The 144,179-nt window shown below is 37.5% G+C and overlaps 1 protein-coding gene and 2 long non-coding RNA genes across 7 annotated transcripts; all 3 read right to left on the bottom strand.

The window, feature by feature from the left end:
- Positions 1 to 49,807: 49,807 nt before the first annotated feature.
- LOC128651538 (uncharacterized) lies at positions 49,808 to 50,594 on the bottom strand. The gene is made up of 2 exons (XR_008401115.1): positions 50,465 to 50,594; positions 49,808 to 50,340 (listed from the first exon to the last, which is right to left on the bottom strand). It is a non-coding gene; the product is annotated as an uncharacterized LOC128651538 (long non-coding RNA).
- Positions 50,595 to 51,915: 1,321 nt separating this feature from the next.
- Positions 51,916 to 53,402, bottom strand: LOC128651536 (uncharacterized). Its single transcript, XR_008401114.1, has 6 exons — positions 53,316 to 53,402; positions 53,105 to 53,217; positions 52,630 to 52,739; positions 52,390 to 52,502; positions 52,158 to 52,264; positions 51,916 to 52,031 (listed from the first exon to the last, which is right to left on the bottom strand). It is a non-coding gene; the product is annotated as an uncharacterized LOC128651536 (long non-coding RNA).
- A 188-nt stretch (positions 53,403 to 53,590) lies between these two features.
- LOC128653000 (zinc finger BED domain-containing protein 6-like) lies at positions 53,591 to 132,517 on the bottom strand. 5 transcript variants are annotated; one of them, XM_053706025.1, is made up of 3 exons: positions 132,242 to 132,517; positions 130,151 to 130,291; positions 53,591 to 57,068 (listed from the first exon to the last, which is right to left on the bottom strand). In XM_053706025.1, the coding sequence occupies exon 3, from the start codon at positions 56,384 to 56,386 to the stop codon at positions 55,352 to 55,354; it is 1,035 nt and encodes a 344-aa protein (XP_053562000.1). In that variant the 5' UTR covers positions 56,387 to 57,068; positions 130,151 to 130,291; positions 132,242 to 132,517; the 3' UTR covers positions 53,591 to 55,351. The 5 variants fall into 5 exon arrangements, with proteins under 5 accessions (XP_053562000.1, XP_053562001.1, XP_053562003.1 ...); XM_053706028.1 differs by lacking the exon at positions 53,591 to 57,068 and adding an exon at positions 118,443 to 119,504; XM_053706030.1 differs by lacking the exons at positions 53,591 to 57,068; positions 130,151 to 130,291 and adding exons at positions 118,443 to 119,504; positions 121,496 to 121,587.
- Positions 132,518 to 144,179: the final 11,662 nt, after the last annotated feature.

Here is a 144,179-nt window from a genome sequence, read left to right as displayed (position 1 = left end):
TGACCTTGCATTCTATTGGCTGTTCCAATCAGCCAATAGAATGCAAGCTCAATCCTATTGGCTGATTGGATCAGCCAATAGGATTGAACTTCAATCCTATTGGCTGATTGCATCAGCCAATAGGATTTTTCCTACCTTAATTCCGACTGGCTGATTATCTATCAGCCAATCAGAATTCAAGGGACACCATCTTGGATGACGTCATTTAAAGGAATATTCATTTGTCGGGTAGTCGTTGGCCTGGAAGGAAGCTCCGCGTTGGATGTCTTGAAGATGGACCCGCTCCACTCCGGATGGATGAAGATAGAAGATGCCGTCTGGATGAAGACTTCTGCCCGTCTGGAGGACCTCTTCTGGCTGGCTTGGATGAAGACTTCTGCCCGTCTGGAGGACCACTTCTGCCCGGCTTCGTTGAGGACTTCGGCCCGGTTGGGTGAAGACGTCTCAAGGTAGGGTGATCTTCAGGGGGTTAGTGTTAGGTTTTTTAAGGGGGGATTGTGTGGGTTTTAGAGTAGGGTTGGGTGTGTGGGTGGTGGGTTTTAATATTGGGGGGGTACTTGTACTTTTTTTTACAGGTAAAAGAGCTGATTAGTTTGGGGCAATGCCCTGCAAAAGGCCCTTTTAAGGGCTATTTGTAATTTAGTATAGGGTAGGGCTTTTTATTATTTTGGGGGGCTTTTTATTTTATTAGGGGGATTAGATTAGGTGTAATTAGTTTAAAATTCTTGTAATTATTTTATTATTTTCTGTAATTTAGTTTTTTTTTAACTTTAGTTAATTTTATTTAATTGTAATTAATTGTAGTTAATTTAGGGAATTTATTTAATTATAGTGTAGTGTTAGGTGTAATTGTAACTTAGGTTAGGTTTTATTTTACAGGTACTTTTGTATTTATTTTAACTAGGTAGCCATTAAATAGTTAATAACTATTTAATAACTATTGTACCTAGTTAAAATAAATACAAACTTGCCTGTAAAATAAAAATAAACCCTAAGCTAGCTACAATGTAACTATTAGTTATATTGTAGCTAGTTTAGGGTTTATTTTAAAGGTAAGTATTTAGTTTTAAATAGGAATAACTTAGTTAATGATAGGAATTTTTATTTAGATTTATTTAAATTATATTTAAGTTAGTGGGTGTTAGGTTTAGGGTTAGGCTTAGGTTTAGGGGTTAATATGTTTATTATAGTGGCCGCGGTGTAGGGGTGGCGGCAGATTAGGGGTTAATAAATATAATGTAGGTGGCGGTGGGCTCTGGGAGCACCAGTTTAGGGGTTAAAAAATTTATTTAGTTGTGGCGGGTCCGGGAGCGGCAGGATAGGGGTTAATAACTTTATGTAGGTGGTGGCGGAATAGGGGACGGCAGATTAGGGGTTAATAAGTATAATGTAGGTGGCGGTGGGCTCTGGGAGCGGCGGTTTAGGGGTTAATACATTTATTAGAGTTGCGGTGGGGGTCCGTGAGCGGCGGTTTAGGGGTTAATAACTTTATTTAGTTGCGGGGGCTCCGGGAGAGGCGGTATAGGGGGTAAACAGTATAGTATTGTGTGGGTGTTTAGTGACAGGGTAGCAAGTAAGCTGTGAAAAAGAAGCGAGATCGATGACTGTTAGTTATCAACAGTCCGCTGCTCATCTCCCCGTACTTGGTGCGTGGCTTTTTGACAGCTTTTTTGATAATTTTGGAGAACGTATTCAGGTCCGCGGCGGCAATGTTAGGTGATCTTAGGCGAGCATAAAAAGGAAAAAAAAGCGGGGGGGGGAAGGGAAAGAAGGACTGTTATTTTACTAAAAGGAAAGGTCAAATGGTCAATCTCTCTGGGGGGTAAGCTTTTAATAAAGATGGACCATTTCATAAAAAAAGGCAAACATCCCCTTCATTATTAATATCAGTTGTGTGCTGTTCTAATATACATTGTTTTTCAACTAGTTTTGATTTCCTGAATGTTAGGGATGTGAGATTTTTTCCATGTTCTAAAAATCAGACATCTAACTGTAAGAATAATAATATTAATTCATTTTTTATAATGTTGTTTCTGATTTCCTTCCCATAAAAATATTATATGCATCAGAGAAATACCCGTATAGGGCACTCTCAGAACATTAATAATCCAATATTTTGTCTTCTTCCCCATTTGTCTAATTTTGGGACAACCCCATAACATATGTACTAAATTGGCTGCTGGGTATAAGCATTTTGGACATGCATAAAATATAAAGTTTCCCCATTTTAACCCCTTAGCAGGGGTATAGTAGGTCTAATAAAGTAATTTAACGTGAGACTCTGTCCATGTTGAGGACAATGCAGCATATGATACCAAAGAGATAGATCTCAGAATAATTCCCTAATTGGTGATAATTTGAGAATTCACAGCATTCCACCCATGGGACATTTCTAATAAATTAAAATTATCTTTTTTTGAGGTCAAAATCTGATACCATAGTGAAATGGAAAAAAAATCATTTTTAAAAAGTAAAAGGCCAATTCTCAAAGGAACCCCAGGACCAGTTCCATTCATGTTTTGCAACTAAATTGAAAATGTAGTGTCTAACTTACAAATAGGCAAAGAAATCTTTGTTAGAAAGATTAAACTCTGGGGGGCAGAGTCCGGAGCCCATGAGAGCAGTCGCATAATCTTGCTGCTCTGGTTCTAGCTATACAGTTTATACCTTTTTATACCGTTTCTAATAGAGTTGAATCCTGAGAAATCCTCTGAACACACCTTGGACCCTTATCTAAGAGTTGGTGAAAGCCAAATTTAATCTCAGGGGCTACTCTTTTGAGCTAGGACTGGGGGTTTGTTCTGAATCTACACAAGCGGCGGTCATCTTTCCACCCTCGTGGCTACAGATTATCACAAATCTACCCGGACTTCCAAGACATATAGAGGACTTTTACCATTATTTAGACCCCCCGGCGGGTACTCTTTGCAGACCTGTCATTAAGGAGCAGTGCTACCTCACTAGTCACTGCAATGACACCGTGAGTATAACCCATTTAAAATCTGATGCACTCCAAGGCCTCTTGTGATTTATAAATGCTCACTATGGAGGCTGCTAAAGTCATTCTTGAAGACATACGGAGCCTGCTAGAGGGATACCTAATTACTTTGGATACAACACCGCATAGAGAATCTAATAGCAGCAGCGATCGTGCTGCGGAACAACCTACCACAGCAAAGCTATTTAAATATCATGAGAAAAGTGGGGGCGCTTTGAGGCCCGTGTGCCCATCACTTGCCTACTGCAGACCCTTGACAACTTATGGTGTTGGCTCAGAGGACTCGGAGATAGGGTGTAGCGGTGCAGCGACTGAGGGTGTGGTAACTGATTCGGGACTTAGTGTACCTTTAACAGGTGCAAGAAATATTGCAGATGCGGATCACTCTCTCCTCACACTGTCTAACGACCTCACGCCACTTCGAGCTGCAGGCACCTTCTCTGAAGTCTTTTCTGAGAACTTTAGTGGCGCTTCACCGCAACTAACAGCCTCACTGAGTTATGACCCCCCACAGCCTGGATGTCACTCTGTGGTGGCCGCATCTTCGATCCTGATATTGACTGTTGATGTGATAATGTGGAGGCGAGCAGTGAGTACAGCCTGTAAGGCCCTGGCCTATTGCAATTTCACTAAGCGGGGAATCGCAAGGGTGAAGTCTGGAGTGGGGTAAACGTTGCTTCATTTGTGGACTGATATTGAACACCCAGTCTGCCCCAATGCTATGGACATGTTGATTTTAGCAGACGTTACCCTGAGTTCTGTTGATTTATGTTACCCCAATTGACAGTTTATAATATTTTTTTATTTTTTTTTATGCGTTTGACATTGATATACTGTTTATTGAAACTTCCTTGGTATCTAGGATTAGTTTAATTGATATTCTCTCTCAACCTAGGTTATGCCTTACTTGCTGCCATTGTTAGTGAGTGAACATAGTTAAATGTACATATTCCCAGACTGTTGAAATGCCCTCAGGAGTCATGACCACTAAGTCCAACTATGGATAGATAATTACACATACCCCGTGCTAATCTGAGATCATGTTAACATTACATGAAAGTTGTTGCTTTATTTCTGCCAGCGGCTGAGGCGGAAACTTTAGTTAACACCTCACTAGTTAATCCCATGATCTCATGATCCTGCAGTTCTTTAGATCTTTACTCATATTTGTTAAGCTAGGTTGTATTCCAATAGCAGGAATGACATATACATATACTATTGCCTTTGAATGTCTACTGTTGACTCTGTATGCTTTGTGTACTCCTATTGTATGGCTTTATGCTCATGCCCTAGTTATTGAGAGAGATATTTATTTGACACATGAACTTCCTAGACCCCTCTCAAATCCAAGCCCCCACCCCTATCTGAGAGGCTAAACCATACTTTTGACTGAAATATTTTCAGAACGCTCTAATTCATCCTTCTTTGCCCCAAGCATTGAAAGGTAACTAACATTATGTGATACTGGTGTATTAGCTCTTCCTTGGCAATATTGGGCAAACTACATATGAACCCCTATCACTATATTCCTATCCAGTATAGACCTTGTAGTTATTGACAGTAGGTACTTGTAATGATGTACGCACTGGAATTGGTTATTATTACGTTATTCTTTCACACCCTCAGTTTAGCATAAGAAGTATCTGGATCTTTCCCCAACATAGCCTATTCAAGAAACTATGGCCTAGATTTAGAGTTCGGCGGTAGCCGTCAAAACCAGCGTTAGAGGCTCCTAACGCTGGTTTTGGGCGCCCGCTGGTATTTGGAGTCAGTGATTAAAGGGTCTAACGCTCACTTTTCAGCCGCGACTTTTCCATACCGCGGATCCCCCTACGCCATTTGCGTAGCCTATCTTTTCAATGGGATCTTTCTAACGCTGGTATTTAGAGTCGTTTCTGCAGTGAGCGTTAGAGCTCTAACGACAAGATTCCAGCCGCCTGAAAAAAGCAGGAGTTAAGAGCTTTCTGGCTAACGCCGGTTTCTAAAGCTCTTAACTACTGTACCCTAAAGTACACTAACACCCATAAACTACCTATGTACCCCTAAACCGAGGTCCCCCCACATCGCCGCCACTCGATTAAAATTTTTAACCCCTAATCTGCCGACCGCCACCTACGTTATACTTATGTACCCCTAATCTGCTGCCCCTAACCCCGCCGACCCCTATATTATATTTATTAACCCCTAACTTGCCCCCCACAACGTCGCCGCAAGCTACTTAAAATAATTAACCCCTAATCTTCCGACCGCAAATCGCCGCCACCTACGTTATCCCTATGTACCCCTAATCTGCTGCCCCTAACATCGCCGACCCCTATGTTATATTTATTAACCCCTAATCTGCCCCCCACAACGTCGCCGACACCTACCTACACTTATTAACCCCTAATCTGCCGAGCGGACCTGAGCGCTACTATAATAAATGTATTAACCCCTAATCCGCCTCACTAACCCTATCATAAATAGTATTAACCCCTAATCTGCCCTCCCTAACATCGCCGACACCTACCTTCAATTATTAACCCCTAATCTGCCGACCGGAGCTCACCGCTATTCTAATAAATGTATTAACCCCTAAAGCTAAGTCTAACCCTAACACTAACACCCCCCTAAGTTAAATATAATTTTTATCTAACGAAATAAATTAACTCTTATTAAATAAATGATTCCTATTTAAAGCTAAATACTTACCTGTAAAATACATCCTAATATAGCTAAAATATAAATTATAATTATATTATAGCTATTTTAGGATTAATATTTATTTTACAGGTAACTTTGTAATTATTTTAACCAGGTACAATAGCTATTAAATAGTTAAGAACTATTTAATAGTTACCTAGTTAAAATAATAACAAAATTACCTGTAAAATAAGTCCTAACCTAAGATATAATTAAACCTACCACTACCCTATCAATAAAATAATTAAATAAACTACCTACAATTACCTACAATTAACCTAACACTACACTATCAATAAATTAATTAAACACAATTCCTACAAATAAATACAATTAAATAAACTAGCTAAAGTACAAAAAATAAAAAAGATCTAAGTTACAGAAAATAAAAAAATATTTACAAACATAATAAAAATATTACAACAATTTTAAACTAATTACACCTACTCTAAGCCCCCTAATAAAATAACAAAGACCCCCAAAATAAAAAATTCCCTACCCTATTCTAAAATACAAAAATTACAAGCTCTTTTACCTTACCAGCCCTGAACAGGGCCCTTTGCGGGGCATGCCCCAAGAATTTCAGCTCTTTTGCCTGTAAAAAAAAACATACAATACCCCCCCCCAACATTACAACCCACCACCCACATACCCCTAATCTAACCCAAACCCCCTTAAATAAACCTAACACTAAGCCCCTGAAGATCTTCCTACCTTGTCTTCACCATCCAGGTATCACCGATCCGTCCTGGCTCCAAGATCTTCATCCAACCAAGCGGGGGTTGGCGATCCATAATCCGGTGCTCCAAAGTCTTCCTCCTATCCGGCAAGAAGAGGACATCCGGACCGGCAAACATCTTCTCCAAGCGGCATCTTCTATGTTCTTCCATCCGATGACGACCGGCTCCATCTTGAAGACCTCCAGCGCGGATCCATCCTCTTCTTCCGACGACTAGACGACGAATGACGGTTCCTTTAAGGGACGTCATCCAAGATGGCGTCCCTCGAATTCCGATTGGCTGATAGGATTCTATCAGCCAATCGGAATTAAGGTAGGAATATTCTGATTGGCTGATGGAATCAGCCAATCAGAATCAAGTTCAATCCGATTGGCTGATCCAATCAGCCAATCAGATTGAGCTCGCATTCTATTGGCTGTTCCGATCAGCCAATAGAATGCGAGCTCAATCTGATTGGCTGATTGGATCAGCCAATCGGATTGAACTTGATTCTGATTGGCTGATTCCATCAGCCAATCAGAATATTCCTACCTTAATTCCGATTGGCTGATAGAATCCTATCAGCCAATCGGAATTCGAGGGACGCCATCTTGGATGACGTCCCTTAAAGGAACCGTCATTCGTCGTCTAGTCGTCGGAAGAAGAGGATGGATCCGCGCTGGAGGTCTTCAAGATGGAGCCGGTCGTCATCGGATGGAAGAACATAGAAGATGCCGCTTGGAGAAGATGTTTGCCGGTCCGGATGTCCTCTTCTTGCCAGATAGGAGGAAGACTTTGGAGCACCGGATTATGGATCGCCAACCCCCGCTTGGGTTGGATGAAGATCTTGGAGCCAGGACGGATCGGTGATACCTGGATGGTGAAGACAAGGTAGGAAGATCTTCAGGGGATTAGTGTTAGGTTTATTTAAGGGGGTTTGGGTTAGATTAGGGGTATGTGGGTGGTGGGTTGTAATGTTGGGGGGGGGGTATTGTATGTTTTTTTTTACAGGCAAAAGAGCTGAAATTCTTGGGGCATGCCCCGCAAAGGGCCCTGTTCAGGGCTGGTAAGGTAAAAGAGCTTGTAATTTTTGTATTTTAGAATAGGGTAGGGAATTTTTTATTTTGGGGGTCTTTGTTATTTTATTAGGGGGCTTAGAGTAGGTGTAATTAGTTTAAAATTGTTGTAATATTTTTATTATGTTTGTAAATATTTTTTTATTTTCTGTAACTTAGATCTTTTTTATTTTTTGTACTTTAGCTAGTTTATTTAATTGTATTTATTTGTAGGAATTGTGTTTAATTAATTTATTGATAGTGTAGTGTTAGGTTAATTGTAGGTAATTGTAGGTAGTTTATTTAATTATTTTATTGATAGGGCAGTGGTAGGTTTAATTATATCTTAGGTTAGGACTTATTTTACAGGTAATTTTGTTATTATTTTAACTAGGTAACTATTAAATAGTTCTTAACTATTTAATAGCTATTGTACCTGGTTAAAATAATTACAAAGTTACCTGTAAAATAAATATTAATCCTAAAATAGCTATAATATAATTATAATTTATATTTTAGCTATATTAGGATGTATTTTACAGGTAAGTATTTAGCTTTAAATAGGAATCATTTATTTAATAAGAGTTAATTTATTTCGTTAGATAAAAATTATATTTAACTTAGGGGGGTGTTAGTGTTAGGGTTAGACTTAGCTTTAGGGGTTAATACATTTATTAGAATAGCGGTGAGCTCCGGTCGGCAGATTAGGGGTTAATAATTGAAGGTAGGTGTCGGCGATGTTAGGGAGGGCAGATTAGGGGTTAATACTATTTATGATAGGGTTAGTGAGGCGGATTAGGGGTTAATACATTTATTATAGTAGCGCTCAGGTCCGCTCGGCAGATTAGGGGTTAATAAGTGTAGGTAGGTGTCGGCGACGTTGTGGGGGGCAGATTAGGGGTTAATAAATATAACATAGGGGTCGGCGATGTTAGGGCAGCAGATTAGGGGTACATAGGGATAACGTAGGTGGCGGCGGTTTACGGAGCGGCAGATTAGGGGTTAAAAGTGTAATGCAGGGGTCAGCGATAGCGGGGGCAGCAGATTAGGGGTTAATAAGTGTAAGGTTAGGGGTGTTTAGACTCGGGGTACATGTTAGAGTGTTAGGTGCAGACGTAGGAAGTGTTTCCCCATAGGAAACAATGGGGCTGCGTTAGGAGCTGAACGCTGCTTTTTTGCAGGTGTTAGGTTTTTTTTCAGCTCAAACAGCCCCATTGTTTCCTATGGGAGAATCGTGCACGAGCACGTTTTTGATGCCGGCCGCGTCCGTAAGCAACTCTGGTATCGAGAGTTGCATTTGCGGTAAAAATGCTCTACGCTCCTTTTTTGGAGCCTAACGCAGCATTTGTTTGAACTCTCGATACCAGAGTTAAATTTATGGTGCGGCCAGAAAAAAGCCTGCGGAGCGTTAACAGCCCTTTTACCGCCGAACTCTAAATCTAGGCCTAAGTCTTTATGATTACCTCTATGAATGATAGCATTAAGCTTGAGAAATGCAGTGGTAACCTGTTTTATTTTGTAATGTATTTAAGCCCCCAATAGTATCCTGATCTTAGGGTCGGGCCTTTGTGAGTATGTTAGCTTTACTGTTGTGCAGTTCACTTATTTCTTCCTAGCACATTTTGGTCTTGGAGTTCCAAGAGTTTTCTCCTACAAATACAAATGTATACGTGCATTTTCCCTTTTTATCTCATGTGCCTTCTTTGCAGGTATTAAGTCTTATATAGGGCCCAATAGTGACCCCCCATGTTCGTTAGAAGGCTTTACTATAGCATATGTGAGATTTTACTAAAAAAATTTAAAAAAAGAGGTTCTCATTTAAAGACCCAAGAGCGGTCTTTCATATTTGAAATAGCCCCCTATATATAGTTATATATCTCTGGCTGAGGTCTAAGAGTGGCCTCTTTAATCATCTAGGGAGCATACAGAACATTAGGCATTATACCTCCATGCGATTCCTTTGAATTTTCTTTTCAGACATGCACTATGTTTCTATTCAGATCTGTGTTACAATCTACCTGTATTATATTGTTGTTGCGTTTTGTTTATTATATTTTATGTATGCCTTATCCAGAACCTCAATAAAAATTATAAAAATTATAGGGCAATAAGAAAAAAAAAATAAAAAAAAAAATTAAACCCTGACATCAATGCATTAAAAGGTTTTACTGTCTGAAGTTCCTAATCAACTAACTGGGAAATCTTACTTAGACCTAGGTTACTCCATCTATGAAATAGAGTTGACTGAGTACCGTGCTGGAATTCGGGATTGCCCAATATTGTTTGAAATTTAGAAATACGAGTGTTGATTCCAATTAGTGCAAACTTGCAACAAGCTTGTTTCTGTATAAAGTTTTAAGTTGTTTCACACTTCTAGGAAACATGTTTAAACTACAATGAATCAGAGCCACCGGAAAGAATGGATAAGCCATACTTTGTTCAAGCGCATTATTAGTAAAGTAATCCACTTCCAAGATCCAATCAGGTACCACTCTGGCCAAGAATACTAAGTTATAAAGGCACAGATCAGGTAGCACCAGACCTCCAAATTTTTTTGACAGGAAAAGTCTATTAAGGGAAATTCTTGATTTCTTGTTTTGCCAAATGAATCACTGTAGTGAAGTGTTTGAGTCTCTTATATCTTGCCCATTCAACATAATTGGGACATTTTGAAGAATATATAAAATTTTAGGCAACAGAGCCATTTTAAACAAATCATTTCGGCCTGAGATGGAAAGAAGGAAGTTCTGCCACTTCTTCAAATTCTCTTTAATTTTGTTCAAAATATTGGGGATATTAAGACTGTAACATAATTCTGGTTGAAAAGAAATTAGAATACCTAAATATTTAAAAGCTCTGGCTACTATTTTACATGGAATGTAAACTAAGATACCACCCTTTTTTCTTAACCATAGCAGTTCTGATTTTTATGTATTAATCTGGTATCCAGAGAAAGAGCCAAAACTCTCTAAAATAGAAAGAAGCTTGGGAATATTTTCATTAATATTGGATACATATAAGAGGATGTCATTCGCATAAAGTACAATTTTTAATTCACTTTGTTCAATCTTGCCTCCTTATAAGCACTGCCTGATCATAATGGCCAAAGGTTCTATCGCAATATCAAACAATAAGGGGGATAGCGGACATCCCTGACATGTACTCTTGTTCAAAGTTATCTCAGAGGACTCTTTGTTATTAATTATCAGTTTTGTACTTGGATTATTATATAGATTTTTTATAAATTTGACAAAGTTATCTTTAAATCCAAACTTTAGTAAGGTCAATAACAGGTGATCATAATGCACAGAGTCAAAAGCTTTTTCCACGTTGATCAATAATATTGCTGAGTCAGGGAGATCATCATCATCCCCCCCATCTAAATGTTCCTTTAAAGAATTTAAATAATCAATAATTAGAAAAACTTCTCTTATCTTAGCAGCCAAGTTTAATTTATAAAGAAAGCCTGGTCTTTGTGTATAATGTGGGGTAACATAGATTGTAATCTATTTGCTAAAATATAAGTTAAAATTGTATAATCTGTGTTGAGAAGTGCTATGGGTCTAAATGATTATTTTTTTACTAGGATCTTTCCATGGTTGAATCAAAGTCGTGAAAGAAGCTGAAAATTAAGAAGAAATTGGTTTATTCTCTGAAATAATAAAAATTATAAAGATTTTTTTAATTGGGGTGCTACAGTCTGTGAAAGTATTTTTTTTATTGAAGTTTTCAGGTTACAGGATATCAATATGACAAACAATCTATTGAGGTACACTCTGTTATATATCGTCATAATATTACTGCTACAGTCACGTGTAACTTTCTATTTCTAAGAATTCGAACCATAGGCAGCATTAATGGTGATTGGTTGGTATGGAGGTTGTGAAGGCTTGAACACAGAGAACCACAGAATCATTAGAAAACAAATAAATAAAAGAACAAATCAACAAATAAACCATTTATCCATTTAACTATGGCTCTCATAGAGAGCCATAGTACTCATTACTTTCTTTAGTTTCTGTAGGATCTTGTTCAATCTCACATCTAGGAGGGGGTGTGGATGTTGTTAATAGAAATGGTGTCCCAGTAAAATTTGATATCAGTATATAAGGGAAGTCTATTAGTTCTATAGTATTCATACTGTTCTAAGGGGAGGATGTCATACATTTTTTGGATCCAGAGGTTTGTAGTAAGGCAAGCTAGGGTCCTACAGACTTTTGGAGTCCAACAAAGGATGCCCAGAGATGGGGTTCTCAAAATCTGTGAGTCCAGGGAGACCCAAGATTTTGCTTCAACTTTGGTATGCCAATCGTAAATTCGTTGGAGTACTATTGTCTTGTAATACTTCTCAATTTTTGGGACACCCAGCCCCCCTTCCCTGGTTGGTCTATACATGGAGGCTGCATTGATTCTCAGAAGCACATGCCCCCAAATGAAGGAGTTTATGCACCTTTGAAGTTGCTGAATGTATGGTGTAGGGAGGGATATTGGGACAGTCTGTAGTATATAGAGGATTCTGGGTAAGATTGTCATTTTAACTGCCTGGATTCTGCCCCACCATGGCAAGGGCCTATCCTGCCATGATAGGAGAGTCTGCTGTGTAGTTTGGAGAAGGGGTTTATAGTTGACATCAAACAGTTGTGTAATGCGAGGGGATAACTTAACTCCTAAGTATCGCAGCTGGGATGTTTTTATTTTATATGGGCAAACCGTCTTAAGGGAAAGGACTACCGTCTTTGGCAGGGAAATGCCCAGGACTTCTGATTTTTGTTGGTTGATGAGAAAGTGCAATAGGGAACCGAAAGTTGTAAATTCTTGCACTAGTGCCGGTATGGAGGTTTGAGGGGAGGATACTGTAACTAGGACATCATCCGCAAACATGGCAAGCTTGTACTCATTCAGTCCCAATGGGATGCCTTTGATATTCATATTGTTACGTATGTGTGCAGCTAAGGCTTCCATAGTCAATATAAATAGGGCCGGGGATAAGGCGCACCCCTGTCTAGTACCATTCGCAATGGAAAATCCATCAGAAAGTACTCTGTTAACTCTAACCTTGTCTGATGTCATACTATATAAATGGAATATTCTTTTTATCATTAGTTCGCCAAATCCGAATTGGTGTAGTGTTCATTTAAGAAAACTCCAATTTAGTCGATCAAAGGCTTTCTCTGCGTCTATCAACACCAGAGTAGATGGGATATTATGTGTAGTTGCATAACCCTGATGGTGTTGTCTCTGGTTTCTCTTAAAGGGACAAAGCCTGCTTGATCTACATGTATAATAGAGTGTAACATGGAGTTAATTCGCCTAGCTAGAACCTTAGCATATAATTTTATGTCACTGCTAAGTAGTGAAATTGGACGGTAGCTACTTGAGTCTGTCGGTGGCTTCCCAAGCTTGGGGATGACTGAGATATGGGCTTCAAGTGATTGTGGTGAGAACTGACCGTCGCTCTCCAGGCAATTAAAAAGAGTTGCTAAGTGAGGAGTCAGGATTTGTTTAACTTGTTTGTAGTAGATGTTTGTTAGTCCGTCAGGTCCTGGGTTTTTATGTGGGGGGATCTCTTTGATTGATAGCAGAATTATCTGAGTTGTAATCAGTGCGTCCAAGGAGTCTGATGCCTGTTTAGAAAGTGTGGGGAGTTGGGCCTCAGCTTAATAGTGGTCAATAAGGGATGTATTAGTGGAATGTTCAGTGGGAGGGATATTTTATAGTTTGCTATAGTAATCGTTAAATGTGTTTGCTATTTTCTTACCATACAAGGTGTCTGATCCATTTTGTGTCTTAATCGATTGTATATAGTTGGCGAGGTTTTTTTTTAAGTGACCTAGCTAAAAGGGTTCCCGCTCTATTCCCCTCTACAAAAAAAAAAGTTTTTTAAGATAAAATGCCCTTTTCTGGACCTCTTTGCATAGGAGGTTGTTCATCTCAAGTCTAGCGATCCAGAACATTTCAGTGCATTTAGTGTTGGACGGGCTCTGCATGTGTGCAGCTTCTGCATTTTGTAAGGCATTCAGTAGTTGAGTGTGTTCAGTCTTGTAGATTTTTGGTAGGATAGCTTTTTGCTTAATAAATTTGCCTCTTATAACCACCTTGTGGGATTCCCATATCATGGTTGGGGATGATTGTGCAGTTGTGTTGTGTTTAAAAATAGTCTTGTAGGGATAGTTGTATCTTCTTAACTATAGATGGCTGTAATAGGAGGGTGTCATCTAATTTCCAGTTAAAGTCTGTAATTGGTTTCTCCGGCCAATCCAGGGTCAGAGAGACCATTGCATGGTCAGACCACGGTGTTGGTTCGATGTCTGAGTTTTGTGCTAGAGTGAGTACTGATTGGTCAAAATAAATGTGGTCAAGTCTGGAATAAGTATGCCTGTGGTTGGAGACAAAAGTATATGTTTTTTGTGTTGGGTGCTAAAACCGCCATATATCTATAAACGTAGCAGACCTAAAGTGCTGTGCAATACTTTTAAGCGTACTTTGGAGGTGTGAGCTTTTCGCCTGTGAGCAGTCTAGTGTGGGGTTTAAGGCTATGTTGAAGTCTCCAGCTAATATTGTTACACCTTTTGAGACTCCTAATAATTCTCCAATAAAGCATTTAAAAAAGCGGGACTTGCCCGAGTTTGGTGCGTAAACATTGGCTAATGTGATCACCTTATTATATATTAGCCCAACCAGGATCAAAAAGCAACCCTCGCTGTCAGAGTGCTGCTGAATAATTTGAAAGGGATAGATTTTTGCAGCAAAATGCCCACTGGAAAAAGCCCCCTGGGTACTGTTTAGATGTAAACTTAGGTTCAGCACTTTTTAGAAAGTGTGTCTCCTGTATGAAGACAATTTTGCTTTTAAACTTGGTGAACCAATTAAGCGCTACTGACCTTTTTTGTGGGGGAGTTTAATCCCTTCGCATTTTGGGTGGTCAATTTAAGTGTTCGTTGAGTCTGGGGGTGGGGGAATGCCTAGAGTGCTTTAATGTGATGATAGTTATTTTTATTTGAAAGATATGCGTCATTACCGTTGTCTATTGCAGGGTGAGATTTGAGTGATATTAAGCATAAATAACATACCTTTTTCGACTGTACTTAGGTAGTGGAGGAAATGTTGGAATACTGAAAACCTGTGGAAAACAGTGCAATAACAGAAAACAAAATAGGGATAACCATGGTAACAAGTTAAACAGAATAAACAAACATTGCATAGTTATAACAATACCTGCAGCTACTACTGAAAGTAGCTGCTCAACCAGAAGGTCTGGAAGTGGGGGGTAGCTAGCGAGTATTGGATGGTTTCTACCTCGCTAGAGGGCAGGACCCTTTGAAGAGGGTTATATTGTTGTTTTGATACAACCAACAGAGTACTGTTGGTGATTATGTTGTTATTGTTGATCCTAGCTATCAGCTTGGCTAGGTTGAGTGTCTCATATAGGTTTCTCTAGGGGCGTGACTAAAAGTTTACAGTTAGTAATGGGACAGTTTCACCTGTCCAGGGAGTGCAGTTGGATATCTTGTCCATGCAGAACTCATGGTTGTCTCATAGGGGCTCCGCTTCTGTAGTGATTTGATTCGCGGTCATCTTGGATCTTTTCCGGTTTGCTTTGATCCAGTCTGGCCTTGGTGGCTTTGTGCGGTTTGAGGGAGATTGGTCTCTTGATGCAGGCAGTGAGTTGAGGGACGGCAATTGTGGTTGAGATATTCCTACTTGTTTACAGAAAGAGTCTAAGTCGTCTGGTGTTTTGTAGATAATCACTTGGGAGCCTTTTAAAACTTTGATACTGAAGGGGAATCCCCATCTGTAATGAATCTTGTGGTTTTGGAGGTGGTTGGTCAGGAATTTTACTTCTCTCCTTTTGTTCAGTGTAATTGGGCTCAAGTCTGCATAAATTTGGATATTGCTTCCTTCGAATGTGATGGTTTTTGCTTTCCTTGAGGCCTCCCTACTTTTTTCCTTATCCGTGAAAACTTGGAATTTTAGGACAATGTCCCTTGGTGGCTTGCTATCCGGTGGTTTGGGCTTAAGGGCCCTATGGGCTCATTCTAGAAGTAGCAGAGAAGTATCTTCTCTCTGTAGAAGGAAGCAAAACAGCCGCTGCAGGTAGGATGAAAGTTGGTTCGGGGTTATAGACTCTGGAACCCCTCTGATTCTTGCGTTGTTGAGCATTTATGTTTGTGTCTTCCATTTCTTAGAGAAATAAAAAAGATTTAGTAAGGGTGCTCTAAGCTAAAAATATCCAGAAATTGTAGATGTATGTTCACAAAAATACTTAGGTGATACTCGTCAAATATAAAATGTCTGGGATTTTTTTTTTCCAATTAAATATTTTATTTACCTAAAAGTCACTAAAATAAACATAAGAAGTTGATAAAATGCAATAAAAATTGGGACGTCTCCCTGGACATACAATGCTCAATTCACATTCATAAGGTTCTAATATCCATCTAGATAGTGCTTTTGCACAGTAGAAAATATGTATATATAGAGTTAGAATAGATGTATAAGTGTACAAAATAAGTTGAGCACAAGATGAATACAAAACAACTTACAAGGCAACAGGTGTCTTTGTAGAAACACTTTTGGTGTAAAAGTTTGTGAGGAGTAGCAAAGCTTGTAAAAAAGCAATGTCCCGTTCTGATGGGAACAGATGACTACTGTCACATATATAAGGCAAGAAGGCTGTTATTCATACCATCCGATAAAACTTATCAAGCTTTTACCTTGATCTTCAATGTTCCTAAAAGGACAATACTTTGTGTCTGCTCCAAGCTGATTTTCTCAGTTGTCCGTGAGTTCACCCCTCGTGACTTCGGTGTCTGACATCATGGATGACACTCGGGGGGCTCGTCTCGGCCCAACCAACCCGCCTTTTCTGTCAGTCTCTAACAGGAGAAAAAAACATCTTGTCCACTCTTGAATAATACAAAACTCTCAGTGAGAGTGATTACAATCTTCACCTGCCCTTAGTGCTATCAGAGAGTTTTATCTTGACAATTTTAGACATTTTTTTAATTTTAAGTTAGTTATTAGAAACACAGGGAAATAAAAACATGAGACTCTCATATTGGTGGTTTTAGTCTGAATTTGAAGGAGAATGGTGGCATGATCTGAGAGACAGATGGGGTATATTTTAGTTTTAACTGGTAGTCTTGAGATATTATCATCAACTAAAAATAAGTTAATTCTAGATAGAGTCTTATGTACTTTAGATAAAGCATGTAAATTCTCTAGAGTCAGGATCTTGTATTCTCTACATAGATTTAAATATTTTAGTTTCAAGCCAATCTCTTTTACTTTTTGTTAAGTTGCCCTTTTTCCTAGCTCTATCAATAGGATATTGCAGAGCCATATTAAAATCTCCTCCAATTACAAAGTGGCCCTCTGTATACTGCTTTTTCCTCAACTGGAGAGAGTCCCAAAAATCTGAACTTAAAAAATTAGGGGCATATATATTACATATTTTGTACATAAGGTTATCTATTTTTAATTTAAGAAGGAGATATTTGACCTCAGGATCAGTATAGCTGTTTATCTATCTGATCTATCACTTGAAAACGTAGTGTAAGACCCATGATCCAATTAATTTTCCCTATGGGCCTTGCACCCAATCCTGTCTGGGGTTAACTGCCTGTGACTCTGGGTACAGTGCAGCTTGCTGAGAGTTGTATTGTGCACTCAGGGCTGTACATGATGCAGGGTCATGGGATGTGTACCCAGTCCGGTCTGAGAGAGCAGTCTCCTTCCGTGTTTTGTATATGTCTAGGGTGATTACATAAGCTTGTGCACCCTTCACTTGTTCCCAGTTTGTTGGAATGAGAGCTTGCATTGTGTGGCTGTTTAGGGACTCAGGTTTTGTAAGAGACCTTGATGTGGTACCTGGGCTTATCCCATTTGGCCAGATGCGGTAACTAACTCTTCCATTTTTGCTTTTTATCTTAGCTGAGAGCTTGTAAGTGAGTGCTGGACTTTCTCTGTGTGCTGTATTAATTTGTTTTGTAATTTTCCCTATGTGTCTTGCACCCAGACCTATCTGGGGTTAACTGCCTGTGACTCTGGGGACAGTGCAGCTTCCTGAGAGTGCTATTGTGCACCCAGGGCTGTGCATGTTGCAGGGTCATGGGATGTGTACCCAGTCCGGTCTGAGAGTGCAGTCCCCTTCCGTGTTTTGTATTGGTATTTATTTAACATATTGGGGGCCCCTGCAGCATGATATGTCATTGAATGCTTTATGTTTCTTTTTTAGATGCGCTCATTTATTTTGTGGATAGTAAAACTTCAGATAATCAAGAAATTTTAAAAACATGTAAAAGACCAGATGGCTCCATTTAAATTGGGATGCCTTTGTCCTGCTTTCTGAATTCCCATTACAATGCAGTATGCTACTTCTAGTATGATATTTTCAGCAACAAAATCAGAATTACAAGTAGCAGAATGGGAATTATGACAAATTAAACTGTTTCAATATATCCCAAAGTACACCGAACCATCTGTTCAACCTCAGCACTTCTTCAAAGTACTTTAGTATTCTTATTACTTTGATTTTACCTAATTTAAAATTCCTGTATTACATTTAAAAAAAAAAAAGATAGCATTTTGTATTTCCAAATAATTTATATTTTTTAAATTATGTACATGATATATTTATAGGTTATCTATTATTTTATTCTCAACACATATAGCAGTACTTTATTTGTTGGTTTTCTAAACCACTTTGGTATACATAGAGATACGATAGAGGGCATTTTTATCACAAATATGGTATATGTCTCCATGGTATTAAAGTTTATTTTCTAGTTTTGATTACAGCCATTATTTAAGATTTAAAAAAATGTCTAGTATTTAGAAAATATGCTTCCTAAGTTCCACTTGAAGGAATAGAAAATAACTGGCTATATAACCATTAACGTGAGAATAATATACACATATATTCTGATTTTTTTTAACATTTATCACCTGGATGCAAATGGAACAGTGGCCCCCCTTTTAAATGAGGGGGTCGCTTGTCCCTATAAAACAAACAGGTGGGGAGATAGGGGCTCCTTTAAAGCACCATTCTCCTCTTAGTAAAGGTTTTTTTACCTTTATATAGTGGCAGAAGACACCCCTATTTCAAATGTGAAGTCTTTTGTTTTCTCCATGTGTTCTGGGGACTCAATGTTTGGGAAATCCCTGCATTAAAAGGGGCATGGTGATGTAAGCAGGTGTTTTGGCAAGAACCTGTGAGGATCAAGGAGACGGCAGTCTTCTTTCCTGTTTATAGTGCTTTGGGTCACCTGGTTGCATATCAGTAGAGGGACCCCCTAGGAGGACAACATGTTGACATCCTTTGCACTCTAGTTTTTGTGCTGAGCATGAAGAGTCCTCTGCACACAAGGGGTTAATTATTTCTGACTGATAATCTTTTTAGTGAGTTGTATTTATAATGAATTCATAACAATTTAACAAAGGCAGCTTGATACTTTCTGGAACGTTGAGTTTCAACCCCTGTTTTCAGAAACTTGTATCAGAGTCACCCATATAAAAATCAGCGTGATGGTTTAACTTAAAGGGCCTTAAAGGTTAACATTTAACAATGCATAAAATGTTTCACTATTGAAAGTATAGCGTTATTGCAATAAACACACATTTTATATATTATATATTCTCAAGATGGTTGGGTATTTTCTGGGCTTTCTATTCTTGTGGGGACAAGTCAAAAGTTTAAAGTAGTGATTCATTGTTGGCGGGGGCATCAGAAGTTGTAAATTACTAAAATCATTAACTATATTTTTATACTAGACCACACACTTATTAACATACACCTAGATTACGAGTTTTGTGCTAAACAGGGTGCGAAACTAACGCCCAAAAAAGTTGCGTTATTTCACTCTCCATAGCGCTGCCATTACGAGTTACTGAAAAGCCTCCTTCTGCTGTGTGATATAGTGGTGTTAAGCTTCATACCGCACAAAATCCAAGGGCTGCTTTGATGTGCTCGCTCACGCTTTCCCCCATAGACATCAATGGGGAGAGAGTGTTAGAAAAAAACAAAACACCTGAAGTGCGGAATGAAAAATCTCCGTAACGCAACCCCATTGATGTCTATGGGGGAAAAAACACCCTAACATAAACCCCAAGTCTTAACATCCCTAATCCGCTGCCACCGACATCGCCAACACTATAATAAAGTTATCAACCCCTATTCCGCCACTCCCGACAACGCCAACACTATAATAAAGTTATTAACCTCTAAACCTCCGGCCTCCCACATCGCCGCCACTAAATAAACCTGTTAACCTCTTAACCTCCGGCCTCCCACATTGCAGTCACTAAATAAACCTATTAACCCCTAAACCTCTGGCCTCCCACATTGCTGCCACTAAATAAACCTAATAACTCCTAAATTGCTGCCCCCCACATTACAAAACACTAAATTAAACTGTTAACCCCTAAACCTAACACCCTCTAACTTTAAATTAAAATGACAATATAACTATATTTAAATAAATAAAAAACTGACCAGTGAAATAAAAATAAACATTACATTAAACTATAAATGATCCTAACATAACTATTCTAATAAAATTAAAAAAAACTACCAATTAAAAAATCTAAAAAGCCGTTGTTACTTACGGAACCGTTACAGCCTGATCAGAAAACATCATCCAAGTACTTCCAAGTACATGCCTACTAGGACGAATCAGCAGCCAGCATCAGCATCAATGTAGATCCAATGGGCGGTGCGTGGTTACAGCAAACCAAGGCCATAGACTGGCACTGTTTTTTATGACTTTGGGACTATCTTGTCATCAATAATGAGGGTCCACGTCTGTTTTAAATCTAATGAGAGTCCTAGACCAATGGTATAAACTTTTGAGTTTAGGGTCCACTATATCCTCTTGTCATAGGCTCCATTTTAGAGTATACATAATAGGTCAGTATTAATCATGTACTAGATTTGGTACATTATTTATTTCCAATAGATGATTATCCCCTTGCAGTATACTTTGGTATAAATTTTTGAGTTTAGGGTCCACTATATCCTCTTGTCATAGGCTCCATTTTATATTATACATAATAGGTCAGTATCAGTTATGTACTAGATTTGGTACATCATTTATTTCCAATAGACGATTATCCCCTGATGCTGATGCTGGCTACTGATTGGGCCTAGTAGGCATGTGCCCTTTCAGGAAGTACTTGGATTATGTTTTCTGATCAGGCTGTAGCAGTTCTGTAAGTAACAACGACTTTAAAGAGTCCCATTTATGTATAACAGGTTTTCTTGCATTGTCTGTATAGTATATGACATTTGCTGTATAGTGATTAAGTTGTGGTCAAAGTAAGATACGCATGCTAACATGCTAATGTGCATTTCATTGTGTGCCTGTTCCTCTACGTTGTTCCTGTTCTCTCATGCAGACCATATTGTTCTAGTTACATGATATATGTCACATATATCTCATTCACATGCACTTATTATTAAGCTCAGATAGATTTGTGCATTCGTTTTGCTGTAATTAGCTACACACTATATTTGTTTACAATGTGATTGGGTGGTTACCATGACTACCTTTTCGCGTTTTTTTGGTCCTAATTGCGGGTGGGGTTTGTGTAATGTTTGTTATATATTGTTTGCACTTTGTATACACTGAGGAAGGGGATATTTTGTCCCCGAAATGTCACTACTTTCACAGTAAAAGATTGTTTTTGGAAAGACCAGAGAGCGCAAGTTTGTGTTCAGCTATATTTAATTACACTAGCACCCTGGCAGTTGATATACTAAGTGAGAGTGCTCTCCCTTGTTACTATATATATATATATATATATATATATATATATATATATAGAGAGAGAGAGAGAGAGAGAGAGAGAGAGAGAGAGAGAGAGAGAGAGAGAGAGAGAGAGAGAGAGAGAGAGAGAGAGAGAGAGAGAGAGAGAGAGAGAAAGAGAGAGAGAGAGAGAGAGAGAGAGAGAGAGAGATAGATAGATAGATAGAGAGATAGATAGATAGATAGATAGATATACTGCACAAATAAGTGAACCAGCACTCAATCCTTCAAACAGCCTCCGGGGTGCACTTCCAATAAAGGTAAAAATCAAAGTAGCAAAGAAGGCACTCTCCGTTTCAGTTCTCTGCATACTTTGATTATATATATATATACAGGTATATACAGGTATGTATATATATATATATAAAAGATATACTATATCTAAAGCTAAACATGTATATGAATATAGATATATACTGTATGTGTATGTGTGTTGTGACAGCAACATTCAGAATACATTATATAAAGCAAATACAGTACACAATTGAAGAATATTAATTTCAAATTCTTAAAAGCTACAGCATAGAAAAGGTGAGTGACTGGATAAGAAAATACAAATGTTAAATAATAAAACTGTCATTATCATCCATTTTATTTATTTATTTATTTATTTTACAAGACTTTCTAACTTTTGGTTAGTGTGTTAAACAATAGATAAGGTATTGATTTCCAGCTCAGACATAATTTTTCCTTTTGATGACATTTTAAATGGACACATTTCAAAATTAAACTTTAATGATTCAGATAGGGCATGCAACTTTAAAAAAAACTTTCCAATTTACTTCTATTAACAAAATATACACAGTATTTTTGTATTTAAACTTTTTGAATCACCAGCTCCTGAGCATGTGCAATAATTCACAGAATTATGTATATGCATTTGTGATTGGCTGATGGATGTCACATTATACAGGAGGAACTAGACTTTGAAATGTGTCAGAAAAAAATCTGCTACTCATTTGAAGTTCAGACTAAGGCCCCCGATGATTAATAGTGCTAGGAGGTGGTAAAATATCCCAAAGGATCCACCGCTATGTCGGACGATCTGTCAAAATTTTCCAAACTCCCGACATAGTGGCATCACAGAGAGGCATTTACTATACATGCTATTGATCAGCGATGCTGGCTATAGATAACACCCTGCATCGCCTCCCATATTGGCAATGTATAGTAAAGATCTTTTGCAATAGAACTGCCATGCCTAACCTCTAAACCTTAATACCCCAAAACTTAAGTACCCCATGATCGCAAACTAAAATAATAATAATAAAGATCTAAACCGCCACTAGCCCACTGCAACTACCTATCCTGTTAACCCCTAAACTGCCACATACCCACCGCAAGTACTATTCTATTAATAGTTTAAGACTGTTGGATGGAGTACAAGGCTTTTTCAAATAAAATTTAACCTTTAATAGAAATATTTTAAAATAGTGTATTTACACAAGGACACACATTTAAAATAAACGTCTGTTTTATATAAGTAAGTGAGATTATATATTACCAAACGGAGATAGAGGATTAGAGTTAGTCTCAAAATAAAGGTAGTAGGATTAGTACCAGCCTAATTTGATTACTAATAGGATGGCATACTGGTTGATACCTTAGGTTACCTCAAATTGTGGCAACAGGATCAGGTCTACTGGTAGGGTACCGGCCTATATTGCTAGTTACTTGTGCGTGTCGCCATTGTTGCTAAGCTATTAATAGTGGATTACCAGCCTATATCACTGTATGTAATATATCTTTTATTAATAGGTTATAGGTTAGTGCCACTAGTTGTATGTATAGGATGCTACCACAGCACAGTTATTAACTCTGGGTTACCGGCCTATACCACTGCTCGTATGTGCAAGTTCAGTTACAGCATATCTATTATTATGTGTCTAAAGCACTGTTCACCTATAAATGCTGTAACTGCAGCATATCGATTGATATTGGGTTACCAGCTTGTCTCGCTAGTTGCCTAAGTCTGCTGCAATTATACCTTGTCCCTTGATAAATAGTTACCAGCCTATATATTTAGAAAAAATGAGGCAGGCACTGCTCGGGGTGAAAAATAAAATGAAATATTTATTCTGTAAGCCACCTAAAAGTTACGGAGGCTTAGAAAAAATTCCAGCAAAATACAGACTTACAGACAACAGAGGGACAGTGGGACAGATGGCCTGATGCGTTTCGCGCCCCCTAGTGGCGCTTAATCATAGTTACCGGCCTATACCTTTTATTACCAATGAGTACAACAGTTCCAACGTATTTGTACTGGTAGATATTAAAATAGAATAATTGTGCAGTTAGAGATTACCGGTCTATACCTCTAATTATATAAACAAGTTGCAATTGCTGCATACCTATTGATAATAGGTTACCGGCCTAAAACTCTGCTTGTATGTACAGGCTTTGTTACTGCGTCTCTATTTATTATTCTGGTTACCGGTCTGTACCGCTGTTAACATATATCCATAAGTATTGGGTTTTCAGCTTATATTGCTAGTTACCTGTGCTTGCTGTAATTGTAATATATCCCTTAATAAAGGGTTACCGGCCGGTACCTTGTACTATAAATAAGTACAGCAATTACTGCATTTCTATGATGATAGTTATTGGGTTAGAATGGCTTAAAGTCTTGCAGTTCAAGGTTACCGGTCTATATAACTGAATGTGTGTGTAGGGTGTGATTACCTCATTGTTAATAACAATCAGTTACCGGCCTATACCACTGCTCATACGTATCAGCTCTGTTACTGCGTATCTTTTATTGTTTGGTTGCCGGTCTGTACCACTGTTAACATATAGATGCTGTAAATGTAGCGTATTAACTAAAATTAGGTTACCTGCTTGTACTGCTAGTTGCTTATATTTGTTGCAGTTATACCATAATAAAAGGTTACCGGCCTATACCATCTTTTGCAACTAATTCAAGCGGTTACAACGTATTGGTTTATAATCAACCTAATGGTAGTTATTTAAATGTGATCATTTAAATTCATGTAGTTGCAGAATACCGGTCTATATCACCAGTTGTATGTATAGGCTGCAATTGCTGTATTACTATTCTTGATAGGATACCGGCCTATACCACTGCTTATATATATAAGCTTTGTTACAGCGTGACTGTTATTATTTAATTACCGGTCATATTGGTGCTACAATTGCAGCGTATCAATAAATATTGAGTTACTAGTTCGTATTACTCGTTACCTAAGTCTGCTGCTGTTATATCATATAGTAAGGGGTTACCGGCATATACCCATATTTACAAATAAGTGCTGCGATTACAGCATATTACCTTTATTTTAACTGGTAGTTATTTAAATAAATTTGTTTTCAGCAGTAATAACTATAATTCATAGTCAAGTCTAATATTTAATTAATAGATTAATTCCGCTAAAAATTCTTGTATAAATTCAGACAAACTAAAATTACACACAACCACAATCCCTAACATGTTTCGCCAGTAACCTGGTAGTGGTATAGGCTGATCTGATGAAACGGCCAGGAGCTATCGGCCGAGAAACGCGTTATTAGCTCAAATAAAACCACTTTTATATCGCAATTGGACTTTTTATATTCTTGCTAGACCACCCTCTACCCCTTTTGACCAAACCTTGAAGCCTTGAGCCGTTCTTACTATAACACGGAACACTACGGAAAGACTTTGCTTAGTTTGGCAATCTATTACAGGATCTCTACTCCCGATTTCCTTGCCGATACTACTTCTGCCAGGTTTGGAGAGAAAAAAATCGGAGCCCTGCTGTTAGGACCTGTTTCCTGTGGAGCACGGCTCTACCACAACTGGGATTTCCCCTGTGGGTTCCTGACAGCCAGATCTATCATACACCTCAGCGCATTGATTACCAGCATACTAACTGCTGTGTAAATGTCAGCCTGCCCGTTTGCACTTTTTTTACTAAAAGTGCCACCATCCTTGTGAGTACCTTTTCACCGGACACCGCTACACTGCTTTATACCTTGTTTAGAGTTATTCACACCATGAGGCGCTCTCTTTTCTCTTTTGTTTCCTAGACTCACTGATTCACCGTCAGCCTCGAGAGAAGAAGCCTCAAAACTTTATCTATTTTTGATCAAAGATTTTTTTTTTTTTACTTTGAACTATCACGAACTGTAAAATTTCTTATTCCCATCAGACACACAGTTTTTTGGGGGGGTATATACCCTATTTAGCATTACCAGGCATATACCTCTTTTTTTCTCTATGTCTATTTAGATATACCCTCCTTCCAATTGTTTCTTAATACATTTTTAACATTTTTTATTTGTCCTCTCATATTATTTTATTTGACATATATCAGGCACACTTTATTATTATACTTTTTGTATAAAATTTCCTTTATTTGAAAAAGCCTTGTACTCCATCCAACAGTCTTAAACTATCTATCTTATAAATGTAACTAACAGGAATGTGAGTGCTATACAGGTGTACAACATTATCAGTTTCTTACTGATCTGTTCCAGTTCAAATTCCAGTACACAACACCCCATTTTTTAAGATATAGTTCAGCAGTTTTACTTAGCTGATCTACCTCATATAAATTCAATTCCTGTATTGACACATTAGTAGTGCCTTAGTACTATTCTATTAATCCCTATACCGCCACAGCCCCACCGCAAGTATCTATCTAAATGTTTAACCCCTAAGCAACCACATACCCACCGCAAGTACCTATCTTATTAACCCCTATACCACCACATACCTACCACAATTATCTATATAAACTATTAACTCCTAAATCACCACATACCCTCTGCAAGTATCTATCTAAACTATTAACCCCATAAACTCCCACAGTCCCACTGCAAGTAGTATTCAATTGACCCCTATACCACCACTAGCCCACCAAAAGTACCCTACACTATATGTTGATATATATTTTTGTATAGTAGTAAGTAGCATTAAATTATATTGTTATATAACAGGCATGCAGCTATGTAGAACTATAATTTTAATTATACCGTCTTTAATATCAAATAATAAACACAACAAGCAACATTACTTACACTTTAATTTATTTGCAAATATTTAAACAATATGCATTCTACATGACAATGCATCATTATAAATATAGCTATTTATATGTAAGCATCTACAGTTAGTTTTAGGTTATTGTAGTTTAGGGGTTAATGTTTAAATTATATGCATAGTCATGTACAATGCATATTAATTAAAGCATTGTATATATATATAGACTAAAAGTTATTTAATGATGCTTTCTATTATTTTAAGCATAAACAGATACTTTTAAATATATATGTTTGAAATAATAGCAAATGACCATTAAATCCCTTTTAAGATATCTACAATACTTTACATAATCTACACTGTACATGACAATACATATTTTTTCAATGAGATGTGGTAAAAGCTGGAGGGCTGGCAAAACCTTGTCGGCCTAGCCAGGCTCCTGGAACTCAGCGCTGGACCGGAATTGAGCATCTTAAAAGGGATGCCAATCAAGCAGGGTGCAGGGGATAAAGTCACCATTTTGGTACGTTATCAGCAATTTGATGAGGCACAAGTAGTATCCCTAGGTGCCTCATGAAATTGCTGACAATAATTTTTATGAGGTTGTGTTTATATGAGTGTAGCTGAAATTTTAAATGTATTTATGTTGTGTATTATGCAACTTATATTTTATGTTTTCCTTTAGTGAGTAGTCAACTAGTAATCTAAGAATCTATTAACCATCAACAAATAGGATGCCTTTATTCAGACCATAACCTTCGAAACATAATTATTACTTTAAATGCATTTTGTCTTTTTTTTTTAGACACTAATTACTTGAAATGATAAAATAGGTCACATATAACCTTAGGGTAATACTGCGTTGAAGTGACAACATTGATGACACATTTACCAACATTTCTTATTAATTTGCTAATTTGTTCTTTCTTGTGGAAGAAAAGTACTAGTATTATATATAAGCTATTTTTTCTGTTGAGATTATTGTTTTGCAAAAGAATCTGTTTTAATAATAATAAGAATATTAACAACATTTTTTCAGGTTTACTGAAGCTTGTTGAATTAATTTTGTATTTTTTTTAACAAAAAATAATAATAGTAAAAGTAAAAGCTTGGATACAAACAACTGTAAATCTTTTTTGATCTATCTGCCTATACTATTATTTTCAAGTACTGTTTGAAGCAAGTTGTTTTTCATCTCTGCTTTTGAAGTTTAAATTATTTTGGAAAATTTCCCAGTGCCATCATTATACTGATCAAGACTTTACATTTCTTAAAAAAAAGGTAACTCCAGGTCAAGCTACTATTTTGATCCACTCATACAATATTAATACAATGAAGTTTTTAAGGCGGTTAGTGCTAATGGTTATATGAAATCTCCCTTGGCTAGAATGAAAGAGAAATCCCTATACAATAGCATTAAATTGATTTTAAAAGTTAAATTAGATTGTATGTAAAAATACCTTGAAATATAGGGGTAATAAGGTCTTAAAAGAAAACTGTGTGTTCATTTAACTTAATCATTGCACTCATTGGGAGCTTTCTATCAAGAGTAATGCTAAATACTTTAGTGGGGATAAACATAACAACAACGTGCTCCATTGCCCTTATATATGGGTCTATACATGTATACATATTTATTTATGTGTTTATATGTGTATATATGTCTGTGAATATATATATAAACACATAAATACATATGTACACACAAATCAAAATATATATACTGTATCTATATCTATCTATCTATCTATCTATCTATCTCTCTATCTCTCTCTCTCTATATATATATATATAAGAAAGGAGGTGGTTTGTGTGGGGTGTCCCACACAAAGCAAAGTTAGCGCTGAGTGTGTGATTAGTTACAGAGTTGGTTGGGGATCCTGTAATAGCAGCTGAATATCTAAGGAAATGGAGGGAGGTCCTATCCAAGAAGAGGGTAGGGGTATCTATCCAACAAAATGTGGAAAAAGGTGGGGTTGAGAAGAGCGCTTTTACAGGAATTTAGTCCTACATTACCTATATAATAAGTAGTTAATATTCTGTATATATATATTAAAAAGTATAGATTGATAGTCGTTTGTTGAAGGTCACACAAAGAATTCTGTTTTGGTGATTGTTATTGGTGAACTATGTTCAGGGCTATGATGTTTTCCATAGATGTATTCACAAAAAGTATATCCCGTACATTAATAATGATTTAAAAATAAGACAATATTTAGGAAGTCCACCCACAATATGTGTGGGGATAAGAAATATATAGAAAATTAATCAATTATCACACTTTAAATCCAGTAGTTATTGCACTTACTAGAACAAACCTCAATCATATGAGGTAAGTTGCCGCCACTGTAAGTGAGAAATTCCTGTAAAAGCGCTCTTCTCAACCCCACCTTTTTTACATATTTAGACATGTATATATATGTTTCTCTATGTTAAAGCACTATGCATGCATTTTTTTAACACCTGAGACCTCATATCTTTGAGCCCTTATAACTTTTTTATGCAATTTTTCTTTAATAATTATTATTGGACAGTGTTATTATGAGTGTAACTGTACTTTTAAATGTATTTTGGATGTGTTTTGTGCAATTATTTTGACTCGTATAACAGTTAACCAGAGCTCTGAAGTCGTGATTAGAGATGGGCGAATGTGTAAAATTTCGAATTTCGAAAATAGAACGAATGTTATTATCGAAATTCGAATTATAAATTCGAATGTCGGTAAGAACGAATATTCTATAAAATTCGATTTTCGAAATTTTTTCTAGGTTCCGAATGTGACATTAGTTTTCGAATGTGACATTCGTTTTCGAATGTGACATTCCTTTTCGAATGTGACATTCGAAAATGAATGTGACATTCAAAATCGAATGTGACATTCGATTTCGAATTTGTATATTATATTTAGAATGTGCATATTCCATTTCGAAAGTGCATATTCGATTTCAAATGTAACTTCCTTTTTCGAATGCGTATTTCCATGTTCGAAATGCACTTTTGATTTCAAATGTCATTTTCGATTTCGATTGAAAATAAAAGATATAATATACACATTCGAAATTCGAAAATATGCATTCGATTTTTATACATATTTAAATCCAATTGAAACATTATTTCGATAACTACATTCGAAAAATTGTATCAAAAAATGTATCTTTTTGGCTGTGTTCTAGAACAAAATTTTTTTCTGGGAGAAAAACAACTAATATCAGACACTTCAGAGCTGTGGGTGAGACAGGTTGGTTTGTCGCATAGCTTGTTAATTTATTTGTCTACCTAGGTAAAATTTCTCTTTGTTTCTGTGCTATTTGTTTTATTTTGTTGTCTTTTTTAAACACAGCAAGCAGCAAATTTAGTATAACAAACAGAAAACTTTTGAGGAGTAGTATATTTTTTATTCTTAGTTTAACTTAAAAAACAAACAAACATGTCTTTACCTGTTGGTAGTATCTCCCCTGATGGGCAAGATAGGAGTGCATCAGCTGGTGCTGATGTTGTGGGTTTTAGCGATGAGGTTGCTTTGAAATCCTCAGTTAATGATGGAAATGGATCGCATACCGCAGGTGATCCAAGTACTTCTTTGGCTGCAGGATTTGAAGAGCACTCATTCCTAACTGATGTGGACCTGCAGGATATGTTGTCTCCTAATGTTACTGGGATTCCTCATTCTGCAGCAAGTCAAGTCAAGGGTTTTGCAACCTTTGATATTGACTTAAGTGGGGAAGAATCAAGTGCCAATTTTGATGATTCCGGGGAGAAGTTAAGTTCTATGCGAACTTCTTCTCCCATGGCGGCGGATGTCATCCACCATTCGGTGCAATTGGGACTTGATGCTTCTTTGCATGATGTGTCAGCTGACACATCAGATGCAATGGGGTCAGAATTAGTTGTTGTACCTGAGTGTGGTGTAAATTCCCAGCACTCTGGTGTTCCTGCGCCTGTGGAGGCCGGGGTCCACCGCCCAGCAACTCCAGGTGTTACAGGTACAATAGTTGCTTCTGACGACACCACTATTTCTACATCTGCCACTACCTTACCCTCTTCTGATGTACCGGTGTCTCTCACCATGCCTGCTGAATCACAGCGCAGGCATGACGCTGGAGTTGTGAAATCCAGACTCAGGTCGGGGGTATGGGAACATTTTTGTATCCCTGACGGCTCCAGTGTAAATGAAGCACTGCAGGTGCAGTGTATTCATTGTGGGAAGAGCATCAAGAGGGGGAAAGGAGGGAGATTGGGCACTACTGCCCTTACGCATCACCTCTCCATTGTGCACAAGGAGATAGAGAGGCCAGGTCCTAAAAAAGGACTTGCAACTCCTGGTGCTGACAGTGGAGAAGGAGCGAGCTCCCCAGTGGTTGGACCCCCTCCTCCAGTTTCACACACCACAGGCACTACATCCAGCAGGAGTGTGGTGGATAGTCCATCAACTAGTTCTGGAATCTCCAAGAAATCTCGGTTTCGGAAATCCAAAACTGTTGCTGGACAGTCGAAGGGGTTGCGTACTTCCAGGATAAGACCCTGCCCTGGAAGTGTTGCGGCACCAGTGGTGCCGTCAACAAGCTCAATGACAGCCACGACAAGTGTAGCTGTGCCCCTTCCTTCCTCTTCTCCTCTACAGTCCTCTGTAACGCCAGCCTCAGCTGTAATAGCTGGGTCGGCTACATCACCAGCACATTTTTCACCGGTTTCCCCCCCCCAGTCCCCTACACATACAATGCAGGTAGGGTCATCTTTTGACCTTACTGCAGGTGGCTGTCAAAGGATTTTTCACCTTTGTGGCTTAGTATGTGGTGTGTGCTTGAAGGTGGTGTCATATGGAGACTGTTTTGCTTCAAGCAGATATGCCGCTTTGCGTGCTCATTTGGCTGAGAAGCACCCTGAGGAGCTCAGGAGAGTAGAAGAGGGCTTGTTATAGTTAACCTCCCCCCAAAAAAAAAAAAAATCAGTGCCTCATTTTGAGAGCACTTAAAGGGGTCTTCTTGTTGCTGAAAGCAATTTTTAGCTTTCACAACATTATTTATATTATTTCCCTTTGTCCATTGCCCCTGTTCTAAAATTAGTTGTGACTTATAAGAATGCAGGACCCGCGTCACTTCCGGTGACGTGACATCTGCTGTTGGAGGTGTGTGGTGCTCACTGCACATGCGCAAGAGGCCCATCCTCCTAAAATCAGCAGTTGAAGCCTACACAACAGGTCAAGGAATTATATGGGCAGTATACTTCATTGCACAGGCACGCAGAATACCGCACATGCAGACACACACAACCCGACTCCTCACGCTCAGTTTAATAAACTGCATCAGATGGTCCATAATTTTTACAGGTGATTTGGCCTTTAGTGCGCATGCATGTTTACGGCAGTGTGTGCATGCAAACTAAAGGCCAAATCACCTGTAAAAATTATGGACCATCTGATGCAGTTTATTAAACTGAGCGTGAGGAGTCGGGTTGTGTGTGTCCGCATGTGCGGTATTCTGCGTGCCTGTGCAATGAAGTATATTGCCCATATAATTCCTTGACCCGTTGTGTAGGCTTCAACTGCTGATTTTAGGAGGATGGGCCTCTTGCGCATGTGCAGTGAGCACCACACACCTCCAACAGCAGATGTCACATCGCGAGAAGTGACGCGGGTCCTCCATTCTTATAAGTCAAGAGTCAGACTAATTTTAGAACAACCCTCTCCCACAAAAAAAAAGATACTACTCCTCTAGGTTTATTTTCCCTGTTTGTTTTGTTTACCCTCTTAAAGGGATAATTCTTTGCTGGAATTGCTGCTTGCTGTGTTTTTTTCTGTTTTGTATTTTTTTATGTCCTAGTGCTAACAGTACCAACCACTACCTTGCCTTCCATCCCTTTTTTAGGTCATAGGTAGCATAGTTTATTTTAATAATATATATATATATATATATATATATATATATATACTGTTATATAAAAAACATATATATATATATATAAAAATATAAAAAAAAAAAAATATAAAAAAATATATAAAATATATATTAAAAAATATATATATATAAAACAAATATAAAAAAAACAAAAAAAAAGTTCCTTTTTTTGCATTTTCCCTTTTTATTTTAAAAAGGGATATTTAAAACTAAATTTGTCACTGTTCAGACAGCATACTTTTTCAGTTAAAATATAGGGGGTGTGAGAGAGTAGGTAATATTGCTAATTTGCTTTAAATGGTGCCACCCTTATAGTAAATATAAAATATAAAAGAAAGATAGAAAAAAATACCAGGGTATATAAGATTACCCTAGAACAGCAAGGGAATAAACGGCACACATAGAAGACTTTCAAAAATTTATTTATAATAATTTCCCAAAAATACACTTAAGTATATAGCGATATCTTATCTGTCAATATCAGTTACCACTAAAGACAGCAAAATCTAAAACATTTTAAGTGCACTTAGACCTAATACTTTCCCTATGCTATAAATTACAAAAAGACATCATAAACAATAAGGGGTTAACCAGAAAACTCATGTTTATAACGAATGTTACATAGAATCTAATGTTTATAGGACATTTATAGTAAGTAGGCAAAATACATGTTAAACATATGGCTGCAGTCCAAACAGAGGTGAACTATATTATGTATCAAAAAGCGCTTGTTTTGCCTCTTTATATATACCAGGGAATCTTCTCTTAAGGCAAATAAATGTGCCGCAAGTAGTACTGCTGGATAAAGAGTCTCTAGCAAGTGTAATAATTCAGTTGGAAAACACAGCATATACTTAGCTTAAGTCCTCCGGTTTTTGTTGTTTCCACTTGTCTTCTGCTTGCAAGCACCTGTGATGATTACTTGGCGTGTGACATCAGCAATAGTGGGAGTGGTCTCTCGTCACCAGGGACTATGAGTGGCTATAGACAGATGGATCCATTTGAATCAATTTTGCATTGTAAGTTTTGCCAAGAACTTTGACAAATGACTGTATCGCAAAGTTATGTATATGTTCACCTATCGTATAGGCACATCTTCCATTGCACTCCAATAGCACACTCCTCAAAACCACTTACTCCACTGTCGGAGTCACACCTGAAAGATTCGTAGCTCACTTTAAAGGTACAGCTGCATGTATAGAGCCAAAATGTCTCTGAAGAAACAAAAGATTCAGGGAATAGGCCTGGACAGGTGCACTAGAAATCCTGGCCCACGGTACATTCGACAGGTACCTGGGTTCTCATAAACACATAGTGCCAACGCACGTTTCTCCCCCACCTCCAGTATGTGTTACAGGGGATCCTGTTCTAGGGTAATCTTATATACCCTGGTATTTTTTTCTATCTTTCTTTTATATTTTATACTTTTTCAGTTCTTTATTTACTTCTACTGTACAGATATTGTTTTCTCTTGGTATCTTTGTTAAAATCAAGCATGAACAAAAGCTCAGGAGTGTGCACGTCTCTTGATCCCTAAATGGCAGCAGTTTTGCAAGAGTGATTTGAAAGAGCACTAGATTTCTGCACCATTTCTTTCCATTTAGGGGTTCAGAATGCCTTGCCTCTACCTAGGTATCTTGTTTTCAACAAATAATATCAAGCGATATTTGTGGTACATTTCCTAAATAGAATAAAATGGTAAACTTATTTAAAGGGACAGTATACATCAGAATTGTTATTTTTTTCAAAGATAGATAATCCCTTTATTACACACCCAGTCCCTAGTTTTGCATAACCAATGTTGTTATGTTAATACACTTTTTACCTCTGTGATTGCCTTTTATGTAAGCCTCTGCAGACTGCCCCCTTATCTCAGTTCTTTAGACAGACTTGCATTTCATCCAATCAGTGCTGGTTCATAGTTAACTTAAAGTGTCTGAGCACAGTGTTATCTATTTGACACACATGAAATAACACCCTTTATTGCTGAAAAAATATAAAAATTCATTCAGAATAGAGGCGGCTCTCCAGGTCTAAGAATTAGTATATAAACCTGCTGCTAGGTTTACCTTTCAAATAATAATACCAAGAGAACAAAGTAAAATTGGTGATAAAAGTAGATATGAAAATTGTTTCAAGTGACATGCCCTATCTGAATCATGCAAGTTTATTTTGTACTAGACTGTCCCTTTAAAATTGCTGCGCTCTGTAGGGGGCGTCTTTCATTGTCCACATTACATTTTTCGGTTTGTATCTCTTTCTTATTCTAAACTCTCTATTCTCCTCTACTCTTTCTAATGAAAAAAAACCTTCAACAAAAATATAATAAAAAATCAAATCCTTTTTATTTGTTAAAGGCACATTCAAAACCAGAATGTTTGTTGTATAAAAAGATAGATAATCCCTTTATTATTACACATTCCCTAGTTTTGCATAACCAATGCGGTTATATTAATTCACTTTTAACCTCTGTGATTTCCTTTTATTTAAGGCTCTGCAGACTGCCCCCTTACCCTTATCTCAGTTCTTTTGATAGACTTGCATTTCATCCATCAGTGCTGGCTCATAGCTAACTTAAAGTGTCTGAGCACAGTGTTATCTATTTGACACACATGAACTAACACCCTATATTGGTAAAAAAATATAAAAATGCATTCAGAATAGAGGCGGCTCTCAAGGTCTAAGAAATTAGCCTGTGAAAGAGCATATGGTTAAGTTCCCAATTCACTTCTACTGTACTGACAAGTGACAACATGTATTGTCTTCTCTGGGTATTTTTTAAGAAAATAAGCAGGTACCAAATTTCAGGAGTGTGCACGTCTCTTGATCATCACTAAATGGCAGCAGTTTTGCATGAATGATTTGAAAGAGCACTAGATGTCTTCATTATCTCCTGCCATTTAGGGTTCCAGAATGCCTTGCCTCTACCTAGCAGTGACGTGCAGTGGACGGTGACTGAGGTCAGAGCCTGGTGGTTGTTGTAGGGCACTGCCAACGGCTATAAAACGCACAAGACACATATATATAAACCCAATAGAGTTAGCTTAAAGGGACAGTCAACACCAGATTTTTTGATGTTTAAAAAGATAGATAATCCCTTTGCTTTATTACCCATTCGTCAGTTTTGTATAAACCAACACAGCTATAATAATAATAATAGACGTTTTAGCTCTGTAATTACCTTGTATGTAAGCCTATGCAAACTTCCCTGTTATTTCAGTCACTTTGATCGACTAAGATTTTAGCCATTCAGTGCTCACTCCTAGGTAAATTCACATGCGTGAGCATAATGTTATCTTTACGAAATACATGAACTAATGCCCTCTAGTGTTGAAAAACGGTCAAAATGCATTCAGATTCGAGGCTGTCTTCAAGGTCTAAGAAATTAGTAAGTGCTGTATATGATTATGAACCTCCTAGGTTTAGCTTTCAACTAAGAATACCAAGAGAACAAATCAAATTTGTTTAAAAAACTAAATTTGTAAGTTCTTTAAAATTTACATGCCCTATTTCAATCATGTAAATTTTCTTTTGTATTTTACTGTCCCTTTAAAGTTACGATTAAATTACATGACAATTAGCATTCTTTACAACACACGCAATCGCATACAGGTAAGAAAATAATTCAATAGTTGTTAAATATATGCAAATGTAGTTCCAATATTTATACTTATCAACACAAATGGTACACAGAGGCAAGTGATATGGGTTTGAGGTGGATGAGCACTTACAGCTAGAGTATGGGCTGTGCTGGTATACAGCCTGGCAGTTAATATGTGTACAAGGCTGGATGACATTCAGTTTTATCCTAGATATTGTTTTAATTTTTTGTTTGCATTGTAAGTAAACTATTTTCACAGGCCTGTATACAATGAAACTTTTATTTTGTAACTATCTCATCAACATTTATGATATGTCCAAACATACACACTCATACACTAATATACACTATAATTGTAATATATAGTTAATAGCAAATAGCTTAAGTGGACAAGTGATGTTATTCATATAACAAGTAACAAGTAGTTTCATCATTCCTTAAGGGTGTACAGAGTTGTATGTTTATAAAATATCATTGAAAGCAGAAATTTAACCCCTTAATGACCGGACCATTTTTCAATTTTCTTACCCTTAATGACAATGGCTATTTTTAAATTTCTGCAGTGTTTGTGTTTAGCTGTAATTTTCCTCTTACTCATTTACTGTACCCACACATATTATATACCGTTTTTCTCGCCATTAAATGGACTTTCTAAAGATACCATTATTTCCATCATATCTTATAATTTACTGTAAAAAAAATTACAAAATATGAGGAAAAAATGGAAAAAAAACACACTTTTTCTAACTTTGACCCCCAAAATCTGTTACACATCTACAACCACCAAAAAACACCCATGCTAAATAGTTTCTAAATTTTGTCCTGAGTTTAGAAATACCCAATGTTTACATGTTCTTTTTTTTTTTTACAAGTTATAGGGCCATAAATACAAATAGCACTTTGCTATTTCCAAACCATTTTTTTTTTTAAATTAGCGCTAGTTACATTGGAACACTGATATCTTTCAGGAATCCCTGAATATCCCTTGACATGTATATATATTTTTTTTAGTAGACATCCCAAAGTATTGATCTAGGCCCATTTTGGTATATTTCATGCCACCATTTCACCGCCAAATACAATCAAATTAAAAAAAAACTGTTAAATTTTTCACAATTTTAGGTTTCTCACTGAAATTATTTACAAACAGCTTGTGTAATTATGGCACAAATGGTTGTAAATGTTTCTCTGGGATCCCCTTTGTTCAGAAATAGCAGACATATATGGCTTTGGCGTTGCTTTTTGGTAATAATAAGGCCGTTAAATGCTGCTGCGCACCGCACTTGTAATATGCCCAGCAGTTAAGGGGTTAATTAGGTAGCTTGTAGGGTTAATTTTTAGCTTTAGTGTAGAGATCAGCCTCCCACCTGACACATCCCACCCCCTGATCCCCCCCCTGACCTCCCTCAAACAGCTCTCTTCCCTCCCCCACCTCACAATTGTCACCGCCATCTTAAGTACTGGCAGAAAGTCTGCCAGTACTGAAATAAAAATCATTTTTTATTTTTTTTTATTTATTTTTTCATACTGTCTGCAGTCTGCATCCCCCCTTACCCCACAACCTCCCTGATCCCCCCATACATCTTTCTAACCCTCCCCCTCTACCTATTTGCCGCCATCTTGGGTACTGGCAGCTGTCTGCCAGTACCCAATTTGCCCCCAAAAATAGTTTTTTTTTTACTTTTTAGATGAAAAATATGTTTTCTGTAGTGTAGCTGGCCCCCCCTTAATAATCTACATCCCTCCCCCTCCCAGATCCCTTACTACTCAAAGAAGATCCCCAGGACCCCAGGCATCTGCATTAATTATATATTTCTTCCAGTCATATTTTGCGTGCGCACGCGCGCGCACCCGCCGCCGCCCCCCCCCCCGCCGCAACCTCCGATATTGCAGGAACTACTGAAGACTGATACCGATCGGGAGCATATACCTAACAGTCCTCCCAGAAGCTGCTCCCACCCACCAACGAATGTGAGATGACTATAGTCCGATGCAGGGAGGGCCACAGAGTGGCCCTTTCTGCATCGGTGGGTAAAATAAGGGATTGCAGTGATGCCTCAATATTGAGGCATCACTACAATCCCTTGTAAGCAGCTGGAAGCGATCATGATCGCTTCCAGCGCTTCTAACAACAGAGGACGTACCAGGTACGTCAATTGTCATTAAGGGAATGTTTTTCCATGACGTACCTGGTAAGTCCTCTGTCATTAAGGGGTTAAACACCATTACAAGCAAAAAAACATTACTTTAATATTTCATAACAGCTTATTATTTACTGCATGCATTAACCATTATTCTTGTTTTTTTCAAATATACTTCAGCACAACAATATGAAAAGATAGTTCATATCAATAATGATACCTTATAAATAACATTAAAGCCATAACTTTGTCAAAAATGTATGCTCCTAAGCAAACCACAGATATAGGAGAAATTTGCAAATTCCATAAGTTATCTCACGTCACAATACCAATCGCGTGATTCGATATGCTGGAGCCACTCGGAGCTTACCAGTCCACCTCAGCATTTGCTGTGAGTTGTTTGACTCTCATTTAGGGCGCCCCTTCATTCTGTTTTAACCACAGATATAGGAGAAATTTGCAAATTCCATCTCACGTCACAATACCAATCGTGTGATTCGATATACTGGAGCAACTCGGAGCTCACCGGTCCCCCTCAGTATTTGTTGTGAGCTGTTTGACTCTTGTCTAGGGCGCCCCTTCATTCTGTTTTAACCACAGATATAGGAGAAATTTACAAATTCCAATTGTTATCTCACGTCACTATACCAATCTTGTGATTTGATATGCTGGAGCGACTCGGAGCTTACTGGTCCCCCTCGGTATTTGCTGTGAGTTGGTTGACTCTCATCTAGGGCTCCCCTTCATTCTGTTTTAACCACAGATATTGGCGAAATTTACAAATTCCAATAGTTATCTCACAATACCAATTGAGTGATTCGATTTGCTAGACGGACTCGGAGTCGGAGCTTACCGGTCCCCCCAGGGTATTTGCTGTGATAGACAGTTAGCATTATATGGACATGGACTCTTCATTAATATGGCTTCAAATGTTATGTATAAGGCACAATTATTGATATGAACTTTCTTTCCATATTGTTGTTCTGAAGTATCTTTTGAAAAACCAAGAATAATGGTTATGCATGCAGTAAATAATAAGCTGTTATGAAATATTAAAGTAATGGTTTTGTGCTTGTAATGGTGTATACATTTCTGCTTTCATGGATATGTTATAAAGTTACAATACAACTCCTTGCACTGTTATGTTATCAATGATGAAACTGGTTGTTGTTACATGGATAATTGTCAGCTTCAGCTGTTTGATATTAATTCTATGTGTGTTAAGTTTACAGCGCTGGACTTCAAATACTTAGGCCTCTTTTATGATAACCTCCTCCTGCTTATAAAAAATGTGATAAGTGATAGAATAAATTAAAAGTGGCACTACAATAGCTTTAAGTATTAAAAACTATGGTTAAAAGTAATAACAAGATTTGATGATAAGAAGTGATAAGTATAAAATTCTTACACACTCAATATAAAGTAATGTGTAATGATAATATACAAATAAACCACAATAGGAGAAATAGCAAGAAAAACATAGATTGATTTAATATAATAAGATGATAAACGAATAACACTTGATAACAGGAAGCAGCAACACATTTAAGCATATAGAAAACATTTTCTGTAGATTTTGCTTTTTCAATAATGCATGGACAAACAAAATAAAATAAGACAATCAAAATAAACAATGTATACAATACATCAAACCATCTTAATGAATTTGGTTGAACAATTCATATATAAAAGAGAGAGAGCACATAATTTAAATATTCTTAATTGACATAAAATTAATCCTTTCTGAAAAAAATTAATCCAATGCATCAGTATAGAAAATTTACTTATAAATTTTTTTTTTAAAAAAAGCCCTGAAATCGGGTGAAACGCTTAGAAAGCTGTGTATTTTGAAAAGCTGTACCCAGGATTTGTTTCCTTATATCAAATAAAGATCCCTAACCAAACCGGGAGGTTTGCAAACTGTCTACTGCTTCCTGCGTACATTTAAGTACTAAGAGCAGGAAAATCACAGAGAAAAGAGACACCGGTTTACCACGGTGACTTGCGCAAGTCTGAAAAGAACTGGGACAAACAATCATCTACAATCATTACCGAGCACCGACATCAGAAGCCTGCCAGATCTCAGATTGTGGACGCTGAAGGGTGAGATTACCTGCACAGCATGCCAGGTATATATCCACTAAGGTATAAAGAAACACTGGTTTACCACGGTGACTTGCGCAAGTCTGAAAAAAACTGGGACCAACAATCATCTACAATCATTACCGAGCACCGACATCAGAAGCCTGCCAGATCTCAGATTGTGGACGCTGAAGGGTGAGATTACCTGCACAGCATGCCAGGTATATATCCACCTAAGGTATGAATCTGACAAGTAAGATCTGTGTGTACTAAACTGTGCTCCTAACATTTCACAGCGGGACTCTGAAAGTTTTAATAGTGGCTGGCCACTACTCTTTTTACTGAACTACTAATCATAACTTTTAAGAAATAAATTGAAACTACAAATTGTGACCGCAAAAAGACTATTACCTTTAACTATAGGTACAGCTAAGATACAAAAACAACTTTTAAGTGATAAATTGAAACTACATATTTGGGACGCTAAAAGACTATTAGCTTTAACTATAGGTACAGCTAAAGATACCAAAACGCCTACCTATTTGACATGCTTTTTTTTTTTAAAAAAAAAAAAAGGTAATTCTCTATACTGATCCATTGGATTAATTATTTTAAGAAAGGAATCATTTTATGTCGATCAAGACTTTTTAAATTCTGGGCTCTCTCTCTTTTATATGGTATATATACCAAATTCATTAAGTTGGTTTGATGTATACATTCTTTCATTTGATTGTCTTATTTTATTTTGTTTGTCCATGCATTATTAAAAAAGCTAAATCTACCGAAAATATTTTCTTTATGCTTAAATTTGTTGCTGCTTCCTTTTATAAAGTGTTATTCGTTTATCATCTTTTTATATTAAATCATTCTATGTTTTTCTAGTTAATTCTCCTATTGTGGTTTATTTGTATATTATCATCACACATTACTTTATATTGATTGTGTAAGAATTTTATAATTATTACTTATTATCATCAAATTTTGTTATTTCTTTTACCCATAGTTTTTAATACTTAAAGCTATTGTAGCGTCACTTTTAATTTATTCTATTACTTATCATATTAATTTTATGTGACTTGCATTTTGCAAAATGAATGCATTACTTTCAATATATATATATATATATATATATATATATATATATATATATATATATATATACACATACACACGTACACTACCAACACACTCTGACACATATGTTATACACACACTATGGGAGCTGCCTCAGATTGGGTTTATTCTTGTCTGCTCTGAGCTGCAACAACTCTGTGGGTGGTGCTGGACGCTGGTGCTCGCGGCTCATAGGAAATACTAGTCATGGTGAGCAATGGATCTAAGCAGACCTGTAGTGCTCACTCACTGCCTCTCTCCATAACTTAACAAGTGAATAAAATATATATATTTGTTATTTAGAAATATTAATTGTTTGTATTCATTCAGTTTTGACCGCATATGGCCAGTGCCCCTGACTGCACGTCCCTGCTACCTAGGTATCTAGTTTTACTTTTCAGCAAAAGATTATCAAGCGATATTTTATGTACATTTCCTAAATAAAAGTACAGTAAATGGGAAACTTATTTTAAATTGCTGCACTCATTAAAGGGCGTCTCACATTGTCCTCATGAATTTTTATGTGTTTAATTATATCTCTTATTCTAAACTCTGTTGTCTTTTCTCTACTTTACACGCACACACTCTGTCTCATACACACACATACACAAAAAAAAAAAAAAAAAAAACAAATAAATCAAAACCAATCCCTTTTATGTGTTAGTTAAAGCAGTTTGCCTTGACAATTTCTTTGCAGGGAATGGTATATTTATTATTTAACCCTAAATTTGTCACTGTTCAGACAGAGCAAACGTTTTAAGTTCTCTAGTTACTTCTACTGTACTGACATTGTTTTCTCTGGGTATCTTTGTTGAAATTAAGTAGGAATAAAAGCTCAGGAGTGTGCACGTCTCTTGATCACTAAATGGCAGCAGTCTTGCAAGAATGAATTGAAAGAGCACTGGATGTCTGCAGTCTGCACTATTTCCTGCCATTTAGGGGCCCAGAATGCCTTGCCTCTACCTAGGTATCTTGTTTTCAACATAGAATATCAAGCAATATTTGTTGTACATTTCCTAAATAGAATTTAATCGGAAACTTATTGAAAATTGCTGCGCTCTGTACTTCGGCGTCACTCATTATGCATAGGAAATTGAAGGCTTTTATATCTCTTTTTTGTGGTTTGGTACGGTAAGTACTAGGTACATTAGTAATTTAAAATGAATCACATGATCACCTTGCTAACTTGGAAGTTTTTTAACACCAAGGAATGTGAGATGACTATAGTCCGATGCAGGGAGGGCCACAGAGTGGCCCTTTCTGCATCGGTGGGTAAAATAAGGGATTGCAGTGATGCCTCAATATTGAGGCATCACTACAATCCCTTGTAAGCAGCTGGAAGCGATCATGATCGCTTCCAGCGCTTCTAACAACAGAGGACGTACCAGGTACGTCAATTGTCATTAAGGGAATGTTTTTCCATGACGTACCTGGTAAGTCCTCTGTCATTAAGGGGTTAAACACCATTACAAGCAAAAAAACATTACTTTAATATTTCATAACAGCTTATTATTTACTGCATGCATTAACCATTATTCTTGTTTTTTTCAAATATACTTCAGCACAACAATATGAAAAGATAGTTCATATCAATAATGATACCTTATAAATAACATTAAAGCCATAACTTTGTCAAAAATGTATGCTCCTAAGCAAACCACAGATATAGGAGAAATTTGCAAATTCCATAAGTTATCTCACGTCACAATACCAATCGCGTGATTCGATATGCTGGAGCCACTCGGAGCTTACCAGTCCACCTCAGCATTTGCTGTGAGTTGTTTGACTCTCATTTAGGGCGCCCCTTCATTCTGTTTTAACCACAGATATAGGAGAAATTTGCAAATTCCATCTCACGTCACAATACCAATCATGTGATTAGATATACTGGAGCAACTCGGAGCTCACCGGTCCCCCTCAGTATTTGTTGTGAGCTGTTTGACTCTCGTCTAGGGCGCCCCTTCATTCTGTTTTAACCACAGATATAGGAGAAATTTACAAATTCCAATAGTTATCTCACGTCACTATACCAATCTTGTGATTCGATATGCTGGAGCGACTCGGAGCTTACTGGTCCCCCTCGGTATTTGCTGTGAGTTGGTTGACTCTCATCTAGGGCTCCCCTTCATTCTGTTTTAACCACAGATATTGGCGAAATTTACAAATTCCAATAGTTATCTCACAATACCAATTGAGTGATTCGATTTGCTAGACGGACTCGGAGTCGGAGCTTACCGGTCCCCCCAGGGTATTTGCTGTGATAGACAGTTAGCATTATATGGACATGGACTCTTCATTAATATGGCTTCAAATGTTATGTATAAGGCACAATTATTGATATGAACTTTCTTTCCATATTGTTGTTCTGAAGTATCTTTTGAAAAACCAAGAATAATGGTTATGCATGCAGTAAATAATAAGCTGTTATGAAATATTAAAGTAATGGTTTTGTGCTTGTAATGGTGTATACATTTCTGCTTTCATGGATATGTTATAAAGTTACAATACAACTCCTTGCACTGTTATGTTATCAATGATGAAACTGGTTGTTGTTACATGGATAATTGTCAGCTTCAGCTGTTTGATATTAATTCTATGTGTGTTAAGTTTACAGCGCTGGACTTCAAATACTTAGGCCTCTTTTATGATAACCTCCTCCTGCTTATAAAAAATGTGATAAGTGATAGAATAAATTAAAAGTGGCACTACAATAGCTTTAAGTATTAAAAACTATGGTTAAAAGTAATAACAAGATTTGATGATAAGAAGTGATAAGTATAAAATTCTTACACACTCAATATAAAGTAATGTGTAATGATAATATACAAATAAACCACAATAGGAGAAATAGCAAGAAAAACATAGATTGATTTAATATAATAAGATGATAAACGAATAACACTTGATAACAGGAAGCAGCAACACATTTAAGCATATAGAAAACATTTTCTGTAGATTTTGCTTTTTCAATAATGCATGGACAAACAAAATAAAATAAGACAATCAAAATAAACAATGTATACAATACATCAAACCATCTTAATGAATTTGGTTGAACAATTCATATATAAAAGAGAGAGAGCACATAATTTAAATATTCTTAATTGACATAAAATTAATCCTTTCTGAAAAAAATTAATCCAATGCATCAGTATAGAAAATTTACTTATAAATTTTTTTTTTAAAAAAAGCCCTGAAATCGGGTGAAACGCTTAGAAAGCTGTGTATTTTGAAAAGCTGTACCCAGGATTTGTTTCCTTATATCAAATAAAGATCCCTAACCAAACCGGGAGGTTTGCAAACTGTCTACTGCTTCCTGCGTACATTTAAGTACTAAGAGCAGGAAAATCACAGAGAAAAGAGACACCGGTTTACCACGGTGACTTGCGCAAGTCTGAAAAGAACTGGGACAAACAATCATCTACAATCATTACCGAGCACCGACATCAGAAGCCTGCCAGATCTCAGATTGTGGACGCTGAAGGGTGAGATTACCTGCACAGCATGCCAGGTATATATCCACTAAGGTATAAAGAAACACTGGTTTACCACGGTGACTTGCGCAAGTCTGAAAAAAACTGGGACCAACAATCATCTACAATCATTACCGAGCACCGACATCAGAAGCCTGCCAGATCTCAGATTGTGGACGCTGAAGGGTGAGATTACCTGCACAGCATGCCAGGTATATATCCACCTAAGGTATGAATCTGACAAGTAAGATCTGTGTGTACTAAACTGTGCTCCTAACATTTCACAGCGGGACTCTGAAAGTTTTAATAGTGGCTGGCCACTACTCTTTTTACTGAACTACTAATCATAACTTTTAAGAAATAAATTGAAACTACAAATTGTGACCGCAAAAAGACTATTACCTTTAACTATAGGTACAGCTAAGATACAAAACAACTTTTAAGTGATAAATTGAAACTACATATTTGGGACGCTAAAAGACTATTAGCTTTAACTATAGGTACAGCTAAAGATACCAAAACGCCTACCTATTTGACATGCTTTTTTTTTTTTTTTAAAAAAAAAAGGTAATTCTCTATACTGATCCATTGGATTAATTATTTTAAGAAAGGAATCATTTTATGTCGATCAAGACTTTTTAAATTCTGGGCTCTCTCTCTTTTATATGGTATATATACCAAATTCATTAAGTTGGTTTGATGTATACATTCTTTCATTTGATTGTCTTATTTTATTTTGTTTGTCCATGCATTATTAAAAAAGCTAAATCTACCGAAAATATTTTCTTTATGCTTAAATTTGTTGCTGCTTCCTTTTATAAAGTGTTATTCGTTTATCATCTTTTTATATTAAATCATTCTATGTTTTTCTAGTTAATTCTCCTATTGTGGTTTATTTGTATATTATCATCACACATTACTTTATATTGATTGTGTAAGAATTTTATAATTATTACTTATTATCATCAAATTTTGTTATTACTTTTACCCATAGTTTTTAATACTTAAAGCTATTGTAGCGTCACTTTTAATTTATTCTATTACTTATCATATTAATTTTATGTGACTTGCATTTTGCAAAATGAATGCATTACTTTCAATATATATATATATATATATATATATATATATATATATATATATATATACACACACACGTACACTACCAACACACTCTGACACATATGTTATACACACACTATGGGAGCTGCCTCAGATTGGGTTTATTCTTGTCTGCTCTGAGCTGCAACAACTCTGTGGGTGGTGCTGGACGCTGGTGCTCGCGGCTCATAGGAAATACTAGTCATGGTGAGCAATGGATCTAAGCAGACCTGTAGTGCTCACTCACTGCCTCTCTCCATAACTTAACAAGTGAATAAAATATATATATTTGTTATTTAGAAATATTAATTGTTTGTATTCATTCAGTTTTGACCGCATATGGCCAGTGCCCCTGACTGCACGTCCCTGCTACCTAGGTATCTAGTTTTACTTTTCAGCAAAAGATTATCAAGCGATATTTTATGTACATTTCCTAAATAAAAGTACAGTAAATGGGAAACTTATTTTAAATTGCTGCACTCATTAAAGGGCGTCTCACATTGTCCTCATGAATTTTGATGTGTTTAATTATATCTCTTATTCTAAACTCTGTTGTCTTTTCTCTACTTTACACGCACACACTCTGTCTCATACACACACATACACAAAAAAAAAACCCCAAAAACAAATAAATCAAAACCAATCCCTTTTATGTGTTAGTTAAAGCAGTTTGCCTTGACAATTTCTTTGCAGGGAATGGTATATTTATTATTTAACCCTAAATTTGTCACTGTTCAGACAGAGCAAAAGTTTTAAGTTCTCTAGTTACTTCTACTGTACTGACATTGTTTTCTCTGGGTATCTTTGTTGAAATTAAGTAGGAATAAAAGCTCAGGAGTGTGCACGTCTCTTGATCACTAAATGGCAGCAGTCTTGCAAGAATGAATTGAAAGAGCACTGGATGTCTGCAGTCTGCACTATTTCCTGCCATTTAGGGGCCCAGAATGCCTTGCCTCTACCTAGGTATCTTGTTTTCAACATAGAATATCAAGCAATATTTGTTGTACATTTCCTAAATAGAATTTAATCGGAAACTTATTGAAAATTGCTGCGCTCTGTACTTCGGCGTCACTCATTATGCATAGGAAATTGAAGGCTTTTATATCTCTTTTTTGTGGTTTGGTACGGTAAGTACTAGGTACATTAGTAATTTAAAATGAATCACATGATCACCTTGCTAACTTGGAAGTTTTTTAACACCAAGGATGGCATGATGTAGGCCAAACATTTCACCCCTAAAAATTTAAAACAAAAGGTGTGCAATTGTATATTTAAAAAGAAATTAATGTTGAAAAATTTTCAAGTGTTTATCTAATCAACAATTTGAAGTTTAATTTTGACATTATCTTTTTAATGCTTGACAAACCTTTTTAAAAGCCTCTCTCTTAAAAGGCACATGGTATTGTGCCATCCATGCCACCATGGTAGTTTACTTTTGAAACATGCCGAGAATGGAATGGATTTTTAATTCCCCTGTAAATTTGCTTCCTTCCAGTTATCCTTTTTAGGAATCTGAGAAGAATACTTTGCAATTGATTATGGTCTGTAATAGCGGACCTCTTAAAGGGACATCACATGCTATTTAAAATCAGCTAATAATAAATTAATTAATTGTTTTAAGGATTGTGCAAGTTCAATTTTAGCATTGAAGATTGCAATATAATACAGTATTTTAATAAACTTTAACCCTTTAAGGACACAGCTTTCAGTTTGCTCAATTGTTTTATGACGGAAAAATTCCGTCATATGTCCTTAAGAGGTTAAAAGTAAAAGTATTTATATCTAAATGTGCAGTGCACATCACAAATACTCAGCCTGAGTCTTACTAATTGACTTAGTTATTGATCATCTTTAAGATTAACAGAATATATAAAAAGATGAGCTAATCAAAAAAAGAAATATTACACAAAACCAGTGGATAAACACTGCGGTGCACAAATGCACATTTACTGAGTGAATTATTTAATAAATGTTCATAATTGTTCATTCTCAGACAGTCACACAGCACAGAGATGAAGCAGTTACAAGTTGGTTCCTTTTTTTTCTTGTAGACAAGAAATATTTAGACATATTATCTCTAAAGTAAAACAAAACAACTATTGATAATTTTATTGACAAATTTTTGTTCATTGAAGATAATCAAATCAGTCACGCTTGACTTTAGTCTCTGTCTCACCCACAGCTCTTGTGTCAAACTAAATTTTATTGTAAGATTAAGAAAATCTATACCTTGTATAGAAATTAGTGACCACAAAAAAAATTAATTTTCTAACTTTAAAAAAGAAAAAAAAAATTATCCGAAAGTAATGTTTTTTAGTCTATTATAATATTCAAAAAGGTGAAATGTGTTGAGATATAAAAATACATCAACCATAGGCAGCCCGTTTCGCCATCTTTGTGCCTCATTCAGTTTCCAAAATTTTTTGTATGGTTGATGTTCAACTCAACTCAAGCATTTCATCTTTTTGAGATTTTATATCTATATTTAAAATTAAAATACTCAATTCCTCATTTATTCCTTAAAACTTCAGAATCTTATGATATGATGATCATTGATAGAGGATCACATGTGAAATAATCTACCATAGGTGGTATTTTTTAATAGGTTACTATACTAACCTTCCTCTATAAACAACCATTTAAAGGGACATGAAACCTTTCTTATACTTCACATTTATTTATCATCAATTTTTTTTTTTTACATTTTAAACATTGATAGTAATGTTTAATTGGAGGAGGCTCATATGGGCCAAACAGGCTGTCTATGGCTGGTGATGTTAATCACTCAAATTACACATTGAGTGAAATAATTAACCTACGCCATACTGACGAGCCCCAAGATAGGGCGAAACAGTCTTATTTCATTCATAACCCCCCTCTATTAAAGTACTGTAGTTGATTAGGTAGGTTACTATGGAGGCAGGGGTGTATATTTTGGCCTCGGCAAACAAGGCCCTTGCCTAGGGCAGCATATATGTGAGCGGGGCAGTAGATTTGTTGTGGCTATATTTCATACAGTTATTTTAGAAGTATTATACAGGTATCTAATGAGAGACTTAGTTTATGAAACTTAAAATCAAGGGAGTATAATAAGAGAGGTAACTCTGAACCTTACTTTTATTCCAATAGCTATTACATTTAGTTTGCTTGCATTTCCAACACTCAGCATTGTGTTTGCAAAGTATTGAATCTGAGTTTTTCGACATATATTGTAGTACTAGTTGTGTATTTGCATGTGTAAGTGTATATATTTATATATATATGTGTGTGTGTGTGTGTGTGTGTGCACATGCGCATGTGACAGTGTCTATGTGCATAACTTTGTATGTGTCTGTGATTATGTAGGTCACTCTCTGTGCAAGTGTTTTGCAAGCCCTGGTGGACGTTTACTTTGGAAATACTATTCCAAATTAAAAAAAAACAATCCAAAAAATGCCTAAGACCTTGTGTGGGGGGGGGGGGGGGGGTCAGCAGAATTTTGAATGCCTAGGGCTGCACAAAATCTAAATATGCCAATGCACATTGCATGTTGGTGTTAGAAGAACACTGTTGCCCATGAATAAATACAATGACCTTAAAGGGACACTGAACCAATTTTTTTTCTTTTGTGATTCAGATAGAGCATACAATTTTAAGCTACTTTCTAATTTACTTCTATTATCAAATGTTCTTCATTTTCTTGGTATCTTTATTTTAAATTACAACAATGTAAGTTTAGATGCCAGCCAATTTTTGGTGAACAACCTAGGTTGTTCTTGCCGATTGGTGGATAAATTCATCCACCAATTGAAAAGTGCTGTTCACAGGTATGAACCAAAAAAAAGTTTAGATACTTTATTTTCCAAAAAAAGATAGCAAGCGAACAAAGACAAATCAGAAATTGAATCACGAAAGAAAAAAATTGTGTTCAGTGTCCCTTTAACACTATCAAATTTCGAGTTGTGACTTAGAAATTTTGTACAGTACTTTAATAACAATAATAATATGCATCTTAATTTTTTTTCAATAATAAAGTTGTTTCATCAAAAAAGTTTATTTATTGTCTTTTTTTTCGAATAAAATAAGTGTTTTTATTTGTGTTAGCTATTTGATTTATTTATATGACCCTCATAGTTATCATAACTGAAATAATAGAGAAAATAAAGATATACAACTGGTCTTAGTATTTATATATTATTTTATTTTTAATAATCAATAAACACTTGAAAAATTCTCCACAATCCTCCCCACAACACCAATAATTGGCATGAATAATTATTTTTATATAGAGATGGAAGAATATTGTCAGCAGCAGCAGTAAGAAGCATTTTTCGACAAATACAGAAACTGATTTGTTTTCAGCTCAGTTCCATCAGCAGTCTGTAGATTGTAGTCCATAAACAAAGCATTTGTAATTGTTGCTCTGAAATTTGTAAATAAACAGTCAAACAAAGGCCAGATTTAGCAAATCTGAAAGGATCTTCCCGTTTCTAGCACAACTCCAGCAGTACAGAAATGAAGCATTTGTAGACTAGTTGGTGCTCCTTAATTTTGTAAATACACAGACAAACAAAGGTCAGACTTAGAAATCAGAAAGGATCCTGTTCTCAGCACAACTCCAGCAGTACAGAAATGAAGCACTTGTAGTCAGTGCTCCTCAATTTTTTAAATACACAGACAAACAAAGCCCAGACTTAGAAATCAGAAAGGATCCTGTATAATAAAGAACAACAGAGATTCATTAAGTAAACAGTACAAAAAAATAACACATGCAAACCTATGTAAAAGAAAGCCAATGCATTTAAGGGGTGCACAATACTAATAACTATATTATTACCTTTCAGAGATGGAAAATGCCTTTTAGAAAATTGTATCAACTCTCAGCAGCCGCAGCAGTTATAATTAAATACACAGTCAAATAAGGGCCGGCTTTAGAATTCTGAAAGGATCCTGTATAATAAAGAAAAACACAGAGTTTCATTAAGTAAACAGTACACAAAAATAAGACATGCAAACCTAGGTAAACGAAAGCCAATGCATTAAAGGGGGTGTGCAATACTAATAACTATATTATTACCTTTCAGAGATGGAAAATGCCTTTTATAAAATTGTACCAACTCTCAACCGCAGCAAAAGCAGCAATTATTAAATACACAGTCAAATAAGGGCCGACTTTAGAATTCTGAAAGGATCCTGTATAATAAAGAAAAACACAGAGTTTCATTAAGTAAACAGTACATAAAAATAAGACATGCAAACCTAGGTAAAAGAAAGACAATGCATTAAAGGGGTGTGCAATACTAATAACTATATTATTACCTTTCAGAGATGGAAAATGCCTTTTATAAAATTGTACCAACTCTCAGCAGCAGCAAAAGCAGCAATTATTAAATACACAGTCAAATAAGGGCCGGCTTTAGAATTCTGAAAGGATCCTGTATAATAAAGAAAAACACAGAGTTTCATTAAGTAAACAGTACACAAAAATAACACATGCAAACCTAGGTAAAAGAAAGCCAATGCATTAAAGTGGTATGCAATACTAATAACTATATTATTACCTTTCAGAGATGGAAAATGCCTTTTAGAAAATTGTACCAACTCTCAGCAGCAGCAAAAGCAGCAATTATTAAATACACAGTCAAATAAGGGCCGGCTTTAGAATTCTGAAAGGATCCTGTATAATAAAGAAAAACACAGAGTTTCATTAAGTAAACAGTACACAAAAATAACACATGTAAACCTAGGTAAAAGAAAGACAATTCATTAAAGGGGTGTGAAATACTAATAACTATATTATTACCTTTCAGAGATGGAAAATGCCTTTTAGAAAATTGTACCAACTCTCAGCAGCAGCAAAAGCAGCAATTATTAAATACACAGTCAAATAAGGGCCGGATTTAGAATTCTGAAAGGATCCTGTATAATAAAGAAAAACACAGAGTTTCATTAAGTAAACAGTACACAAAAAATAACACATGCAAACCTAGGTAAAAGAAAGACAATTCATTAAAGGGGTGTACAATACTAATAACTATATTATTACCTTTCAGAGATGGAAAATGCCTTTTAGAAAATTGTACCAACTCTCAGCAGCAGCAAAAGCAGCAATTATTAAATACACAGTCAAATAAGGGCCGGCTTTAGAATTCTGAAAGGATCCTGTATAATAAAGAAAAATACAGAGTTTCATTAAGTAAACAGTACACAAAAATATCACATGCAAACCTAGGTAAAAGAAAGCCAATGCATTAAAGGGGTGTGCGATACTAATAACTATATTATTACCTTTCAGAGATGGAAAATGCCTTTTAGAAATTTGTACCAACTCTCAGCAGCAGCAAAAGCAGCAATTATTAAATACACAGTCAAATAAGGGCCGGATTTAGAATTCTGAAAGGATCCTGTGTAATAAAGAAAAACAAAAAGATTCATTAAGTAGACAGTACACAAAAATAACACATGCAAAGCTATGTAAAAGAAAGCCAATGAATTAAAGGGGTGTACAATACTAATAACTATATTATTACCTTTCAGAGATGGAAAATGCCTTTAAGAAAATTGTACCAACTCCCAGCAGCAGCAGTTATTAAATACACAGTCAAATAAGGGTCGGCTTTAGAATTCTGAAAGGATACTGTATACAAAAGAAAAAAAAGAGATTCATTAAGTAAAGAGTACACAAAAATAACACATGCAAACCTATGTAAAAGAAAGCCTATGCATTAAAGGGGTGTGCAATACTAATAAGTATATTATTACCTTTCAGAGATGGAAAATGCCTTTCAGAAAATTGTACCAACACTCAGCAGCAGCAGCAGTTATTATTAAAAAAAACAGTCAAATGTGGGCCGGCTTTAGTATTCTGAAAGGATCTTGTATAATAAAGAAAAACACAGAGTTTCATTAAGCAAACAGTACACAAAAATAAAACATGCAAACCTATGTAAAAGAAAGCCAATGCATTAAAGTGGTATGCAATACTAATAACTATATTATTACCTTTCAGAGATGGAGAATTCCTTTTAGAAAATAGTACCAACTCGCAGTAGCAACAGCAGTTATTAAATACACAGTCAAATAAGGGCCGGCTTTAGAATTCTGAAAGGATCCTGTATAAAAAAGAAAAAAAAAAAAGAGATTCATTAAGTAAAGAGTAAACAAAAATAACATGCAAACCTAGGTAAAAGAAAGCCAATGCATTAAAGGGGTATGCAATAGTAATAACTATATTATTAGCTTTCAGAGATGGAAAATGCCTTTTAGTAAAATGAAACAACTCTCAGCAGCAGCAAAAGCAGCAATTATTAAATACACAGTCAAATAAGGGCCGGCTTTAGTATTCTGAAAGTATCCTGTATAATAAAGAAAAACACAGAGATTCATTAAGTAAACAGTACACAAAAATAACACATGCAAACCTATGTAAAAGAAAGCCAATGCATTAAAGGGGTATGCAATAATAATAACTATGTACCTTTCAGAGATGGAGAATGCCTTTTAGAAAATTTTACCAACTCGCAACAGCAGCAACTGCAGTTATTAAATACACAGTCAAATAAGAGACGGCTTTAGAATTCTGAAAGGATCCTGTATAAAAAATAAAAACAGAATAATTAAGTAAACAATACACAAAAATAACATAAAAAACTGAATTAAAGGGGTATGCAATACTAATAACTATATACCTTTCAGAGATGGAAAATTCCTTTGAGAAAATTGTACCAACTCTCAACAGCAACAGCAGTTATTAAATACACAGTCAAATAAGGGCCGGGCCCGGCATTAGAATTCTGAAAGGATCCTGTATAATATCAAAAAATAAAACAGGTTCTTTAAGTAAATAAAACAGTAGACAACAAATAATTTAAAAGTTAAATTAGCTTTATAACCACTTTCCTACGTTAGAGAGCTTGTGGAGCATTCAGCAGGAGAAGTCCTCTTCTTTAAAGAAACCCTTTGTTTTGCGCCATTTTTTAAAAATATTCGCAAGGTGGTGATGGTCGATTTTTCATGTTCTTTTTTTACAAAATAAATACTATAATTTGCAGAAATAGCAGCAGCAGTAGCAACATCAACTGTAGATTATGAATGCTGAATATCATATAACATTAAATTCTAGTAGTACAAGACACTGTTTATCTGATTCGAAATCCAGCAGCAGTAGCAGTAGGTAGCGGTAGGACAGCCGAGGAAGCAGTAAAAGGACATAAAAAATAAAAATTATCTTTTATAGTTTGATTTTTAAAAAATTATTTTTATATTTTATATCCTTTTAAAAAAAAAATTGGGTGAGGTTTACATATTTGTATCCACCGCAAACACAATTGGTCTTTGTTCTGAGGGATCATCGTCGTCTGTATCACTGCTGCCGGTAGTGTTTTGTCTGATAGCCTCCAACTGATGTTTTTCTGGTATCCAGTGTTGATTCATTTTGAGAAATGTTAAACAGTCAACATTTACACTAGATAGTCTATTTTGATGATTAGTCACAACACTACCAGCAACACTAAACACACGCTCTGACTGAACACTCGTTGGGGGACAACTTAAATATTGAAAGGCAATATGTGACAATTCAGGCCATAATATTTTTTTGGCTTTCCAGTAACTCAGTGGGTCAGAACGAGGCTCGATAAAAGTGTTATCCAACATATATGCAGTTACTATTTGCACTGAAGAACACTGATTGTCTTCATGTAATGTTGTATCTTGACCTGTAGCCATATTTACCAAAAAGACCCCACAATGAGTTAGTGGAATTACCGCCGCACACTGAATTGTCAGATATTGAGTCAGACTCAGAACTGTTACAATCTGGGAAAGAAGGCCGACCACTACCAGTGCAACTGCTGCTAGACTGATTTGTAGAGTTGTTTGAGTTTGCTCGCCGATTCATTTCAATTTCTTGCTTTACTTTGGAGATGAGTACTCCCTTGCATCTCTCAACCATATGTTCTTTTCCCTCAACAAAATTATACATCTGACCTTTAAAACGTGGGTCCAACAGAGTAGCAAGAATGTACTCAACTCTTTTTTTGATGGAGATGATCCTTGGATCTTTCAACAAACACAAAATTAATTTTCTTCCAAGCTGAGCAAGATCAAACAACTCTATATCATCATCATCTTCATCAGAATCAGATAGACAGTTATCTTGTACTTGATGCAAGGAACTCAGTCTAGTTTCAAGAAGCGAAATTAATGGAAGGACCTGACTAAGGCTTGCATCTTGTTCACTTACCATTAATGTTGCCTCTTTAAATGGCTGAAGAACCTTGCACTCATCACTCATAAGATGCCACTGTGCCAAAGTCAAATGGACACCATCTAATGTTTTTCTTAAAGTCATAAGGTATTCAATTATTGCCTTTCGTTGTTCATAAAGGCATTGAAGCATGTCAAACGTGCTATTCCATCGCGTAGAAACATCAATTATGAGTTGATGGCGTGGCAAATTATTATTTTCTTGTAATCTTAGTAACGAATTTTGGGCATGGTAGGAACGGTGGAAATGCGAGCATATCTTTCAAGAAGCATTCAACATGTCATGAATATGTGTTGAATCTGAAAGAAATTTATTAACAACCAAATGTAATATATGTGCAAAACAAGGCACATGTATCATTTGTCCATTCTTGAGTGCACAAACAATGTTAGAGCCATTGTCTGAAGACACAAAACCAACCGTGAGGCTGCATGGCAAAAACCAAAAATTTATTACTTAATTCAGCTTATCAAGAATATTAGCTGCATTGTGATTCTTTCGTTCAAAACTATTCATGCACAGTGTTGCATGCTTACGATAAGATATGCGTCGCATTGGCCTTGAGGAAACATACTCATTAGAGTCATTACTTACGGCAAATGATACCCAATGTGCAGTCACAGTCATATAGTCTGCACCCTGTGGACTTGTCCACATGTCAGTTGTAATATGAACTTTGTTACACTCTGACATTTCTAATTGTTTGCCAACATTTTGTAAAACAATTTTATGAATTTCTGGAACACCTTTTCGTGAAAAATAATGACGACTCGGGATTTGCCAACGGGGAACCACTGATTGTATTAATTCCCGAAAGCCTTGACCTTCAACAAATTTAAAAGGAAGCATATCGATTGCAAGCATTTTTGCAACTTTAAAATTAATTTGGCGAACACGTTCATGGTTTGGGGGATATTTCTGACCACTTTCAAAAGCAACTTGTAAAGTACTCTGTCGCTTAGACACTGCTGTACTCCCAGAACTTGGCACTAAATTTGATAAAAGTTGATTGCTGCTGCTGCATGAACTTCTACTGGTGTTATTAAAGCCATCATCATTGGCAGTAGGTGGTAGCATAACATTAGTATTTCTTTCTGTGGATAAAGCAAGATTTTTATTTAAATATCTGTCCCATATCACTTTATGTCTACTATTCATATGAGACCGCAAGGAAGTGGTTCCCAAATTACTTCCTGCTTTTCCTCGACTTATTTTTTTATTACATATTTTACATGTTGCTTTACTTTGATCTAGTTTATCGACAGAATAAAAATTCCAAACTACACTACCACCTACTGCACTACTACGTGACCTGGGAGTCGTAATGGATGATGATGATGGAATTTCCATTACAGCAGCGCCAGCTGCTCTTATTTCACAAGTTGCAACTTGTGGTGGTGTAGCATCTAGTGGTTCAATTGTTTGAATTTTTCTTTGTTTGGCCCCGTTGGCAGCATTAGAATGAATTCTATCTGACTGTGACTGCAACATTGGTGACTCTTTGGATGGAATAGCACGTTTGAGATGCTTTTGGAACAGTGGATACGTAGAAGTGATGGTGCAAGGTGGATTTGGTTCCTCAATGGTACTGAATCATCAGAATCACAATGGAGATTTGGAGTATACAGAGATCCTTCAGATATACAATCTTCAAATTCCAATTCAGAATTATTTTCATTTTCTACAGAGATGCTGCTACTGCTGCTGCTATTCCTTCCGGAAGTTTCCATAGTTATTTCAAGATCAACTCCATTATCACCTGCTGGTTCTCTGGGTAATTCATTAATAGAAGTGGATTTTTCAAATGCTGCTTCCTGCAAGCACTGCTGCTCTGCATGTTCAGATCCAATTGGGGGATTTTTTTTTCTTCAAAAATGCATGAATTGCCATTCTTTGACGACCACTGCGTGTGGTTCCGGACACTTTGGTCTCTTTAACTACTTCAACTGCATCATTATTGGTCTCCATTTGCTTTTGCTGCTGTTGACTGCTGCTGCTGGAAGCTGAAATCATTCTTCTTGCAACTTTTTTTGGCATCTTGGTAGATTCCAATTAAAGAGGACACTGCTTTAATTTTATTGAATAATAAAATTTGATGAGTGACAAAATGCTATTGCACGTCTGTGTCGTTATTTCTTGCTGCTACTGCTGCTGCTGTATAAATCTTCTCATTCTATAATTAACAATGATTTAACTTAGGATAAAACACATACATATACACCCAAATAATACATATATATATATATATAATACATATAACATTACGTATATGTCTAGTATGCAAACCAAAGTTAATAGAAATGTATTACATTTTTGTATAGTCTACTGACTATGTGATTTTGAATGTTCTTTATTGACAAAGCAGAGTAGAACTATATAGTTGTTAAAACTTGTAGTGTAGTATACGTGAGTGTGTGTGTATGTATGTGAGTGAGTGTGTGTGTGTATGAGTGTGTGTGTGGTTGTATGAGTCTGTGTATGAGACTGTGTGTGTATGAGAGAGTGTGTGTATGAGAGTATGTGTGTATGGGATTGTGTGTGTATGAGAGTGCGTGTATGCGAGAGTATGTGTGTGCATGAGATTCTGTGTGTGTGTGTGTGGTTGTATCAGTGTTTGTGTATTAGAGTGTGTGTGTGTGTAAGAGTGTGTGTGTATGAGAGTATGTATGTATGAGTGTGTCTGAAAGTGTGTGTGTATGAGAGTGTGTGTATGAGATTGTGTGTGTGTGTGTGTATGAGAATGTGTGTGTATGACTGTGTGTGCGTGTGTACGTGTACTTATGCAATTTTAATAAATACATTACAAGCGTGGAGGGGTCTCATTTCAAACATTTAGCCAAATGGGAGACCAACTGTCTTAGACTTTGATAACTAAGATAAAAAATTTGAATTCTAATTTTAATTAGAAATAAAACCATCTTATCTATTATAGTTAGTAATGGAATGGTGTTAAAATTCGAATTTTAACACTTCTAGTAGTAACTATAATAGCTAAGATGTGTTAATTTCGAATTAAAATTCGAATTTTAACACCACTAGTAACCATTATAGATAAGATGTGCTAATTTGGAATTAAAATTCGAATTCGAATTTTAAATCTTTGCTATTGTTTTAAATTCGAAATTAACATAATGATACATACAATTCGAAAATAAAACAATAACTATAATAAAGATGTAAAATTCGAATTCGAAATGAACATATGTATTATAGTTAATAGTGCTGTTAAAATTCGAATTTTAATTTGAAATCAACACCTCTATCATTTAATAGTTATACTATGTGATGGCGTTGTTGGTTTCGAATTAAAATTCGAATATATTAACACTACTTGTAACTATAATAGATAAGCTGTGCTAATTTCGAATTAAAATTCGAATTTTACATCTTTGCAATAGTTTTAAATTCAAAATTAACATAATGTTACATACAATTCGAAAATAAAATAATAAGTATAATAAATATGTAAAATTCGAATTCGAAATGAATATATGTATTATAGTTAATAATGCTGTTAAAATTCGAATTTTAATTCGAAATCAACACCTCTATCATTTAATAGTTATACTATGTGATGGAGGTGTTGGTTTCGAATTAAAATTCGAATATTAACAGTACTTGTAACTATAATAGATAAGATGTGCTAATTTCGAATTAAAATTCGAATTTGAATTTTACATCTTTGCAATAGTTTTAAATTCAAAATTAACATAATGTTGCATACAATTCGAAAATAAAACAATAACTATAATAAATATGTAAAATTTGAATTCGAAATGAACATATGTATTATAGTTAATAGTGTTGTTAAAATTCGAATTTTAATTCGAAATCAACACCGCTATCATTTAATAGTTATAGAAAGTGATGGAAGTGTTGATTTCGAATTAAAATTCGAATATTAACACTACTTGTAACTATAATAGATAAGATGTACTAATTTCGAATTAAAATTCGAATTCGATTTTTACATCTTTAATATAGTTTTAAATTTGAAATTAACACTGTAATACATACAATTCGAAACTAAAACAATAACTATAACAAAGATGTAAAATTCGAATTCGAAATGAACATATCTATTATAGTTAATAGTGCTGTTAAAATTCGAATTTTAATTCGAAATCAACACCTCTATCATTTAATTGTTAGATTAAGTGATGGAGGTAATGGTTTCAAATTAAAATTCGAATTTTAACAGCACAAGTAACTATAATAGATAAGATGGGTTAATTTCGAATTAAAATTCGAATTCGAATTTTACACCATTGTTATTGTTTTAAATTCGAAATTAACACAATACATACAATTCGAAAATAAAACATAACTATAACAAATATGTAAAATTCGAATTCGAAATGAACATATCTATTATAGTTAATAGTGGAGTTAAATTTCGATTTTTAATTCGAAATCAACACATCTATCACTTAATAGTTAGATTAAGGGATGGAAGTGTTGGTTTCGAATTAAAAATCGAATTTTAACAGCACTAGTAGCTATAATAGATAAGATGTGTTAATTTCGAATAAAATTTTGAATTTTACATCTTTGCTATAGTTTTAAATTAGAAAATAATACAATAATACATACAATTCGAAAATAAAACAATAACTATAACAAATATGTAAAATTCGAAATTATCATATCTATTATAGTTAAAGGACCAGTCAACACTGTAGATTTGCATAATCAACAAATGCATGATAAGAAGACAATGCAATAGCACTTAGTCTGAACTTCAAATGAGTACTAGATTTTTGTTAAATAAATTGCAAAGTTATGTCTATTTCCACTCCCCCTGTATCATGTGACAGTCATCAGCCAATCACAAATGCATATACGTATATGCTGTGAATTCTTGCACATGCTCAGTAGGAGTTGGTGACTCAAAAAGTGTAAATATAAAAAGATTGTGCACATTTTTTTAATGGAAGTAAATTGGAAAGTTGTTTAAAATTGCATGCTGTATCTGAATAATGAAGTTTAATTTTGACTTGAGTGTCCCTTTAATAGTTGTGTTAAAATTCGAATTTTAATTCGAAATCAAGACCTCTATCACTTTATATAGTCATATAAAGTGATATGTGTTGATTTCTATTTTAAATTCGAATTTTAACACCTTTAGTAATTAATAATAGAGAAGATAGTTCATTTAGAATTAAAATTCGAATTTTACATCTTTAATAGTTAATAATTCGAAATTAACACAATAATAACTGAAATTCGAAATTAAAAAAATTAAACACATCTATCACTTCATATAACTACTATATTGGCCTTAAATTCGAAATGAGCTCCATAATAACTATAAAAGATATAAAATTCGAAAATAACACCATCATAACTTTATTAAAGGGACATGAAACCCACATTTTTTTCTTTCATGATTCAGAAAGAGCATGTGATTTTAAACAACTTTCTAATTACTTCTATTATCTAATTTACTTCATTCTCTTGATATCCTTTGCTCAAAAGTATATCTAGATAGCATATGTAGCTGCTGATTGGTTGCTGCACATAGATGCTTTGTGTGATTGGTTCACCCATGTGCATTACTATATCTTCAAAAAAAGATATCTAAAGAATGAAGCAAATTAGCTAATAGAAGGAAATTGGAATGTTGTTTAAAACTTAATGACCTAGATTTGGAGTTTGGCGTTAGCCGTGAAAACCAGCGTTAGAGGCTCCTAACGCTGGTTTTAGGCTACCGCCGGTATTTGGAGTCACTCAAAATAGGGTCTAACGCTCACTTTTCAGCCGCGACTTTTCCATACCGCAGATCCCCTTACGTCAATTGCGTATCCTATCTTTTCAATGGGATCTTTCTAACTCCGGTATTTAGAGTCGTTTCTGAAGTGAGCGTTAGACATCTAACGACAAAACTCCAGCCGCAGGAAAAAAGTCAGTAGTTAAGAGCTTTCTGGGCTAACGCCGGTTTATAAAGCTCTTAACTACTGTACTCTAAAGTACACTAGCACCCATAAACTACCTATGTACCCCTAAACCAAGGTCCCCCCACATCGCCGACACTCGAATAATTTTTTAACCCCTAATCTGCCGACCACCACCTACGTTATCCTTATGTACCCCTAATCTGCTGCCCCTAACACCGCCAATCCCCGTATTATATTTATTAACCCCTAACCTGCCCCCCACAATGTCGCCTCCACCTACCTACACTTATTAAACCCTAATCTGCCGACCGCAAAGCGCCGCCACCTACGTTATCCTTATGTACCCCTAATCTGCTGCCCCTAACACCGCCGACCCCTATATTATATTTATTAACCCCTAATCTGCCCCCCTCAACGTCGCCTCCACCTGCCTACACTTATTAACCCCTAATCTGCCGACCGGACCTGAGTGCTACTATAATATAGTTATTAACCCCTAATCCGCCTCACTAACCCTATAATAAATAGTATTAACCCCTAATCTGCCCTCCCTAACATCGCCGACACCTAACTTCAATTATTAACTCCTAATCTGCCGACCGGAGCTCACCGCTATTCTAATAAATGTATTAACCCCTAAAGCTAAGTCTAACCCTAACACTAACACCCCCCTAAATTAAATATAATTTAAATCTAACGAAATTAATTAACTCTTATTAAATAAATTATTCCTATTTAAAGGTAAATACTTACCTGTAAACTAAATCCTAATATAGCTACAATATAAATTATAATTATATTATAGCTATTTTAGGATTTATATTTATTTTACAGGTAACTTTGTATTTATTTTAACCAGGTACAATAGCTATTAAATAGTTAAGAACTATTTAATAGCTAAAATAGTTAAAATAATAACAAATTTACCTGTAAAAGAAATCCTAACCTAAGTTACAATTAAACCTAACACTAGACTATCAATAAATTAATTAAATAAACTACCTACAATTACCTACAATTAACCTAACACTACACTATCAATAAATTAATTAAATACAATTGCTACAAATAAATACAATTAAATAAACTAGCTAAAGTACAAAAAATAAAAAAGAACTAAGTTACAAAAAATAAAAAAATATTTACAAACATAAGAAAAATATTACAACAATTTTAAACTAATTACACCTACTCTAAGCCCCCTAATAAAATAACAAAGCCCCCCAAAATAAAAAAATGCCCTACCCTATTCTAAATTACTAAAGTTCAAAGCTCTTTTACCTTACCAGCCCTGAACAGGGCCCTTTGCGGGGCATGCCCCAAGAAATACTGCTCTTTTGCCTGTAAAAAAAAACATACAATACCCAAGCCCCCCAACATTACAACCCACCACCCACATACCCCTTATCTAACCCAAACCCCCCTTAAATAAACCTAACACTAAGCCCCTGAAGATCATCCTACCTTGTCTTCACCTCACCGGGTATCACACCGATCCGTCCAGAAGAGCTCCTCCGATGTCCTGATCCAAGCCCAAGCGGGGGGCTGAAGAGGTCCATGATCCGGCTGAAGTCTTCATCCAAGCGGGGCAGAAGAGGTCTTCCATCCGATTGAAGTCTTCATCCAAGCGGCATCCATCCGGAGCGAAGCGGCAGCATCCTGAAGACCTCCACCGCGGAACATCCATCCTGGCCGACGACTGAACGACGAATGACGGTTCCTTTAAATGACGTCATCCAAGATGGCGTCCCTCGAATTCCGATTGGCTGATAGGATTCTATCAGCCAATCGGAATTAAGGTAGGAATATTCTGATTGACTGATGGAATCAGCCAATCAGAATCAAGTTCAATCCGATTGGCTGATCCGATCAGCCCATCAGATTGAGCTCGCATTCTATTGGCTTTTCCGATCAGCCAATAGAATGCAAGCTCAATCTGATTGGCTGATCGGATCAGCCAATCGGATTGAACTTGATTCTGATTGGCTGATTCCATCAGCCAATCAGAATATTCCTACCTTAATTCTGATTGGCTGATAGAATCCTATCAATTCTGATTGGCTGATAGAATCCTATATTTCTTGGGGCATGCCCCGCAAAGGGCCCTGTTCAGGGCTGGTAAGGTAAAAGAGCTTTGAACTTTAGTAATTTAGAATAGGGTAGGGCATTTTTTTTATTTTGGGGGGCTTTGTTATTTTATTAGGGGGCTTAGAGTAGGTGTAATTAGTTTAAAATTGTTGTAATATTTTTCTTATGTTTGTAAATATTTTTTTATTTTTTGTAACTTAGTTCTTTTTTATTTTTTGTACTTTAGCTAGTTTATTTAATTGTATTTATTTGTAGCAATTGTATTTAATTAATTTATTGATAGTGTAGTGTTAGGTTAATTGTAGGTAATTGTAGGTAGTTTATTTAATTAATTTATTGATAGTCTAGTGTTAGGTTTAATTGTAACTTAGGTTAGGATTTCTTTTACAGGTAAATTTGTCATTATTTTAACTATTTTAGCTATTAAATAGTTCTTAACTATTTAATAGCTATTGTACCTGGTTAAAATAAATACAAAGTTACCTGTAAAATAAATATAAATCCTAAAATAGCTATAATATAATTATAATTTATATTGTAGCTATATTAGGATTTATTTTACAGGTAAGTATTTAGCTTTAAATAGGAATAATTTATTTAATAAGAGTTAATTAATTTCGTTAGATTTAAATTATATTTAACTTAGGGGGGTGTTAGTGTTAGGGTTAGACTTAGCTTTAGGGGTTAATACATTTATTAGAATAGCGGTGAGCTCCAGTCGGCAGATTAGGGATTAATGTTTGAAGTTAGGTGTCGGCGATGTTAGGGAGGGCAGATTAGGGGTTAATACTATTTATGATAGGGTTAGTGAGGCGGATTAGGGGTTAATAACTTTATTATAGTAGCGCTCAGGTCCGGTCGGCAGATTAGGGGTTAATAAGTGTAGGCAGGTGGAGGCGACGTTGTGGGGGGCAGATTAGGGGTTAATAAATATAATATAGGGGTCGGCGATGTTAGGGCAGCAGATTAGGGGTACATAAGGATAATGTAAGTAGCGGCGGTTTACGGAGCGGCAGATTAGGGGTTAATAATAATATGCAGGGGTCAGCGATAGCGGGGGCGGCAGATTAGGGGTTAATAAGTGTAAGGTTAGGGGTGTTTAGACTCGGGGTACATGTTAGAGTGTTAAGTGTAGACGTAGGAAGGGTTACCGCATAGCAAACAATGGGGCTGCGTTAGGAGCTGAACGCGGCTTTTTTGCAGGTGTTTGGTTTTTTTTCAGCTCAAACAGCCCCATTGTTTCCTATGGGGGAATCGTGCACGAGCACGTTTTTGAGGCTGGCCACGTCCGTAAGCAACTCTGATATCGAGAGTTGAAGCTGCGTTAAAAATGCTCTACGCTCCTTTTTTGGAGCCTAACGCAGCCTTTATGTGGTCTCTCAATACCAGAGTTATTTTTATGGTGCGGCCAGAAAAAAGCCGGCGTTAGTTTTTCGGGTCGTTACCGACAAAACTCCAAATCTAGCCGGTAATTTCCAATAGAAAAAAATACAATACAATACAATCAACATAGGTAAATATAGCACTACAGCATTATCAACTCATCAAAATGCAAAGCCAAAAAAATGCATACCATTTAAAAAAAAAAAAAAAATGAAAAAATCCAATAAAAATAAATAAATAAATATATTAAAATAAGCATTTTACATTACAGTACCTAATTATACATATCAGAGTTCAAAAATCTCAAATAAAATCGAGTATATATACAATACATATAAATTAGAACCTAGTCAGCATCACTGGCTGCCAAATTGCCAATGCCCAATTCCATACTACAACGCAGGACTAGCAGGCAGCACAGTAAAAAAACAACAACACTACATTACAACAATTACAACATCTCTATGATGAACATCAGTACTTCTCAACCACAGTCCTCAAGTTAACCTAGGCTAGTAGTAGGCTATCTTTATAACGTCTTAAAAGAATTGTCTAGTCAAAATTAAAGTTTACTGATTCAGACAGAGGCAGAACATGCAATTTTAAGCAACTTTCAATTTTACTCCTATTATCAATGTTTCTCAATTCTCTTGGTAAAATTGAAAGAAATATCTGAATCATGAAAAAAAAAAAAAATCTGCTTCATATCACTTTAACTGGAGCACAGGTAAAATAATCAGTAACCATGTTAACTAAATTGGCTCTCACCTTAGGTACTGATTATTTCACCAGTGCTCTAGTTAAGACAGCATGAAAATATGGCCTGTATTTTGCCTATAAAAATAAATAGACCGCATATTACCTTCACAAATATTGATGAAATTGATTGAAGATGAAGATAACAAATGCGTCTTCTCACGGTGTGCAGTCCACCCTCCACAGTTGTCCACACAAAATTCCAAAAAAAGATGCCACAGGAGCAAATAGATAATAGCATATAGAAAAAAATTGGTATCCAAATAATCCAACATGAGTACACGACCACAAAACCAGTACGTCCTTCTCCAAAACTAAACCTTTCAAATGAAATGTTAAGAACTACATCTATTTATAACATTTACATATGGGAGGGAATAACTTGATTTAAATGTTTAAATTCGAATATTAAATAATTCGAATTCGAATATTACATTTAAAAATACAATTTTAGTTAAGAAATACAATTTCGAAATTAAAATCAAATTCGAAAATTTCGAATATTTATAATATAATAGCATTATAATAACAAATTCGAATTTGAATAGTACATTAGAAAAGCAAATACTATTTCGAAATTTAAATCGAATTCGAATATCTCATTACAAATAGTATATAATATATTCAATCGAATTCGAATATAACATTTCGAATTCGAATATGATATATCTCATCGAATTCGATTAGAATCAAATTTGAATATTATATTTCGAATTCGAATGTGAAATATAGTTTTCGAATTCTAATATAATATTCAAATTGGTGATTGGTTTGTGACTAAATCCCAACAGGTGAAAAATATGCCACTACCCATACTTCATATGCATCGCTATGTAAAGAAAACTACACTCTGAATTGAAATGGGCCTAGACTCAAACCATGAATAATCAAATGCACATCTTCATTCTTCACTTTCCTCCAGTGGAGACAAAACTAAGTTACCAGTGAGTTGTGGGCAGTTTTATAGAGCTCTTGGGGTTTGGGAATCTTTGTCTCCTCTAAGCGGCAGGGAAGAGTAAGTCCCAGGAGTAATGAATTTTGGACTTTCACTACCTGTATGAAAGAAAAGTAGTCAGTTGAGGGTAAGTCTCTAGATCTCTTGCCTTATGGGTAATAGAAACCAAACAAAGTACATTTAAATAATGTCATTAATATTTCTATACAGGATCTGAGTGATCTAAAGGTTGAAGTAAAAAGTTTAGTTGTGATGTTTTTCCCCTACAACCCACATCAACCTGTTTCACAGCATTTTAGATGTTAAAAACATGAATTATGCTTACCAGTTAATTTAATTTCCTTCTGTACAAGGAGAGTCCACGGCTTTATTCCTTACTGTTGGGAAATACTGAACCTGGCCACCAGGAGGAGGCAAAGAAACCCCAGCCAAAGGCTTAAATACCTCTCCAACTTCCCCCATCCCCCAGTCATTCTGCCGAAGGAACAAGGAACAATAGGAGAAAAATCAGGGTATAAAAGGTGCAATTAAGACAATTATAATTTAGGGGGCTGTCCATTGAAGAACACGGGTGGGGGCCGTGGACTCTCTTTGTACAGAAGGAAATCAAATTATCTGGTAAGCATAATTTATGTTTTCCTTCTTAATACAAGGAGAGTCCATGGCTTCATTCCTTACTGTTGGGAAACATATACCCAAGCTCTAGAGGACACTGAATGAAAACGGGAGAGACAAAAAGAGATGCAGACCCTAATCTGAGGGCACCACAGCCTGCAAAACCTTTCTCCCAAAGACTGCTTCAGCTGAAGCAAAAACATCAAACTTGTAAAATTTAGAAAAAGTGTGTAAGGAGGACCAGGTAGCCACCTTGCAAAGCTGATCCATAGAGGCCTTGTTCCTTAAGGACTAAGAGGAGTATAATGAGACGTAATTCTCTTAGGAGGTATATGTCCCGCTGTCTCATAATCTAAGTGGATAAGAATCCTCAACCAAAAAGATAAGGAAGTCGAATAGACCTTCTGGCCCTTATGCTTCCCAGAATATGCCACAAACAAGCAAGCTCCGCAGCTCCAGCAACCGAGGCAACGGCCGCTGCCAGTTGAAATAAATATCCCGTATGCTGAAACATTTTCCTGAGAAAAGTTTCCATTTTCTTATTCATTGGCTCTCTGAAAGATGAGCGATCCTCCAGAGGGATAGTAGTATGCTTAACTAACGTGGAGATAGCACCATCCACCTTAGGGACGGAACCCCACAACTCCAGCTGAGAGTCCGGGACCGAGAATAATTTTTTAAAGGCAAAAGGGAAAAGAAAGATCCAATTCTATCCTATTTTTTTTAATAATATTCACCATCTTTACAGGCACAGGAAAAGTTAGCAGTGCTACCCTGTCCTCATACACTCTAATTTAGGGATCAAAGGTTCATCGGGCAACTTGGCCTCTGGAACCTCTAATGTCGACAGAACCTCCTTTAGAAGAAAACGTAGGTGTTCAATTTTAAATCTAAAGGCTGCCTCCGGAGGCCTAGAGGTAGCAGACTCCGATCTAGAAATTTCACCCTCTGAAGACTCAGAGTTTGACCCATCCTGGGATACTTGAAAAGCAGACAAATCAAGTAAATCACTGGATGTCCCCTGGACTGGAGAGCTATGTTTAACCTTTCACTTGCACTTATCAGGGCGAGGTAAAGCACTAAGGGCCTCAGGCACAGCCGTCTTTAACTAAGTGGTAAAGTCTGATGGTAAAAGGCTCCCTCCAGATGGAGGATAAGGCGTGCTATGGGAAGCTGCATGTGACAATGGAGATGATTGATGGGTATGCACCTCACGGGACGGCGAGTCCTCAGAGTTGGACGTAGAACAGAGTCACCTGTAATAGAACTAAACACATCCGCAGGGCGTTGGTGCAGGTAAAAACACAGACTTTATTGTAAGTCATACAACAATCACAGGGTGCAAACAAGCTCAGGAGTGAACTGAGAACAACTGAAACGTCTGACGCGTTTCCTGCCCGTAGGCACTTCGTCAGGGACTAAACATGTCAATACAGACACAGCTTAAAAAGTCTCACCTAGCTACGTCACAATATAAACACCTGCTCATTAATGTTAAAGGAACAGCATATACTACCAGACAAAAAGTTGTTGATAGAGAACATGAGAGATATCCAAATACACTTATAATGCAAGTCAAAATTGTATCTTGTGTAATCCCTGTATATAAATCTTGTATCAGCAACAGTAACATATAAAAGATACAATACAAATGACTTGACTAAACAGTAACAAACAATTGAATCTCGCTATTCCCTGATATTGTCACAAACCAAGTAGTGCTGGATGAGCATTGAAAACAACAATATACAAGCTAAAAAATAATAATGTAATTGTTCTATAAGATGTTAAAGGGACTCACAAAGAATTATCAAACCGGCACACATATAATTATAAAAAATATAGTATTAATACAATAAAGTATATTATATGCGGCCAACTGTTTCACACCCAATCACTATGGGGTGTGAGAGAGAAATGTTGATAGAGACCAAGCTATTACACCTCTGACTCAGCATCTAATACCCAGGCTACATAAGCAAAAGTTTCTAGACCTAAATTAGCAAATTTAATAAATGTAATAAATTTGATAAAGTAGAAAGAAATAGATCCTTTAAAATGAATCTCTTGTGTTAGTGAATGAAATACCCAAATCGTAAAGGAAAAGAAAATGTGTAAAAATGTGTTGCGTGAGTGATGAACAATATATGATTGTGTATAAAATAAAAATGTGAGGATGGAATAAGCATGCATAGGTAAAGATGCATGAATAATAAATGTACATAATACTAATGGGTGTTAGACTCTTACCTCTAATAATCGTGCCTAAAGGAGTAATGGATTTATAGATACATATAATATTTCAGAATGAGTGGAGATTGTAAGGGAAAAAAACCCTCCTGGAGGTGCGCACAGAAGAAGCCGTGATCCAGCTGGAGAAGAGTCGTAAGGGGAATAAGATTCCTGGAACAGACCAAGCACTCGATAGATGTGGCAGCACTCTTAGGGATAGACGTAACAAATATCTGTAGGAGCAGAAAAAAGAGAGGCGCCTTATGGGACAGTATCGTTTACACAACGTTCGGGGAACAGGAGATAACACACAAACCCAAGAGCGGGGTACTCACAAGGATTGCGGCATAAACGTATGCCTCACTGCGCAGGACGGGACCTTAGTCGCCCGACAGACAGACCAGTAGGAGAGAGTGTCCGGAACTCCAGGGTCCAATCAGCAGCTGCTGGTAGTAGGAGTGTCAGGAGATAGCCGTCCGTGGTGCATCCAATCACTGATGACTCTATTGGAGAGACAAGCAAGCGGACCAACCAGAACACAACAGTCGAAAGAGCGGGGGTATCGAAGAAGGCAGTTTTATTTAAAACCAGTATAAAAACATATGCTTGATATGCAATAAAATATATATATATATAATATTTCAGTAAATCTAATAAACAAGTGATGATATAACCAAATCCTACTCTTTAAAAATATAAAGATAAAGAAAGACTAAAAGTAAGAATAAAAATAAATGATAAAATTAAGAGTGCACATGGTGTCCTTATCCAGACTATTATTAATGTGAGGGCTAGACTCGTAAATATTAATATTTAAAGAAACAGTGTGAATAATAAATATAATAAATTCACTATTTCTACTAACTACGGTAGAATGACCCTTAATTATATCTTTCAAAATATGGGTTAAACCAAGGGCCAGCTCATACCTTGTGGAGCTGTGGTTACTATTTCTACTAACTGAGGTGAAAAGACCCTTAATTATATCTTTCGAAATATGGGTTACATTAAATTAAGGGCCAGCTCATACCTTGTAGAGCTGTAGTGGCAAGGGTGGGTAAAATGAGCATAACTTTGGGTTCTTCGTAGGATAAACAGATAGGGACCAGGTCAAAGATAATTATTATATACACATCCGTATACACAACTTCTATGAAATACTATGAAATGTTGAACTTCGCCAGACTAAGTAAAAGGACATAGTCTACAAAATATCTGAGATCAGTAATTTTATTAATACCCTGAGGAGCACCTGTGGATAAGTTAAAGATCCAGAAGGCTTCTTTCCTATTAAGGACAGCCACTCTGTCTCCTCCTTTAATGTCATAAGGGGCATGAGTATATACTGAAATATTATATGTATCTATAAATCCATTACTCCTTTAGGCACGATTATTAGAGGTAAGAGTCTAACACCCATTAGTATTATGTACATTTATTATTCATGCATCTTTACCTATGCATGCTTATTCCATCCTCACATTTTTATTTTATACACAATCATATATTGTTCATCACTCACGCAACACATTTTTACACATTTTCTTTTCCTTTACGATTTGGGTATTTCATTCACTAACACAAGAGATTAATTTTAAAGGATCTATTTCTTTCTACTTTATCAAATTTATTACATTTATTAAATTTGCTAATTTAGGTCTAGAAACTTTTGCTTATGTAGCCTGGGTATTAGATGCTGAGTCAGAGGTGTAATAGCTTGGTCTCTATCAACATTTCTCTCTCACACCCCATAGTGATTGGGTATGAAACAGTTGGCCGCATATAATATACTTTATTGTATTAATACTATATTTTTTATAATTATATGTGTGCCGGTTTGATAATTCTTTGCGAGTCCCTTTAACATCTTATAGAACAATGACATTATTATTTTTTAGCTTTTATATTGCTGTTATCAATGCTCATCCACCACTACTTGGTTTGTGACAATATCAGGGAATAGCGAGATTCAATTGTTTGTTACTGTTTAGTCAAGTCATTTGTATTGTATCTTTTATATGTTACTGTTGCCGATACAAGATTTATATACAGGGATTACACAAGATATAATTTTGACTTGCATTATAAGTGTATTTGGATATCTCTCATGTTCTCTATCAACGACTTTTTGTCTGGTAGTATATGCTGTTCCTTTAACATTAATGAGCAGGTGTTTATATTGTGACGAAGCAGACAATAACATACAGGGGAAGCATTAAATAATTTTCAAGTTTAATGTGCTATTTTAACATTAAAAACTGTTTTTTTAAATAGTAGGGAGATATGGTTACTGAAAAACAGATCGATCAAACCATGTTTAAAAGTTCATTTCAGAAACATAGTTGTAGATAATTTTTAATGAGCATCAGAAGAGATATTAATGGAAGTGGCAGCTATAACCCAACAGAATAAGAGATGTGCTTTTAACAATTTGACATATGAACAAGGACAGGCACTATACTACAGGATAGTTAATATAATATAAAGCTACTTGTCAAGGTAAAAAAAAGTGGATGGTTTGTCATGGGAGTCTCTACTTACCTATAAAAAAATATAGGGTGAATAAAGGTAGAATTGATATGACTAAATATATTACAGAAAAACAAACTTTTAAGTGACACTTTTAGAACTAATCACACCAACAGAGGGTATAGGATTTGATATTTAGTGAATTGTGGTACAATGTATGTAATTTATTTATTGATCTGCAGTGCTTTCCAACAGCAATATGTTGGAAAGACCAAAATAATGTTTAGAGATTGTGTTCAAGAACATATTAGGGATATTAAAAATCCTGATGCCTCCACTCATGTTGCAAGGTGTTTTAAGCATCATCATTCGGATATAAGGATATAGAATATCTGGAATATCTACCTTTTACTTAAAAGACATTCCATATCCTTATATCTGTACTAAAGAGATTTTTTATCTCAATACTAGGGGGTAAATTTAACATAGTGCGAGCGGCCGCTAGCAGGGGGTGTAAATCAACCCGATAGTATTTGATCAAGTTGATTTCTGTCCGCGACCTCAGAGCAGGCGGACAAGTTATGGAGCAGTGGTCTTTAGATCGCTGCTTCATAACTTCTGTTTCCGGTGAGCCTGAATGCTCGCTGGAAACACGGGGCATCAAGCTCCATACTGAGCTTGATAAATAGGCCCCCATAACTCAATTTGGTCTTAATATAGAGGCTGATGTAAATCTGTTTGTATACTCTATTTGCTACAACATGAATAAACTTTGATGTATCAATAATGCTGTGGTTAGGAATTTACATTTACTATGTACATCTCCCCTAGAAAAATTTTAAGATGCACCCATAAATGCATTCAAAGAAAATAAGAATCCTTTTGTAAGAAAATAACAAAAGCGATGTACAAGTAATACCTTTAATAACTAACTAAAAGTGGATACAATTGCAAGCTTTCAGGACACTGAGTTCCCTTCATCAGGCATTCCTATTTACAAATGAAGCCCAGACATATTTCTATACAGTTTACAGGGTAAGGCAGTAAGGTATATGCATTTAAATATGACAAAATGAACATTTGCTGCTAGGTCAGAGCCTTGGGAAAAAGTTCACAGGGATGTGTGAAGTATTTGTGAATCCTGGACATGATTACATAGATATGCAAAACAAAATGGTGAACTCACAGAGTACAGAATTATGTTGTAGCTTATATATGAAGAGACTGTTTGTGTCAAACAAATGAAGCAAATAAGGCGGCTGGTCTCCTATAGGTGATTCGCAGCTGGCCTCCTATAGGTGATTTGCTCAGTGATCTGTCTTTTTTGCCGATTGGGTAGCCAGCAGGCCACCTATAGGTGATTCGTTCATACACGTGATTGATACGTCATTGGCATAGCCAAGATCAGTCTGATGCAGGCTGTTGTTGGTCGATCATGCAGTGGTGGAGTGTTCCCAGAAGGCTAACAAGCTTGCATGAAATTGGAACTCCACCACAAAGTAGTATTGGGACGTACATAAGGTTTCGAGAGGGTGAGCGTTATATTTATTTCCTGCCTATATTTGTCACCTTTACAGTGGTACTTAAGGGCATGACATGCATTAAATAGTCATTTAACAATTTGAGGCCAGCCATATGATTATTTTTAGGGGTGTCTACAGTGTATCCTTTTATACTCTTATGTACTATATCAAACAAATGAAGACAGATACTAGACAATAGTTACTAAGGAGTAGCTGACTTGTGTGCAATCAAGATATGAATTAAAATGCAGTGAAACACAAAAGTAAATGTAATGCAATAGTATTTTAACCTACCAGTGTGAAAAAGAATTGAATACATTAATTAATCAATCAGGAATCTAAACAAAAATCTATAACTTTTCTCAAATTCTATCAGACATTAGGATGAGTGAGATGATTTGGGGTAGTCTTGATTTGGGTGAGAGGTGAGGTAAGTGAGAGTATTCATTAATATGGAAACATTTAAGGTGGAGAGACCCATGGATATGGTGGGTATGCTCAGATACTTATGGGTTGTATCGCAATTATGTGGAGAAGATAATAGTATTTATTCATTTTTTAAAAAAGTGTTATAATGTATATTTACTGTAAATATTTTACTTCCAATTTTCTGCATAAAGTGGAATGGGACCTATGTATATATAAACAGATATTATATATATATATATATATATATATATATATATATATATACAAACTTGAACAAAAATGATGCGCCTGCACAGCTTCTAAAAAGTCCAAATCTTTAATCGGTCAAATAAAAAACATCAGTGGCAGAAGTCTAAGATGTTTCAGCCTGGGACCTTACTCATAGACATACACTTGAAAGTAATACCGCCAAAATTTAAAAGCAAAAACTGATGTTCATTGGCTGAAACCTAATCACTTAGGTTAATTGTACATTCATAACAGCAGTGTTAATTACATTTACTAAAGAACCATCTCTTTCTTTATACAATGAATTTAGCTCTATATGTATTAAAATATGGTCATCTATCTTTAACACATAGTGATACAAATTCAAGAAAAACATATGAGCAAAACAAAACAGAACAATATGTTGAAAATAATGTTAACAGCAATAAGTTATGTTGCTTTTCCCAAAATACATGCACTATAATACATATTTATTCAATACTTCTAAAGTATGAACCATCTATAGAATTTTTATTTATTAAAGTGCAAAAAATGCAAATGCAGAAAGGTTCAAACATATATACTTCTATGCATAGAAAGATGTCTTAGACAGATGAGATAGTTCAGGGAAATAGACCATAAAGAAACAAAAAAGAAGAACAAATATAGTTCAAATGCAGAGAGAATGGTCTCATCCGTAGGTCACAAACATTCCCTGATAAATCTCATATTGGAACATAATATATGCATAAGAGTATAGAACCGTAGAATAAAAATATGTATAATAAAGATATGATTGCATGTATATATACAGTACATGTGGGAAGTCTCACAGAAGGAGTGTTATAAATAACCACATTAAAGACAACAACATCATTCTATAAACTGGGAGAATGATTTAAACTGTAATTTATATTAGAGGAAATGTTCATTCCCCAAAATTTGATTAGTCATTCCCAAAAATTGATGATGTCATATAGAGAGTTATAGCCCTTGGGGATACGTGACTCTAGTGTAAATATCCAATAAGCTGCCCTCTTGAAGAGGATTTTGTTAGTATCCCCTCCTCATTTAGGTGCTACAACTTGCTCTATGACCATCCACTTAAAGGTTATGTTAGAACTATTATGTTCATTTATAAAATGTTTGGCCATTTCAGAGCAGGGATCAGACCTTTTTATGTCTGACAAGTGCTGCCTTATCCTTTCTCTGACTTCTCTTGATTTCCCTTTTTTGGTCCTGCAGTTGACACATGTTGCACTTTGTAATTCTTCCCTGTAGAGAATGATTGAAAAGAGTCACCTCTCTGGATAAAGGAGCATGGTATATATGCACTGTATCCACATCTATACATACCCCTAGAGTCCAACCATGAACTGGTTGCTCTAAGAGTAGGCATCATGCTTGGTAACATTTGATTACCAATTGTTACCCCTCTTCTGTAGGTGAATCTGCAACCTTTCTGTATGGTTTCTACCAGACCATCATCCACCAACAGCATAGGTAAGTTTTTGTGAATGAATTTGCAGACATCATCATAATCAGATGAATATTGGGTGACAAATGTCACAGGTTCCCCACTTAACTGTCTGTGATTGGTGGTTTTTAACTTAGATTTGTCCAACAGCAAGGTATGTCTTTCTAAATAATTGACCTCCTGTTTTGCTCTTTGTATGACATTTTCCTTGTATCCCCTCTGTTTTAACCTCTCTGCAAGGTCATTGCTATGAGTAGCAAAGTCAATGTCATCAGAACAATTTCTTCTTGCTCTGATGAACTGCCCTTTAGCAATCGAATAGCGGACTTTTCTGGGGTGATTGCTCTTACCATGTAGTAAGGTAATACCTGCTATGGGTTAGCAAATTTTGCCCCCATGGCAGTCCCTTGGAGTTGTTAATAGAAACTGTCTTCAAATTTGAAGTAATTGTGTGTTAGTAAAAATTGTAACACTTCAAGTATGTATTGGGAGAAGCACCCACTATAGTTTGTATCTGTTTCCAAAAAATATTTAATCGCTTGTATACCCATGGTGTGGAGGATAGAAGAATACAGGGACACCACGTCAATTGTCAACCAGTTCTTCCCAAACAAAGGTGTTAAAAATCTGTAAGACATGCTTGGTGTTGTGTAAATAGCTGTGTAGCTTAAGGACCAGAGGCTGCAAAATGCTATCAATTCAGATAATGGCTCACATAGTGAGCCTATTCTAGACATGATGGCTCTGCCCTTCACATCAAATACACTTTTATGGACTTTAGGTAAGAGGTGAAAAATGGATGTAACTGGGTTGTCAACATATAGAAAATCAAAAGTCTGTTGGTCAATATGCCCTTCACTTAGTCCATCATCAAGAAGAGATCTCAAATCTCTCTTGAATTTATGAACTGGAGTACAGGAGAGTAGTTTGTAACCATTAGCACTATTTAGCTGTCTAAGAATTTTGGCGGTGTAAGACACTCTGTGCCATATAACTACACTACCCCCTTATCTGCATTTTTTATCACCAAATTGCTATTTCATTTAATGGTTCTAAGGGCAAGTTTTTCATCCTTGATCAAATTTTGTAAACCTTTGGAAGGTTTAGTAGAGAGATCAATAAGATCGATCTCAATACACTTCTGGAAATTAACCAGTATATCACCACGAGATTGTAATGGGTAAAAGATAGATCTCGGCTTAAAGCCGATGTGAGAATTTATGTGATCTATTTCTAGTTCACTCTCTCTACTAAATGTGGTGAGTCTGTGCACATCTCCAGCTTTTGAAAAATCAATTTGAGTAGTTGGATCAGTTTCTAGTACAAGAAGTTCACTATGTAAACCCTGTTTCATTGGATAATCAATATCCTGATGAAAGTGTTTATTTAGGGTTAAAGATCAGATCAATCTATTCACACCTACCCACGTCTGGTAGTAAGAACAAACCCTAAACCATAATTCTGTACTTTCTTTTCTGACCTACTTAACTGATTATTAGTTAAGTTAATTATATTGCTCTTAAGGTCATAACTGATCTTCATGTCAGGCTCCATAGTGTGACTTGCAGTATTAGTGTCACCTATTGTAGTTGATACTTGTTCTGACCTCTGCCTCTCCTGAGTGTGTAACGTTGTTGTTGTGATCTCATATTTGGTCCTCTTCTTTTTTTTCTCCCTCTCCCTTATTCCTGAGGGATCACTAGGGGAAGAAAACCTGTTCTAAAAGTAAATATTTATCTTGATTATTTGCTGTATTAGTCTGTCCAGTGGCTGCCTGCTGGTATTTATTGGTCAATTGACTGGCTACATTACTTTCTCCTCTATCAAAAATAACCACCTTTTGAGTGTTTTCTTTTGGGATTTAAGAGTAGATTTGGGTATAGCTCCATGAGTTCTAGCCTGTTCATTGTCAGTATCGTCTTGGTCAGATCGTGAATTTTCACCAGTCATTGCTGTTCCAAGTGTCCTTATCATTTTGTCTTTGGTCTCTTTGAGAATTACATCTCTGTCTACAATCACGTGATCTGTTTCTATTTTGTTGTTGCCATACATACACCTTGTCCTGATTATAGTCAGTCTGATCTTGGATAAATTTGTCATGTTTGGACTGTATAAGCTCTTTTTTGAGTTGTGATATGCTATTCTTTAAGATAGTGTCAAACTCCTTATAGTTGTTCTCATGGACATTGAGGTCTAGTTCCCTTTGTAGTGTGATAATCTGATCTCTGTCTTTATATTCTATTATAAGTGACATAAATTTGAAGGAACAATTGGAAAGTGAGTTGTTCCATCTATAAACAAAGTCGTTTGCATCAGTTGTAAATGTCGGAAACTTCTTGATTCGTAAGCCTCTTGGCACTATTTTTAATCTGACATATCTCTCAAGTGTCCATTTGTCCCATTTCAATTTAATCTCCCTTTTCATGAGATTCTCCATTGTTTGAAATATATCACTAAGAGGATTGAAGTTTAATGTTTCATTAAAAATGTTTTCAAAATCTTGTTCTAATTGATATATATATATATATATATATATATATATATATATATATATATATATATATATATATATATATATATATATCTACACCTGTATATATAATCATCAATTGATCAGGAATAGTCTTTGTGGAAGGGTAGCAGTCAAGAAACCACTTTTTCAGAATGGGAACTGGGTGAAAAGGCTAATAAATCCTAAAGCTCACAAAGATTTAAATGAAGATCAGTGGAAAAGAGTATTGTGAAGTAATAAATTCAAGTTTGACATTTTTGGGTCCAATTGTCGATAATATGTGAGAAGAAGAGTTGGAGAGAGATGGAAGAATGAGTGCTAGCGGCCCTCAGTAAAACATGGTGGATGGACTGTCCTGGTTTGAGGCTGCATTTCTGCCAGTGGTGTTGGCGATATTGTCCATATTGATGGGATCATGAATGCTGAAAAGTACAGAGAGGTTTTAATTCATCATTCCATTCCTTCTGAGTTGGGATTGGTTTTATTTTTCAGCATGATAACGACCCCAAGCACACTGCTAATGCATTAAAATCATATTTGGAGAGACAAACAGCTGATACAACACTGACAGTCATGGCTGGCTTCCACAGAATCCAGACCTGAATAACATAGAGGCAGTATGGGATCACTTGAACAGAGAAATAAATAAAAGACAACCTAAATCTAAAGAAGAACTCTGGGAAGTGCTGAAAGAAGCCTGGTATAATATACCAGAAGTTTACTTCAGAAAATGTAATCAAAGTCTCTTCAAAAGAGTTCAAGATGTGCTTAGTGTCAAGGGAGGTCACACTACAGGGAGTGCAGAATTATTAGGCAAGTTGTATTTTTGAGGATTAATTTTATTATTGAACAACAACCATGTTCTCAATGAACCCAAAAAACTCATTAATATCAAAGCTGAATAGTTTTGGAAGTAGTTTTTAGTTTGTTTTTAGTTATAGCTATTTTAGGGGGATATCTGTGTGTGCAGGTGACTATTACTGTGCATAATTATTAGGCAACTTAACAAAAAACAAATATATACCCATTTCAATTATTTATTTTTACCAGTGAAACCAATATAACATCTCAACATTCACAAATATACATTTCTGACATTCAAAAACAAAACAAAAACAAATCAGTGACCAATATAGCCACCTTTCTTTGTAAGGACACTCAAAAGCCTGCCATCCATGGATTCTGTCAGTGTTTTGATCTGTTCACCATCAACATTGCGTGCAGCAGCAACCACAGCCTCCCAGACACTGTTCAGATAGGTGTACTGTTTTCCCTCCTTGTAAATCTCACATTTGATGATGGACCACAGGTTCTCAATGGGGTTTAGATCAGGTGAACTAGGAGGCCATGTCATTAGATTTTCTTCTTTTATACCCTTTCTTGCCAGCCGCACTGTGAAGTACTTGGACGCGTGTGATGGAGCATTGTCCTGCATGAAAATCATGTTTTTCTTGAAGGATGCAGACTTCTTCCTGTACCACTACTTGAAGAAGGTGTCTTCCAGAAACTGGCAGTAGGACTGGGAGTTGAGCTTGACTCCATCCTCAACCCGAAAAGGCCCCACAAGCTCATCTTTGATGATACCAGCCCAAACCAGTACTCCACCTCCACCTTGCTGGCGTCTGAGTCGGACTGGAGCTCTCTGCCCTTTACCAAACCAGCCACGGGCCCATCCATCTGGCCCATCAAGACTCACTCTCATTTCATCAGTCCATAAAACCTTAGAAAAATCAGTCTTGAGATATTTCTTGGCCCAGTCTTGACGTTTCAGCTTGTGTGGCTTGTTCAGTGGTGGTCGTCTTTCAGCCTTTCTTACCTTGGCCATGTCTCTGAGTATTGCACACCTTGTGCTTTTGGGCACTCCAGTGATGTTGCAGCTCTGAAATATGGCCAAACTGGTGGCAAGTGGCATCTTGGCAGCTGCACGCTTGACTTTTCTCAGTTCATGGGCAGTTATTTTGCGCCTTGGTTTTTCCACACGCTTCTTGCGACCCTGTTGACTATTTTGAATGAAACGCTTGATTGTTCGATGATCACGCTTCAGAAGCTTTGCAATTTTAAGAGTGCTGCATCCCTCTGCAAGATATCTCACTATTTTTGACTTTTCTGAGCCTGTCAAGTCCTTCTTTTGACCCATTTTGCCAAAGGAAAGGAAGTTGCCTAATAATTATGCACACCTGATATAGGGTGTTGATGTCATTAGACCACACCCCTTCTCATTACAGAGATGCACATCACCTAATATGCTTAATTGGTAGTAGGCTTTCGAGCCTATACAGCTTGGAGTAAGACAACATGCAGAAAGAGGATGATGTGGTCAAAATACTCATTTGCCTAATAATTCTGCACTCCCTGTAAATACTGACTTTTCCCTGAAGAAGTCATTTTATTCTGAAAATGATTGGGGGTTTAATAATTTTTAATCAATTTTAATAATATATTTAAATATTTTAAACGTAATATTTCAATAATGCATCTTAAGATTACTAAATTTTCACGTGTGCTAACCCGACCGTGTTAAAATCTAAATCTAAAAACACGATGCGCAAAATGCATATTTTACATTCCTATGTTCTTCACATAGAAAATAATTTACTTTATATATATATATATACTAGTGGTAAAGCCTATGTACACGGGCAATTTTCTGTAGTGCAGCGATCTCACCCACCCGTGCTAATGTATTAACCCCTATTTCACCAACCCCCACATCACAAAGTACATAATAAAGTTATGAACCCCTAAACCAGCATTCACCCACATCGCAATCTACTTAATACAGTGTTTAACCCCTAATCTACCATTCACAAACATTGCAATCTACCTAATAAAGTGATTAATCCCTAATCTGCCATTCACCCACAACGCAAATAACCTAATTACAATATTAACCCCTAAACCGCCAACCCCCACAACACCAACTACCTAATTACACTATTAACCCCTAAATCGCCAACTCCACACAACGCTAAGAATTTATCTAATTACTAAACTCCCTTACCTAACACCCCCTAAATTAACCCCAATTACATAAAATAAAAAAGACTATCTTTTTGGGCGGAGCTTGGCCAAGATGGCAGTTGGTCGCAGATAGGAGAAGCTCCGGGTGTGGAGAAGCTGACATTTCTGTCTATATACCGCAGAGGAACTCAAGCTTGTTCAATTTTGTAAGCGAACGTGCCCGACAAACAGCTGTAACTCTTACTGGGGCATTAACAAGCTACAGTGACAATTAAGCCTGGCGACCCTTTAACTTACAGCCGCGGCCTAGTAACGGCCGGTGACTACGCACCCAAATAATAATATCACGCTGGATCCCGGCACAGTGCGATCAGCCATCACCGGGCACACTAGCCAGGCATTACGATTGCCGACAGCAGCAGGTAAACATGCCATACGCCATATGAGAGTTTTGCCTTAACAGCCTGCATCAGATGACTAGGCCCCGCTATTATACACGCACATATACCAGTTAATACATCAAAAGGCAATAGCGGTGGTCTCCGACATCAGACAAAAGCAGACCCTTCTGAATTGGTTTCACCGATCCCGTTTTTTAGTGCAAGCATGGTTAAGCTTGCGATGTGCTGTAATGAGGCCTTATCTATACATTCTTAGGCAAGCCACACTAAACAATGAACATTGCCAACGTACTAAACGCACTTAAAAGCTAAGAAGCTAAAAGGGAACACAGTGGCCTTACAAGTGTAGCTGGGGAGACCCATACCTGCACTCATACTATCTAAACTACCCCTCTGGGGATTTAATTTCTCAGCAAGACATAAAGAACAAGGGGGAAAAAAGAAAAAAAAAAAAAAAAAAAAAAAAAAAAAGGGCCATGGCCTCCAAAAGGAACCAAAAGTCAGACAAAATAAAAAAAAACCAATCTACTCAAAAAGCTTCTGTTAGCAGCTTTTTTCATACAACTTGCAGCGAATCTCAGGAGAACGAAGAAAATAACATTCCAGAACATCCCTCACATCAATCCTCAGACACTCCAGTATTCATCACGGCGGATTATGCATGTCAGTTGAAAGCTGACATCGCCAACCTACCCACGAAGGCAGACTTTGCAGCATTAAAATCTTTAATCACCACAGAAATCTCTAACATGAAGAAAGATATCAATGACATCGGCAACAGATTGGAATATGTTGAAGAGGGTCAGGATTCCCTAAACACTCTTTTTGATAATATAACGACCCAAACTAATATTCATGATACTCAAATAGAAAGTTTACAAGATAAAATAGAGGACCTGGATAACAGGGGCCGACGTAATAACCTACAGATCAGGGGCATCCCAGAAACCGTATCATTAGCAGATTTTCATGACTACATCCAAGATTTATTCAAGTTCATCCAAAAAGAGCCACAAGCAGAAGCAATGGAACTAGACAGGGCTCACAGGGCTCTTCGCCCACCGCCTGCACAGAATGCCCCTCCTAGAGACGTAATACTGAGATTCCTCAGATTTACAGATAAAGAAATAATATGGAAAGCTGCAAGATCATCCCAATCTATTTGTTTTTTGGATCATGACAAACAAATTTACTTAAATAAAGGAAAAGGACCTAGGAGCGCCAAATAAAGGCAGAGGAAATTAAATAAATTCTATAAATTATGCCACCGTCTGTTAGTATAGAGTTCTATGTATCATAAAGGATAACAAGTAAATGGGTGGATAAATAACGCTATTATATATACAAAAGGCTGACACCAATATCCCTATTGATATCTATACAAATATAAATTATGTATAAAAATACAAATGTGAAACTATTTGTATATAAATATAAATGTAAAACAATAACAACTTAATAGTTAAAATCATGGATCCATGTTACAGTACATATAGATTATATAAAACACAATAATAAAAAGATATAAAACAGATATGTATAAAATGCAGATTGAAATAAATGTAGCTGGAATTGGGTACAATAATGTGCAAATTTGCATAAGGAATACTCCAAATATAAGGTGTCTAACTGTGATGACAAAAAATGAAAAAGAAGGGGGGCCCCTCAAAAAACAAACGAGTGGAAGTGATCCAAAAAATGTGTAAAATTGTCCATACAAAGTGTGAGAAAAAATGAAAAAATGAAAAAATGAAAAAATGGAAAAAATGAATGTGAATACGTGTCCGTGAAAAAAAGGGTCAATATGAAACAAAGTCAGTGATATAAAGTTCCAAAATGAAAATGTGTGTGTGTGGATGAATCTTCCTTGAGTCTCCTCAGATGAAGGTTCCAAATAATATGGATATGGTGGGTAGAGGGATGTCCGGTAAAACCTGGAGTGTGATCCCTATATCCAACCTATAAAAGAAATACACAATAGTGCAATATTGCTGACAAATAACATGTATTAAAGGATAAAAGCTCACCAATCCTGCCATCACGTTTCGGCCCAAAACTGGGCCTTTTTCAAGACTATAGGTGGTGTGTGATGGTGGCTCTATTTAAGAATATTACTGACCAATCACTAATGTCAGTGTTTTGGCGCTTGTTTTTGGCGCCAACTATCAACCCGGAAGGAGATGTGGGTGTAAAATATTGAATAAGCCTACTAACGTTGCTGAATATGGTATTGTACGTTGCTGAATATGGTATTGTACAATACCATATTCAGCAACGTTAGTAGGCTTATTCAATATTTTACACCCACATCTCCTTCCGGGTTGATAGTTGGCGCCAAAAACAAGCGCCAAAACACTGACATTAGTGATTGGTCAGTAATATTCTTAAATAGAGCCACCATCACACACCACCTATAGTCTTGAAAAAGGCCCAGTTTTGGGCCGAAACGCGTTGGCAGAATTGGTGAGCTTTTATCCTTTAATACATGTTATTTGTCAGCAATATTGCACTATTGTGTATTTCTTTTATAGGTTGGATATAGGGATCACACTCCAGGTTTTACCGGACATCCCTCTACCCACCATATCCATATTATTTGGAACCTTCATCTGAGGAGACTCAAGGAAGATTCATCCACACACACACATTTTCATTTTGGAACTTTATATCACTGACTTTGTTTCATATTGACCCTTTTTTTCACGGACACGTATTCACATTCATTTTTTCCATTTTTTCATTTTTTCATTTTTTCTCACACTTTGTATGGACAATTTTACACATTTTTTGGATCACTTCCACTCGTTTGTTTTTTGAGGGCCCCCCCTTCTTTTTCATTTTTTGTCATCACAGTTAGACACCTTATATTTGGAGTATTCCTTATGCAAATTTGCACATTATTGTACCCAATTCCAGCTACATTTATTTCAATCTGCATTTTATACATATCTGTTTTATATCTTTTTATTATTGTGTTTTATATAATCTATATGTACTGTAACATGGATCCATGATTTTAACTATTAAGTTGTTATTGTAATAAATTGTTTTACATTTATATTTATATACAAATAGTTTCACATTTGTATTTTTATACATAATTTATATTTGTATAGATATCAATAGGGATATTGGTGTCAGCCTTTTGTATATATAATAGCGTTATTTATCCACCCATTTACTTGTTATCCTTTATGATACATAGAACTCTATACTAACAGACGGTGGCATAATTTATAGAATTTATTTAATTTCCTCTGCCTTTATTTGGCGCTCCTAGGTCCTTTTCCTTTATTTTAGATCCACTTTTAAGGGTTGGCTAGGTACCCTTTTGCACCCAGGAGCCAGTAGGAACACTTATAAGCACTGTGAGATATAGTATCTAAACAAATTTACTTAGATTTGAGCCCTACAACTATCCAAAAACGGAAGGACATTAGATTCATCACGAGGACTCTCCAAGAAAAAAATATAAGGTACAGGTGGGGATTCCCCTTCTGTCTCCAGGTAACGCATGAAGGCCGCACTCTCACATATAGGTCTGAGCAGGACCTTAAACCGCTCTCAGATGCTCTACAAGTGACTTTCAAGCTTCCACATCCTGCTGATGTTCCACTCAATGATGACCATTCCCCGACTACAAGGCTACCTCAAAGAGATCTTCATCCTAGCTGGACAAAAGTGCTCCCAAAAAAGAAAAAGAGTAAACCATCTGCCTCGGCAGTTGAGAGAGACATTGCAAACGAAACCTGAACTGTCTGATGGCCTACTTTTTAGGCTCCTGTGATGCTTCTGGTCCCTGGTGACCCTTGCAAAAAGATGGTATGTCCGAGTCTTTGTTGTTGTTTTTTCTTAGGTCAAGTCATTCACTACAGGTTAACTAATGGACATGTTAGCAAATGTTATTGAGGTTAAGTTTGATATTCATTTCTAAAGGTTAAAAAATTAGTTCCTGAAAGTTGATCACATAATGTTGGTGTCAGTGTTCTCCATACATTTTTCCTTATGTTCATGTCTTACCCCGGAACTGTCACTTTGAAGATATTAATGTTTATTGTTGCATGTATGTGGTATACCTCGTTGATTTTCTACACAATATGTATACACTCCCTCAAAACCTATGCAGATACTCTCATCTACACTCCTTTATACTTAATAGATGGCTATATTCGCCAAATACTCTCCATCTCTTCCAGATTCACTCCCATACACACCCATACAAACAGCCACCCATAAGAATCCCTCACACACATGACTGCTCCTAATACTGATTCCCTAAGATTTCTCACGGTTAACACCTAGGGCCTAAACAATCCTCACAAAAGAAACATTGTGTTGCGGGATTTAAAAAAAAAAAAACAGACGTTATTTTCATCCAAGAGACCCATTTCCTAAAGGGCCGTGAACCCAGGACCTTTGGATGTAAGTTTGGTCAGTCCTATTATGCCTCTAACACTAATAAAACTAATGGGGTGAGGATACTACTCAAAAGCAACATACCATTTCAATTGGTTAAAAAATTTACAGACAAAGAAGGGCGGTACATCATATTGATTGGCAAACTGTATAACTCAATGGCCTAGATTTAGAGTTGGGCGGTAGCCGTCAAAACCAGCGTTAGAGGCTCCTAACGCTGGTTTTGGGCTACCGCCAGTATTTAGAGTCAGTCATTAAAGGGTCTAACGCTCACTTTCCAGCCGTGACTTTTCCATACCGCAGATCCCCTTACGTCATTTGCGTATCCTATCTTTTCAATGGGATCTTTCTAATGCCGGTATTTAGAGTCGTGGCTGAAGTGAGCATTAGAAATCTAATGACAAAACTCCAGCCGCAAAAAAAAAGTCAGTAGTTAAGAGCTTTCTGGGCTAACGCCGGTTTATAAAGCTCTTAACTACTGTGCTCTAAAGTACACTAACACCCATAAACTACCTATGTACCCCTAAACCGAGGTCCCCCCACATCGCCGCCACTCGATTAATTTTTTTTAACCCCTAATCTGCCGACCGCCACCTACGTTATACTCATGTACCCCTAATCTGCTGCCCCTAACACTGCTGACCCCTATATTATATTTAGTAACCCCTAACCTGCCCCCCATAACGTCGCCGCCAGCTACCTACAATAATTAACCCCAAATCTGCCGACCGCAAAGCGCCGCCACCTACGTTATCCTTATGTACCCCTAATCTGCTGCCCCTAACACTGCCGACCCCTATATTATATTTATTAACCCCTAATCTGCCCCCTTCAACGTCGCCTCCACCTGCCTACACTTATTAACCCCTAATCTGCTGAGCGTACTGCACCGCTACTATAATAAAGTTATTAACCCCTAATCCGCCTCACTCCCGCCTCAATAACCCTATAATAAATAGTATTAACCCCTAATCTGCCCTCCCTAACATCGCCGACACCTAACTTCAATTATTAACCCCTAATCTGCCGACCGAATCTCGCCGCTACTGTAATAAATGGATTAACCCCTAAAGCTAAGTCTAACCCTAACACTAACACCCCCCTAAATTAAATATAATTTAAATCTAACAAAATAAATTAACTCTTATTAAATAAATTATTCCTATTTAAAGCTAAATACTTACCTGTAAAATAAACCCTAATATAGCTACAATATAAATTATAATTATATTATAGCTATTTTAGGATTTATATTTATTTTACAGGTAACTTTGTATTTATTTTAACCAGGTACAATAGCTATTAAATAGTTAAGAACTATTTAATAGCTAAAATAGTTAAAATAATTACAAAATTACCTGTAAAATAAATCCTAACCTAAGTTACAATTAAACCTAACACTACACGATCAATAAATTAATTAAATAAAATACCTACAATTATCTACAATTAAACCTAACACTACACTATCAATAAATTAATTAAATACAATATCTACAAATAAATACAATGAAATAAACTAACTAAAGTACAAAAAATAAAAAAGAACTAAGTTACAAAAAATAAAAAAATATTTACAAACATTAGAAAAATATTACAACAATTTTAAACTAATTACACCTACTCTAAGCCACCTAATAAAATAACAAAGCCCCCCAAAATAAAAAAAATGCCCTACCCTATTCTAAATTAAAAAAGTTCAAAGCTCTTTTACCTTACCAGCCTTGAACAGGGCCCTTTGCGGGGCATGCCCCAAAGAATTCAGCTCTTTTGCCTGTTCCGATCAGCCAATAGAATGCGAGCTCAATCTGATTGGCTGATTGGATCAGCCAATCGGATTGAACTTGATTCTGATTGGCTGATTCCATCAGCCAATCAGAATATTCCTACCTTAATTCCGATTGGCTGATAGAATCCTATCAGCCAATCGGAATTCGAGGGACGCCATCTTGGATGACGTCATTTAAAGGAACCGTCATTCGGCGAGTAGGCGTCGGTTGAAGAGGTTGGATCCGCGTCGGTTGGAAAGAAGATGGCTCCGCTCCGCTCCAGAAGAAAGAAGATTGAAGATGCGGCTTGATAGAAGACTTCATCCCGATGATGGACTTCCGACTTCAGCCTGATGATGGAGTTCTTCAGCCGCCGCTTGGATCCAGACTTCAGCCCGAGGATGGACGTCACTCTTCAGCCCCCCGCTTGGGCTTGGATCAACACTTCCGAGGCTTGGATCAAGACTTCCGAGGACGGATCGGTGAACCTGGTATGGTGAAGATAATGTAGGAAGATCTTCAGGGGCTTAGTGTTAGGTTTATTTAAGGGGGGTTTGGGTTAGATTAGGGGTATGTGGGTGGTGGGTTGTAATGATGGGGGGGTATTGTATGTGTTTTTTTTACAGGCAAAAGAGCTGAATTCTTTGGGGCATGCCCCGCAAAGGGCCCTGTTCAGGGCTGGAAAGGTAAAAGAGCTTTGAACTTTTTTAATTTAGAATAGGGTAAGGCATTTTTTATTTTGGGGGGCTTTGTTATTTTATTAGGGGGCTTAGAGTAGGTGTAATTAGTTTAAAATTGTTGTAATATTTTTCTAATGTTTGTAAATATTTTTTTATTTTTTGTAACTTAGTTCTTTTTTATTTTTTGTACTTTAGTTAGTTTATTTAATTGTAGTTATTTGTAATATTGATAGTGTAGTGTTAGGTTTAATTGTAGGTATTTTATTTAATTAATGTAATGATAGTGTAGTGTTTGATTTAATTGTAACTTAGGTCAGGATTTATTTTACAGGTAATTTTGTAATTATTTTAACTAGGTAACTATTAAATAGTTATTAACTATTTAATAGCTATTGTACCTGGTTAATATAATTACAAAGTTGCCTGTAAAATAAATATTAATCCTAAAATAGCTACAATATAATTATAATTTATATTGTAGCTATATTAGGGTTTATTTTACAGGTAAGTATTTAGCTTTAAATAGGAATAAGTTATTTAATAATAGTTAATTTATTTCGTTAGATAAAAATTATATGTAACTTAGGGGGGTGTTAGGGTTAGGGTTAGAATTAGCTTTAGGGGTTAATACATTTATTAGTATAGTGGTGAGCTCCAGTCGGCAGATTGGTTGTTAATGTTTGAAGTTAGGTGTCGGCGATGTTAGGGAGGGCAGATTAGGGGTTAATACTATTTATTATAGGGTTATTGAGGCCGGAGCTAGGCGGATTAGGGGTTAATAACTTTATTATAATAGCGGCGCGGTCCGGTCGGCAGATTAGGGGTTAATAAGTGTAGGCAGGTGGAGGCGACGTTGTGGGGGGCAGATTAGGGGTTAATTAATATAATATAGGGGTGGGCGGTGTTAGGGGCAGCAGATTAGGGGTACATAGGGATAATGTAAGTAGCGGCGGTTTACGGAGCGGCAGATTAGGGGTTAAAAAAAATATGCAGGGGTCAGCGATAGCGGGGGCGGCAGATTAGAAGTTAATAAGTGTAAGGCTAGGGGTGTGTAGACTCGGGGTACATGTTAGGGTGTTAGGTGCAGACATAGGAAGTGTTTCCCCATAGAAAACAATGGGGCTGCGTTAGGAGCTGAACGCGGCTTTTTTGCAGGTGTTAGTTTTTTTTTCAGCTCAAACAGCCCCATTGTTTTCTATGGGGGAATCGTGCACGAGCACGTTTTTGAAGCTGGCCGCGTCCGTAAGCACCGCTGGTATCGAGAGTTGCAGTGGCGTTAAATTATGCTCTACGCTCCCTTTTTGGAGCCTAACGCACTGAAAACCCAGCCATTCTGTGAACTCTAAATACCAACGGTATTTAAAAGGTGTGGCCAGAAAAAAGCATGCGTAGCTAATGCACCCCTTTGGCCGCAGAACTCTAAATCTAGGCGAATGGTAACCTTAGTGAACTTATATGCCCCCAACTCAAAGCAAGACTCTTTTTTCAAATCATTAACTAACTCGCTACTAGAGATCATTAAAGGCTCCCTGATAATGGGTGGGGACTTTAACCTCACACTCAACCCCCTCCTAGATAATTCGAACAAATTGTCCTCGGCCCCGCATAGAATCATTTCCACGGTTAAACACTGCTTAAAAGAATTAACAATTCATGACATTTGGAGAGTTCATCATCCAGAAAGTTTGGACTATACATTTTACTCCCACCCACACCGCAAATTCTCCCGCATAGACTATATCATGACAGATGTTAACAGCCTGGCCAAAGTAGATCGTATAGACATTATCCCTAATTCATGGTCAGATCATTCTTCGATACAGTGCTCCTTTAGATGGCCACATAAACCCCTATCTTCCTACACATGGAGACTGGATGACTCCTTATTGGCAGACCCTTTAAATCTCCAGCGCCTAGAAAAAGCTCTAGGTGAATATTTCTCCATCAACGAATCATCCGTAACTGACCCTCAAATATTATGGGAAGCCCATAAATCGGTCATGAGAGGAGACCTGATTAGCATTAAAGCTCATCAGGTTAACCAAGCAAACAGATTACTTAATGATTCCTTAGTGAATCTCACCAAATTAGAGGACTTGCTTAAAGCAAAACCAGACAACACTCAACTAGCACAACAAATCACAGACTGCAAGACACAAATAAACCATTTGCTAGGTAAAGAATACAAAAAGAACGCCCTTAAACTGAAACAAAAATATTACGAAGGCGGTAACAAGAGCGGCCCTTTTCTAGCTAGAAAACTAAAAAGAAGGTTACACAAAGGGTATATTATGACACTGAAAAACAAACGGGGTAAAGAGCTATACACCTCAGAAAAAATTGCAGAAGAGTTTAGGTCATATTATTCTCAATTATATAACCTTTACAACACACCTCACAGCAAAAAGCAAATAACACATGATAATAAAGCCGCCCTGATAAAAAAATACCTATCAAATATATCCTTGCCATCAATCTCCACTGACCAACAAAAGCACCTTAGTGACCCGATCTCACAAGAAGAACTGCTAGATGTAATCAAAAACCTTCCCAATAACAAAGCTCCTGGCCCAGATGGCTTTTCAGGCCATTATTACAAAGTGTTTAAGGAGATACTCTCTTCCTATATGCTATCCATGTTCAATTCGATAAATGAAGATAATCCTTTTTCGAGATCCTCATTAGAAGCCCATATAGTGGTTCTTCCAAAACCGGGCAAACCCCCAGGTTCAGCCCCAAATTACCAACCAATATCTTTGCTCAATGTGGACTTGAAAGTATACGCAAAGATACTGGCCAATAGGCTCAATAAAATTTTACCATATATCATCGACAATGACCAAGTGGGGTTTATCCCATCCAGAGAGGCTAAGGACAATACGGTCAGAGCAATACAAATTATTCACTATGCCAGTTCCACATATACCCCCCTTGTGGTGGTGTCGGCGGACGTGGAAAAAGCTTTTGACCGCGTCTGCTGGCACTTCCTTCGAGATTTTCTATATAAATATAATCTGGGTGAATCCTTTGTCTCAAAAATAATGGCCCTATACACCTCCCCTTCGGCTAAAGTGAGGGTTAACGGAATAATATCAAGCTTATTTCCAATATCAAACAGCACCAGACAGTGGTGCCCCCTGTCCCCGATACTATTCGCTTGCGTGGTGGAGGCTCTTGCATCAGCTGTGCGCACAAATGCAAACATAAAGGGACTGCAAATACAGGACACTAATCACAAATCACAATTCACTAATAGCAGATATGTCATCATGGAGATCTAAAAATATTTCGTGGCTAGGCAGAATTAATTCAATTAAGATGAATGTCCTCCCCAGGGTCCTGTACTTATTTCAGACCCTTCCAATTCCCCTCCCCCCTAAATATTTGCCAAACCTGCAGAATAAGATATTAGATTTCATATGGGACAAACCTAAAGCCAGGATCAACAAACATCTTATGTGTAAGCCCATTGAGAACGGGGGGCTGGGAGTCCCAAATTTAAAAAAACTATATGAAGGCTACTTTTCTTCAACGTATAATTGACTGGTTCACGAATTATGAACATAAAAAGTGGGTAAAAATGGAACATGACATTACACATTCTCAACAACTAGGATCCCTCTGTTGGCAAAACAAAGCAGGCCTACTTCAAATGACTAATAATAACTTTATAATTCAAGAAACCTTTAATGTCTGGGACAAAACCTTAGTAGAAAATCCTTTCCTTTCATCCAGATTCTCCCCTTTAACACCCCTCACGGACAATACTGACTTCCCCCCTGGGCAAAGCTGGGGGAAATCACAACATATAACTCAGCACAGGGCAATCCTGTCTTGCCAACTAGGTGATGAGCAAGCCTTTTTCCCACTAGATAGCTTAATTGAAAATGGCCTTCATATGTTCACAAATTGGTTCTTCCTGCATCAATGCCACTCTTTCATTTTCAAACACCCAGACAGGAAAAACATCATACGCCCATTGACCCCTTTCAAATCTTTATGTAAGTCTCCCAGCCCGATTAAACACACCCTTTCATTATGATATTCCCTGTTGCAAGCCTCCCCACCAGGATATGTCCCCCTATATATTAACAGGTGGGCTGAGGAACTTAACACAGAAATTTCTCAATTTGATATGATGCGCATGTTTAACAATGTAACTAAAGTATCTTCGTCAAGCAACCTCATAGAGACCACCTTCAAAGTTATCCAGAGATGGTACCTAACACCTAGCAGAATTAATAAACTCTTCGCCTCCGCCAGCAATAAATGCTGGAGATGCGAATCCTCATTAGGCTCTATGGGACATATATGGTGGACCTGCCCCCTTATTCGGGTGAGCTGGGACTCCATTATAGAAGTTACATCCATAATGCTCCAAATAAACTTACTATCTGATCCTTTGGTATGGCTGCTTAACAACATACCACACAAAATTTCCGCCCATCAGAAAAAATTGTATTTATTGCGAGCAATAGCATGAAATCCCTCATTGCCCAGAGATGGAAAAGTAGGGAGGTTCCAAGCCTGTCTTTATGGTATGAGAAAGTCAATCAGTTACTAGAATTAGAAGAATATGCCTATATGCTGCGTAGGCAAGAACCCCTATATATAGAGTTAAAAGCCTCCTGGGAGTCTTTTATACAAGGAGAGTTTCCGGGTATACTTAATACATCTTAGTATCCTGCATATGGAATATTGATCGATGAGATACACTGCTCTTTATATCACCAGTAATATTCGAGTTATACCACAATGACATTGTTCATTATTTGCATTTCCTTTTCCCATGTTTTCGGTACATTACTAATACGTGATTTCCCTTGTTATTTTAAAATTGGTTTTACGTCAGCAATGTTCTGTAAGTACAGATTGTCAAGTGTATTGAATTTCTTTCAATGTAAACTGAATACACTCTGTATTGTTATATTTTTAATTTATTAATAAAGCTGATTTAAAAAAAAAAAAACACTATCTTTTTAATAAATTTATTAAAAAGTAACAAAAAAAATCCTAACTTAAAATTTAAATAAAAAAACCTAACATTACATAAAAAAACTAAGATTAAATTAAAATTACAGAAAAAAATAAATGAAATTATCCAAAATAAAATAATTTAACCCTAATCTAATACCCCTAAAAAAACAAAAAAGCCACCCCAAAATAAAAACACCCCCTAATCTAACACTAAATTACCAATAGCGCTTAAAAGGGCCTTTTGTAGGGCATTGCCCTAAAGCAAACAGCTCTTTTACCCCCTAAAAGTAAACCCACCAAACCCCCCAAAATAAAAAAACCTAACACTAAAAAAAACCTAAGCTACCCATTGACCCTAAAGGTGCATTACTGGGGGCATTGCCCTTAAAAGGGCAATCGGCTCTTTTGCTGCCCATTAAAATAAAAAATCCCTAATCTAAAAAAAAAAAACACCCCAAAAAACAAACAAACAACTAAGTCTAACCCGAAATAGGTACTTATCATTCATGAGGTCAGGCAGTGAAGGTCTTCTTCCAGGCGTTTCCATCTTCATCCAGCGTGGGGACATCTTCTATTTTCATCTGGAGCAAATGCGGCGTAGAGCGGAGGTGGCTGTGGAGCAGGAACGGTGGCCGCGCAGACATCCAGCGTGGAGAATCCTCTTCATGCGATCGCTGCCGCACACTGAAGATTGAATGCAAGGTACACGTTTTATATTTGGGGTACCTTACATTCCTATTAGCTGAAATTTTCAAATCAGCCAATAGGATGAGAGCTACTGAAATCCTATTGGCTGTTAAAACCAGGGTTTGCGGATTAGGGGTTAATATTTTAATTAGGTTATTTGCGTTGTGGTTGAATGGTGGATTAGTGGTCAATCATTTTATTAGATTGCGATGTGGGTGAATGGCGGATTAGGGGTTAATACATTTTATTTAGTTATTGCTGTGGTGGGATGGAGGTTGAGAGGTAGATATTGTGTTTGTGTGGTTTGTTAATACTTTGAGCCAGCGGTTAGGTGTTTTTGTTAATACTTCATGCTGGCGGGCAGTTTGTTAATACTTTTGATAGAATTCTAACAGCCAATCGGAATTAAGGTTGGAAAAATCCTATTGGTTTATGCAATCAGCAAATAGGATTGAAGTTCAATCCTATTGGCTGATACAATCAGCCAATAGGATTGAGCTTCCATTCTATTGGCTGTTCCAATCAGCCAATAGAATGCAAGCTCAATCCTATTGGCTGATTGCATCAACCAATAGGATTTTTCCTACCTTAATTCCGATTGGCTGATAGAATTCTATCAGCCAATCGGAACTGAAGGGATGCCATCTTGGATGACATCACCTAAAGGACCCGTCATTGTTCAAGAAGACTCAGGATGAAGAGGATGCTCTGTGTCAGATGTCTTGAAGATGGAGCTGCTCCGCGCTGGATGGATGACGATAGAAGATGCCGTCTGGATGAAGACTTCTGCCCGCCTGGAGGGCCTCTTCTGCCCGGCTTGGATCAAGACTTCTGCCCGTCTGGAGGACTACTTCGCTCGACTTCGTTGAGGACTTCGGCCAGGTTGGGTGAAGCCTTCTCACGGTAAGATGATCTTCAAGGGGTTAGTGTTAGGTTTTTTTAAGGGGGTATTTTAGAGTAGAGTTTGTTGTGTGGGTGGTGGGTTTTAATATTGGGGGGGATTTGTACTTTTTTTTACAGGTAAAAGAGCTGATTAATTTGGGACAATGCGCCGCAAAAGGCCCTTTTAAAGGCTATTTGTAATTTAGTGTAGGGTAGGGCTTTTTTTTTGGGGGGGGGGCTTTTTTATTTTCTTAGGGGGATTAGATTAGGTGTAATTAGTCTAAAAATCTTGTAATTATTTTATTATTTTCTGTAATTTAGTGTTTGTTTGTTTTTGTACTTTTTAATATATTTATAATTTTTAATATTTTTATTTAATTTGATTTAATTGTATTTTATTTAGGGAATTAATTTAATTATAGTGTAGTGTTAGGTGTAATTGTAACTTAGGTTAGGTTTTATTTTTCAGGTATATTTGTATTTATTTTAACTAGGAAGTTATTAAATAGTTAATAACTATTTAATAACTATTGTACCTAGTTAAAATAAATACAAACTTGCCTGTAAAATAAAAATAAATCCTAAGCTAGCTACAATGTAACTACACCCTGTTCCAAATTATTATGCCAATGATATCTTTCTCATTTACCTAAATAATTGATGTAAACAACAGTCAACATAATTCTCATGTTATCAACTATTAAGAGTACAATTCAAATTTTATTGAACAAACCTCCTAATGATAACAGTATTTTTTTTTAAATAAAAAACTTACAATGCAATGTTCCGAATTATTACGCACAGTAAGTTTCAAAACACTTTATAGGTTGTAAAGAACTGATTATTGTTATTTGTTGTGTTTGCAGCATATTTACTGAAATCAAAAGCTATTTCAATCAAACTTTGAACAACATTTTAACTTTTTAAACATTTTAACAGGTCACATTACATTTTAACATAGGACTCCTTATTTGATAGCAGCTTCACAAGTCTTGCATCCATTGAACTTGTGAATTTTTGGACAGTTTCTGCTTGAATTTGTTTGCAAGATGTCAGAATAGCCACCCAGAGCTGCTGTTTGGATGTAAACTGCCTCCCACCCTCATAGATCTTTTGCTTAAAGATGCTCCAAAGGTTCTTAATAGGATTGAGGTCAGGGGAGGATGGAGGCCACACCATGACTTTCTCCCCTTTTATCCCCATAGCAGCCATTGATGCAGATGTATTCTTTGCAGCATGAAATGGTGCATTGTCATGCATGAAGATGATTTTATTACGGAAAGCATAGTTCTTCCTTCTGTACCAGGGAAGGAAGTGGTCAGTCAGGAACTCCACATACTTTGCAGAGGTGATCTTTACACCTTCGGGGACCCTAAAGGGGCCGACCAGCTCTCTTGCCATGATTCCAGCCCAAAACATGACTCCACCACCGCCTTGCTGATGTCGCAGCCTTGTTGGAACAGGGTGGCCATCCAGCAATCATCCACTACTCCATCTATCTGGACCGTCCAGGGTTGCACGGCATTCATCAGTGAACAGGACTGTTTGAAAATTAGTCTTCATATATTTTTCTGCTCATTGCAGCCGTTTCTGCTTGTGAGCATTGGTTAGTGGTGGCCGAATGGAAGGTTTATGCACAGTTGCAAGACTCTGGAGGACTCTACACCTTGATGTCCGTGGGAATCCAGAGGCACCAGCAGCTTCAAATATCTGTTTTCTGCTATATAATGGTATTTTAGCAGCTGCTCTCTTGATCCGATGCATGGATCTGGCAGAAATCTTCCTCAATGTGCCTTTATCTGCACTAACCTGTCTGTGCTCTGAATCAGCCACAAATCTCTTAATAGTGCGATGATCACACTTAAGTTTTCGTGAAATATCAAATGTTTTCATACCTCGTCCACGGCATTGAACTATTTCACTCTTTTCGGCAGCAGAGTGATCCTTTTTCTTCCCCATATTGATTGAAAATGGTGCTCTGCTTAATAAAGTGGAACACCCTCCTTTAGTAGTTTTTCCTTTAATTGGGCTCACCTGGCAATCTAATTATCACAGGTGTCCGAGATTGTTTTCAGTGATCAAAAGAGCCCTGAGACACAATGCCATCCATGAGTTAAACTGAAAAAAAAAAATATTTAATCTTTGTGACACTGAAATAGAATTTGCATAATAATTTGGAACAGGGTGTATTCGTTATATCGTAGCTATCTTAGGGTTTATTTTATAGGTAAGTATTTAGTTTTAAATAGGAATAATTTATTTAATGATAGGAATATTTATTTAGATTTATTTAAATTATATTTAAGTTAGGGGGTGTTAGGGTTAGATTAGGTTTAAGGGTTAATAAATTTAATATAGTGGCGGCAGTGTAGGGGGGCAGATTAGGGGTTAATAAATATAATGTAGATTGCGGCGGAGTAGGGGGGCAGATTAGGGGTTAATAAATATAATGTAGGTGGCGGCGGTGTAGGGGGGCAGATTAGGGGTTAATAAATATAATGTAGGTGGCGGCGGTGTAGGGGGGCAGATTAGGGGTTAATAAATATAATGTAGGTGGCGGTGGGCTCTTGGAGCGGCGGTTTAGGGGTTAAACACTTTATTTAGTTGTGGCGGGTTTAGGGGTTAATACATTTATTAGAGTTGCGGCGGTATAGGGGGTAAACAGTATAGTATAGTGTGGGTGCTTAGTGACAGTATACAAATAAAGCTGTGAAAAAGCTGAAGAGCAGTGAGATCGATGACTGTTAGTTAACAACAGTCCGCTGCTCATCGCTCTGTACTTGGTGCGTGGCTTTTTGACAGCTTCTTTGATAATTTTGGAGAACGTATTCAGGTCCGCGGCAGCAATGTTAGGCGATCTTAGGCGAGCGTATTGGTGCCGTTGAATGCAGGTAAGTTGACAGCTTGATAAATAGATGCCAAAGTATTCTCCAGGATAGCCAGAGTGGAAATTATGTCTTGCTGAGAATGGAAGATTTCTAGTTTGGAAAAATATAAAGAGGCAGAAATGATCCCGAGATGGTTACGAATAGAAAAGAAACCTGGTGCAAATTTAAATGACTCCCTTACAGAGAGCTTTAAAAATAGTTAGGAAGGGGGGGCGGAGCCAACTGCAGAGGAGACAGGTCGTTTACATTTTGAGCTCCTCCAAAATCTTTAAATATCCAGTATATGGGACATTTAATATATGTTTTTTTCAACTCAACACTAGAATCCCTTTATCATAAGGGGGAAAGCAACTCTCCTACAACCTTATTTAATGCAATTTCAAGCATTTACTTTGACTCTTGAGCGGCGGCAATCTACAGGACAACTCCATGCGGCAGCGGTGATTACCTGATACATAGCCACTACACATACCGCTTTGGTTCCTAGCCTACAACACTGAACATGGCAGTCTTTATTGAATCAGTGAGAGAATCACTAAAGAAATTGATACGGAAGCTGGACATCAACTTACAGGATCTCACACTCGTAATCAGGGGACAGTGTGATACAGCGGCTAATCCTCTATCTAAAATGGCGGCTCTTGCTGATCCCGTCAAGAGAGATGGGGCCGCGCGGGTCAGTGGCGGAGCTGCAATCCCAGCACTAAAACTACCGTGGACATACATGAGCTCGCCTGTACAGGAGACACAGCTCGGCGCAGAGGGGGGCTTTACAGTCGTGAGGAGACCACTCTCATCTGAGCCGGTTAAAGATCAGCTATGTGTTGGCGACAGGCCGCCACGAATAACTACTATTCCACTGCAAGCTGACGGCTTATATCTTTTACTGGAGAGCTGGATCCCCGTCCTCCATGAAGGTCTGGATATCATACAGGCCGATGAGTTGCAGAGACTCACTGTAACAGAGTCATTACAGGATGATTACCATATTGCTTCATGGCTACAAGGTGGCAGACATGCAAACTCTAATTCTCAATCCAGGTGCCCAGAGTTACTGAACGCTTACAAACTGACCTACTTGCTCCCTTATGCATCTGGTGTGGGACATCCTCAGAAAAGGGGTATTGGTTGACATTACTAACCGTTCCAATACATGGGACTGTGCATTTGCGACAACAAGTTTATTGTTTATTACCCATGCTGTAATGTTGTCTGGTGATGCATTGTAGCCCCATTATTATTAGTATATTATGTTAGCTTACCATTAAACCTTATGATATGATGGAAGATAGAGTAATAACTGGAACTATACTTTAAAAGGTTCTATCTCCCTCTAAACTATAACTATAAATATGTATAGCTCTGTCGCCATTAATGGCGGTGTAGTTACTGTGATTTTATGTTTATACTGTTTTTTGTTTCCATAGAACTTTACTTTATTTTATTTTATTATAGGATCTAAGAGGGGTAATCAGTGCTCCTTATAACAATTCACATTACCTACCAAGTATCATAACTATAAAAAAAAAAACAAAAAAAAAAAACGTACCATTTGCTTTTAACTAAAATGCAACCATGCAGTACTAAGGAAAGTATTCTTTTAGCTACAACCAAAGAAAGGATTGCTGGGACACATATAGTCTGTTGCCCTTAGATATATTGTTGGGGGTGCTTGCTCTCTTGGTGACCTGCATGGTCCTATGTAGCAAAATAGCGGTCCTCTATAATATGCAGTTTTTCAGTGGACTATGCACAGTATTCTAGTATAGCATATTATGTTTAATTCCATATTGTTATATCTGTTGGTATGCTTTAGTTTTAATGTGGTTATCACAAACTTATCACCTCTCCATATTGGCACAGTGTGCTTTGAATGCTAAAAGGGTAATTGACTAATAACAGGCTGTCTACACTTAGTCTCATAACCTTATTATGTTTGCACTGTTTGAGAGAGACCTTATATGGTTCTGCTTCGACTGTAAGTACATATCCTTTATTCCATCGCTATATAAACTGCCTATGTTACCCCTTTAATCTCCTAGAGGGTCATACATATTATATATGGTCAGAGTCTCTTGGCTATGTATTGTACTAATTAGCCTGCAATTGATTATATAACTTTACATTTAAGTCCACACATAGAGTCACAAGCTCTAATACTATCACGTTATCCTATGTTTAGGCTATAACTGCCTACAGGCCTGTTGTGGGACAATCTGTGAATTAACAGTTATTTATTTTTGGAGCACTCTAGTATATTAGTTATTTGAATTGGAGCACCTGAGATTCGCCTTTACCCTACACTAGTTTATTCAATATTAGCTAGCATTGCATAGTTTGCTGGTGATAATACTTATGGTATGGCGATGTTTTATTTAAAAGATTTACTATATCTGCTTCTCCTTCATGGGTGAGGAAGCATGTACGCTTTATTCACGGGGGGGGGAATAATAATAATAATAATTTATTATGAAGCAGACCCCTAAGTAAAAAAAAAAAAAAAAAAAAAAATGTCATCCAATGTGCGTACCCAATGTGATTATTCCCATCATCAGATATAAGGTAGCTCACACTTAAAGTACTTGAATACTAAAATCTACAAACTATAGGAAAGGCCTCTATCCCAAATGTATGCTATTATGCTATTTCTTGGTTTATTCTTAGCCTACTTTAATGATACAGATACGGACTATTACTGTTTGCTAGCCAAATACTAACTTGTCCTCTCCTTTTGCCTGTGTTTCTTGCGCATTTTTTCTTACATAGGTCTCATAATAGCTTGTTGCACCTGAATTCTATTTATAAAGCTCATAGCTCTATATTATTGGACCCTAACAGAGGTATGCCAAATTACTTAGCCCCAGTCTGAATTATATTGTAAAGTTACCTAATTACTTCATTTTTACAAACTAAATGTTCCCTATATACTCAGCATACTGAGACTTAAATGCTTTGTTTTTCTAAGTTCATCCAAATTTTGGTTATGTTCTATATATCTAAAGCCATAAAGTTCTGCTAAGTTGGTATGTAAAAGGATGCACAGTTTCCTTAAGGATTTACTATCCCCACGCAAGAGTGTATGAGAAATGTTTGTTCTTATATGTCCCAGACATAACTGTTCACTATCTTTTCAAATGTTATGTTGAAAGTGTATTATGTATCATACTCCTTCTCAGCTGACAGACACATATGATTTGCAATGTTTGGATAAGTTTATATACTACCTGTTTCATTAATCTTTAGGTCAGTCCTGAACACCTATGTGAATTACTATCAGTGTGACATGCATGCATTTCTCTATTGTCTATTTTTGTAACGTTTGAGTCTCCCCAAAAGAATCAGCAGAGTAGCCTTTAGCCACTATTTAGCTACTTCGCCTAGCATTAAGATGTCATTCTGCCCCACTACCTACTCTTAAGTTGACTAATTTCCCAAGGCATACCTGATATCTCTTTTTAGTAATCCAGCTACCAGACCTACGGTCTCTACATTTGGATACTCCTAAGCTCACTTCAGGTGCCCTATGCTACTTACATTTATAATTGGCTTCGTCCTCCCACCCCCTTCTCCTATACATATAGCGGTGCTTACCCGCTGAATATCCCCTTCCCCTTATATATCTCAGCCCAAGAGTGGCTGATACCTTTTTAAACCCTCCACAAGCTGATATTTTGGTATTAGGTAATATTTTATTTTATTAGAATGTGGAGCTCATACGCTGATAATATAAAAAGAAGTTATATTTCATCTCGCCAAAGATATTGTCTATCTTCATAACCAGACCTGAAATGTATTTTTTCTTCCTATATGTGCATATTGCTTTCTTAATAATGCCTTTGTATAGACAATGTACTATTCTTTTTGTTGTAACCTTTGCCTTAGGGCGAGTCCTTGTTTAGTTGATATATGTTTTAACTTCAATAAAAAAATATTTAAAAAAAAAAAAAAAATAGTTAGGAAGAGTCTGTGACTAAATGTTCCTTAAGTTGGATGCAATTGATGTGATATTAATATGGAGAAGTCCAGAAACAGGCATTTTGAAAAATCACTACAGAATATTTTTAAACAATCACATCATATATCTGTTGCAGTGTTCTGCATATCACACTCCAGCCTCTCTGAGGGACTGCTATTCAAAACCTTTCTGTACGGCAAGGCCCTTTAAAAAATTTAGAAACACAAATTTTATCTTGAGAAATGTTTTTGTTGCTATGTAACGTTCTTTATGTGAAAAGGTGACTGTTTGCGAGATTTGTCTCCATGCAAGTGAGGATTTGAATATCAGGCACTCAATAATAATGTCACAATTTGCAGATGAACATGACATGAAATAGATAAAAAAAATTACATAGCATAGTTTTTGTTTAAAAAATAAAGGGGTTTAAGGGGTTTGTATTTTTATAATTCAAACACTAAACAAAAATCTCAATTGCTTAACCTATGGATGACATTTAAAATTATATTTGAAACAGGTTACACATTTTAAAAGGTCTTCTTTGACATAAGAATGTCAGATTTACACTTCCAGATGTGACTGTAACAAAAGGCTTTTCATAGCAAACAATATAACTTGACACAAAGGTCCTAATTTAAACTAAGGAATACAAAATATTTCCCAGGTTTGTAATGTCTTCCGAGCAAACAATAAAATAATCTAATAGAGTTAAATAGGTGACAGTGGCAACATAAATCAAATTACTAAATGTTTTTTCATGAATTCCCAATAAGAAGGTTATATGAATATTTCAATAATGCATGATAAGAAAAAATATGTTTTTGCAAATCTAATCTAATTAAAAAGATAATAAAATGGATTTATATTATTATATTGTGGTTACAAGAAAAGGTTTGTTTTATTTATACAATCTAATGTCTAACATTTAAAGAACCATTGCACTCTTTCATGTTTTTGAAACAGCAACTGTTAAATATATAAAAAACAGGAGATTTTCTCTTTATGGAGCAAAGTCAAGTGTATCCCAACATGCTGAGCGAACCTCCATTAACCACAGATATTCTTAGAGACTGGAAACAAAAATTGGATTAAATTTAAATGCTGGCTTTCTACAGGCATGAATTTAACATTGCACAAGCATTTCTTATGAAAAGTTAAGGAAAATGTGTTTCCATTTGCTTGTTATATCAGCTGCACGTGTAAAATGCATGGGAAATGTATTATTTATGCTTAATATTTGTAGAGGAAAAAGCTTGTTTCTCTTGTAAGGTGTATCCAGTCCACGGTTCATCCATTACTTGTGGGATATTCTCCTTCGCAACAGGAAGCTGCAAGAGGATCACCCACAGCAGAGCTGTCTATATAGCTCCTCCCCTAACTGCCACTGCCAGTCATTCTCTTGCAGCTCTCGACAACATAAGAAGTAGCTAGAGAGATGTGGTGAATTTATGTAGTTTATCTTCAATCAAAAGTTTATTATTTTCAAATGGTACCGGAGTTGTACTGTTTTAGCCTCAGGCAGAAAGTTGAAGAAGAGTCTGCCTGTCGTTTTTGATGATCTTAGCAGGTTGTAACTAAGATCCATTGCTGTTCTCACACATAACTGAAGAGATGAGGTAACTTCAGCTGGGGGAATGGCGTGCAGGGTCTCCTGCTATGAGGTATGTGCAGTTTAAATTTTTCTAGAGAAATGAATATGCTAGAAAATGCTGTTAATACCGGATTTATTTAAGGTAAGCCTTTTTTCTACATATTGGTGATAAAACTTTATTGGGGCCCAGTTTTTAACACATGGCTGGCTAGATTTTGCCTAGGGATAGTTTTTTTATGGCCCTCTCACTGTGAGTACTGGTTGGTAGGGGCCTAATTTCAGGCCTAAATTGTGCAGTAGTTTTTGCAGCTTGAGACTTCCAGCTTCCCTGAAGGAGTCCCCTGAACACTTAGGACTTAGGAGTTTGTTGTGACTGTTAAAAAACGTTTATATCGGTTTTTATTATCCGGTTTTGAAACTAAGGGGTTAATCATCCATTTACAAGTGGGTGCAATGCTCTGTTAGTCTATTATACACACTGTAAAAATTTCGTAAAATTTACTGCTTTTTATCACTGTTTTTCAATTTCTGACTCAAATTGTTTCTCTTAAAGGCACAGTACCATTTTTATTGTTTGCTTGTTTACATTTATCAAAGTGTTTTCCAAGCTTGCGGGTCTCATTGCTAGTCTGTTTAAACATGTCTGACATAGAGGAAACTCCTTGTTCATTATGTTTAGAAGCCATTGTGGAACCCCCTCTTAGAATGTGTACCAAATGTACTGATTTTACTTTAAGTTATAAAGATCATATTCTGTCTTTAAAAGATTTATCACCAGAGGAAATTGACAAGGGGGAAGTTATGCCGACTAACTCACCCCACGTGTCAGAACCTTTGACTCCCGCTCAAGGGACTCCCGCTCAAGTGGCGCCAAGTACATCTAGCGCGCCCATGGCGTTTACTTTACAAGACATGGCGGCAGTTATGGATCATACCCTTACAGCGGTATTGTCCAAACTACCAGGGTTACAAGGAAAGCGAGACAGCTCTGGGACTAGAAAAAATACAGAGCTCTCTGACGCTTTAGTAGCTATGTCTGATATCCCCTCACAATATGCAGAAGCTGAGGCAGGAGAGCTTCTTTCTGTGGGTGATTTTTCTGACTCAGGGAAGATGCTTCAACCTGATTCTGATATGTCTACATTTAAATTTAAGCTTGAACACCTCCGCGTGTTGCTCAGGGAGGTTTTAGCTACTCTGGATGACTGTGACACCATTATAGTGCCAGATAAATTGTGTAGATTGGAGAAATACTATGCAGTGCCTGTTTACACTAATGTTTTTCCAATACCTAAAAGGTTTTCAGAAATTATTACTAAGGAATGGGATAGACCAGGTGTACCGTTCTCTCCCCCTCCTATTTTTAAGAAAATGTTTCCAATAGATGCCGCTACACGGGACTTATGGCAAACGGTCTCTAAGGTAGAGTGAGCAGTTTCTACCCTAGCTAAGCGTACAACTATTCCCGTCGAGGACAGTTGTGCTTTTCTAGATCCAATGGATAAAAGATAGAGGGTTACCTTAAGAAAATGTTTATTCAACAAGGTTTTATTCTCCAGCCTCTTGCATGCATTGCCCCGGTCACTGCTGCTGCGGCCTTCTGGTTTGAGTCTCTGGAAGAGGCCTTACAGGTAGAAACTCCATTGGATGATATACTTGACAAGCTTAAAGCGCTTAAGCTAGCCAATTCATTTGTTTCTGACGCCGTTGTTCATTTAACCAAACTAACGGCTAAGGACTCAGGTTTTGCTATACAGACGCGTAGGGCGCTATGTATAAATCCTGGTCAGCTGACGTTACTTCAAAGGCTAAGCTTCTCAACATTCCCTTCAAGGGGCAGACCCTATTCAGGCCTGGACTGAAGGAGATCATTTCTGATATTACTGGAGGAAAAGGTCATGCCCTTCCCCAGGATAGGTCTAATAAATTAAGGACCAAACAAACTAATTTTCGTGCCTTTCGAAACTTTAAGACGAGCGTGGCATCAACTCTCTCTAATGCAAAACAAGAGGGAAATTTTGCCCAGTCCAAGCCGGTCTGGAGACCTAACCAGGCCTGGAACAAAGGTAAGCAGGCCAAGAAGCCTGCTGCTGCCACTAAGACAGCATGAAAGATCAGCCCCCGATCCGGTAACGGATCTAGTAGGGGGCAGACTTTCTCTCTTCGCCCAGGCTTAGGCATGAGATGTCCAGGATCCCTGGGCGTTGGAAATTGTGTCCCAGGGATATCTTCTGGACTTCAAAGCTTCTTCCCAAAAGGAAGATTTCACCTCTCACAATTATCTGCAGACCAGATAAAGAGAGAGGCATTCTTACATTGTGTTCAAGACCTCCTAGTTATGGGAGTGATCCACCCAGTTCCAAAGGAGGAACAGGGGCAAGGCTTCTATTCAAATCTCTTTGTAGTTCCCAAGAAAGAGGGAACCTTCAGACCAATCTTAGATCTCAAGATCCTAAACAAATTTCTCAGGGTCCCATCATTCAAGATGGAAACTATTCGAACCATCCTACCTATGATCCAGGAGGGTCAATACATGACTACCGTGGACTTAAAGGATGCTTATCTTCACATTCGGATACACAAAGATCATCATCGGTTTCTCAGGTTCGCCTTCCTAGACAGGCATTACCAGTTTGTAGCTCTTCCCTTTGGGTTAGCTACGGCACCAAGAATCTTTACGAAGGTTCTGGGGTCACTTCTGGCGGTCCTAAGGCCGCGGGGCATAGCAGTAGCCCCTTACTTAGACGACATTCTGATACAGGCGTCGAATTTCCAAATTGCCAAGTCCCATACGGATATTGTTCTGGCATTCCTGAGGTCTCATGGGTGGAAAGTGAATGAAAAGAATAATTCTCTATCCCCTCTCACAAGAGTTTCCTTCCTGGGAACTCTGATAGATTCTGTAGAAATGAGGATTTACCTGTCAGAGGACAGGTTGTCAAAACTTCTAAATTCCTGCCATGTTCTTTATTATACTTCTCGCCCTTCGGTGGCTCAGTGTATGGAAGTAATCAGCTTAATGGTAGCGGCAATGGACATAGTTCCATTTGCCTGCCTACATCTCAGACCGCTGCAACTCTGCATGCTCAATCAGTGGAATGGGGATTACACAAATTTGCCCCCTCTACTAAATCTGGATCAAGAGACCAGGGATTCTCTTCTCTGGTGGCTATCTTGGGTCCATATGTCCAAAGGTATGACCTTCCGCAGGCCAGATTGGACAATAGTAACAACAGATGCCAGCCTTCTGGGCTGGGGTGCAGTCTGGACCTCTCTGAAGGCTCAGGGGTCGTGGACTCAGGAGGAGGCACTCCTTCCAATAAACATTCTGGAACTAAGAGCGATATTCAATGCTCTTCAGGCTTGGCCTCAGCTAGTGGCAGTGAGGTTCATCAGATTTCAGTCGGACAACATCACGACTGTAGCTTACATTAACCATCAAAGGGGAACAAGGAGTTCCCTAGCGATGTTGGAGGTTTCAAAGATAAATCAATGGGCAGAAATTCACTCTTGCCATCTATCAGCTATCAATATCCCAGGAGTAGAGAACTGGGAGGCAGATTTTCTAAGTCGTCAGACTTTTCATCCGGGGGAGTGGGAGCTCCATCCAGAGGTGTTTGCACAGTTGATTCAACGTTGGGGCAAACCAGAACTGGATCTCATGGCGTCTCACCAGAACGCCAAGCTTCCTTGTTACCGATCCAGGTCCAAGGATCCCAAGGCAGCACTGATAAATGCTCTAGCAGCGCCTTGGTCCTTCAACCTGGCTTATGTGTTTCCACCGTTTCCTCTGCTCCCTCGTCTGATTGCCAAGATCAAACAGGAGAGAGCATCGGTAATTTTGATAGCACCTGCGTGGCCACGCAGGACTTGGTATGCAGATCTGGTGGACATGTCATCCTTTCCACCATGGACTCTGCCTCTGAGGCAGGACCTTCTACTTCAGGGTCCTTTCAACCATCCAAATCTAATTTCTCTGCGGCTGACTGCTTGGAGATTGAACGCTTGATTTTATTAAAGCGTGGTTTCTCCGAGTCGGTCATTGATACCTTAATACAGGCGCAAAAGCCTGTCACCAGGAAAATCTATCATAAGATATGGTGTAAATATCTTCATTGGTGTGAATCCAAGGGTTACTAATGGAGTAAAGTCAGGATTCCTAGGATATTATCTTTTCTCCAAGAAGGATTGGAGAAGGGTTTGTCAGCTAGTTCCTTAAAAGGACAGATTTCTGCTCTGTCTATTTTTTTGCACAAACGTCTGGCTGAGGTTGCAGACGTGCAGGCGTTTTGTCAGGCTTTAGTCAGAATCAAGCCTGTGTTTAAACCTGTTGCTCCGCCTTGGAGTTTAAATTTAGTTCTTAAGGTTCTTCAAGGGTACCAAACCTGTTTTTTTACCTAAGGTGGTATCTAATAAAAATATCAATCAGGAGATTGTTGTACCGTCACTGTGTCCTAATCCTTCTTCAAAGAAGGAACGTCTTTTACACAATCTTGACATGGTTCGTGCTTTAAAGTTTTATTTACAAGCTACTAAAGATTTTCGTCAAACATCGGCATTGTTTATTGTCTACCCTGGACAGAGGAGAGGCCAAATGGCTTCGGCAACCTCTCTTTCTTTTTGGCTAAGGAGTATAATACGCTTAGATTATGAGACTGCTGGCCAGCAGCCTCCTGAAAGGATTACAGTTCATTCTACTAAAGCGGTAGCTTCCACATGGGCTTTTAAAAATGAGGCTTCTGTTGAACAGATTTGTAAGGCGGCGACTTGGTCTTCGCTTCATACTTTTTCAAAGTTCTATAAATTTGATACTTTTGCTTCTTCGGAGGCTATTTTTGGGAGAAAGGCCTTGCAGGCAGTGGTGCCTTCCGTTTAAGCGCCTGCCTTGTCCCTCCCTTCATCCGTGTCCTATAGCTTTGGTATTGGTATCCCACAAGAAATGGATGATCCGTAGACTGGATACACCTTACAAGAGAAAACATAATTTATGCTTACCTGATAAATTTATTTCTCTTGTGGTGTATCCAGTCCATGGTTCACCCTGTCATTTTAAGGCAGGTGTTTTTATTTTTAAACTACAGTCACCCCTCACCCTATAGTTTCTCCTTTCTCTTGCTTGTCTTCGGTCGAATGACTGGTAGTGGCAGTTAGGGGAGGAGCTATAAAGACAGCTCTGCTGTGGGTGATCCTCTTGCAGCTTCCAGTTGGGAAGGAGAATATCCCACAAGTAATGGATGATCCGTGGACTGGATACACCACAAGAGAAATAAATTTATCAGGTAAGCATAAATTATGTTTTTACACATTGAAACCATGTGCCCAAAATGCCCGAAATGCCCAATTAAGATTGCAAGTGGCGTGCTAACATTGGTGTGTACAATATATTAAAATATTGCACCTATGTTAACAAGTTGAAAGTAAATGCGAAAAACTAAATTTGCGCTTGTCGGGTTAGTGTGAATGAAGACCTCACATAAAAGGTTAGGGCAAAAACAAAGTTGAATTAAACACAACATTAATACATTACAATTAAACGTTACACTCGTATATACACTATCTAATAAACAATAATCATATACATATAAAAAAAAGTTATAAGGGTTAAAAGGGATATGATATATGACAAGGTATTTGATTGTAAAGGGCTATAACAGATATATACATATATATATAAGTGCATGCATTTAGTGTATATATACATATTTATATATGTGTACACATGTATATTTATGTTTATATAAATATATATATATATATATATATATATATATACACACATATATTTTTTTATATTTATATATATATATATATATATATATATATATATATATATATATATATATATATATACACACATACACATATACACGTATACACATATAAATACTTTGGAGCCCTTTCCACTCAAATACCTGAAAGCAAGAAAATTAATTTTCAATTAATATTATTATGTAATAATTTGTTTTACTTTGTATATACTGTAAATATTGTACATTCCAATTTCTTCACATAGTGGAAAATGTTATATGTATTTTTAAATAGATATTTCTATATATATATATCTGTATATGCATACACCTGTATATATTTATAAAACATTTTTAGGCAAAATTAAGGGATATGGTATATGACAAATTATAGGACTAAGGAGGTACCAAAGGTCTATGGGGTATATTTACCAATGTGCGAGCGGACATGATAAGAAGTAGCATATCATGTCTGCTGCAAATCGCGGCACATCGATAAATGCCGACAGCATATGCTGTTGACATTTATCATTGCACTAGCAGTTCTTGTGAACTGCTGGTGCAATGCCGCCCCCTGCAGATTTGCACCCAATTGGCCGCTAGCAGGGGGCGTCAATCAACCCGATCGTATTTGATCGGGTTGATTTCAGTCCGCCGCCTCAGAGCAGGTGGACAAGTTATGGAGCAGCGGTCTTTAGACCACTGCTTTATAACTTCTTCATAACTTCAGAACAAGGGGCATCATACGGAGCTTGATAAATATGCCCCTATGTGGGTATATATGTGTTTATATATATATATGTGTGTGTATATGTGTGTATATGTGTGTTTATAGGTGTGCATATATTAGACATGTGTGATTTGTTTCGTTCCGAATCTAAATTCAGACGAATTCACAAAATTTAGAGATTCAAAATCGATTTGAATTTACGGATTATCATAGCAACAAAATTAAACTAATCTGAATGCATTTGTAACGAATAAATCCAAATTAATTTGGATGTATTCGAATGGCCATGGACTAATCACAATTTAGGATAACAATTACATTTAGTAAGATTTAGTGAGATAGAACAGTGAAATAATTCTGTTGTATAACTTGGAACTATCTGAATCAACATAACACATGCTGAACTTCTGAATTTACGAATCGATCCGAAAAGAATACATCTGAATGCATTTAAATGCATTCAAATCCGAAACAAATACATTTGAATGTATCCGAATTCGAATCGATCCAAACCGAAATTCGGAAAAAATCAGAATCGGTCTGAAATGAACCGAAACAAATTTTTCCGATGTGCACATGTCTAGTATATATGTGTTTGTATATGTGTTTTTATATATGTGTGTTTATTTATATGTGTGTATTTGTGTATATATGTGTGCATGTGTGTATATATGTGTGACTGTGTATGTATGTATATATGTGTGTATATGTGTGTATATATAGTATGTGTGAATATATGTGTGTATATATGTTTGTATGTGTGTATATATGTGTGTACATATGTGTATATGTGTGTATATATGTGTGTATGTGTGTATATATTCGTGCATGTGTATATATATGTGTGTATGTATGTATATATGTGTGTATATTTGTGTAGATATGTGTGTATGTACAGTATGTGTTTGTATGCGTATATATGTGTGTATATGTGTATATATGTGTGTACGTATGTGTATATGTGTGTACATATGTGTATATGCGTGTATATATGTGTGTATGTGTGTATATATGTGTGAATATATGTGTGTATTTATGTGTGTATGTATGTGTGTACTTGTGTATATATATGTGTGTATATATGTGTGTATGTGAGTTACCAACAATCTACTTACAGCAAAATCAAAAGGCCACTTTTCTCTGCTCATCCTCCTTGATCTGTGCGCAGCCTTTGACACTATTGACCACCCTCTTTTGCTCCAAACCCTCCAATCCTTCAGCATCTGTGACACAGCCCTCTTGTGGCTCTCTTCCTACCTGTCAAACTATACCTTTAGTGTAGCCTTCTCTGGGGCCTCCTCTGCCCCGTCACCACTTTCTGTCGGAGTACCGCAAGACTCTGTCCTTGGTCCCCTTCTCTTCTCAATCTACATGTCATCACTAGGTTCCCTAATAAAGTATCACAGTTTCCAATATCATTTGTATGCTGACAACACCCAGATCTACTTCTCTGCCCCAGACCTATCTCTTTCCTTGCCAACCCGTGTCACTAACTGTCTTTCTCACATCTCTTCCTGGATGTCCTCTCACTACCTCAAGCTAAATCTCTCCAAAACTGAGCTCCTTATTTTCCCCCCTTCTTCCAAAATCTCCACCCCCAATCTCTCTATAACTGTCAACAACTCCATCATTACCCCTACCCCACATGCCCAATGTCTCTGGGTCACATTTGACTCAGATCTTTCTTTAACTCCTCAAATTCAGTCCTTGGCTAAAGCCTGCCGCATCCACCTTAAAAATATCTCTAAAATTAGACACTTCCTTACACAAGACACAACTAATCCACTCTCTTATCCTTTCCCACCTTGATTACTGCAACTCTGTCCTTTCTGGTCTCCCCACCTGCCGCCTAGCTCCTTTACAATCCATAATGAATGCCTCTGCCAGGCTCATCTTCCTTACACGTCGCTCTTCATCTGCTGCACCTCTCTGCCAATCCCTTCCCTGGCTTCCTCTTGCCTCTAGGATCAAACACAAAATTCTCACTCTGACATACACAGACCTCAACTACACTGCTCCCCTCTATATCTCAGACCTTGTCTCCAGATACTCTCCCTCCCGTCCCCTTCGCTCTGCTCACGACCTCCTACTCTCCTCCTCTCTTGTTACCTCCTCACACTCCCGTTTACAGGACTTCTCCAGACTGGCTCCCATTTTGTGAAACTCTCTGCCTTACTCCACAAGACTGTCCCCTAGTTTTGAAAGCTTCAAGTGCCCCCTAAAGACTCTACTGTTCAGGGATGCATACAACCTACGCTAACCTTTCTTTATACCAGTTTCTCTCCTCCATTGCTATCCCCTGAACCCCCTTAGCATTTAAGCCTAAGAGTCCAGCTGTTTGTAGACCACCTTCTTAAGAGCTGACAACAACAGTGCAACTCTTGGCAGGGCCCTCCACCCATTTGATCCATATAATTGTTTTGTTGTACTCCGGATTTGTTTATAGCACTGCGGAATCTGTTGGAGCTCTACAAATAACCAATAATAATAATAATAATAATAATAATAATAATAATATATGTGTGAATATATGTGTGTATGTATGTGTATATGTGTGTGTATATATATATATATATGTGTGTGTGTGAAGTGTTTTATACTACTTATCTCTGTGCATGTTATTAGCTATTCACAGCCAGGCAGTGCTAGTTCGCGTGTGCTATATAGATAACATTGTGCTCACTCCCATAGAGTAATGCAGGAGACAACACTAATTGGCTAAAATGCAAGTTTGTACATAGCACTGAAATAAGTGGGCAGTCTGAAGAGACTTAGATACAGGGTTATCACAGAGTTAAAAAGTATATTGATATAACAGTGTTGGTTATGCAAAACTAGGGGAATGGGTAATAAAGGGATTATGTATCTTGTCAAACAATAAACATTTTCAAGTAGACTGTCCCTTTAACTCCGCCAATACCGCTAATATTTTTTCTACTTCATGAAAGTTTCTCCTTTTTTATATGTTACAGATAATGAAGTGCACAACATTTTATGTGTTGTAGGTGAAAGCCCTGGTTTTCTCTGTTGGGTAGTAAAACTGTTTCAGTTGTTAGGACTTGCATGTATTTGTTTGCAAGAGATGGGAGCATTTCCTTAAAGGGACATAATACTCATATGCTAAATCACTTGAAACTGATGCAGTATAACTGTAAAAAGCTGAGAGGAAAATATCCCCTGAGCATCTCTATGTAAAAAAGGAAGATATTTTACCTCACAATCTCCTCAGCTCAGCAGAGTAAGTTCTGTGTAAAAAGTTATACTCAGCTGTTCCCAGCTGCAGGGAAAAAAAAATGAAAAAATGAACAGCAGCCAATCAGCATTGCTGAGGTCATGAACTCTTTTACTCATGAGAATTCATAGTAAACTTCCTTTACCTGATTGGTGAAATAATATGAGAGTGCACGAGGCTCATCCCCTAAGCTGTCCTAGGACAGACACACTAAAATGCTGCTTAGAAATCCTTTACAATGGGATGTGGCTACTGAGAAACATTTGAGGTAAAATCTTTCTTTTTTTTCATAGAGATGTTCTAGTTAGCTTTTTACAGCTATACTGCATCACTTTCAAGTGTTTAAACTTTAAACATTTGGGTATTATGGCCCTTTAAGTTGGGTATAAAGAAGCACTGATAATCAACATATTTTAAGGGATGAACACCAAAAATGAAATAACTCTTTGAGGGTTTTAATAACCATATGCCCTTAAACCTTTACAATTGTTATAAATAGATGGACTCTAGCAATATTCTACTCCACATGACAATCAGTTCTCAGTCTTATTTATTAGAGCGTGGAGCTTAAAAAAGATTATGGACTCCATTTATTAAGCAGCGGATGCTGCTTCGGAAGCCCATATTTTCAAGCTTGCCTGAAATGAAAGTTAAGAAGCAGAGGTCATAAGACCTTTTAGGTGGAGAATTGAAATAATCCTGATCTAATACGATCGGGATGATTGATAGCCCCTGCTAGCGGCTGATTGGCCACCAGTGAGAGGCATTGCACAAAAATTTCTGATGAAATGCTTGTGCAATGATAAATATGCTATCCGCATTTAGCGATGTCCAGCGGACATGATTTGCTTTAGCTTTACACTTGATAAATCAAGCCCAATGACACTATTATTATTATTATTATTATTATTATTATTATTATTAATAATAATAATAATAATGATGATACTAATAATAATATGGTCCATCAATAGCAAGATCCATGACTGGTTTCACCTCTAGTTTACTAAACTCTTGGCTCATATCAACCTGGTGGTGATATCTACAGGATTAATATAATTTAAGTCTCTTGTTGCATGCACCTACCCCTGTCCAGATTTTCTTAGCATAGTAAAAAATAATTAAATAATTAAAGGGACACTGAACACAATTTTTTTATTTTTTGATTCAGATAAAGCATGCCATTTTAAGCAACGTTTTAATGTACTCCTATTATCAATTTTTCTTCTTTCTTTTGCTATCTTTATTTGAAAAATAAGGCATCTAAGCTATTTTTTGGTTCAGACTATGGACAACACTTGTTTATTGGTGGGTGAATTTATCTACCAATCAGCAAGAACAACCCAGGTTGTTTACGAAAAATGGGCCGGTATCTAAACTTATATTCTTGCATTTCAAATAAAGATACCAAGAGAATGAAGAAAATTTGATAATAGGAGTAAATTCGAAAGTTGCTTAAAATTGCATGCTCTATGTAAATCACAAAAGAAAAAAAAAATGGGTTCAGTGTCCCTTTAAATGCTGAGGATTCTTGTTGTTCAGGCAAAATCATGTTTTAATTTAATTGAGGCTCATTTCACCTATGTTATGTGCCAATCGCCAGTGAGTGTTCTTTCCATTAACACATATAGTTGTGTTAAATGGCCCAATAAATTATATGTCATAATAAATATTAACTGAAATATGCAAAAGCAATAAATAAAACAAAAGCAATTTGTATCAGCAATCATACCAAAGTTAAAAAGGGGTTAATGTTGTTGTTTCAGGGCCTAATTGAGATTTTTCATCTAAACTACAATTGAGCATGCAGGATTTAAAAAGATGACCTTGCCTGTGTGAAGTAATACATCTTCCAGTCATGTCTCACTTTATCAAAGCAAACAAGGTTGTCTCTCTTTTTTTTAATTTACTGTCAACTCAGGCTCTGCTCAGTCAGGTCAGCTTATTGGATCATCATCTTTCTGATCCTGACAGTGTGCGGAGCCGGAGTTGCGGTCGGACCCTCTCTCTGTCCCCTCTGCGCTGCCGCTGTCTTGAAATACTGGCTGCTAACTGCCTGGCTGTGTTGCGTCGCACATTGTCGTCACGTGAGCGTGACATCACGCCAGTTACTTAAGATAGCAAGAAGAGAAGACCCGCTCTCAGTCAGCTGCAGGCTAGCAGGCGCAGCAAGTGAGATGAGGTATAAAGTTGCACTGTAATATATATATATATATCAAAATATATAATAATATATATAAATATTTTATGCAGCTGTATGTAAAAATATAAAAAAAAAGTTACCAGCCCCCAAATATATATATATATATATATATATATATATATACACACACACACACTATGCAGCTGTATGTAAATTATAAATAAAAATTACTAGCCCAAAATGTGATATATTATTGTGTGATATACTGTATGTGTGAATATATATACACACACACACATACATTTGTATAGTGTGTTTGTGTGTGTGTATATATATATATATATATATATATATATATGTATCTATCTAATAGGTATCTAAATATTTGTATATATATATATATATATATATATATATGTGTGTGTGTGTGTGTGTATATATATATATATATATATATACACACACACACACATATATATGCCTTTTTCTGCCACAAAACCACCTACCACACTTCATTCCAGCACCAACCCCCCCCCCCCCCTCCCCGGACATCTGCTGACTGTGTCCAGTATTTTCTTGAAGGACACCTGGCAACCCTATGTTTCAGATAGAGAATACAATGTTAAAAAACATTACAATTCACTTCTATTATCTCATTTGATTTATTCTTTAGATATCATTTGTTGAAAAAATAGCAATGAGCCAATCATATGAGGCATCTATGTGCAGCCACCAATCAGCAGCTAATGAGCATATCTAATATGTTTGTCAGCAAATTATATCAAGAGAATGGAGCAAATGACATAATAGAAGTAAATTATACAGTTGCGGAAAATTGCAGGTTCTTTTTTAACTCATGAAACAAGAAATGTGTGTTTCCTGTCCCTTTAAAGGGACAGTATACTATAAATAGATTTTCACTTAAAAGTACATTTTCTTAAAATGGCATGTTCTATCTGAATCATTAAAGGGACACTCAATTAAAATTAAACTTTCATTATTCAGATAGAGCATGCCATTTTAAACAACTTTCCAAGTTACTTCCATTAACAAAATGTGCACAGTCTTTTTATATTTAAACTTTTTGAGTCACCAGCTACTACTGAGCATGTGCAAGAATAAGTGTGTATGCATTTGTGAATGGCTGATGGCTGTCACATGGTACAGGGGGAGACATAACTTTTAAAATTGTCAGAAGAAAAAATCTAATACTCATTTGAATTTTAGACTAAGTGCTATTGCATTGTCTTGTTATCTTGCATTTGTTGATTATGCAAATCTACCGTGCTGACTGGTCCTTTAAAATAGAATTTTGGTCTAGACTAATCCTGGCATAAAAGTAGATTGCTTACAATGCACCAATTTAATGTTCTGTTTAAATATATTTTTAAATGAAATCCATGTTATGTCCCTTTAATCACATGATGTACCTGTAGTAATCAGAATACATATGTTACATGACAGCTGACGCAGGGTACGGCTGCAGACCATGGCTATTAACTCCCTTGGTGCACCCCCTTACAGAGCCACAACTGAGATACCAGGAGGCCCACATACAAACAAGGAATGTCATCGAAAGGAACTTTGGCCTACTAAAAACCAGATTCAGGTGTCTGGATGTTATAGGCGGAGCTTTACAGTATAACCCCAAAAAGTGTGTTCCATTGTCAATGCATGTTGTATTCTACACAACATTGCTGTGGACACACGTTTATTGGGGGACATTGACCAAGAGCAGCAGCAGCAGCTGGTTCCTGTACCTGAGGATGTGGACAGGGGGACACTGAGGGGGAATGAAGTGAGGGATTATGTCATCCGGGAATACTTCACCTATAAGTTACTTGTTCATAAGTACAGTAAACCGTAACATTCACATGTATTATGATGTTTGACAGTACCTCACCAACCATTGCATGTGTATATATCATGTCTTGCAGAATTACCTACTGTGGATTTCCACTGCATGTAAGTGAAACTACTACATCCCAACCCCCTTCCCTTAACCATCCTAATTACTGTACACTGTGTGCAGAATTATTAGGCAAATTAGTATTTTGACCACATCATCCTCTTTATGCATGTTGTCTTACTCCAAGCTGTATAGGCTCGAAAGCCTACTACCAATTAAGCATATTAGGTGATGTGCATCTCTGTAATGAGAAGGGGTGTGGTCTAATGACATCAACACCCTATATCAGGTGTGCATAATTATTAGGCAACTTTCTTTCCTTTGGCAAAATGGGTCAAAAGAAGGACTTGACAGGCTCAGAAAAGTAAAAAATAGTGAGATATCTTGCAGAGGGATGCAGCTTCTGAAGCGTGATCATCGAACAATCAAGCGTTTCATTCAAAATATTCAACAGGGTCCCAAGAAGCGTGTGGAAAAACCAAGGCGCAAAATAACTGCCCATGAACTGAGAAAAGTCAAGCGTGCAGCTGCCAAGATGCCACTTGCCACCAGTTTGGCCATATTTCAGAGCTGCAACATCACTGGAGTGCCCAAAAGCACAAGGTGTGCAATACTCAGAGACATGGCCAAGGTAAGAAAGGCTGAAAGACGACCACCACTGAACAAGACACACAAGCTGAAACGTCAAGACTGGGCCAAGAAATATCTCAAGACTGATTTTTCTAAGGTTTTATGGACTGATGAAATGAGAGTGAGTCTTGATGGGCCAGATGGATGGGCCCGTGGCTGGATTAGGTAAAGGGCAGAGAGCTCCAGTCCGACTCAGACGCCAGCAAGGTGGAGGTGGAGTACTGGTTTGGGCTGATATCATCAAAGATGAGCTTGTGGGGCCTTTTCGGGTTGAGGATGGAGTCAAGCTCAACTCCCAGTCCTACTGCCAGTTTCTGGAAGACACCTTCTTCAAGCAGTGGTACAGGAAGAAGTCTGCATCCTTCAAGAAAAACATGATTTTCATGCAGGACAATGCTCCATCACACGTGTCCAAGTACTCCACAGCGTGGCTGGCAAGAAAGGGTATAAAAGAAGAAAATCTAATGACATGGCCTCCTTGTTCACCTGATCTGAACCCCATTGAGAACCTGTGGTCCATCATCAAATGTGAGATTTACAAGGAGGGAAAACAGTACACCTCTCTGAACAGTGTCTGGGAGGCTGTGGTTGCTGCTGCATGCAATGTTGATGGTGAACAGATCAAAACACTGACAGAATCCATGGATGGCAGGCTTTTGAGTGTCCTTGCAAAGAAAGGTGGCTATATTGGTCACTGATTTGTTTTTGTTTTGTTTTTGAATGTCAGAAATGTATATTTGTGAATGTTGAGATGTTATATTGGTTTCACTGGTAAAAATAAATAATTGAAATGGGTATATATTTGTTTTTTGTTAAGTTGCCTAATAATTATGCACAGTAATAGTCACCTGCACACACAGATATCCCCCTAAAATAGCTATAACTAAAAACAAACTAAAAACTACTTCCAAAAATATTCAGCTTTGATATTAATGAGTTTTTTGGGTTCATTGAGAACATGGTTGTTGTTCAATAATAAAATTAATCCTCAAAAATACAACTTGCCTAATAATTCTGCACTCCCTGTATATTTCTCATTTGTTGAATTCATGTTTAGGTCACTATGATTTATTGACTATCATTAAGAATGATGAAAATGGATGTTTATACCTTATGTTCACACCTTCTGTAAATACATTATTAGTTAGATATACCCATGTGTCAATTTATATTGGATGTGAGAAACCTTGATTTACATCTTATAAGTGAATATTACTATATGTACCCTTCATACACAACTATGTGATGTGGTTTATAGAACATGAATATGTCATAAACATGATAATAATACCTTTTTAGGCCATTTCCACACAGGTATTATTATATGTTTTAACAATATTACTGTACTAAAACACACCTCACATGGATGTGGATGACAATTATATGTTAAATAACAGAGGACAAGATTTATGGTCAACTATAAGAATATTTTTTTTTTTTATTTGCTTCTTGGATGAGGGTTCAGAGGTAAATGGAGTGGATCTCCTGGTTCTTCTGGGTTGTGCGGATTCAGATGATTCAGCTGGAGTGCTGGCCACAGATGAGAGGCTGGAGGCAGTGTCCTGCTGGTGTGTGAAATGCTCCACCAACACACCCAACAGTTGGTTTTCTTCCCGCCTTCTGTTGTCAGTCTGCATCTGCATATCCGAAATAACTCTCATCATCTGAGACTGATTTTGGACTATACCATTTAAAGATGCTGCCATGTCCCGTTGCATCTCAATGGAACGCTGGATTAAAGTCTGTTGGCTTCTGTAAAACCTGCGTTGGTCTCTCTCTCTTCTCTCGCAACTTGCTATGAGCCTCCTCTGGAGGGAAATGTATTTGTGACCCGAGGGCCGAATACAGAGGATCTACAGGCTGTTCACCAGCAGGGATTATAGGCGCAGGCTCACCTCTAGCTGCTGTTGCATCTGGAACATCCTCAGCTTCTGCTGCATCTGGAACTATGACAGCTGGTGCTGCAGGAGGAACTATGACAGCTGGTGCTGCAGGAGGAACTACGACAGCTGGTGCTGCAGGAAGAACTATGACAGCTGGTGCTGCAGGAGGAACTATGACAGCTGGTGCTGCAGGAGGAACTACGACAGCTATATGCTCCTCTTCAGATGCTGGAGCTCTTCCAAGGGAAGCGGATAGTGGAGCTCTCCGGGTGGACTGGTAGTCCCATTGCTGACTGGTGTGTGACCACTCAGCATGTCCAGTTTGCATGTCTTGTGCATAAAAGCCCTGACTGGCCTGATATTGGGGGGGGGGGGGGGTAAAGACATCTACCCTTTGGGCCTGACTTTGCTCCCCCTCAAAGCCAAAAGAATAATCCTCCGGCTAGGGATCCTGCCAGGGCTCATCTTCCAATGTTGGTGGTTGCGGTGGAGGCATTCTCTGGACGGGTGGTTGCGGTGGAGGCATTCTCTGGACTGGTCGTTGCGGTGGATGCATGCCCGTTTGCACCCTCGTGACAGGAGGTTCTGTGGAGGAGTCAAATGATGAGAGGTATTAGTACAATCATATATATATCCATGAGGGCATACAATGTACATTGATACATGCTAGGGCCTATACTCATTCTCATGTCAAACTCTATAACATGCATGTGCACATTGTGATTCGTGATATGATGGATTTTAATATGCAAAGTATACATGTATGTGTTTCATACAATAATTATGTGTACATGTCAGTGATGGAGAAAATGTGTTCTTTAAGTGACACTATGGTCACACAATTTCCTTTAGACCGATGTAGGCACATAACATGCTTTCTTGAGCTAAAAGAATTGTGATGGCGAAAGTGTCCATTTACTGAAAACTCTACATGTGGCTTGTGGCCTGTGTTACTCAGAGACATGTTAGTATTTCACTATTCCACCTCATATCATGAATTTCAATGTGTTAAGTAGCATTAAATGGACATTAAACCCAGTTTTATTCTTTCATGATTCAGCTAGAGCCTGCAATTTTAAACAACTTTGTAATTTACTTCCATTACCTAATTTGCTTCATTCTCTTGATATTCTTTGCTGAAAAGCATTTCTAGATAGTGTTGAAAATAATAAGCAATATCTGTAACTGTTTTTCCTGCAGTGCTTAGTGAGGTCTGAATGGGTTAATTTCTATGCAGGCATTGTTAGTCAGGAGGGGCCTGTCTTGCTTAAAGGCAATGTTTTATAGTAGCTAGTGTATGTCTCTTTATTTTTCTTCTAAATCTAATCCTTATCTATCCTTGTATCTAAACATTCAATTCCCTTGTTGTCCTGGTAGGCCAAACATATGTGAGTATATGGATGGATGTATACCATAAATTAGTAAGCTTGTAGAATGATATGTTTTTTACACAGCTCTCTTTGTTAACATAAGAGCAGACATTAGTTCATCCCTGACCTTTGCCCTTTTTTGATATACGGTCAGAGAGTTAAACCAGCTACTTTGAGGGATAGAACTTAGTGAATGGAATTGTGTCTAAACTGTATTTTTTTTTACTTATGTAATAACCATATTTGGTGGAAACCCTTGCATTTTAGCCAGCCAATCATAAACTGTATTAGCCTAGATATGGAGTTCAGGAATGCCCTGCCTCCTGTATAAATGTTTGGGAAGGGGACTGACCCCCACAGAGAAAACTTTGTATTCATTCTCTCCTCACTGCAGTGTGTTTTTCAATAAATGAACCCTCTTTAACCTGTCGTGGTCTGAAGAGTTATTCAGTCCAGGGTGAATATCACCAACACATGGCGTCACGAACAGGATGGCACAATCTCAGACACCAGTCCAAGTGGCAAAGACTTTCTGCTCCAGGGGCACTCAATTAAGACCGGTCTGAATGGTAAGAGCATTTGTTTGTTTTTAGTGTAACAGTAATTGAGTGTATCTGGGTAACGGGTCAGAGCTGTTTGGCGTTTTGGGTGACGCTATCCTAAGAGGCTCCGTTTATTGATTCATTAATGTTGTGTGTTGTATTGTGTAAATTGTTTTTGTAAAAGTAAAAAACTTGTGACCTAGGAGGGTGTCTATTAAAAGGCAACTGGGATTAGGAGACTGGGTTTACAGTTCTAGCCGCCCCAACCTGACTGCAAGTCCCACCGGATGTTAACCAGTCAGTGTTTGAATGCAAGGGGAACTGTGACAAACCTATATCCGAAACTGTGACCTGGCAGACACCCTAAAAGGACACATAGTTACCTGTTCTGATTATATGTTTAGGCAAACCTCTTGGATAAGTCCTGATTAGACAGCTTTATTTCTTGTGTGAGCACTGATAGTATTCCCAGTGAAGAAAATATTGTTAATCTTAGGAAGGGGCTATCCTGGGTAGACGTAAGACTGCAGCAGTCATTTAAGGGGACAGTATACACTCATATACACTCATTTTCATTTAACTGCATGTAATAGACACTACTATAAAGAATAAGATGCACAGGTACTGATATAAAAATCAAGTATAAAACTGTTTAAAAACTTACTCAGAGCTCTCAGTTTGCTCTGTTGAAAAGGACATAAACAGGAGCAAGTTGGATTAGGTAACTGATGGTATTCTCATAAAACTGTGGGGAGTCTGAAAGTCAGAGCAGTGTTATTTGAAAATAAGCAAAACTATACATTTAAAAAAAAAAAAAAAAAACTTTATGGGCTATTTAAATAGATCATCTACAAAACATTAATGCAAAGAAAAAATGAGTGTATAATGTTCCTTTGAGGGCAAACACGTGAGGTAGTGTTGCCAGGTTGGGGTGGAGGTTCCCCTGATACAATACAATTCTCTTTTGTTCTGTTTTGTTGTTTTTTGTTGGTTTAGATTTTAGGAATTTGTGTTAATTGTAAGTAAAAACCCCAAGTGACATTTAAAAAAATAGTAAAAAGTAAAAAGTCAATTTAAAATGGGACATAGTTCCTCTAAAGGCTGTTCCACTAATCCTAAATGGCCAAAGGGTTCCCCAGCAGAATATATGAATCAACACCATGGCCCTTTTTGTAATAAGTACCATACTAAATGGTCCCGACTAACTCAAAACAAAGGGTTCGATATATGGCCAGAGGGTGGCTCTTGGTACCTGGATAAAATAAATACCCTAAGTAATGTTTTAATAGCGGTTTCAAAAAAGAACAACCCTACATCAGAAGAGCGGAAAGCATATTTTAAATGGAATACTGAGGCAGTAAAAAGACAGTGTGAGTCGTTAAAAACTTCACTAGAGGATTATCAAAAAGAAATTAAAAACTTAAAATTAAATCTCCCAGTAAGGGAAGAAAAAGAGCAAAAAAATAAGAAAAAGAGTGCAAGGGGTAAAAGAATAAAATGTTTCAAATATGGAAAGGTGGGACACATGAGCAAAGATTGATGGTCACTCCCAGCACTGCAGCACTAAAATACAGACACAATAGCTGCATGTAAGAGGGGTATAGGAATACTGATAGATGGACTGGTAAATGTATGTGGTAGAAAAGTTTGTTTTTGAATTATTAAAAGATTAAGTAATAAATTAAAACTGTGCTTTATATTCCTTAAGTGACATTTTAAGTAGGGTAAATCATGTTTTAGTGTTTGTTATCAGGGAGTACCCATGGACAAAGTAATTGTATATTATACAATTTTGTGAAAATGGGCATAATTGAGAGGAAATGTATTCCTTTGTCAGAATGTAATGCTCATGAAAATGTGTATAAATATTGAAGAGGTGCTGGAGGTATGTAAGGAGATATTAGAAGTTTGCATGGTGGGTTTTCTACCTTAGGAGTGAATATTTTTGAAGTTTTAATTAGTGGTTAATTGTCAGTGTTCAATGTGTCTCTGCTTTATGATTTTGTCAGAGCAATAGTGTACAATGTGTAGTTAAAGGTAAATGTTGTATTTTTAACTTTTGTGTGTATAAGGTTTATTGTGTTCTCCACTGAAATTACACAGAATTATTGATGGTACATTATATGCTGTAAATTTTCTTATATATACATATTGTCTTGTATTGATTTGCAGAACTGGCCAGCTGCAATAAATATGCAAAGACAATATTTAGTTCAAATAATATTTAGTGGATGAATACAATTAAACCGGTATAATCTTAATAAAGATGTTTGTATATGGTTGTTTAACTTCTTTTACTTAATTTTTCAAGTGGAATAAAATGTTTTAACTATAGAAAAAATGTGACACAGATAAGACTTTGAGCAGTCAGACAGTAAAAAAACATAGGAGCTGCGCCGGTGTTATAAGAAAAAAGTAGGGGGAGAGGGGACTGTTTAAGAAGAATGCAGACTGTCAGTTCTTGTTAGACAAAGCACATATCCCCTTGTAAATATAGTTAAAAGCTGTAATGATTACTTTAGTTGGGAATAAGGGTATATCATACCACATATTAGAACCTTTGAGTGTAACTGTAGGTCCTGAAACAGAATGACATGTTCCAAAACTGTTCAATAATGTCATTAGGAAAGACTTATTGTGTAAACTAGGGAAAGTTTTTCTTAATGTGTCTAGAGGGGAACAAGAAAGTGTATAGCTGCCTTGGAGTAATAATTGCAGAATCTATGTGTTAAAGATTTGTGACTAATAAAATCGCCAGGGGGAAAGTTTATTGAAATTGACTGTGTATTTGACATTTTTATTGTTTCAAAAATAAAATAATAAATGGTCCATTTGTTACCCATTCCCCAGTTGTACATGATCAACACGGTTGTGTTGATAAACTTTTTTTTTTTACCGCTGTGATTACTTAGTATCCAAATCTCTGTAGACTACCCACTTATCTCAATGTTTTTTTTTAGAAACTTGCAATTTGACCAATTAGTGCTGACTCTTGCGTCAGTGAATGTTGTATAGGTAGCACAGTTAAACTAGCAGTGCATTAATTAGCCTTTCACAGCCAGACAGTGAAATAAGAAGCGGCCTACAAGTTCGTAGAAATCAGCGCCTATGAGCCTGCCTAGTTTTGGCCTTTAACAGGGAATATCAGGCAAGCCAGGCAAATTTGGTGATGGAATTAGATTTTAAAGTTGTTTGGAATAACATGCCCTATCTAAAGCATTAAAGTTCAATTTTACTGATCCTTTAAAGAGAAACATAAATGACCCTGTATTCTACAATACCCCCTGTGTAAAATGCTGGTGACTATTAGTTTAACATTGCTCAGAAACAGGCTGCAAATATAATATCTGTGATGTTGATTTTGGAGACTATGACATACAACTAACATCAATGCTTAAGTCTTTTCATATCCAGGTACTTGCTGCACAGTTAAAGAATGATAATCGTGTAGAGCATGTCATCTCACCTGGTAATTTTATAATGGTTGAAAGTTTTTCCAGAAAAATAGCTCTGGAGCCAAAGTAGAAGATGCCTGTCTGTGTATTATTTATCACAAACACAGCCACTGAAGTCACAGAAGTTAAATCATGGATCTCACTACAAATTGGTGCCACCATAGACTGATCCTATCACTGGCAAGGAAATCCATAAAGACTGAGCCTTTGGGAAGTATCATTCTCTGATAGTGCTTGATTATTTCCTGAATGTTTAAAGCTAATGAACTGATTTTTCATTTGTCATTATAATTTCTATATGCTGCATTTACACCCTAGTGATGCTCTTACTGGTGTGTAAAGGAATTCTCTTTTTTATAAAGCTTTTAGTAATCACTCAAATGTTAGCAATTACTTTTTGTATGATTTATTTTTTATATTACTGTGTAATTGTTATATGTATATTAAACTCACAATGTATCCTTTTATATTTTGGGTATTCTCTTGTTCCCAGTTATATCTGCCATACCACCCCATGGGAACAAGACAATGCATTTATTGTTACTGCCACACTGATGGTACAGGTGCCTGTTGGATCTGTGGTTTTATACCACATAGCCATGAGTTTGGTACCTCTGTATAAATGTTATTTTAGTTAAAATACTATTAAATTAGGCATTTTAACAATGTATACAATGTTACACTATTGACAATGAAACATTACTATACATCCATTTTTATTTTGCTTTCATTTCTTGTAAAGTACATATAAAACGTGTACTTGTTAAATTTTCTCCCAGCAATGATTGGGTTAATTATTTTAGCTAATGTATCTGGGAGGTTTTGTATATTGCTCCTTCCCCACATTCTCTATTTGTTTTTGTTTATTTTCAGATGGATTATTAGTTTTGCATTTATTTCAATAGCAGTGAGCATTCAAGGTAGTTTGGTGTTAATAATATAATTGTGCTTAAATACGTATGTACTTATGTTTAGCTATTAGATATAGATTACAAAGCAATATAATGTATGTCTGTGGCAACCCCAGTCTCTTAAAGGGACAGTATACTAAAACATTTTTTATATTAATCTATTTTAGACTTGTTATACCAGCTGCAGAGTATAAAATATATGTTGTGTATATGAAGTAGCTGGTTTTGTGCTTTTAAACCACATCCTATTACAATGTGTTGAGCTTCAGGTAATGCCATATCTCCTTATGTTTGTTTACACACACTTGCTTCCTTATCTTTTAATATGTGAAAAACCAAAGCTCAATACTTAGAGAGAGCAAATGGAAAAATTATAATTTTATTACTTAACTATCCTGCATGATATTAAGTTTAGTGTTTTGGATTTTGATTTGACTTTTGGCCTGTCAGGATATCTGGGTAAATTGGGGGTACAGATACTGCAAGGTTTGCTAATCTTTGTTGTACTAATTGTTTTTCTTTCTCTTGTAGTAATCTGTCTCAAATTAATGCTACACAAGCTCTGTAACCTCGTCAGCCCAGCAACCAGCAGACTGATGCCCTCCTGTGAAGCTCGAGCCTTGCGTTTGCCCCATTATTATGACCACGGCAACTCTGCACTGCAGTTTGAGATGGAATTCACCCAACTAAATCATATTGATGTTTGAAGCTATTGTCAGAGTTTAACAGCATAAGAGGAGGCACTGTTGAAAATAATAAGCAATATCTGTAACTGTTTTTCCTGCAGTGCTTAGTGAGGTCTGAATGGGTTAATTTCTATGCAGGCATTGTTAGTCAGGAGGGGCCTGTCTTGCTTAAGGGCAATGTTTTATAGTAGCTAGTGTATGTCTCTTTATTTTTCTTCTAAATCTAATCCTTATCTATCCTTGTATCTAAACATTCAATTCCCTTGTTGTCCTGGTAGGCCAAACATATGTGAGTATATGGATGGATGTATACCATAAATTAGTAAGCTTGTAGAATGATATGCTTTTTACACAGCTCTCTTTGTTAACATAAGAGCAGACATTAGTTCATCCCTGACCTTTGCCCTTTTTTGATATACGGTCAGACAGTTAAACCAGCTACTTTGAGGGATAGAACTTAGTGAATGGAATTGTGTCTAAACTGTATTTTTTTAACTTATGTTATAACCATATTTGGTGGAAACCCTTGCATTTTAGCCAGCCAATCATAAACTGTATTAGCCTAGATATGGAGTTCAGGAATGCCCTGCCTCCTGTATAAATGTTTGGGAAGGGGACTGACCCCCCCAGAGAAAACTTTGTATTCATTCTCTCCTCACTGCAGTGTGTTTTTCAATAAACGAACCCTCTTTAACCTGTCGTGGTCTGAAGAGTTATTCAGTCCAGGGTGAATATCACCAACAATAGGCTCAGAAGCTGCTGATTGGTGGCTGCACATCAATGCCTCATGTGATTGGCTCAACCATGTGCATTGATATTTAATAAACAAAGAATATCAGAATAATGAAGCAAATTAGATAATAGAAGTAAATTGGGATGTTGTTTAAAACTGTATTCTCTCTGAATAATGACATAAAAATATTTGGTTTAATGTCCCTTTAATGTGAAATCTAATTGTAGATGTTTTTGTTAGTAGGCCAAATACTATGCTCCTCATTGTGTACATGAATGTGTGACATTAAAGGATGTTATATCTCAAATACATATAATACTAGTGTGTGGGATGTTATTCACCAGCATGCTGTGCTGATGTTGCAGCCCCTGAGTTACGAGCCCCTGGAAGTCCACGGACTGCTGTGATGCTCAGGGACCTGCGAATGATCTCCTGCCATTCATTATATTCAGCCTCCTGGGGAAGAACACCGCCTGTTCCCCTCTGGTACATGGCTTCTTGGCCCATTTTCTCCTTCACCCGCCTCTTGCAGTCGTTCCATATTTTCTTTAGCCCATCGACATTCCTCCTCTGCTGGGCCACGCTGTTGACTGCCTCCTCGACCAACAGCCATGCATCCCTACGCCTTCGGCAACTCCTTTGCCCTTTCTCTTGGCCAAAGAGGGCAGTGTGGTTCTCCATGACGGCCTGGACTAGCGCTAGATTTTCAGCAAAAAAAAAGTTTGGGCACCTCATGCGCTCATCGTCCTGGGCCGCCTGGCTTCCTCCCTGGGATGTCCCTGGTGTGGGTTCCTCCCTATCCTCTCCCTCCTCCCCCTTCTATCCCCATGTGCACCCTCTGTCCCTCTTCTGAGTGTGCCTGGTCTTGGGGCAACACCACTCCCATTATCCCTTCTGGCTCTCCCTCTCCCCACTCCACTTACTCCCTGATGGGGACCCTGCTGCTCTTCCTGTCCATAATCCTCTCCCTGCAACTCCCCTCTCCTCCTCCCCTCTGCCCTAGCTCTCCCTGTCATCCTCAAACTACACACACTCAAACACTCACACTCACTCCCACTTCAGTCACAAACAATCAAAACCAAACACTCAGCATATCACATTGTAAAAGATAAATACAATGTGTGAGGTGTTATATAAAAAAAAGTGTTGTGTATTTTGTATATGTATGTATGCAAAATGTGTGCAATATGTAAAAAAAGTGTAAGTAAATGTACAGGCTTAACTAAACACAAATCCAAAAATCCGACCTAACTAACTGATGAAATGCGCCTCTCTCACTGCTCTTACTAAGATTCACTATACTCACTGTAGTGTGCTGTAGCTCCGAGAACCAACCAAACACACTAAAGAAAATGGCGGCTGCGCAAGGGTTTATGTATGAATTTTGAATGCCGCAATTACGTGGCGCATCTTTTAGAACTGGCAGTTATTTTTTACGATTCCTAGCCTAATTTGCATAAAACTACTCTTTATTGAGACTTTACGTGAACAAAATACTGGCATAAGTACTTGCGACGACTAAAATGTGTATTTGCGCACATTTTAGTTGATCGCTGGTTTTTCATACTTACGCCAGTTTAGCATCTGACGGCGCAGAATATTGGATAGCTCGAGTTGGGAGGTGAAATTACGGGTGGCGCGGGTTCCTTCGCTTGCACCGAAAACTACACCGTATATCGGATCGCGCCCCAGATGCCTAAAGCCTACAGGGAGTGCAGAATTATTAGGCAAGTTGTATTTTTGAGGATTAATTTTATTATTGAACAACAACCATGTTCTCAATGAACCCAAAAAACTCATTAATATCAAAGCTGAATAGTTTTGGAAGTAGTTTTTAGTTTGTTTTTAGTTATAGCTATTTTAGGGGGATATCTGTGTGTGCAGGTGACTATTACTGTGCATAATTATTAGGCAACTTAACAAAAAACAAATATATACCCATTTCAATTATTTATTTTTACCAGTGAAACCAATACAACATCTCAACATTCACAAATATACATTTCTGACATTCAAAAACAAAACAAAAACAAATCAGTGACCAATATAGCCACCTTTCTTTGCAAGGACACTCAAAAGCCTGCCATCCATGGATTCTGTCAGTGTTTTGATCTGTTCACCATCAACATTGCGTGCAGCAACAACCACAGCCTCCCAGACACTGTTCAGAGAGGTGTACTGTTTTCCCTCCTTGTAAATCTCACATTTGATGATGGGCCACAGGTTCTCAATGGGGTTCAGATCAGGTGAACAAGAAGGCCATGTCATTAGATTTTCTTCTTTTATACCCTTTCTTGCCAGCCACGCTGTGGAGTACTTGGACGCGTGTGATGGAGCATTGTCCTGCATGAAAATCATGTTTTTCTTGAAGGATGCAGGCTTCTTCCTGTACCACTGCTTGAAGAAGGTGTCTTCCAGAAACTGGCAGTAGGACTGGGAGTTGAGCTTGACTCCATCCTCAACCCGAAAAGGCCCCACAAGCTCATCTTTGATGATACCAGCCCAAACCAGTTCTCCACCTCCACCTTGCTGGCGTCTGAGTCGGACTGGAGCTCTCTGCCCTTTACCAATCCAGCCACGGGCCCATCCATCTGGCCCATCAAGACTCACTCTCATTTCATCAGTCCATAAAACCTTAGAAAAATCAGTCTTGAGATATTTCTTGGCCCAGTCTTGACGTTTCAGCTTGTGTGTCTTGTTCAGTGGTGGTCGTCTTTCAGCCTTTCTTACCTTGGCCATGTCTCTGAGTATTGCACACCTTGTGCTTTTGGGCACTCCAGTGATGTTGCAGCTCTGAAATATGGCCAAACTGGTGGCAAGTGGCATCTTGGCAGCTGCACGCTTGACTTTTCTCAGTTCATGGGCAGTTATTTTGCGCCTTGGTTTTTCCACACGCTTCTTGCGACCCTGTTGACTATTTTGAATGAAACGCTTGATTGTTCGATGATCACGCTTCAGAAGCTTTGCAATTTTAAGAGTGCTGCATCCCTCTGCAAGATATCTCACTATTTTTTACTTTTCTGAGCCTGTCAAGTCCTTCTTTTGACCCATTTTGCCAAAGGAAAGGAAGTTGCCTAATAATTATGCACACCTGATATAGGGTGTTGATGTCACTAGACCACACCCCTTCTCATTACAGAGATGCACATCACCTAATATGCTTAATTGGTAGTAGGCTTTCGAGCCTATACAGCTTGGAGTAAGACAACATGCATAAAGAGGATGATGTGGTCAAAATACTCATTTGCCTAATAATTCTGCACTCCCTGTATAAACAGCAGATCAGGGCAAAGGGTTAATAATGTTTTTAAAATGTTGTTTTGCGCAGCTGGTATCTGTGACAGTGGGAATAGTTCTATGTGGCAGGAAGTTAATGGTTGTAAGTTAGAAACAGCTCTGTTGATTTCAATTGAGCTTATTTCTCCACTTGCTGCTATAACTTCACTCAGGTACTAAAAGTGTGTTGTTCCAGTAAGTTATATGTTTGACAAACAACCATTATTGAATCTTATACAGAGAAACAGTGGCACTTACCAATTCTGGGGGTCCGTGTCTGACGAGCAGCGTGTCTTTAGCACCGGCACAATCAGCTGTCCAATCCTCCGGTTTGGGAGCCCAGCAAGAGCAACTCCATCCAGGGTGCAAACAATCAAGAAACTCACATCTTCTTCCGGGCTTCACACGCCAATCCAGTGCAGGAAAGTAAGAAAAAATATGCAGCCGGGGTCACGTTAGAAAATAAAACCCAAATTTATTGGAGACACATTTAAAAACAAGCGGCTAGATTAAGAGTTTTGTGTTAGAAGCTGTGCAGTGCTAGAGAGCAGTTTTCTCTCACCACTTACTTACCTGCAGCGCTGGTATTACAGGTTTTTCAGAAACCCGGCATTAAAAGACAAAAAGTGAGCGTTGAGCAAAATTTTGCTCCAAATCTCACTTCAATACCAGCGCTGCTTAAATCAGTGGTGAGCTGGTCGTATGTGCTTGTGCACTATTTCCCCATAGGAATCAACGGGGAGAGCCGTCTGAAAAAAAGTCTAACACCTGCAAAAAAGCAGCGTAAAACTCACTAACGCAGCCCCATTGATTCCTATTGGGAAATAAAATTTATATTTACACCTAACACCCTAACATGAACCCCAAGTCTAAACACCCCTAATCTTACACTTAATAACCCCTAATCTGCCGACCCCGACACCTGCATTATATTTATTAACACATAATCTTCCTCTCAGGACACCGCCGCCACCTACATTATATTTATGAACCCCTAATCTGCCGCCCCCAATGTTGCCGCAACCTACCTACACTTATTAACCCTAATCTTCCGCCCCAACGTCGCTGCCACTATAATAAACATATTAACCCCTAAACCGCTGCACTCCTGCCTTGCAAACACTAGTTAAATATTATTAACCCCTAATCTGCTGTCCCTAACATCACCGCCACCTACCTACATTTATTAACCCCTAATCTGCCGCCCCCAACGTCGCCGCCAATATACTAAACGTATTAACCCCTAAACCTAAGTCTAAACCTAACCCTAACACCCCTTAACTTAATAATTCCTATTTAAAACTAAATACTTACCTATAAAATAAACCCTAAGCTAGCTACAATATAACTAATAGTTACATTGTATCTAGCTTAGGTTTTATTTTTATTTTACAGGCAAGTTTGTATTTATTTTAACTAGGTAGAATAGTTATTAAATAGTTATTAACTATTTAATAACTACCTAGCTAAAATAAATGCAAAAGTACCTGTAAAATAAAACCTAACCTAAGTTACAATAACACCTAACACTACACTATAATTAAATAAATTAACTAAATTAAATACAATTAAATAAATTAAATTAAATTAGCTAAAGTACAAAAAAACAAACACTAAATTACAGAAAATAAAAAACAAATTACAGATATTTAAACTAATTACACCTAATCTAATAGCCCTATCAAAATTAAAAAAGGCCCACCCAAAATAAAAAAAAACCCTAGCTTAAACTACCAATAGCCCATAAAAGGGCATTTTGCGGGGCATTGCCCCAAGTAATCAGCTCTTTTACCTGTAAAAAAAAATACAAACACCCCCCCAACAGTAAAACCCACCACCCACACAACCAACCCCCCACATAAAATACTAGATAAAATAGAATAACAGGTTATGAAAAGCAAAAATAACTCTGTTTCAGGAGTAAAGGGCTGAAATATGAGCAGTTATAAATGAAGACTTCAGTTCAGTGTTAAAAGCAAGCACATGCAAAACAGATGGGGTTTAAATAAGATCTCCCATAAATATACAAGGTTAACAGTCTAACCAGCTTAGTTTGATGTAGACAAATCCTTAGTTTTACTTTGAGGAAAGTAGATTTTACTGCAGCAAACGTTAGTTAGCAAAGTAGTAACATGAGAAGCAAACATGCACTTCAAGGGTTAATGCAGCAAGCAGTTAGAGTTGTTTGTTTCTTAACAGCAATAAGTATTCTTATGAGCAGACAGTTTATGTGGCAGCAAACAGTTAATGAAGCAGCAGAGTTTATGTAGCAGTAAACAGTTAATGAAGCAGCAGACAATTTATGTAGCAGCAGTAATAAGTTGTTAAAGTTCAGAGCTACACATATACTTGTGTTTGTTGTTTAAAGGAAGCAAAGCTGTGAATGCAGCTGGTCCAGTGATGGCTGTTAGTGACAGAGTTGCAGAGAGGAGCTTGCAGGTCCGTTGTAGATAGCTGAAAGGTATCCGGATATGATGAGTGTCAGCTGGAGGTTGAGCTGCAGTTGGGCTAAATAGAAACTCCAGAGATAAAGAAGGAAGCTTGAAATAACTTTAGACAAGGATCATCTAAAACTTAGAGATTGCAACAAAATATTCAAGCAGTAAAAGGAAGCAGGAAGTGACCTTAAAAAGGCTATACAAGGAAAAGGAGGAGCAATGCTTAAGGTGGTATGTAGAGTTCTTACAGGTAATGCTTAAGGTGGTAGTTAGAGTTCTTACAGATCCCCCTCCTCAAGGAATCCTCTCTGAGGATTCAGTGTGTGGCTTCAAAGGATAGCGTCTATGAAATGCAGAATGTAACTTGGGTGCATGTAAATCTTTTACAGCCACCCAAGAGTTTTCCTCAGGACCGTAACCCTTCCAGGACACCAGATATTCAAGCTTACAATGTCTTATGCGGGAGTCGAGGATGGACTGGATTTCGTACTCTTCGTGGTCATCAATGTCAAGTGGAGGTAGAGGGTTACGCATACGGTTGGTTCGTTGGTTCGGAATATAGGGTTTTAAGAGGGAGACATGAAAAGAAGGATGTACTCTTGAGGAGGCTGGTAAATCCAAAGTGAAGGTGCATGCATTAACAATGTTCTTAATTGAGTAGGGACCGACAAACTGATTTCCAAGCTTCTTGGAGGGTACATTTAATTTCAGGTGTTTTGTACTGAGCCAAACTAAATCCCCAATCTTATAAGCAGGAGCAGGTCTATGTCTTAAATCGTAATAATGTTTCTGATTGGTTTTGGCACTAGATAAATGAGTCTTCAGAAGATCAATTCCTTTCTTTAACTCGGTAGCGAAATCGATGGCAGCAGGTGATACATTGTCTGTGTTCAGAAGGAGTAGGGTTTTGGGATGGTAACCATACGTAGCAAAAAATGGTGTAGTTTTGGTGGAGCTTGAGAGTGAATTGTTATACGAAAATTCTGCCATAGGTAACAATCAGAACCAATCATCTTGCAAGTGGGATACGAAACATCTAAGATATTGTTCTAGGATTTGGTTTATCATTTCCGTAAGTCCGTTCGTCTGAGGATGGAAGGCAGTGGAGAGTCGGGAGTCAATTTTCAAGATATTACACAATGCCTTCCAGAAAAATGAGGTGAATTGAGTCCCCCAATCTCTTATAATGGTTGTAGGTAAACCATGAAGTTTAACAATGTGTGTTAAAAAAGCTGTGGCAGTTTCTTTAGCATTAGGAAGACGTTTTAGCGGAATAAAGTGAGCTAATTTCGTTAAATTATCAACAATGACTAATATTGTGTTTTATTGACGTGAAGATAGATACAGTGCTCCATGGTGTATCCGGTATTGGTAAAGGGTTTAGATACCCAAAAGATTTCTTGCGGTCACTTTTGTTCCTAGCACAAACTTCACAGGAAGTTATGCATTCATAAATATTTTGATTCATATGAGGCCACCAAAAGGTCCTTCTGATTAAGTCCATGGTCTTTTGTACACCGAGATGACCAGAAATAGGAGAGTCATGGAAATGAGACATGATTAAGTCTCTGAGGTTGCTTGGGAGATATATCATATGCTTATAATAAAAAAGCTCAGAGGAAGCTCTTGTCAGAAAGGATAGAGCAGATAGATCCTCTTTTTCCAAGGCTTTAAGAATATCTTTTTCGAGGGATGTTAAGGATCCTATAATTTTGCTGGGGGGTATGATGTAATTGTCCGTCTCATGAACTGGGATGTCACATCATTCATTCTTGACAAGGCGTCTGCCTTAACATTTAGAGTTCCAGGACGATATGTGATATGGAAGTCGAATCTATCCAAAAATAGTGCCCATCTTACCTGTCGCGAAGAAAGGATTTTATTTCTTTTTTAAGTATTCGAGGTTTTTGTGGTCAGTAAGTATAACAAAAGGTCTTGAGGTCCCTTCTAGAATGTGTCGCCATGTCTCCAGGGCAGATTTTATGGCCAGTAACTCCTTGTTCTCAATGGAGTAGTTCTTTTCTGCTGGTTGTACGGTTCTGGAATAGAAAGCCACAGGATTTGGTTTGGAAGATTCGTCTTGTCGCTGTGACAATATTGCTCCAATACCTGTATTGGAAGTGTCTACTTCTAGCACAAACTGACATGTATGATCCGGTAGTCTTAGGATGGGTACAGATGTGAAACTTTGTTTTAAGAGATGAAAAGCATGTTCTGCGGCAGGTGTCCATTGAAATCTCTGATTCCTTTGGGTTAACGTGGTTAGAGGCTTCACTATTGATGAAAAATTGAGGATAAATTTCCTGTAGAAGTTTGAAAATCCTATAAACCTCTGCATGGATTTGACTGATGTTGGTCTATGCCAATTTACAATTGCGGAGACCTTCTCTGGACCCATTTGTACATTATCTGGGGTGATGATGTAACCAAGGAATTTTATTTTGTTAACATGAAACTGACATTTTTTTAGCTTTGCAAATAATCTGTGGTCACGTAATCTAGTGAGGACCCAGCGAACATGTTTTATATGTTCCTCTTTGTTTTTTGAGAATATTAAAATATCGTAGAGGTAGATAACAACACATATGCCAGTCAAGTCTCTAAAAATGTTGTTAATGAAGTGTTAAAAAATGTGGCTGGGGCGTTGCAAAGCCCAAATGGCATTACTTTATATTGAAACAAACTGTACCTTGTTCTGAAAGCAGTTTACCACTCATCCCCCTCCTTCATTCTAATCAGGTTGTAGGCACCTTTTAAGTCTAACTTAGTGTAGATTGTAGCCCCATTAAGACTTTTGAGAAGTTTGGGGATGAGTGAAAGTGGGTATCGGTTCTTTATAGTCACAGAATTTAGGGCTCTATAATCTATTATCGGTCTTAGTGTATTGTCCTTATTCCTGACAAAGAAGAACCCTGCTGCAGCTGGAGATGTAGAGGGTTCTATAAACCCCTTTTTTAAATTTACATCAAGATATGTGCGTAGTTGTTGGAGTTCTTTCTGTGATAAAGGAAAAATTCGGCCAAAAGGTATGTCAGAACCAGGTTTGATGTCGATGGGGCAGTTATAGATTCTGTGTGGGGGAAGTGTTTCTGCTTCCTTAACATCAAAAACATCTTGTAGGTCATGATACTCAGGAGGTAAAAGACTTCTATGTGAGCTATAGTGGAATGTGGATAGCATGTTGTTAAATAATAATGAGATTGAAGGTTAATGGTGTTTAATGACCAATCAATGGAAGGGTTATGTTTGAGTAACCATGGGTAACCAAGGATTATAGTGTGTATTGAAGTGGGAATAACATCAAAAGTAATAAACTCAGTATGTCCCTGTTTGGTTGTGAGTAAGAGAGGTATGGTATGGTGAGTTATAGGACCATTTCGAATTAAGGATCCATCAATAAATTTTACTAAAATGGGAGTTTGCTTCAATACAATCGGTATTTTATTAATTTTTACATATTCTGAATCAATGAAATAGCCATAAGCACCAGAATCAATAACGGCATCACTCCTGACCGCTTGATGATCCCACTGTAATGAGAATGAGAGAGTAAGTTGACATGTCTTTTGGTTAAATTTTAGAGTGCTTAAGAGTTCTTTCTTACCCTTCTTTTGTTTGTTTAATATGGGACACATGGGCCTCTATTTATCATGGTCTGTCGGACCTGATCCGACAGTGCGGATCAGGTCTGACCGACCTTGCTGAATACGGTGAGCAATACGCTCGCCGTATTCATCATTGCACCAGCAGCTGGTGCAATGCCGCCCCCTGCATACTCGCAGCCAATGGGCCACCAGCAGGGGGGTCAATCAACCTGATCGTACTCGATCGGGTTGATTTCCGGCGATGTCTGTCTGCCTGCTCAGAGTAGGCGGACAGGTTATGGAGCAGCGGTCTTTGTGACAGCTGCTTCATAACTGCTGTTTCTGGCGAGCTTGATAAATATGCCCCATGGAGACAACATGTTCTTTATCATCAGAATAGAGGCATAGGTTTGATGTTCGTCGTCTAATTTTCTCTTCTTGTGAGAGTGGCCCTTTTACCATACCAATTTCCATGGGGGTAGATACTGAAGTTGTTCTATCGCTGTAATGAGTAATGGGTCTCTTTTGTATGAGATCAGTATGCATTCTTTCAGCACGTCTCTCTCTCTCAAACGTCTATCTAGAGTAGTGCTTAATTTTATTAAAGCTTCAAGGGTTTCTGGCATGTCTAACCTTGAAAGTTCGTCTTTTAAGGACTCTGACAACCACAATCTGAATTGAATTTTTAGGCTTATCTGATTCCACAGGGAATCACTAGACCACATCTGAAATTCAGTGATATACTCCTCTATTGGGCGTTTTCCTTGCTTTAGAGTACGTAACCTGGTCTCAGCTTTTATCTGTTTATCAGAATCTTCATATAGGCTGGCCATGGCTACAAAAAAATTATCCAAAGAATCCAGTATAGGATCATTTATTTCAAAGAATCTGTTGGCCCATGCTCTGGGCTCCCCTGTAAGAAATTATATTGTTGTGCAGACTTTTATCTTTTCTGAATGATATGTCCGTGGCTTCATTGAATAAAGAAGCAAGCATGCATTTCTATAATCCCTGTATTCTGAGCTTTTACCAGAAAAAGGTGTTGGAGGATTTATGCGTGGTTCAGGGATATCAGTGGGTCTTTGAGATACTATATCTTTAATTAATGTTTTTAATGCAGTGGTTTCTGCTTGTACCTCTATGAGGCCTCTGGCCAAATAATCTATTTTTAGATTAATAGTTGCAAACTGGTTACTAATCTCATTCTCATCCATTGTGAACACAAATGGTTAGTATACAAGGGCTTGAATATTATGTAAGGTTCTGTAATGGAACCCTGATTAAATAGTGTTTTTGTAGATATAAACCTTTAACCCAGATTACATAGGTGAATAAAATGGGCAATTAGGTAAATAGCAGTTATTACAATTGAGCTTGTGGTTTACCTTGTTTATCCTTTTTATAGAATAACAGGTTATGAAAAGCAAAAAGAACTCTGTTTCAGGAGTGAAGGGCTGAAATATGAGCAGTTATAAATGAAGACTGCAGTTCAGTGTTAAAAGCAAGCACATGCAAAACAGATAGGGTTTAAATAAGATCTCCAATAAATATACAAGGTTAACAGTCTAAGCACAGCAGTTTGATGTAGACAAAGCCTTAGTTTTACTTTGAGGAAAGTAGATTTTACTGCAGCAAACGTTAGTTAACAAAGTAGTAACATGAGAGGCAAACATGCACTTTGAGGGTTAATGCAGAAAGCAGTTAGAGGTGTTTGTTTCTTAACAGCAATAAGTATTCTTATGAGCAGACAGGTTATGAGGCAGCAAACAGTTAATGAAGCAGCAGAGTTTATGTATGTTTGTTGATTAAAGGAAGCAAAGCTGTGAATGCAGCTGGTCCAGTGATAGCTGTTAGTAACAGAGTTGCAGAGAGGAGCTTGCAGGTCCGTTGTAGATAGCTGAAAGGTATTCAGATATGATGAGTGTCAGCTGGAGGTTGAGCTGCAGTTGGTAAATAGTGATGTCGCGAACCTAAAAATTTCGGTTCGCGAATGGCGGACTCAAACTTCCGTGACTTTTCAGGGACTCTTTCTGGCCACAATAGTGATGGAAAAGTTGTTTCAAGGGGACTAACACCTGGACTGTGGCATGATGGAGGGGGATCCATGGCAAAACTCCACGGAAAATTACATAGTTGATGCAGAGTCTGGTTTTAAGCCATAAAGGACATAAATCACCTAACATTCCTAAATTGTTTGGAATAATGTGCTTTAAAACATCAGGTATGATGTTGTATCGATCAGGTAGTGTAAGGGTTACGCCCGCTTCACAGTGACAGACTAAACTCCCCATGTAACGCAACAACCGCAAACAGTCCATTTGCACAACCATGAGATAGATAGATTTGATAGATAGATACATAGATTACATAGATCAATAGATGCAATATACATTTGATAGATACGATTGATAGTTAGATAGAGTTGATAGATATATAATTTCCCAGAAAGAGAATTACAAGACGTGCAGTCTGGGACCCATGGTAAGGTTCCCAGAGGCAGTTGCGGCGCCAGGGGAGATGTATATGGCATGGATTTTAGGAACCGGGAGATGGAAAAAGATGCTTGGTCGTTCCTCCTACTTCAAATTTGGGGCACTGCGCGTGCAATCTTGGCCGGACTTTTAGCCGACGGCCATTTGTCCGATGGCCATTTATCCGACGGACATTTGGCTGAAACACCAGTGGCTGTCACAAAACAGTCCGGCCACGAGATAGATAGATTTGATAGATAGATACATAGATTACATAGATCAATAGATGCAATATACATTTGATAGATATGATTGATAGTTATATAGATTTGATAGATAAATAGATAGATTTGATAAATAGATAATTTCCCAGACAGAGAATTACAAGACGTGCAGTCTGGGACCCATGGTAAGGTTCCCAGAGGCAGTTGCAGCGCCAGGGGAGGTGTATATGGCATGGATTTTAGGAACCGGGAGATGGAAAAAGATGCATGGTCGGTCCTAGTACTTCAAATTTGTGGCACTGCGCATGCAATCGTGGCTGGACTTTTAGCCGACGGACATTTGTCCGACGGACATTTGGTTGAAACACAAGTGGCTGTCACAATACAGTCCGGCCACGAGATAGATAGATTTGATAGATAGATACATACATTACATAGATCAATAGATGCAATATATATTTGATAGATACGATTGATAGTTAGATAGATTTGAAAGATAGATAAATAGATAGATTTGATAAATATATAATTTCCCAGAAAGAGAATTACAAGACGTGCAGTCTGGGACCCATGGTAAGGTTACTTCCTTTTGCACAATCGAGTACAGGTTGGGGATTGCCTTTTGTGCAAAGAAATTTCAGCCGGGTACCTTCCACTGTGGTGTCCCCTATCAGGGGATGTATATATGGCATGGATTTTAGGAATCGGGAGATGGAAAAAGATGCTTGGTCGGTCCTCCTACTTCAAATTTGGGGCACTGCGCGTGCAATCGTGGCCGGACTTTTAGCCGACGGACATTTGGCCGACGAACATTTGGCCGAAACACAAGTGGCTGTCACAAAACCATCCGGCCACGAGATAGATAGATTTGATAGATAGATACATAGATTACATCGATCAATAGATGCAATATACATTTGATAGATACAATTGATAGTTAGATAGATTTGATAGATATATAATTTCCCAGACAGAGAATTACAAGACGTGCGGTCTGGGACCCATGGTAAGGTTACTACCTTTTGCACAATCGAGTACAGGTTGGGGATTGCCTTTTGTGCAAAGAAATTTCGGCCGGGTACCTTCCATTGTGGTGTCCCCTATCAGGGGATGTATATATGGCATGGATTTTAGGAATCGGGAGATGGAAAAAGATGTTTGGTCGGTCCTCCTACTTCAAATTTGGGGCACTGCGCGTGCAATTGTGACCGGACTTTTAGCCGACGGACATTTGGCCGGCAAACATTTGGCCGAAACACAAGTGGCTGTCACAAAAACGTCTGGCCACGAGATAGATAGATTTGATAGATAGATACATAGATCAATAGATGCAATATACATTTGATAGATATGATTGATAGTTAGATAGATTTGATAGATATATAATTTCCCAGACAGAGAATTACAAGACGTGCGGTTTGGGACCCATGGTAAGGTTACTTCCTTTTGCACAATCGAGTACAGGTTGGGGATTGCCTTTTGTGCAAAGAAATTTCGGCCGGGTACCTTCCACTGTGGTGTCCCCTATCAGGGGATGTATATATGGCATGGATTTTAGGAATCGGGAGATGGAAAAAGATGTTTGGTCGGTCCTCCTACTTCAATTTTGGGGCACTGCGCGTGCAATCGTGGCCGAACTTTTAGCCGACGGCCATTTGTCCGACGGCCATTTATCCGACGGACATTTGGCCGAAACACCAGTGACTGTCACAAAACAGTCCGGCCACGAGATAGATAGATTTGATAGATAGATACATAGATTACATAGATCAATAGATGCAATATACATTTGATAGATACGATTGATAGTTATATAGATTTGATAGATAAATAGATAGATTTGATAAATAGATAATTTCCCAGACAGAGAATTACAAGACGTGCAGTCTGGGACCCATGGTAAGGTTCCCAGAGGCAGTTGCGGCGCCAGGGGAGGTGTATATGGCATGGATTTTAGGAACCGGGAGATGGAAAAAGATGCATGTTCGGTCCTCCTACTTCAAATTTGTGGCACTGCGCATGCAATCTTGGCCGGACTTTTAGCCGACGGACATTTGGTCAAAACACAAGTGGCTGTCACAATACAGTCCGGCCACGAGATAGATAGATTTGATAGATAGATACATACATTACATAGATCAATAGATGCAATATACATTTGATAGATACGATTGATAGTTAGATAGATTTGATAAATAGATAGATTTGATAAATATATAATTTCCTAGAAAGAGAATTACAAGACGTGAGGTCTGGGACCCATGGTAAGGTTACTTCCTTTTGCACAATCGAGTACAGGTTGGGGATTGCCTTTTGTGCAAAGAAATTTCGGCCGGGTACCTTCCACTGTGGTGTCCCCTATCAGGGGATGTATATATGGCATGGATTTTAGGAATCGGGAGATGGAAAAAGATGCTTGGTTGGTCCTCCTACTTCAAATTTGGGGCACTGCGCGTGCAATCGTGGCCGGACTTTTAGCCGACGGACATTTGGCCAACGAACATTTGGCCGAAACACAAGTGGCTGTCACAAAACCGTCCGGCCACGAGATAGATAGATTTGATAGATAGATACATAGATTACATAGATCAATAGATGCAATATACATTTGATAGATACGATTGATAGTTAGATAGATTTGATAGATATATAATTTCCCAGACAGAGAATTACAAGACGTGCAGTCTGGGACCCATGGTAAGGTTACTTTCTTTTGCACAATCGAGTACAGGTTGGGGATTGCCTTTTGTGCAAAGAAATTTCGGCCGGGTACCTTCCACTGTGGTGTCCCCTATCAGGGGATGTATATATGGCATAGATTTTAGGAATCGGGAGATGGAAAAAGATGCTTGGTCGGTCCTCCTAGTTCAAATTTGGGGCACTGCGTGTGCAATTGTGGCCGGACTTTTAGCCGACGGACATTTGGCCGGCAAACATTTGGCCGAAACACAAGTGGCTGTCACAAAACCGTCCGGCCACGAGATAGATAGATTTGATTGATACATAGATTACATAGATCAATAGATGCAATATACATTTGATAGATACGATTGATAGATAGATTTGATAGATAAATAGATAGATTTGATAGATATATAATTTCCCAGACAGAGAATTATAAGACGTGCGGGCTGGGACCCATGGTAAGGTTACTTCCTTTTGAAAAATCGAGTACAGGTTGGGGATTGCCTTTTGTGCAAAGAAATTTCGGCCGGGTACCTTCCACTGCGGTGTCCCCTATCAGGGGATGTGTATATAGCATGGATTTTAGGAACCGGGAGATGGAAAAAGATGCTTGGTCGGTCCTCCTACTTCAAATTTGGGGCACTGTGCATGCAATCGAATGTGCCACCAGATAGGAGTGGTGTGTTAAGTAGTACAATTCCTATCAGATAAAAATCCTGTTAAGTGTCTTTTTTTTTTGTTTTGTTTTTGAAGCCACAGTTCAGCACCAGAGGCCAGAAAAATGTGGCATGTACACATGCCTGAAAAATTAGGTATTGTTGCAGCCACTGCTGTAGCAGCGGCCAGAAAAATTGATTTTTTTTCCCCAGGCAGAAAGTGCCCTAAAACATTGCGGCTTGAACCCTATTTGGTGGCCGATAAGTCACGCAAGTCATCCTGCATTTGAAGATAAAATACAGCAGCGTGTGGACCATTTTTAGCCCAAGGCAGCTCATGCTTTTTTTACTCGAATGGCCTTTTTTACTCGAATGTATCACCCAATGTCAGTCCCTTCGGGATCCATCCCTCATTCATCTTAATAAAGGTGAGGTAATCTAGACTTTTTTGACCTAGGTGACTTCTCTTCTCAGTGACAATACCTCCTGCTGCACTGAAGGTCATTTCTGACAGGACACTTGAAGCGGGACAGGCCAGAAGTTCTATTGCAAATTGGGATAGCTCAGGCCACAGGTCAAGCCTGCACAACCAGCAGTCAAGGGGTTCATCGCTCCTCAGAGTGTCGAGATCTGCAGTTAGGGTGAGGTAGTCTGCTACCTGTCGGTCGAGTCGTTCTCTGAGGGTGGACCCCGAAGGGCTGTGGCTATGCATAGGAGTTAAAAAGTTCTGCATGTCCTCCATCAACAACACGTCTGTAAAGCGTCCTGTCCTTGCCGGTGTGGTCATGGGAGTCGGAGGATTACTTTCAGCTCTTCCCCTGTTAGATTCACGTTGTGCTGTGACATCACCCTTATACGCTGTGTAAAGCATACTTTTTAATTTATTTTGGAAATGCTGCATCCTTTCCGACTTGTTGTAATTCGGTAACATTTCTGGCACTTTATGTTTATACCGGGGGTCTAGTAGCGTGGACACCCAGTACAGGTCGTTTTCCTTCAGCTTTTTTATACAAGGGTCCCTCAACAGGCACGACAGCATGAAAGACCCCATTTGCACAAGGTTGGATGCCGAGCTACTAATGTCCCGTTCCTCGTCCTCAGTGATGTCACTGAAGGTATCTTCTTCCCCCCAGCCAGGTACAACACCACGGGTACCAGATAGGTGACAACGAGCAACCTGGGATGCCTGTTGTGGTTGGTCTTCCTCCTCCTCCTCAAAGCCACATTCCTTCTCTGAATCCTCTTCCTCACAATCCTCTTCCAGCGTTGCCGCAGGTCCAGCAAGTGATGCTGATAAGGCAGTTTCTGGTGGTGATTGTGACCACAACTCTTCCTCTTCACGCTCATCTATGGCTTGATCCAGCACTCTTCGCAGGGCACGCTCCAGGAAGAAAACAAATGGTATGATGTCGCTGATGGTGCCTTCGGTGCGACTGACTAGGTTTGTCACCTCCTCAAAAGGACGCATGAGCCTACAGGCATTGCGCATGAGCGCCCAGTAACATGGCAAAAAAATTCCCAGCTCTGCAGAGGCTGTCCTAGCACCCCGGTCATACAAATACTCGTTAATGGCTTTTTCTTGTTGGAGCAGGCGGTCGAACATTAGGAGTGTTGAATTCTAACGTGTCGGGCTGTCGCAAATCAAGCGCCTCACTGGCATGTTTCGCCACTGGATATCGGAAAAGTGCACCATGGCCGTGTAGGAATGCCTCAAATGGCCACACACCTTCCTGGCAGGCTTCAGGACGTCCTGTAAGCCTGGGTACTTATGCACAAAGCGTTGTACGATCAGATTACACACATGTGCCATGCACGGCACATGTGTCAACTTGCCCAATTTCAATGCCGCCACCAAATTACTTCCATTGTCAGAAACCACTTTGCCGATCTCCAGTTGGTGCGGAGTCAGCCACTGATCCACCTGGACAGGAGTGCTGGTCCGGTGTGACTCTCTGCTTTCAGACAAGTCAACCCCAAGACGGCGTGACACTGCCGTATCCGGGATGTGGAACAGTACCTGCGGAGCTTGGGGGGTGCCGTTGATGTGGAGCAAGATGCAGCAGCAGAAGAGGACTCAGCCAAGGAGGTTATGGAAGAGGATGGAGTAGGAGGAGTAGAGGAGGTGGCAGCAGGCCTGCCTGCAAGTCGTGGCGGTGTCACCAACTCCTCCTCTGCAGAGCCACGCATTCCATGCTTGGCAGCCGTCAGCAGGTTTACCCAATGCGCAGT

Source organism: Bombina bombina, chromosome 3 (assembly GCF_027579735.1).
Source record: "Bombina bombina isolate aBomBom1 chromosome 3, aBomBom1.pri, whole genome shotgun sequence".
Lineage (NCBI taxonomy): Eukaryota > Metazoa > Chordata > Amphibia > Anura > Bombinatoridae > Bombina > Bombina bombina.
The sequence above is the reverse complement of the archived record's forward strand: the minus strand, read 5'-3'. Positions and strand labels throughout refer to the sequence as shown.

Coding starts and splice junctions, on each gene's coding strand:
- LOC128653000 (XM_053706025.1), bottom strand. CDS start 56,386: ATGTTGCAGTCACAGTCAGATAGAATTCATTCTAATGCTGCCAACGGG.